At 44.3% G+C, this 125,603-nt stretch overlaps 1 protein-coding gene and 1 long non-coding RNA gene across 4 annotated transcripts; one reads left to right on the top strand and one right to left on the bottom strand.

The window, feature by feature from the left end:
* Window positions 1-65,659: 65,659 nt before the first annotated feature.
* LOC134486705 (ataxin-8-like) lies at window positions 65,660-96,103 on the bottom strand. 3 transcript variants are annotated; one of them, XR_010066041.1, is made up of 2 exons: window positions 71,977-73,643; window positions 65,660-66,009 (listed from the first exon to the last, which is right to left on the bottom strand). XR_010066041.1 is itself a non-coding variant. In XM_063286893.1 (2 exons), exons 1-2 carry the CDS (start codon window positions 95,041-95,043, stop codon window positions 65,726-65,728), a joined length of 339 nt encoding a protein of 112 aa, XP_063142963.1. In that variant the 5' UTR covers window positions 95,044-96,103; the 3' UTR covers window positions 65,660-65,725. The 3 variants fall into 3 exon arrangements, 1 of the variants encoding a protein (XP_063142963.1); XM_063286893.1 differs by lacking the exon at window positions 71,977-73,643 and adding an exon at window positions 94,989-96,103; XR_010066042.1 differs by lacking the exons at window positions 65,660-66,009; window positions 71,977-73,643 and adding exons at window positions 94,512-94,654; window positions 94,989-96,103.
* LOC120102203 (uncharacterized) lies at window positions 95,181-97,718 on the top strand. Its single transcript, XR_005503378.2, has 3 exons — window positions 95,181-95,522; window positions 96,218-96,317; window positions 96,690-97,718. It is a non-coding gene; the product is annotated as an uncharacterized LOC120102203 (long non-coding RNA).
* The last annotated feature ends 27,885 nt before the right edge of the window (window positions 97,719-125,603 follow it).

A 125,603-nucleotide genomic window follows, 5' to 3' on the forward strand; every position in this document is an offset into this window, starting at 1 on the left:
CTTTCCATTCAGTGAAGGTGTTTGTTGGAACACACTCACATTATCCTATAAAAGACTGATACCTGCTCTTTCTCTTCCCGTCCTAGCAAGAACTGAGAGTTACCGTGCAGACACAGCCAAGTTCAAGAACACACACCAGTCCTGCAAATGCCACAGAAATGGCATCAAGGAACCCTGGTCACAAAGATAGGAATCTCTTACGAGGGTTCACCCCAAGTTCCTGAAGAACATGTGTTTTGTCAAGAAACACAACAAGAAAGATCTGAAGAAGTTGCAGGCCAACAATGCAAAGGTAGTGAGTACAGGAGCAGAGACCAGCCAGGCCCTTGTGAAGCCTCAGGCCATCAAGCCCAAGATTCCAAAGGGCCCAGCAGCAAACTCAGCTGTCTTGCTTTCATTGCTCACCCCAAACTCGGGAAGAGGATTTCAGGCTACATGGCCAAGGGTCGTAGACTCTGTCAACCAAAGTCCAAGGTTCAAACCAAGGCAGAAACCAAAGTTCCAGCTAAGGCCTAGGCTTCAACTCCAGCTCAGGCTCCCAAAGGTGCCCAGGCCCCTGTGAAGGCCCCATAGAAAAACTCCTGCCAGTGTGAAGACAGATGGACTGCTGTGATACACCTACCTATACACTATTTGCAGATGACCAGTGTCCTATGCTATTTTTACAAATAAACTTGAGGCAAGATCTGTTAAAAAAAAAAAGAAAAAGGACTGATAGCCATCTTTTCCTGAAGCAGTGGTTGATAGGGAATGGCAGGGGTAAATCTGAAGGCCTGAGAAGGTGAAGCAGAAAAGAGCAGGACCTCTGGAGAGGAGTGAGCCCAAAGAGGAGGGCAGCCAGACACCACCAGTTCCTGTTTTGCTTAGGAAGCTCAGCTTCATGTGCACATTTCTGATATTGGATTGGTGGGAGCTCATGGTCCCTAATGGATCAAGCTTCTAGTGGAAAACCTCCCTCTGGGCAGCTTGAGACATCAGAGCATCAGTAGCAACCACAGACTTAGCAGGTAGACTAACTGCCCGCTGCTTGGACCTGCTTCACAGAGAGTTGCATTCCTGCCCTCCCACTTCCTTAGCCAAGGGTACCAGAATTTCACATAAGCTAATTAACAAATAGCAGAGCAATTAAATCACAGTGGTTGTGAACACGTGAGGGAGGCTTTACAGCTTCCCAGGGGGCTTGCAAGACTCTGTATAGCTCCCAAAAAGCAGGGGACTCCAGCCTGGTTCCTGCCAATGTCAGCCCTGAGCAGCCTACCTCAGCTTTCCCATGTGGAATGGCTCCAGACCCGCACCTCTGCCCTCAGAGGGTTGAGAAGCGTGACTCTCCCTCCCTCACTAGTTGTCAGTCCTGAGAAGGGCCCAGGCCCTTTCTCATCACACAGCTCTAGGCTTGAGGCTGTCTCCTGGTTCTCTGTGATGATATAGCCTCTTCCTGGTCCTCTGTGCTGATACAGCCTCTTCCTGGTCCTCTGTGCTGATACAGCCTCTTCCTGTTTCTCTGTGCGGATACAGCCTCTTCCTGGTCCTCTGTGCTGATACAGCCTCTTCCTGGTCCTCTGTGCTGATACAGCCTCTTCCTGGTCCTCTGTGCTGATACAGCCTCTTCCTGGTCCTCTGTGATGATACAGCCTCTTCCTGGTCCTCTGTGCTGATACAGCCTCTTCCTGGCCCTCTGTGCTGATACAGCCTCTTCCTGGTCCTCTGTGCTGATACAGCCTCTTCCTGTTTCTCTGTGCGGATACAGCCTCTTCCTGGTTCTCTGTGATGATATAGCCTCTTCCTGGTCCTCTGTGCTGATACAGCCTCTTCCTGGTTCTCTGTGCTGATACAGCCTCTTCCTGTTTCTCTGTGCCGATACAGCCTCTTCCTGGTCCTCTGTGCTGATACAGCCTCTTCCTGGCCCTCTGTGCTGATACAGCCTCTTCCTGGTCCTCTGTGCCGATACAGCCTCTTCCTGGTCCTCTGTGCCGATACAGCCTCTTCCTGGTCCTCTGTGCAGATACAGCCTCTTCCTGGTCCTCTGTGCAGATACAGCCTCTTCCTGGTCCTCTGTGCTGATACAGCCTCTTCCTGGTCCTCTGTGCTGATACAGCCTCTTCCTGGTCCTCTGTGCTGATACAGCCTCTTCCTGGTTCTCTGTGCTGATCAGCCTCTTCCTGGTCCTCTGTGCTGATACAGCCTCTTCCTGGTTCTCTGTGCTGATACAGCCTCTTCCTTGGTCCAGTTGTGACAAACTCACCCACTCTCAGGGATCCAGTGAGGAAGGCTCCATCTGCCCCACAACCCACAGTTAACAGATGTAAGGACTTCTTTCAGGACTATGGACTCCAAAATTTTTGAATTCCAAAATTACTGACAACTAACCTGCCAGCAGGGTCAGGGGACCAGGAAAGATAACCACACTCACTGGGACTTTTTCTTACTTCCCTCCCCACAGTAAAGCTCACCAGAGCTTTTTACAGTAGACAACAGTTCTAGTCAAATTGTTTTCAAGGACCGAGCCTTCTTACAGTAGAGCCTATGTTGATTAGCACTCCATTGGGTTGCTTGATATACCACATGAAGTAGATGAGCCCCTGAACACAGCTGTACTGTGAAAAGTAAAGGCTGGTGTGGACCAAAAGGTGTACCTGTGACCAATGGGGGCTCATTGTCTTTCAACATCAGTTCAGAATCAGGCACACACAGAAAAGGACACACAGACACACACATCCACACACACACACACACACACACACACACACACAGTGACATACACAAATACACATGAATGTGTCTGTGCGTGCACATTTGTACAAGGGCACATGCACACACATGCACACACATGTGCGCACACCATTCCACTCTTTCTGACAGGAAACACACTCTGTCCTTTTTACCCCTTCTCAGCAAATAAGCCTGTGCTTGTTTGTGTGCCAAGACAGGCTCTCCTTTGTAGGACTTTCAACTCTCTCTTAGTCACTTGATTCATGTGGTTTTCTTCCAGGGAACAGCAATGAATAAGAACAGTCATCTAGTGAGCCTGAGGAACCTTGAAGGTTTCCGTGGTCCCGTGAGGTATCTGGATGTGGAAAGCTGGCAAGATACAGGCAGGAGTGGGAGGGGCTGCCTAGAGGGGAAGAACCAGGAGGAGTCCCTACATTCCATCCCTGGATGACTTATTCTTACCAGAATTATCTTATATAGACAGTGACCTCAGTGGGTCCAGAAATAAATGAGTCCTCATTAGTGGACTGAGCCCTGGGTCCCACCTGCTGAGCATGGCCAGAGTACATAGGACAGAGTTGCTGTGTGAAGTGCATCAAGAAGAACTAGAGTTTTCCTGATAACTCTGTAGAGAGGCAAGCTGAGTAGATACTGCATAGAATGTGACCTGTTAGAGATTCATTCTCTCTCCCCTCTCTCTCTCTCCCATCCCTATTTTCTTAAAAGCATTTGGCCACCTCTAAGGTATGAGTTAATTGGGTGGGTTACTAGAGAGACGCTTCTACAGTGGCAGAGGCAGAGGCAGAAGTCAGGTCACTTTTAGAAGGAGTACACACATAAACATAATTTATTTACTTATCTATTTGGTTATGTTTCTGCATGTGCTAGCTTGAACAGGAGTGACCCCACAGTCTCGTGTATTTGAATGAGTAATCACCAGGGAGTGGCACTGCTTGATAGGGATTAGGAAGTGTGTGGCCTTGCTGGAGTAGATGTGGCCTTGTTGAAGGAAGGAGGAAGTATGTTACTGGGGTGGGCTTTGGGGTTTCTTTCTTCCTGTTGCCTATCACTATGATGTAGAATTCTCCGCTACCTCTCCAGCACCATGTCTGCCTGGATGCTGCATGCTTCCCCTCATGGTGATAACGGACTGAACCTCTGAAACTGTAAGCCAGCCCCAATTAAATGTTGTCCTTTGTAAGAGTTGCCATGGTTATGATGTCTCTTCACAGTCATAGAACATTAAGTAAAATGATATCCTACAAGTGTGTGTGTGTGTGTGTGTGTGTGTGTGTGTGTGTGTGTGTGTGTGTACATGTGTGTGCACTGAAGCACCAAAGTGGCAATCAGGAGATAACTGAACAATTCCTTTCAGGAGTCAGCTCTCTCTGTTCATTGTGTGGATCTCAGGAATTAAATTCAAGTTGTCAGCCTTGGCAGCAATTGCCCTTCCTTACCTGTTGAGCCATCTTGCCATCTGTCTCCTCCTTTATAGAGGTGCCAGTCATATGACTTTAAGGGCCTGCCCTAATCTCATTTTAACCTGACTTTGCTTGCAAACACTCTTTTCACAAAGGCCCCATGCAGATACCAGGAATTGGAGCAGCGACATAGCTTTAGGGGGACACAATTTAAGCCCCACCACACAAGAATTCTTCCAAATGCAGCTGGCTATCTCCCCAAAAGGCCACCACTAAAAAAAAAAAAATGGGTGTGTAAGTGTCTCTGAGAGAATGAGGCAGAGTCCTTGGTCATGTACAGGAAGGAAGCAGGAGATGACAATATGTCCACACTGCTGAAGACTATTTGTGTCTGCATGTCTTTACTCTTTTCTATGCCACAGAATTTATCATAAGAAGCAAAACATAAAACAGCTTGTGAAACTCCAGGCCAGTGTGGAGGCCAGTAAAGGCCCCTTGATAAGAAGATGTAAGCAAAACTGAGATTGGAGGTGGCAGGCACAGGGTGTGGAGAAGAGCCATCAGTCATCATGGGGAGCGGTGGGAAGCCCTGTCTGCAGACATTCTCAACACTTCCCAAGCAACTCTGCCAAGCTTCAACGGTGGCATTGGAACCCTCCCCCTCCTTGCTTCTGGACATTTGCTAGTAGGACACAAAGCAGTTCCAGGCACTTCCATTGCAGCAGCACCAACTTTAGGTTGTTAAGACAGCAGACAGTCCTCAGAGGCCTCTCCACTCCCCTGACCTGTCATACGCTTCATCCACAGCTTGTAGAACAGCCATCTTATGGGCCAAAAAAGAACTCAGAAACATAAGCCGCAATAACGGGCCATGCTGTGGTAATGAGGGAAGGCTCAGACGCTTAGTTCAAATCTCGGCTTAGCACATTCTCACTGGGACTAGGGCAGTCAGTCTCCCACCTGCACAGTGGGAGCACTGCCATCCCAGAGGACACACTGAGTTAATGTAAGAGAAAACAACAGGGAACCTGTGCAGAAAGTCAGAGTGAGCAGGGAGGGCTTCGGGATCACCACAGTCACCTGTTCCCCCCTTCCCTCCCCGACTATCCCATGGGAACTGCAGGTCCATCTCTGCCCCCAGCTTCTAGCACCTGCTGGTCTCTGTTTAACCTATGCCACCCAACCCTGTCCTCTCTGAAATGTGATCAGGAGCCAGATACACTATGTCACCATCACTTGGGGGTAAACCTTGTCAAATGCACCCCCCAGACCTTATCATAGTGTCTGGCTGGGACTCTTAGATTCTATATTTAAAAAGCATCTACAAGGGGTTGTGGAGATGGCTCAGTAGGTAAAGTGACTGCTGCAAAAGCATGGAGACCCAAGTTCAATCCCAGCTCTGGCATACAAAGGCTGGTTGCTGGGGAGGTGACAAGAGGAACATCCCTGGGACTTGCTGCACAGCTAATCTAGCCAAACTGGTGAGCTCTGGTTCCAGCAACAGGCCCTGCCTCAAAGACTAAGGTAAAGAGCAGTCAGAGAGACCTGACCTTGCTCTCTGGCCTCCACATGCCTGTGGACATGTGTCCACATGCACCTGCATACACAAATGAACACACATGTACATGTGTGCACAGAAGAAAACAGGCACAGAACAGAAAGATTCCAGGTCACTTGGAGGTCCCAGAGCTTGCAATGTCAAGGGAATAAGGCTATAAGTTCCCAGTCAGAAAGAGACCCACCCTACATGGACTCTTCTGAGATCTGCTCTCAGCTGCCAGTTTAGCCTATAAAACCACTACAAGCTGATGGTCTCTGTCGTCATCCAAGTGGGATGATAAGGTCCAGGATGCAAAGATGTCCTGCCAAGGGACCCATGTAGGTGTATAGTCTTTGCTGAATTATAACAATAGCAGGCAGCCCTGGGGAGCCACAGCTGGAGAAAGGGAGGGGCAAATGCGTGCCAGGGACAGAGGACTGTGAAACCAAGCTGGGAGCAAATATTGATCTCAGCCACACTCTCAGTGCACCCAGAGTGCAGATAAGATTAGCGTGACACTGTAGATAAATGCAAGTTCAATTTCACCTGTTGCCCCAGGCTCTGTCTCTGCACTGGCTCCTACTCACCTGCCCACCCTCTGCATCCAGAAAGCAGAGTCAAGCTCTGTGCCATTTCTCTGTGGCCTCAGCTGGAGCCATGGCAGCAGTCCACTCCAGCTCCCACTTCTCTGACAAGGTGCAGCAAAGAAGAGGAAGCGCAGGCATTGGGGACAGGCATTGGGTGAGGCAAGCACAGCAGGCAGGCCTGCCCAGCACTCTCTCCTGCTGGGTGCTGCCCAGGCTCTGCATCCACCCCCACCCATTCTGAGTAGACTCCTGAAGCAGCCCCCTCCTGGCCTTTAGGGTGTCCTCTCTCAGGCTTCCTTGCTACAGTAAGCAAGTCTGGCTCCTCAGTGGCTTTTGAACTTGTGAACTCTGGCTTCCTTCAGCTCCCCTCTCCTTTCTCCTAGCCTTATATACCTCCATGGCAGTTGTCATCAACTACCAACAACTGACTGCACCTATGCACTCATGCATTCATGCACCCAGGGTTTAATCTCCAACCCCAGTCTTTCCTTCCCCACTCATACACCCTGGACAATCTCCCCAGTGACTGGAGTCCACTGTCTCCAAGTGTCACCAAATCCAGAATCCATATCCAAGATGGAGCCCAGAACCCATTCACAACCAGATACTACCACTGCCTCTTCCTTCCCTGATTCCTATGCCAGGTCAAGATCAAGAACACCTGGTGTCCATGGCAGAAACTGAGTGTTCCCTTGCCACCTCCCTTTGATGCTACCTCACATCCAAACTGTGCTCCACCATCCCCCAAACATACCTACCTCACATCTTCTTTCTACCTCTGGAGTCCAACTCAACCTTTATACTCACACGGATCACACTGAGACCTCAGATGCTCTCTTAGATCTGCTCTTGGCCCATGCCCTTGCCCAGCTGACAGACTTCCATATTCAAGTGCTCCAACAACTGCAGCCATATTAGTTCACCTGTCTCCCAACAATCCACATGGCCTCCAGGTCCCTTCTAGGAAAATCAAAGCCCTCACACAGCCGGTGTGTCTGTTCTTCCTGTTTTATCAAGGACTTCACTCAAGGTCCCTCTCTTCTGGACCTCTCCTTCTGGCTCCTATCTCTTACTTTCCCAAAGAGCTCCCTAGCCTCTGCTTAAATCTCTCCAGCTGAACTTGGGACAGACACCCTAAATCCCCCAACCCAAGTCAGTGAGGCTCACAGTTTAATCAATGGTCCTGGGTTGCTGGCTTAAAGTCAGGAATGTCTGGTAGGTATCCAGAGCCTCCTAAATGGTGCCACTCAGCAGGCCCAAGACTGTTCCCAACTACTAAGCCCTCAGTGCACACATACTCATGGTTTGGGCTTTGTGTTGGGCACATGCTAGGAACTCTGTGTGTTGGCCCACCAAGGGTCACTGAGTTCAGCTGAGTGGATTCTCTTTGTTACTAGTCTCAATACTGATCTGCAGAAATAACATACTGGCCACAGTCATTCCTAGCATATGGGACCGGGCTTTGAATCTTGATTGTCCTTCCTGGAGTCCGAGGCTGTGAGTACTACACATGCAAAGAGTCGAGTTGGTATGAGAAGCTATCGCTCCACAAAGCCCTTGACTGGGTAAACACTTTAGCCATTTGCTTTTATTTACCACTGTGCTGTGAGCATGGCTGCCTTCAAATGAGGTCTAAAAGATGCTCTTGTAATGGGAAAGGAGAAGCCTCTAAGTGGAAGGTCACAGCCACAGGGAGTTGTTCCAGGGTCTCAGTAGAGATGGGGTGTGGGAGCTTAAAGAGCTAAAGTAAACAAGCCCATGACATGGACCATGGGTTACATAGGACTCCCAATGGTGGAGGGAGGAAGGACTCCTGTGACACAGTAACATGTGATTGGACTGAAGCTCAGAAGTTTGTCCCCAGGCTCTAGTGCTCACAGCATGAACAAAAACTCTATCCTAGAAGCCAGAAGACTCTTCTGATCTTGGATCTGCCCCCAGCCACTGTGAGTCTAGACAGGTCTTGTGGCCTGATTTCTCTTCTTCCAAGGAAGTGGGTTGAACTGAAAACCCACGAGTAACCTCTTGGCTCTGATCCTTTATTCTCCCATGAGTCACTCCTGGGTTCCAGTGCTTTGTCATAGCATATGGAAACATAGGGAAACTAAAGAAAGAACAATTGGCAGCCAGGGGAACAGAGTTCACGAAGCATCTTGCTTCTGGAATGGGGCATAATGACTTTCAGCAGAGGGGTAAGGTGAGGCAGGGTTTTTCCCCTATTTGGGATGAACACATACTCCAACCTGTGGCACCTGCATTAACATAGTGTTCTGCAAGGCTGGGCTCTGCCCCCCAAACACAAAAACAAATGAAAGTTTGGCATTGCCAGAGCAATTCCCCAGATTCCTGGTCAAGTTGGGTCCTGCATACAGGGGAGCAGGCACACTGGAAACTTGACTTTGAGTCACCACTGCTCCTTCCAGAGTCTGTGATTCATGATCTTGTTATTTGGAGAAAGAGTCACCAAACTTCCAGAACACTCCCTCTTCTTGTCATACACCCCACCCCACTCTTGGCAATTGGGAATCTATTGTTTTGTCTAATAATGTAGCCAACTCTAATCCCATGGACAGCCCAGGTAGGATTGAAGGTAATCAGAGCACTTGATAGAGTGGGCCAGATCAGTACAACTCACTGCAGTAGGGCCAGAGTCCAGACCACACACTTGTAGAAATAGCCACCAAGGGACGAAGGAGCGAACTCAAAGATAAAGTACTCAGCTTGCTAGCACAAAGATCTAAGTTCACTCCCCAGAATCCATATTTATAAAAGTCAGGCATAATGGTGTATGCTTGCAGTCTCAGCACTGGAAGGCAGAGACTGGTGAGTCTCTGGGGCTCACTGGCCCAGTAGCCTAACCTAGTTGGTGAGTTCTAGGCCAGTGAGATTGTCTCAAAATAAAGGAGGACAGTGCCTGAAGAACAATTCCTGAGATTGCCCTCTGACCTCACAGCTGTGCTTATTTACCAACACCCACTAGAACGTCCCGAGTGTGTACACAGAAGATGCAGTTGGGGATTTAGCTCAGTGGTAGACTGCTTGCCTAGCAAGCGCAAGGCCCTGGGTTTGGTCCCCAGCTCAAAAAAAAAAAAAAAAAGATGCAGATGGAAAAGAGAGAAGGGGACTGAACTTGAAGAAAAGGAAAACAAATGTCCAATAAAATCTTAACTTTTAGAATAAAAAGAGAATACTAGGACCACAGTGATGCATTGTGTTTGCTAAGGGCGCCTGTGTGAGTAGACTGTGGGCTGGTGGGTCCTGCATGGGAGATGTTTGAAATTGTGATAGAGCCTGCAACAAGTTTTTGAAAACATCCAGGAAGGCCTACTACCAGATCCAATAAATACAACACAATGCAGAGTGGGAAACTGAAGCAGAAGGATCTGAAGTTCAAGATCTACCTGGATGGGAAGATCAGGGCACTGGAGCTGCTGGTCCCCTGCGCCCCAGACACCGCTGGAACCTGAAGGGACCAGATCAACAGTTCTCTGAACCCAAATCCTGCCGGAGGGAGAGCAAAACCTTCAGAGAGGCAGACACGCCTGGGAAGCCAGAAGAGACTACACTCTGCCCACATTTCTGACTCCAGAGGAAAACACCAAATGCCATCTGGAACCCTGGAGCACGGGGGCTCCCGGGAAAGGAGGTGCAGGTCCTCCTGGTTGCTGCCCGCATGGAGAGCTCATAAGCAACACCCACGAGCAAACTTGAGCCTCAGAACCACAGGTAAGAACAACTTTTCTGCTCAAAGTGACCTGCCTGGTGAACCCAGGAAACAGGTCCATGGGAACAGCTGAAGACCTGTAGACAGGAAAAACTACACGCCCGAAAGCAGAACACTCTGTTCCCATAACTGGCTGAAAGAAAACAGGAAAACAGGTTTACGGCACTCCTGACACACAGGCCTATAGGACAGTCTAGCCACTGTCAGAAATAGCAGAACAAAGTAACACCAGAGATAATCTGATGGCGAGAGGCAAGCGCAGGAACCCAAGCAACAGAAACCAAGACTACATGGCATCATCGGAGACCAATTCTCCCACCAAACCAAACACTGAATATCCAAACACACCAGAAAAGCAAGATCTAGATTGAAATCATATTTGATCATGATGCTGGAGGACTTCAAGAAAGACGTGAAGAACTCCCTTAGAGAACAAGTAGAAGCCTACAGAGAGGAATCACAAAAATCCCTGAAAGAATTCCAGGAAAACACAATCAAATAGTTGAAGGAATTAAAAATGGAAATAGAAGCAATCAAGAAAGAACACAGGGAAACAACCCTGGATATAGAAAACCAAAGGAAGAGACAAGGAGCCATAGATAAAAGCATCACCAACAGAATACAAGAGATAGAGGAGAGAATCTCAGGAGCAGAAGATTCCATAGAAATCATCGACACAACAGTCAACGATAATGTAAAATGGAAAAAGCTACTGGTCCAAAACATACAGGAAATCCAGGACTCAATGAGAAGATCAAACCTAAGGATAATAGGTGTAGAAGAGAGTGAAGACTCCCAGCTAAAAAGACCAGTAAATATCTTCAACAAAATCATAGAAGAAAACTTCCCTAACCTAAAGAAACAGTTGCCCTTAAACATACAAGAAGCCTACAGAGCTCCAAATAGATTGGACCAGAAAAGAAACTTCTCCCATCACATAACAGTCAAAATACCAAACGCACAAAATAAAGAATGAGTATTAAAAGCAGTAAGGGAAAAAGATCAAGTAACATATAAAGGCAGACCTATCAGAATCACACCAGACTTCTCGCCAGAGACTATGAAAGCCAGAAGATCCTGGACAGATGTCATACAGACCCTAAGAGAAAAAAAACACCAGCCCAAGTTACTGTATCCTGCAAAACTCTCAATTAACATAGATGGAGAAACCAAGATATTCCATGACAAAACCAAATTTACACAATATCTTTCTACAAATCCAGCACTACAAAGGATAATAAATGGTAAAGCCCAACATAAGGAGGCAAGCTATACCCTAGAAGAAGCAAGAAACTAATCGTCGTGGCAACAAAACAAAGAGAAAAAAGCACACAAACATAACCTCACATCCAAATATGAATATAACGGGAAGCAATAATCACTATTCCTTAATATCTCTCAACATCAATGGTCTCAACTCCCCAATAAAAAGACATAGATTAACAAACTGGATACGCAACGAGGACCCTGCATTCTGCTGCCTACAGGAAACACACCTCAGAGACAAAGACAGACACTACCTCAGAGTGAAAGGCTGGAAAACAACTTTCCAAGCAAATGGTCAGAAGAAGCAAGCTGGAGTAGCCATTCTAATATCAAATAAAATCAATTTTCAACTAAAAGTCATCAAAAAAGATAAGGAAGGACACTTCATATTCATCAAAGGAAAAATCCACCAAGATGAACTCTCAATCCTAAATATCTGTGCTCCAAATACAAGGGCACCTACATTCGTAAAATAAACCTTACTAAAGCTCAAAACACACATTGCACCTCACACGATAATAGCAGGAAATTTCAACACCCCACTCTCATCAATGGACAGATCATGGAAACAGAAATTAAACAGAGACGTAGACAGACTAAGAGAAGTCATGAGCCAAATGGACTTAACAGATATTTATAGAACATTCTATCCTAAAGCAAAAGGATATACCTTCTTCTCAGCTCCTCATGGTACTTTCTCTAAAATTGACCATATAATTGGTCAAAAAACGGGCCTCAACAGGTACAGAAAGATAGAAATAATCCCATGCGTCCTATCAGACCACCACGGCCTAAAGCTGGTCTTCAATAACAATAAGGGAATAACGCCCACATATACAAAGAAGTTGAACAATGCTCTACTCAATGATAACCTGGTCAAGGAAGAAATAAAGAAAGAAACTAAAGACTTCTTAGAATTTAATGAAAATGAAGGTACAACATACCCAAACTTATGGGACACAATGAAAGCTACGCTAAGAGGAAAACTCATACCTCTGAGTGCCTGCAGAAAGAAACAGGAGAGAGCATATATCAGCACCTAGACAGCACACCAAAAAGCTCTAGAACAAAAAGAAGCAAAAAGACCCAGGAGGAGTAGAAGGCAGGAAATAATCAAACTCAGAGCTGAAATCAACCAAGTAGAAAAAAAAGGACTAGGGAGTCCCAAACCCTCGGATCCCGGCCCGCAGCAACTCTCTGCTCCCAGACCCCGTGGGAGAGAGACCTCACCACCTGGTCAGGTGGGCACTCCTGAGGCTGCAGAGCGGAAGAGACCACCAACACTGCCCACCCCTGCCCACATCCCTGGCCCAAGAGGAAACTATATAAGGCCTCTGGGTTCCCATGGAGGAGGGCCCAAGAGCAGCAGGACCACTGCATCTGAGACACCGCCAGAACCTGAAGGGATCTACCAGATAAACAGTTCTCTGCACCCAAATCCCGTGGGAGGGAGAGCTAAACCTTCAGAGAGGCAGACACGCCTGGGAAACCAGAAGAGACTGCACTCTGCACACATCTCTGACGCCACAGGAAAACACCAAACTCCATCTGGAACCCTGGTGCATGGAAGCTCCCTGAAAGGGCGGCGCAGATCTTCCTGGTTGCTGCCGCCACGGAGAGCTCATAAGCAACACCCCACGAGCAAACTTGAGCCTCGGGACTACAGGTAAGACCAAGTTTTCTGCTGCAAGTGACCTGCCTGGTGAACTCCAGACACAGGCCCACAGGAACAGCTGAAGACCTGTAGATAGGAAAAACTACACGCCCGAAAGCAGAACACTCTGTCCCCAAAACTGCCTGAAAGAAAACAGGAAAACAGGTCTACAGCACTCCTGACACACAGGCTTATAGGACAGTCTAGCCACTGTCAGAAATAGCAGAACAAAGTAACACTAGAGATAATCTGATGGCGAGAGGCAAGCGCAGGAACCCAAGCAACAGAAACCAAGACTACATGGCACCATCGGAGCCCAATTCTCCCACCAAAACAAACATGGAATATCCAAACACACCAGAAAAGCAAGATCTAGTTTCAAAATCATATTTGATCATGATGCTGGAGGACGTCAGGAAAGACGTGAAGAACTCCCTTAGAGAAATGCAGGAAAACATTAATAAACAAGTAGAAGCCTACAGAGAGGAATCCCAAAGATCCCTGAAAGAATTCCAGGAAAACACAATCAAACAGTTGAAGGAATTAAAAATGGAAATAGAAGCAATCAAAAAAGAACACATGGAAACAACCCTGGATATAGAAAACCAAAAGAAGAGACAAGGAGCTGTAGATACGAGCTTCACCAAAAGAATACAAGAGATGGAAGAGAGAATCTCAGGAGCAGAAGATTCCATAGAAATCATTGACTCAACTGTCAAAGATAATGTAAAGCGGAAAAAGCTACTGGTCCAAAACATACAGGAAATCCAGGACTCAATGAGAAGATCAAATCTAAGGATAATAGGTATAGAAGAGAGTGAAGACTCCCAGATGGAAGGACCAGTAAATATCTTCAACGAAAGCATAGAAGAAAACTTCCCTAACATAAAAAGAGAGATACCCATAGGCATACAAGAAGCCTACAGAACTCCAAATAGATTGGACCAGAAAAGAAACACCTCCCGTCACATAATAGTCAAAACACCAAATGCACAAAATAAAGAAAGAATATTAAAAGCAGTAAGGGAAAAAGGTCAAGTAACATATAAAGTCAGACCTATCAGAATCACACCAGACTTTTTGCCAGAAACTATGAAAGCCAGAAGATCCTGGACAGATGTCATACAGACCCTAAGAGAACACAAATGCCAGCCCAGGTTACTGTATCCTGCAAAACTCTCAATTAACATAGATGGAGAAACCAAGATATTCCATGACAAAACCAAATTTACACAATATCTTTCTACAAATCCAGCACTACAAAGGATAATAAATGGTAAAGCCCAACATAAGGAGGCAAGCTATACCCTAGAAAAAGCAAGAAACTAATCATCTTGGCAACAAAACAAAGAGAAAAAAGCACACAAACATAACCTCATATCCAAATATGAATATAACAGGAAGCAATAATCACTATTCGTTAATATCTCTCAACATCAATGGCCTCAACTCCCCAATAAAAAGACATAGATTAACAAACTGGATACGCAACGAGGACCCTGCATTCTGCTGCCTACAGGAAACACACCTCAGAGACAAAGACAGACACTACCTCAGAGTGAAAGGCTGGAAAACAACTTTCCAAGCAAATGGTCAGAAGAAGCAAGCTGGAGTAGCCATTCTAATATCAAATAAAATCAATTTTCAACTAAAAGTCATCAAAAAAGATAAGGAAGGACACTTCATATTCATCAAAGGAAAAATCCACCAAGATGAACTCTCAATCCTAAATATCTGTGCTCCAAATACAAGGGCACCTACATTCGTAAAATAAACCTTACTAAAGCTCAAAACACACATTGCACCTCACACGATAATAGCAGGAAATTTCAACACCCCACTCTCATCAATGGACAGATCATGGAAACAGAAATTAAACAGAGACGTAGACAGACTAAGAGAAGTCATGAGCCAAATGGACTTAACAGATATTTATAGAACATTCTATCCTAAAGCAAAAGGATATACCTTCTTCTCAGCTCCTCATGGTACTTTCTCTAAAATTGACCATATAATTGGTCAAAAAACGGGCCTCAACAGGTACAGAAAGATAGAAATAATCCCATGCGTCCTATCAGACCACCACGGCCTAAAGCTGGTCTTCAATAACAATAAGGGAATAACGCCCACATATACAAAGAAGTTGAACAATGCTCTACTCAATGATAACCTGGTCAAGGAAGAAATAAAGAAAGAAACTAAAGACTTCTTAGAATTTAATGAAAATGAAGGTACAACATACCCAAACTTATGGGACACAATGAAAGCTACGCTAAGAGGAAAACTCATACCTCTGAGTGCCTGCAGAAAGAAACAGGAGAGAGCATATATCAGCACCTAGACAGCACACCAAAAAGCTCTAGAACAAAAAGAAGCAAAAAGACCCAGGAGGAGTAGAAGGCAGGAAATAATCAAACTCAGAGCTGAAATCAACCAAGTAGAAAAAAAAGGACTAGGGAGTCCCAAACCCTCGGATCCCGGCCCGCAGCAACTCTCTGCTCCCAGACCCCGTGGGAGAGAGACCTCACCACCTGGTCAGGTGGGCACTCCTGAGGCTGCAGAGCGGAAGAGACCACCAACACTGCCCACCCCTGCCCACATCCCTGGCCCAAGAGGAAACTATATAAGGCCTCTGGGTTCCCATGGAGGAGGGCCCAAGAGCAGCAGGACCACTGCATCTGAGACACCGCCAGAACCTGAAGGGATCTACCAGATAAACAGTTCTCTGCACCCAAATCCCGTGGGAGGGAGAGCTAAACCTTCAGAGAGGCAGACACGCCTGGGAAACCAGAAGAGACTGCACTCTGCACACATCTCTGACGCCACAGGAAAACACCAAACTCCATCTGGAACCCTGGTGCATGGAAGCTCCCTGAAAGGGCGGCGCAGATCTTCCTGGTTGCTGCCGCCACGGAGAGCTCATAAGCAACACCCCACGAGCAAACTTGAGCCTCGGGACTACAGGTAAGACCAAGTTTTCTGCTGCAAGTGACCTGCCTGGTGAACTCCAGACACAGGCCCACAGGAACAGCTGAAGACCTGTAGATAGGAAAAACTACACGCCCGAAAGCAGAACACTCTGTCCCCAAAACTGCCTGAAAGAAAACAGGAAAACAGGTCTACAGCACTCCTGACACACAGGCTTATAGGACAGTCTAGCCACTGTCAGAAATAGCAGAACAAAGTAACACTAGAGATAATCTGATGGCGAGAGGCAAGCGCAGGAACCCAAGCAACAGAAACCAAGACTACATGGCACCATCGGAGCCCAATTCTCCCACCAAAACAAACATGGAATATCCAAACACACCAGAAAAGCAAGATCTAGTTTCAAAATCATATTTGATCATGATGCTGGAGGACGTCAGGAAAGACGTGAAGAACTCCCTTAGAGAAATGCAGGAAAACATTAATAAACAAGTAGAAGCCTACAGAGAGGAATCCCAAAGATCCCTGAAAGAATTCCAGGAAAACACAATCAAACAGTTGAAGGAATTAAAAATGGAAATAGAAGCAATCAAAAAAGAACACATGGAAACAACCCTGGATATAGAAAACCAAAAGAAGAGACAAGGAGCTGTAGATACGAGCTTCACCAAAAGAATACAAGAGATGGAAGAGAGAATCTCAGGAGCAGAAGATTCCATAGAAATCATTGACTCAACTGTCAAAGATAATGTAAAGCGGAAAAAGCTACTGGTCCAAAACATACAGGAAATCCAGGACTCAATGAGAAGATCAAATCTAAGGATAATAGGTATAGAAGAGAGTGAAGACTCCCAGATGGAAGGACCAGTAAATATCTTCAACGAAAGCATAGAAGAAAACTTCCCTAACATAAAAAGAGAGATACCCATAGGCATACAAGAAGCCTACAGAACTCCAAATAGATTGGACCAGAAAAGAAACACCTCCCGTCACATAATAGTCAAAACACCAAATGCACAAAATAAAGAAAGAATATTAAAAGCAGTAAGGGAAAAAGGTCAAGTAACATATAAAGTCAGACCTATCAGAATCACACCAGACTTTTTGCCAGAAACTATGAAAGCCAGAAGATCCTGGACAGATGTCATACAGACCCTAAGAGAACACAAATGCCAGCCCAGGTTACTGTATCCTGCAAAACTCTCAATTAACATAGATGGAGAAACCAAGATATTCCATGACAAAACCAAATTTACACAATATCTTTCTACAAATCCAGCACTACAAAGGATAATAAATGGTAAAGCCCAACATAAGGAGGCAAGCTATACCCTAGAAAAAGCAAGAAACTAATCATCTTGGCAACAAAACAAAGAGAAAAAAGCACACAAACATAACCTCATATCCAAATATGAATATAACAGGAAGCAATAATCACTATTCGTTAATATCTCTCAACATCAATGGCCTCAACTCCCCAATAAAAAGACATAGATTAACAAACTGGATACGCAACGAGGACCCTGCATTCTGCTGCCTACAGGAAACACACCTCAGAGACAAAGACAGACACTACCTCAGAGTGAAAGGCTGGAAAACAACTTTCCAAGCAAATGGTCAGAAGAAGCAAGCTGGAGTAGCCATTCTAATATCAAATAAAATCAATTTTCAACTAAAAGTCATCAAAAAAGATAAGGAAGGACACTTCATATTCATCAAAGGAAAAATCCACCAAGATGAACTCTCAATCCTAAATATCTATGCCCCAAATACAAGGGCACCTACATATGTAAAAGAAACCTTACTAAAGCTCAGAACACACATTGCACCTCACACGATAATAGCAGGAAATTTCAACACCCCACTCTCATCAATGGACAGATCATGGAAACAGAAATTAAACAGAGACGTAGACAGACTAAGAGAAGTCATGAGCCAAATGGACTTAACAGATATTTATAGAACATTCTATCCTAAAGCAAAAGGATATACCTTCTTCTCAGCTCCTCATGGTACTTTCTCTAAAATTGACCATATAATTGGTCAAAAAACGGGCCTCAACAGGTACAGAAAGATAGAAATAATCCCATGCGTGCTATCGGACCACCACGGCCTAAAGCTGGTCTTCAATAACAATAAGGGAAGAATGCCCACATATACGTGGAAATTGAACAATGCTCTACTCAATGATAACCTGGTCAAGGAAGAAATAAAGAAAGAAATTAAAGACTTTTTAGAATTTAATGAAAATGAAGGTATAACATACCCAAACTTATGGGATACAATGAAAGCTGTGCTAAGAGGAAAACTCATAGCGCTGAGTGCCTGCAGAAAGAAACAGGAGAGAGCATATATCAGCAGTTAGATAGCACACCTAAAAGCTCTAGAGCAAAAAGAAGCAAATACACCCAGGAGGAGTAGAAGGCAGGAAATAATCAAACTCAGAGCTGAAATCAACCAAGTAGAAACAAAAAGGACCATAGAAAGAATCAACAGAACCAAAAGTTGGTTCTTTGAAAAAATCAACAAGATAGATAAACCCTTAGCCAGACTAACGAGAGGACACAGAGAGTGTATCCAAATTAACAAAATCAGAAATGAAAAGGGAGACATAACTACAGATTCAGAGGAAATTCAAAAAATCATCACATCTTACTATAAAAGCCTATATTCAACAAAACTTTAAAATCTGCACGAAATGGACAATTTCCTAGACAGATACCAGGTACCAAAGTTAAATCAGGAACAGATAAACCAGTTAAACAACCCCATCACTCCTAAGGAAATAGAAGCAGTCATTAAAGGTCTCCCAACCAAAAAGAGCCCAAGTCCAGACTAGTTTAGTGCAGAATTCTATCAGACCTTCATAGAAGACCTCGTACCAATATTATCCAAACTATTCCACAAAATTGAAACAGATGGAGCTCTACCGAATTCCTTCTATGAAGCCACAATTACTCTTATGTCTAAACCACACAAAGACCCAACAAAGAAAGAGAACTTCAGACCAATTTCCCTTTTGAATATCGACGCAAAAATACTCAATAAAATTCTGGCAAACCGAATCCAAGAGCACATCAAAACAATCATCCACCATGATCAAGTAGGCTTCATCCCAGGCATGCAGGGATGGTTTAATATACGGAAAACCATCAACGTGATCCATTATATAAACAAACTGAAATAACAAAACCACATGATCATTTCATTAGATGCTGAGAAAGCATTTGACAAAATTCAACACCCCTTCATGATAAAAGTCCTGGAAAGAATAGGAATTTAAGGCCCATACCTAAACATAGTAAAAGCCATATACAGCAAACCAGTTGCTAACATTAAACTAAATGGAGAGAAACTTGAAGCAATCCCACTAAAATCAGGGACTAGACAAGGCTGTCCACTCTCTCCCTACTTATTCAATATAGTTCTTGAAGTTCTAGCCAGAGCAATCAGACAACAAAAGGAGGTCAAGGGGATACAGATCAGAAAAGAAGAAGTCAAAATATCACTATTTGCAGATGATATAATTGTATGCTTAAGTGATCCCAAAAGTTCCACTAGAGAACTACTAAACCTGATAAGCAACTTCAGCAAAGTGGCTGGGTATAAAATTAACTCAAATAAACCAGTACCCTTCCTCTACACAAAAGAGAAACAAGCCGAGAAAGAAATTAGGGAAACAACACTCTTCATAATAGTCCCAAATGATATAAAATACATCGGTGTGACTTTAACCAAGCAAGTGAAAGATCTCTATGATAAGAACTTCAAGCCTCTGAAGAAAGAAATTGAAGATCTCAGAAGATGGAAAGATCTCCCATGCTCATGGATTGGCAGAATTAATATAGTAAAAAATGGCCATTTTAACAAAAATGATCTACAGATTCAATGCAATCCCCATCAAAAGTCCAATCCAATTCTTCAGAGAGTTAGACAGAACAATTTGTAAATTCATCTGGAATAACAAAAAACCCAGGATAGCTAAAACTATCCTCAGCACTAAAAGGACTTCGGGAGGAATCACTATCCCTGAACTCAAGCAGTGTTACAGAGCAATAGTGATAAAAAAAAACTGCATGGTATTCGTACAGAGACAGACAGAGAGACCAGTGGAATAGAATTGAAGACCCAGAAATGAACCCATACACCTATGGTCACTTGACTTTTGATAAAGGAGCCAAAACCATCCAATGGAAAAAAGATAGCATTTTCAGCAAATGGTGCTGGTTCAACTGGAGGTCAGCATATAGAAGAATGCAAATCAATCCATTCTTATCACCCTGTAAAAGCTTAAGTCCAAGTGGATCAAGGACCTCCACATCAAACCAGATGCACTCAAACTAATAGAAGAAAAAGTGGGGAAGCATCTCAAACACATGGGCACTGAAGAAAATTTCCTGAACAAAACACCAATGGCTTATGCTCTAAGATCAAGAATCGACAAATGGGATCTCATAAAACTCCAAAGCTTCTGTAAGGCAAAGGACACTGTGGTTAGGACAAAACGGCAACCAACAGATTGGGAAAAGATCTTTACTAATCCTACAACAGATAGAGGCCTTATATCCAAAATATACAAAGAACTCAAGAAGTTAGACTGCAGGGAGACAAATAACCCTATTAAAAATGGGGTTCAGAGCTAAGCAAAGAATTCACAGCTGAGGAATGCCGAATGGCTGAGAAACACCTAAAGAAATGTTCAACATCTTTAGTCATAAGGGAAATGCAAATCAAAACAACCCTGAGATTTCACCTCACACCAGTGAGAATGGCTAAGATCAAAAACTCAGGTGACAACAGATGCTGGTGAGGATATGGAGAAAGAGGAACACTCCTCCATTGTTGGTGGGATTGCAGACTGGTACAACCATTCTGGAAATCAGTCTGGAGGTTCCTCAGAAAATTAGACATTGAACTATCTGAGGACCCAGCTATACCTCTCTTGGGCATATACCCAAAAGATGCCCCAACATATAACAAAGACACATGCTCCACTATGTTCATAGCAGTCTTATTTATAATAGCCAGAAGCTGGAAAGAACCCAGATGCCCTTCAACAGCGGAATGGATACAGAAAATGTGCTACATATACACAATGGAATATTACTCAGCTATCAAAAACAATGACTTTATGAAATTCATAGGCAAGTGAATGGAACTGGAAAATATCATCCTGAGTGAGCTAAACCAATCACAGTAAAACACACATGGTATACACTCATTGATAAGTGAATATTAGCCCAAATGCTTGAATTATCCTAGATGCACAGAACACAGGAAACTCAAAAAGGATGACCAAAATGCAAATGCTTCACTCCTTTAAAAGGGGAACAAGAATACCCTTAGGAGGGAATAGGGAGACAAAATTAGAACAGAGGCAAGAGGAACACCCATTCAGAGCCTGCCCCACATGTGGCCCATATTGTTGGGCCCTATGTTGGTGTTTCCCTTCCCCCTCTCTGAGCTTTTGCGCCTGGTATAGCAAGAAATTGTTTACACTTGGCAGCTGCTCTTGGACCCTGATTTGGGACTGGGACTTTCCGTGGCACCCTTCCTCCCCAGCGAGCCTTCCAGCTTGCTGATGTTTAGGAGGTTGTTTATGCCCCTGATTGGGCCCCGGAGCTTTCCACCATGCAGACTTTTCCTGTTTTCCTGGTTGGGGGATTTTCACCTGCCCTGTTGTTTTCCATGACTTTTGCCTTGGGTATATAAGGAGATCTCATTAAAGCCTTGGTGGCACTCGCTGGAAACGGGTGATCTGTGTACGTGTTTTCTTTTTAATCTGCAGGCCTTCGCTGACTTGGGGTAACAGGTTAGCTATGCAGGTGTAGCTGACACCATACATATACAGCCACCAAACTAGATAAGATGGATGAAGCAAAGAAGTGCAGGCTGACAGGAACCGGATGTAGATCTCTCCTGAGAGACACACCCACAATACAGCAAATACATAGGCGAATGCCAGCAGCAAACCACTGAACTGAGAACGGGACCCCCATTGAAGGAATCAGAGAAAGGACTGAAAGAACTGAAGGGGCTTGAGACCCCTTATGAACAACAATGCCAACCAACCAGAGCTTCCAGGGACTAAGCCACTATCTAAAGACTATACATGGACTGACCCTGGACTCTGACCTCATAGGTAGCAATGAATAACCTAGTAAGGGCACCAGTGGAAGGGGAAGCCCTTGGTCCTGCCAAGACTGAACCCCCAGTGAACGTGATTGTTGCGGGGAGGACAGTATAGGGGGGAAGATGGGGAAGGGAACACCATTACAGAAAGGTAGTGGGAGGGGCTAGGGCTCATGGACAGGGAACCAGGAAAGGGAATAACATTCGAAATGGAAATAAGAAATACCCAAGTTAATAAAGATGGGGGGGGGGAAAGAATAGGGGAAATTCACATACCAACGGTGGAGTAGGAGAATATGAAATTCTTTTTTTAAATTAACCTATTTATTTATTTATTCCATTTTTTAAATTGGAATTTTTAAATCTCTGCTACATATGCAGTTGGAGCCCTGGGTCAGTCCATATTCAGTCTTTGGGTAGTGATTTAGTCCCTGGAAGCTCTGGTTGGTTGGCATTGATGTTCTTATGGGGTTGCAAATCCCTTTGGCTCTTTCAATCCTTTCTCTAATTCCTCCAATGCGGATCACATTCTCGGTTCAGTGGTTTGCTGCTAGCATTCACTTCTGTATTTGACATATTCTGGCTGTGTCTCTCAGAAGAGATCTATATCCAGTTCCTGTCAGAATGTACTTCATAGCTTCATCCATCTTATCTAGTTTTTGTGGCTGTATATATATAGGCCACATGTGGGGCAGGCTCTGATTGGCCGTTCCTTATAAGCTATATGCCCAACCTATAAAAACTATATACATAGAGGACTGGAAGGAGCTCATTATTGGGTCAGACTTTACTGTACTATGATTATTCTCTCTTTTATTCATTTTAGGTATTATTGTATTTTCAAGATATTCTATAATAAGCATATATCATTTTATAATTGTTAACATTGGTTGGGTTTGGTTGGTTGGTTGGTTTGTTCTTGTGTTTGTTCATTGAGACAAGGGTCTTACTATGTAGTTCAGTTAGCACAGAATACTCTACCCTTCCGCCTCAGGCTCCCAAGGGTTTGCATAACAGGTGACTGACCTCACATTTAACTCTAAAGGTTCTTATAAAGATATGACATTGGGCTGGGCTGTAGTTTGGTTGACAGAGTGCTTGTCTCACATGCATAAAGCCCTGGGTTTAACCCCCAACACCACATAAATCAGGTGTAGTGGTACAACTTTAAATCCCAGCACTCAGGAGCTAGATACAATAGCATCAGAAATTCTAACTCATTCCCAGGTGCTGAGGAAGTTGGAACCCTGTCTCCAAAATTAAAGCTACAATACCATGTATCAATTCTTAACTTGCTAAAAACATTGATATCAAGTAGTATCCAGATAGTCAAAAGAATATACCTTTTCCCAGAGTCCAACCTTGTCACACACCCCAAAGAAACAGGTAGGTCTTCAGATAGAACCTCTGAGCCAATCTGCAGCCTGCTCTACCTACCTGCTGTCCCTGCAACTGTGTGTTCCCTAGCATAGCACACCAACTTGTGTCCCTGATGCTGGCTTCCAGACACATAGACTCAAAGGGATTTGTGTCACTTCCTATGAGTGTTCTAGTCCCCAACTCAATTCCTGAGGAGGAATTAACATTTCATAGTTTGCATATATAAGTGGATGGATATATGGGTGGATAGATGATGGATTGATGGATGGATGGATGGTCAGCAAATAAGAGGCCATTAAATAGCTTCTTGCTGAATAAACAGGAGCAGCAAAAGAAGGGAAGCCAAGGGAGCAGATGGGAATGGGTTCCGCACTTAGCTACCCCTGAGTGAGGAGCTGCAAATTAACACATACCTTAGGGGATAGATGGCCCTTCTAGAAGACTATTGTGGGAGAAGGGATTCCCTATACTCTGGTTCCAGTCCAGAACTGAACTTACTTCTTTCTAACAAGTGTTTTAGAACACACTGGTATAGTCAGACCAGCCTTCCTGAAGCCATACAGGCCTGTGAGACAGCTCCCTCATGTCTCCTAAGGCATCCCCAACTCCATGGGTGGTTCACTGAGCTGGTGTGCAGGAGATGTACGAGGAAGAAACCCACCCTAGGGGCTCATGTCGGCACTCAACATAAGAGAGCCACTTATGGGACAAAAAACATTGTCTCATGGAAATGTGATGCATAGGTCACCAACATCACGAATGAGACTCTGCTGCCTCGAGGAGTCAGGTTCCTGACCATCATAGAGGACCTGACTTCTCTCTGGAATTCGGAGTTCTATCAAGAAGACTTGTCCTTCCCATAGCAAGCAACCAAAACCACAAACTTTAAGACTATTCTAAGAAATTCAAGGCCATAAAGTTGAAGCTCTTCTACATAAGCTTGAAAGGCAAGATGCCAGGGGTAAGGAGGCTCTTGCAACCTTCCTTGCTAGATCAAAGGAAGACACTGTAACTCTAGCAGTCGGTGCCATTTTACTACAGAACAGCAAATCTCACTAAGTATTCAGAGCCCCTCTGCAGATTGAAGGTGGGAAAGATGCAGGAATGCCCCCCTGACTGCCATCTCATAAGTCTGTATTTTTTCAAAAAGATCAAAGACCCAGGAACTGAAGTTTTGTGCTTGGGAGCTGAGGCACTGAAGCAAAGGCTGAGTTGGAGATGAAGCACCAGAGCCCATGTCTGGAGTTGGAGTGTCTGACACTTGTGGTGTTGTCATTCTACACTGAGAATGACTGTATCTGCTGTTCACATTCAATCTGTCACTGGCATCTCCTTGTCCCTCATCTGGTGCTTCGTGCAAACCACAACCCTCCCTTTTCTGCCAGACCCACACACCCTTGAATTTGTATTCAAAGAACAAGGTGTCAAACGTAGAGAAACTGAGTCAGACTCAGCACTGTGCCTGGTTCCCACAGGCTTGAAGCTGCAAGCTAAGGTAACCCAATGCAAAGGCATGGGCCACATCAGCCATTGGCTGCAGTATGTCCTCTGCTCCACACTGTCACCAACAGTGCTGCAGAGTGTTTGGAGACATCAGACCCTAAGAGGTGTATAAAGTCCCATCTTGCCCAGCTTTGGGAATTCCTAGATCCTCCTATGAAATCTTAGGAAATGTCTTTGCAGGTGGCCAAGGCAAAAACAGGAAAGATGACCACAAGCTCTTACGAAGGAGGAGGGTATCAGCTTTCTTGTCAAGTGTACACTGGCTAGTGCTGCGGTAAAGATAAGGCAGAAATACTATTCTATCCTCAGAAAAGCCTGGTCTCTGTGATGAGAACCCATCAGGGTCTCACATTCCCATGGAGACTCTGGCAACATGGCTAATTTCTCCCCAGCAAGCACTGGGCTCCTTGTTCCTATGTAACACCGTTCCTACAAGATGTGCTTCTAGTTCAAACACAGTGCTTGTGCCAAACCAAGGCCTAGTACGAAGGAAACGAATATAACAATGTAAGTCAGCTTTTCAGGACCATCAGTCACCAGTCTCTGATAATACCACAGCCACATTTGGAAGAGTGTGACACACTCATGCTGTGCCTGTGAAGGCTAGAGGCCTAGGGATGCCTGCATGTGGTGCCCTGATGCTGTGGGAAAAACGAGAGTTTAGAAAGCAATTTCTAAGCCTTGGCTTTGTTGAGAGAATGGCAAGTGTGGATCTTAGGCCTTGGCCTCTTGGAACTCAAGTTTTGGATGAGGCTAATAAAACCTCCCTCCCAGAGCTAGGAGGTTCCAGCAGAGCAGGCGCTGAGCTGTTTCACATCTGTGGTTGGTGTTTTGTTGAAGTACCCAGGAGAACAGAGTGGGTCAGTGCAGCAGACATGCATAGAGAAACTCCAGCAGAGACCTGGTCAACCCTGCTGTCCCCAAAGGGGACAAGTGTGAGAACAAAGCCATGGCAGCCTACGGAAGGCTGCAGACACTGGCATTTGTCACTGTCATCCTGGAGACTGTGGTTGAGGATGGAGTTTGATGCTGAGAATTGAGAAGCTGGGAGGCCACAGACATCAAGGTCAGAGTCTCTGCTAAGGAGCACCCACCTGGTGCACAGCAAGCACATATTAGCCATTGGTGGCATTGACAATCTCTTTCCTTCATGAAAACAACTGCTGGCAGTTTTTCTAGGAACCTGCCCTGAGTCCCCAGATAAACGTTCAAATCTCCCAGCCCTCAGACTCACTGGGACCCAGCAGTACCTGCCCTACAGCCAGGCCCATCATCAGCCTTCAGATTACAAGAGATGTGGAAGCTGGAAACATAGGAAGTGCTTTCTAAGTAAACTTAGCATGGAGAGAGACGTAAAGTAGGAAGGCAAACACTCTACCACTAAGCCACATCCTGGTCTCCCAGCCTGTCTACAATGCCACATATATTTATGAAGCTAAATCACATAGTGAACCCCAAAGCACATCCCAGACCCTCCTAGCGGGTCAATAAGACAAAGTTCTAGGCTAGGAGGAAAGCAAGCTCACAGGAGGAAAAGACAATTGTGCTACAAAGCTGTCACCTTGTTGCCTGTCAACAGTTAAGTTCTCTGAGGAAAGGGATTGTTTCAGCTAGGAGTCCAGCAGGCTGCCCAGCACACCAAGGTCTCCTTGAGTGGACTTGTATTGTCAGTTTTGCAAATCACTGAGTCAACAGAGGATACTGTGACTATGGGTCACGGTCATAAAAGGAAAGCCACCCCAAATACATCTGTTTAACCAAGGAAAGAGGAGGCAGGGAAGAAGAGGGGGAGCTAAAGGTTATCAACGCATCCCGGACACTTGATAATCACTGCCTGTGTTTTACGGTACAAAGAGCAAATCCACTGAATGCCAATCCCCCATCATCACAGTGAGAACCTCTGTCACCCTTCTCCTTTGATCTCTCCTGGAAGAGGTCATGCAGAATATCAGACTTAACCATTTAGGTGTTTCAGCTCTGTGTGTTAACCCATAAAAGAAATTGCACCAGCTCCCTGACTGTCATCATTTAATAAATCAACAGGTCCATCTCAGTGGCCTGAAGCCTAATGGCATTTATGAGCTCTGGCAAAGTCACTGGCCACTTAACCGAAGCAATTAAGCCATGCCTCCCTCCTACGATTATAGGAGATTGACTATTTATAACTTATTCTTTCCCAATGCAACTGACAAAAAGGTAATATTCATACTTATGGATAATGCAGAATACTGGTATCAGAAATCACTTCCTGTGACTGCCTGTCCCCATGGTGCACCTCTGAGATGGGATAGTAAGACACACTCTTAACACGGACTTGCCTGTATTCTGCCTTGGAACCAGGCAGACCCTGGTACCTCAGCTTTCTTCTGAAAACAGGAGCTAGACTGTGGATGCTTTTAGCCAGCAGTTCAAGATAAGGTAAGCAGCTGCCTCATGGCCCAAACCAGAAAACCCAGCCCCCTAGTTGCTTGCCTTTGAATCACAAGGCCATGCAAGAGGTTGAATATGTGACCCCAGAATTATGTAGGTCGAGAGAGGCAAGTTTAGAAGGACCCTAGAATGGTCTCCTGAATCCAAGAGTAGCAAAGTCCAGAGAAAGCAAATATTTCCATAGGTAGCTCAAATCACTTGAACAAGTTAAAGCTTGCTGTATTTTTAAATAAAAATGTTCAGTTTAAATTAAACATACAATTTGTCCCTCAAAGAATCAAGCTGCCATATACCCTCTCCCATCCACGTAGCCTCAATAAACACTATGGGAGCATTAAAAACTGCAAGTTCAATGAAAAAATATGAAGTTGCTGTTGGTTCGTGTGGTTGTTTGTTGTCTATATGGCTGTACTAAGGATAGACCCCTTAGTTTACCCATTATACATGCTAGGTCCGTGACCTGTACTCAGCTGACTCAGGGCCTTCATTGTTGCTTTTGCTGCAGTTTCTTCACCACAAAAATTGACCTTCCTTGCACTTCCTTTCCAAATATATATATATATATGCACACCAAGGACATTTTAATACAAAGCATGAATGTGTCCTGATCAAAGTTGTGTGAGATCATCCAGCATCACTTTGAGAGGCTGTACGAACTGGGAAACTAGAGTCCAACATGGTGGTGAGGGTAGAGTAAGATACCTGAGCCTCACCCTCTCCTCCCAGACTCAGCTCCACCCCCCTCCACACCTTAGCACTCCCCATCCAGCTCCACTGACGTTTGAAATGATGGTGAGGAAGGACATGACCAGGTTCCTCAAACATCTGTTCCATGGCCTGAGGAAGGGGCCACTGAGGCTGGTAATAAAGATAAATGTTTGTCAGACTCTCCACTCCAGATCTATAGCAATGGGTTCCCCTTCTGCCCATTTTTTTCTTTTGATAGTTTGTGGATGTTGCTGACTCATCTTTCCTCCTCTGTGGTTAAGAAAGATGCCTAAGGTTTCATCTGGGAGATGGCTTACACGAGACACATCTCATATCTGAGAGGATTTTTATCAAAGGACAAAAACACAGGGATAAGGTGAGAGGCGTGCACAGTGCAGACACCTCTGCTGAACTGGTGTGTTGTGGAGTAGGTGAGTCTTTTCTTGGTGCATGCAGTAAGTATGTAATTCTATCCAAATGTTCACCTGTATGTGACAGCGGAGGTATGCCTGTGTGTAAAAGGTTCCAAGTGAGTACTCATGTGTGCAGGTAGGAATACAAATGAGAATGCATGTGTGTGAGAGCAAGCGATGGTAGATGTGTGTGTGTGTGTGTGTGTGTGTGCGCGTGTGTGAATACAAGTCAGTTGATGTGTATATGTGAAAGTGCAAATTACATGTTACCTGTGAGAGTATATGAGAGTTGCGTGCATGTGAGAGTACAAGGCACAGCATGTTTGAGTATATGTGAGAGAGTACGTGAAAACAAGTTTGTATGTATGTGTGTGTATCCGTGAGTACAGTTGAGTCTGTGTACATGTACTGTGTTGCAGTTATTTGTTTAGAATGAAACATTACCTCACAAGGGGGTGGGGAGCTCATATGACCTAGGAAAGGAGCAAAACTTACAAGTCCAAGCTCAGTGTCACCAGCAGCGCCATATTCATATGGTGCAGTCCTGGAAGCTTCAGAATTCCCAAGGATTCTGTCCAAGTGTGTGTGAGCTGTAGCACTCGCTGTGGGGATAACACTGAAAGCTGTAGAGAACTCTGGGGAGGCAGCTTTACAAGCTGCTGCCCATGAAGCAGCTGCTTCTGAGTCACCCGCACTCCTGTAAGGAACCCCAATTAACTCACTCAGTTAGAATTGGTTCTTTGCTCCACCATCGGTGCCATATCTGGAATAATGGAAAGATATTTGCTCACATCTCTCCAGATGAGACATCACAGAACAGACTTATTATCTGACCTTAGAACCAACAGAACCAAATACAGGTTGGGAAGGAACGACTGTATGGTTCCAGCAATGCATGCTGACGTGTGACTGAGGCTGGTCCATGTGAAGGAAGACCATCCACAAAGGCAATTCTACAATGGCTGCCTTCCCTGTGATATGGGAAGATGTGCCTTCTTGTTGTCGTGGTACTTTCATGGTTCCTGTGCTGGGTAATAAATAGGACATTAAGCAAAGGTCAAACCATTTGGATGGGCCATCTCTGAGAGAAGACCAAAAGGGTGGCCCTCTTATGCTCAGTTTGGGGGTACTAGCCTCCAATTCAATACAGCATGTGAGTGCGCAGGGCGGGGGATGCTCCCAAAGGAGTTAGCCTCTTTTTCACCCTCTGACTTGGCAGGGATGGTGGGAAAGAGATGGGATGTTGGTGAGCTGTTTCTTACAGTTGACAGTATTCAAAGAAAGAGAACTAAACTAAACTAAGCTGAACTAAAGAGCCCTTTCTAGTTAAAAAAAAACAAACAAACTGATAAGAGGTGTCCCTCTTATCCTGAGGGACCTAGAAAAACTAGGTTTTATCAAGACCTTAAGAATGGAATGGGCAATAAATTATGATCATCAGAGACTACTCAGCATTTCAACTGGTTGAATTGGGAAAGAGTTTAAAATGTATTTATATTCTCTGTATGTGTGGGTTTGACTGCATGTTTGTAAGTACATTGTGTGCATGAGATGCCCATGGAGAATGAAAGGGAGCATCGTACTCCTTAAAACTAGAGTTACAGGAGCTTGTGTGCTGTACAACGTGGGTGCTAGGAACTGAGCCAGATCCTCTGCAAGAGCAGCAAGTGTTCTGAGCCACCTCTCCAGCCACAGAAATGACATTTAAGCAATGGAAGAGCCTCTTGCAGGCTGGTTTATGAAGCTGTGGGACATGGAGGTAGAAGGGATCATCTGCAAAGTGTAGAAACAAAGTAACTGCGTTATATAGCTAAGCATTAACCCTTAAAACAGAAGCTGCATGAGCTGAGGTAAAATGAACCAGTGCCTGGAGGGTTGAGTCATTAGTGACTCAGTTATTGTTGGCCTAGGTCTCCATTAACATCAGGGATTAGGTAGAAGATGGGCAGCCATTACTGAAGGAACAGAGAATGCAAGAAGCAGTGAGATGGCCTATTCACCATGCCAGAAAAGACTGTTCACAGAAGAGTTAAGGAGTTTTGGGAATGGTATAAGGTTTTAGCAGCAGTTCGCAACCTTCCTAATGCTACAACCCTTTAACATGATTCCTTATGTTGTGATGATCCCAACCATGAAATTATTTTTGAAAATTATAATTCTCATGGAAAATTATAACACTAATTTTCTACTGTTATGAGCTATAATGTAAATATCTGTATTTTCCAATGGTTTTAGGCAACCCTTATGAAAGGGTCATTTGACTCCCAAAGGGTTATGACCCACAGGCTGAGAACTTTAGTTCTGCTTTAGTGGCTTTGCTGAGCTTGTGGTTGGACATGATCTTTATTAAATAGTAGAGCCTATAATGATGTGAATGATTTAGAGTCACAGAAAAATATCATGTCAACGTCCTTGCAAGGAGGTAAAAGAAAGAAAAAGCAAGATGACACCTGTCTGGTTAATAACAAGCAAATACAACAAGATTTCTGTCAAGTCAGAATTTCTAATAGAAAAACACTAGAAAGTCAGAAGTGGATCTCTTGGAAGCTTTACACCTGAGCAGCAGGTTGTGGAAGATACAAATGCTAAAGCAATGCAGAGAAAGATGGCTGACATTGAGCTAGAGGTGAGCAATTATTCCCTGGAGTAGACATGCACAGTTCGCTCTTGTGACATATATGATAGTAGCGGTTGTACACTCGTACCAAATGGCTTTCGGCATCTAAGCTTAATGGAAATGCTAGTGTCACCATGTTGGTCCAGATTCTGTCAGAACCAGGGAGTCTGCTTCAGCAACAGATATAGCAGGCTAGAGTGTGTGTGACTCTGTTCCCCTCAGCCCAAACAAAATTAAGCAATGCAAGCAGCTCCACAAGAAGCCAGGGATGTGGAGGGATGTGGTCACTGTACAGCAGGAACAGTACAGATGACTCATGGGAAACATCTGTGGATTATGGAGGCCCAGATGGGGAGTGTACCTATGTGTGAGTGAAACTCTGAATAAGTGTGAATATGTGTGTATATATGGGGGGTGGCACATGTATGATGTGTGTGTGAGAGAGACAGAAAGACAGACAAAGACAGACAGACCCCACCAGTGAGCTTGCATTACATATGAACATGTGTGCTAAAATACAAGTATGGATGTATGACCATGTATTCAAGAAACTATATGGTGAGTATACTTGTGTTTGGATGTGCCTTTTCTAAACACACCTGTGAGAACACTTTTTATATAAGTTAAATGCTGTTTTCTCCATAGTTCTGCATAAGGTTGTGCTTTTAGACCTGTGCTTAGGTGAAAGGAGCAGTTTCCTAGCCTTGATATATACCTGTGAGATCCTGCAGCCACCTCAGAGGAGGCCAGCTCCTGTTTGGTTTATGGCTCAGGTTGCCCTTTGAGTAGGATGGTGGTGAATGGCGGGCAGAGAAGCACTATCAACCAAAGTCCCAGGTCCAAAGTCCCAGGGGATGTCAAGCCCAGTGGAATCCATGTGATGCCCTATATGCCACAGAAAGTTCAGTTCACTTTCAGACACAGCCAGAAACTGGAAGTGTCCTGTCCCAGAGGACTTCTGCCTTTGTGTGTTCTGAGTTTACTGTGTAGGTCACTTGGAGCAGAAAAGTTGGTCTTACCTCTGCTCTCAGGTGTGTAGGTGCTCCTGGTGACTGGCTTTCAGCTCTTGGCACGGGCAGAAACCTGAAGGGTCTTCCCCTGACTGCTCCTAGGTCCCTGAGCCCAGAGGGCACAGATGAGATTAGGCGATTTCCTCTTGGGTCAGGAATGAGGGCAGAAAGTATTTGTCTCCTCTGGTTCTCAGGAGTATCTGCACTTCTGTGGTTCCAGCTTTCTCACCCATGGGATTTAGGTACAGGGAACTGTGGTACTGGTTCAGTTCCTTCAAAGAGTTTTAAGAGTTCTTTTTTTTTAACTTGAGTATTTCTTATATACATTTCGAGTGTTATTCCCTTTCCCGGTTTCCGGGCAAACATCAGGCTCTCCCCTCCCCTTTCTTATCAGTGTTCCCCTCCCCATCCTCCCCCCATTGCCGCCCTCCCCCCAACAATCTAGTTCACTGGGGGTTCAGTCTTAGCAGGACCCACGGCTTCCCCTTCCACTGGTGCTCTTACTAGATATTCATTGCTACCTATGAGGTCAGAGTCCAGGGTCAGTCCATGTATAGTCTTTAGGTAGTGGCTTAGTCCCTGGAAGCTCTGGTTGCTTGGCTTTGTTGTTCATAAGGGGTCTCGAGCCCCTTCAAGCTCTTCCAGTTCTTTCTCTGATTCCTTCAACGGGGGTCCTACTCTCAGTTCAGTGGTTTGCTGCTGGCATTCGCCTCTGTGTTTGCTGTATTCTGGCTGTGTCTCTCAGGAGCGATCTACATCCGGCTCCTGTCGGCCTGCACTTCTTTGCTTCATCCATCTTGTCTAATTGGATGGCTGTATATGTATGGGCCACATGTGGGGCAGGCTCTGAATGGGTGTTCCTTCAGTCTCTGTTTTAATCTTTGCCTCTCTATTCCCTGCCAAGGGTATTCTTGTTCCCCTTTTAAAGAAGGAGTGAAGGATTCACATTTTGATCATGCGTCTTGAGTTTCATTTGTTCTAGGCATCAAGGGTAATTCAAGCATTTGGGCTAATAGCCACTTATCAATGAGTGCATACCATGTGTGTTTTTCTGTGATTGGGTTACCTCACTCAGGATGATATTTTCCAGTTCCGACCATTTGCCTACGAATTTCATAAAATCGTTGTTTTTCATAGTTGAGTAATATTCCATTGTGTAGATGTACCACATTTTCTGTATCCATTCCTCTGTTGAACGGCATCTGGGTTTTTTCCAGCTTCTGGCTATTATAAATAAGGCTGTGATGAACATAGTGGAGCACGTGACTTTTTTATATGTTGGGGCATCTTTTGGGTATATGCCCAAGAGAGGTATAGCTGGATCCTCAGGCAGTTCAATGTCCAATTTTCTGAGGAACCTCCAGACTGATTTCCAGAATGGTTGTAGCAGTCTGCAATCACACCAACAATGGAGGAGTGTTCCTCTTTCTCCGCATCCTCACCAGCATCTGCTGTCACCTGAGTTTTTGATCTTAGCCATTCTCACTGGTGTGAGGTGAAATCTCAGGGTTGTTTTGATTTGCATTTCCCTTATGACTAAAGATGTTGAACATTTCTTTAGGTGTTTCTCAGCCATTCGGGATTCCTCACCTGTGAATTCTTTGTTTAGCTCTGAACCCCATTTTTTTTTATTAACTTGAGTATTTCTTTTTTTTTTTATTAACTTGAGTATTTCTTATATACATTTCGAGTGTTATTCCCTTTCCCGGTTTCCGGGCAAACATCCCCCTCACCCCTCCCCTTCCTTATGGGTGTTCCCCTCCCAACCCTCCCCCCATTGCCGCCCTCCCCCCATAGACTAGTTCACTGGGGGTTCAGTCTTAGCAGGACCCAGGGCTTCCCCTTCCACTGGTGCTCTTACTAGGATATTCATTGCTACCTATGGGGTCAGAGTCCAGGGTCAGTCCATGGATAGTCTTTAGGTAGTGGCTTAGTCCCTGGAAGCTCTGGTTGCTTGGCATTGTTGTACTTTTGGGGTCTCGAGCCCCTTCAAGCTCTTCCAGCTGAACCCCATTTTTTAGTAGGGTTATTTGTCTCCCTGCAGTCTAACTTCTTGAGTTCTTTGTATATTTTGGATATAAGCCCTCTATCTGTTGTAGGATTGGTAAAGATCTTTTCCCAATCTGTTGGTTGCCGTTTTGTCCTAACCACAGTGTCCTTTGCCTTACAGAAGCTTTGCAGTTTTATGAGATCCCATTTGTCGATTCTTGATCTTAGAGCGTAAGCCATTGGTGTTTTGTTCAGGAAATTTTTTCCAGTGCCCATGTGTTCGAGATGCTGCCCTAGTTTTTCTTCTATTAGTTTGAGTGTATCTGGTTTGATGTGGAGGTCCTTGATCCACTTGGACTTAAGCTTTGTACAGGGTGATAAGCATGGATCGATCTGCATTCTTCTACATGTTGACCTCCAGTTGAACCAGCACCATTTGCTGAAAATGCTATCTTTTTTCCATTGGATGGTTTTGGCTCCTTTGTCAAAAATCAAGTGCCCATAGGTGTGTGGGTTCATATCTGGGTCTTCAATTCTGTTCCATTGGTCTATCTGTCTGTCTCTGTACCAATACCATGCAGTTTTTATCACTATTGCTCTGTAATACTGCTTGAGTTCAGGGATAGTGATTCCCCCTGAAGTCCTTTTATTGTTGAGGATAGCTTTAGCTATCCTGGGTTTTTTGTTATTCCAGATGAATTTGCAAATTGTTCTGTCTAACTCTTTGAAGAATTGGATTGGTATTTTGATAGGGATTGCATTGAATCTGTAGATCGCTTTTGGTAAAATGGCCATTTTTACTATATTAATCCTGCCACTCCATGAGCATGGGAGATCTTTCCATCTTCTGAGGTCTTCTTCAATTTCTTTCTTCAGAGTCTTGAAGTTCTTATTGTACAGATCTTTTACTTGCTTGGTTAAAGTCACACCGAGGTACTTTATATTATTTGGGTCTATTATGAAGGGTGTCGTTTCCCTAATTTCTTTCTCGGCTTGTTTCTCTTTTGTATAGAAGAAGGCTACTGATTTATTTGAGTTAATTTTATACCCAGCCACTTTGCTGAAGTTGTTTATCAGCTTTAGTAGTTCTCTGGTGGAACTTTTGGGATCACTTAAATATGCTATCATATCATCTGCAAATAGTGATATTTTGACTTCTTCTTTTCCGATCTGTATCCCCTTGACCTCCTTTTGTTGTCTGATTGTTCTGGCTAGAACTTCAAGAACTATATTGAGTACGTAGGGAGAGAGTGGGCAGCCTTGTCTAGTCCCTGATTTTAGTGGGATTGCTTCAAGTTTCTCTCCATTTAGTTTAATGTTAGCAACTGGTTTGCTGTATATGGCTTTTACTATGTTTAGGTATGGGCCTTAAATTCCTATTTCCAGGACTTTTATCATGAAGGGGTGTTGAATTTTGTCAAATACTTTCTCAGCATCTAATGAAATGATCATGTGGTTTTGTTCTTTCAGTTTGTTTATATAATGGATCATGTTGATGGTTTTCCGTATATTAAACCATCCTTGCATGCCTGGGATGAAGCCTACTTGATCATGGTGGATGATTGTTTTGATGTGCTCTTGGATTCGGTTTGCCAGAATTTTATTGAGTATTTTTGCGTCGATATTCATAAGAGAAATTGTTCTGAAGTTCTCTTTCTTTGTTGGGTCTTTGTGCGGTTTAGGTATAAGAGTAATTGTGGCTTCATAGAAGGAATTCGGTAGTGCTCCATCTGTTTCAATTTTGTGGAATAGTTTGGATAATATTGGTATGAGGTCTTCTATGAAGGTCTGATAGAATTCTGCACTAAACCCATCTGGACCTGGGCTCTTTTTGGTTGGGAGACCTTTAATGACTGCTTCTATTTCCTTAGGAGTTATGGGGTTGTTTAACTGGTTTATCTGTTCCTGATTTAACTTCAGTACCTGGTATCTGTCTAGGAAATTGTCCATTTCCTGAAGATTTTCAAGTTTTGTTGAATATAGGTTTTTATAGTAAGATCTGATGATTTTTTGAATTTCCTCTGAATCTGTAGTTATGTCTCCCTTTTCATTTCTGATTTTGTTAATTTGGACACACTCTCTGTGTCCTCTCGTTAGTCTGGCTAAGGGTTTATCTATCTTGTTGATTTTCTCAAAGAACCAACTTTTGGTTCTGTTGATTCTTTCTATGGTCCTTTTTGTTTCTACTTGGTTGATTTCAGCTCTGAGTTTGATTATTTCCTGCCTTCTACTCCTCCTGGGTGTATTTGCTTCTTTTTGTTCTAGAGCTTTTAGGTGTGCTGTCAAGCTGCTGACATATGCTCTTTCCTGTTTCTTTCTGCAGGCACTCAGCGCTATGCGTTTTCCTCTTAGCACAGCGTTCATTGTGTCCCATAAGTTTGGGTATGTTATACCTTTATTTTCATTAAATTCTAAAAAGTCTTTAATTTCTTCCTTGACCAGGTTATCATTGAGTAGAGCATTGTTCAATTTCCACGTATATGTGGGCATTCTTCCCTGATTGTTATTGAAGACCAGTTTTAGGCCGTGGTGGTCCGATACCACGCATGGGATTATTTCTATCTTTCTGTACCTGTTGAGGCCCGTTTTTTGACCAATTATATGGTCAATTTTGGAGAAAGTACCATGAGGAGCTGAGAAGAAGGTATATCCTTTTGCTTTAGGATAGAATGTTCTATAAATATCTGTTAAGTCCATTTGGCTCATGACTTCTCTTAGTCTGTCTACGTCTCTGTTTAATTTCTTTCCATGATCTGTCCATTGATGAGAGTGGGGTGTTGAAATCTCCTGCTATTATCGTGTGAGGTGCAATGTGTGTTCTGAGCTTTAGTAAGGTTTCTTTTACATATGTAGGTGCCCTTGTATTTGGGGCAGAGATATTTAGGATTGAGAGTTCATCTTGGTGGATTTTTCCTTTGATGAATATGAAGTGTCCTTCTTATCTTTTTTGATGACTTTTAGTTGAAAATTGATTTTATTTGATATTAGAATGGGTACTCCAGCTTGCTTCTTCTGACCATTTGCTTGGAAAGTTGTTTTCCAGCCTTTCACTCTGAGGTAGTGTCTGTCTTTGTCTCTGAGGTGTGTTTCCTGTAGGCAGCAGGATGCAGGGTCCTAGTTGCGTATCCAGTTTGTTAATCTATGTCTTTTTATTGGGGAGTTGAGGCCATTGATGTTGAGAGATATTAAGGAATAGTGATTATTGCTTCCCGTTATATTCATATTTGGATGTGAGGTTATGTTTGTGTGCTTTCATTCTCTTTGTTTTGTTGCCACGACGATTAGTTTCTTGCTTCTTCTAGGGTATAGCTTGCCTCCTTATGTTGGGCTTTACCATTTATTATCCTTTGTAGTGCTGGATTTGTAGAAAGATATTGTGTAAATTTGGTTTTGTCATGGAATATCTTGGTTTCTCCATCTATGTTAATTGAGAGTTTTGCAGGATACAGTAACCTGGGCTGGCATTTGTGTTCTCTTAGGGTCTGTATGACATCAGTCCAGGATCTTCTGGCCTTCATAGTTTCTGGCGAGAAGTCTGGTGTGATTCTGATAGGTCTGCCTTTATATGTTACTTGACCTTTTTCTCTTACTGCTTTTAATATTCTTTCTTTATTTTGTGCGTTTGGTGTTTTGACTATTATGTGACGGGAGGTGTTTCTTTTCTGGTCCAATCTATTTGGAGTTCTGTAGGCTTCTTGTATGCCTATGGGTATCTCTTTTTTTAGGTTAGGGAAGTTTTCTTCTATGATTTTGTTGAAGATATTTACTGGTCCTTTGAGCTGGGAGTCTTCACTCTCTTCTATACCTATTATCCTTAGGTTTGATCTTCTCATTGAGTCCTGGATTTCCTGTATGTTTTGGACCAGTAGCTTTTTCCGCTTTACATTATCTTTGACAGTTGAGTCAATGATTTCTATGGAATCTTCTGCTCCTGAGATTCTCTCTTCCATCTCTTGTATTCTGTTGGTGAAGCTCGTATCTACAGCTCCTTGTCTCTTCTTTTGATTTTCTATATCCAGGGTTGTTTCCATGTGTTCTTTCTTGATTGCTTCTATTTCCATTTTTAATTCCTTCAACTGTTTGATTGTGTTTTCCTGGAATTCTTTCAGGGATTTATTCGATTCCTCTCTGTAGGCTTCTACTTGTTTATTAATGTTTTCCTGTGTTTCTCTAAGGGAGTTCTTCATGTCTTTCTTGAAGTCCTCCAGCATCATGATCAAATATGATTTTAAATCTAGGTCTTGCTTTTCTGGTGTGTTTGGATATTCAGTGTTTGGTTTGGTGGGAGAATTGGGCTCCGATGATGCCATGTAGTCTTGGTTTCTGTTGCTTGGGTTCCTGCGCTTGCCTCTCGCCATCAGATTATCTCTAGTGTTACTTTGTTCTGCTATTTCTGACAGTGGCTAGACTGTCCTATAAGACTGTGTGTCAGGAGTGCTGTAGACCTGTTTTCCTGTTTTCTTTCAGCCAGTTATGGGGACAGAGTGTTCTGCTTTCGGGTGTGTAGTTTTTCCTCTCCAGGTCTTCAGCTGTTCCTGTGGGCCTGTGTCTTGAGTTCACCAGGCGGGGTGCTGCCCAAGGGCTCTCTGCGGCGGCAGCAACCAGGAAGACCATGCCGCCCCTTCCGGGAGCTTCAGTGCACCAGGGTTCCAGATGGCCTTTGGTGTTTTCCTCTGGCGTCCGAGATGTATGTACAGAGAGCAGTCTCTTCTGGTTTCCCAGGCTTGTCTGCCTCTCTGAAGGTTCAGCTCTCCCTCCCACGGGATTTGGGTGCAGAGAACTGTTTATCTGGTCTGTTTCCCTCAGGTTCCGGCCGTGTCTCAGGCAGGGGTCCTGCCGCTCCTTGCTATTTTTTCCATTGTATGGTTTTGGCTCCTTTGTCAAAAATCAAGTGCCCATAGGTGTGTGAGTTCATTTCTGGGTCTTCAATTCTATTCCACTGAACTACCTGCCTGTTTCTGTGCCAGTACCATGCAGTTTTTATCACTATTGCTCTGTAATATTGCTTGAGGTCAGGGATGGTGATTCCTTGAGAAGTTCTTTTTTTGTTGTGTATAATTTTACTATCCTGGGTTTTTTGTTATTCGAAATGAATTTTCAAATTGCCCTTTCTAACTCTATGAAGAATTGAGTTGGAATTTTGATTTGGATTGCATTGAATCTGTAGATTGCTTTTGGCAGAATGGCCATTTTTACTATATTAATCCTCCAATCCATGAGCATGGCAGATCTTTCCATCTTCTGAGATCTTCTTCAATTTCTTTCTTCGGAGACTTGGAGTTCTTGTCATACAGATTGTTCACTTGCTTGGTTAGAGTCTCACTGAGGTATTTTATACTATTTGTTACTATTGTGAAGGGTGTCCTTTCCCTAATTTATTTCTCAGCCTATTTATCCTTTGAGCAGAGGAAGGCTACTGATTTGTTTGAGTTAGCTTTATACCCAGCCACTTTGCTGAAGTTGTTCATCAGGCTTAGTAGTTCTTTGGTGGGACTTTTAAGGCCACTTAAGTACACTTTCATATCATCTGCAAATAGTGATATTTTGACTTCTTCCTTTCCAATTTGTATCCCTTTGACCATCTTTTTGTTTTCTGATTGCTCTGACTAGGACTTCGAGTACTATATTGAATAAGTAGGGAGAGAGTGGCAGCCTTGTCTAGTCCCTGATTTTAGTGGGATTGCTTCAAGCTTCTCTCCATTTAGTTTAATGTTTGCTCTATATTATTTTTATTATGTTTAGGTATGGGCCTTGAATTCCTGATCTTTCCAGGACTTTTGTCATGAAGGGGTGTTGAATTTTGTCAAGTGTTTTCTCAGCATCTAATGAAATGATTGTGTGGTTTTTTCTTTGAAAATTTTTTTTTGTATAGTGGATTACGTTGATGGATTGCTGTATATTGAAACATCCCTGCAACTCTGGAATGAAGCCTATTTGATTGTGGCAAATGATTATTTTGATTTGCTGTTGGATTCGGTTTGCAAGAATTTTATTGAGTATTTTTGCATTGAAATTGGTCTAAAGTTCTCTTTCTTTGTTGGGTCTTTGTGTGGTTTACGTATAAGAGTAATTGTGGCTTCATAGAAGGAATTTGGTAGTGCTCCATCTGTTCCTATTTTGTGGAATAGTTTGGATAGTATTGGTATGAGGTCTTCTATGAACATCTTAGAATTCTGCACTAAGCCCATCTGATCCTAGGCTCTTTTTGGTTGTGAAACTTTCAATAACTGCTTATATTTCTTTAGGAGTTATGGGGGTGTTTAGATGGTTTATCTGATCCAGATTTAACTTTGGTACCTGGTATTTGTCTATAAAATTGTCCATTTCCTCCAAATTTTCTAGTTTTCGTGAGTATAAACTTTTGTCATAGGATCTGATGATTATTTTCAATTTCCTCAGCTTCTTTTGTTATGTCTCCCTTTTCATTTCTGATTTTGTTAATTTGGATACTGTCTCTGTGCCCTTTGTTTAGTCTGGTTAAGGGTTTATCCATCCTGTTGATTTTCTCAAAGAACCAGCTCCCAGTTTTGCTCATTCTTTGTATGGTCCTTTTTGTTTCTACTTGGTTGATTTCAGTCCTGAGTTTGATTATTTCCTGCTGTCTACTCCTCTTGGGTATTATTTGCTTCTTTATGTTCTAGAGCTTTTAGGTGTGCTGTCTAGCTTTTGATGTGTACTCTTTCCTGTTTTTTGTTTTGTTTTGTTTTGTTTTCTGAGTCACTCAGAGATATGAGTTTTCCTCTTAGCACTGCTTTCATTGTTTCCCATAAGTTTCGATATGTTATGCCTTCATTTTTATTAAATTCTAAAAAGTCTTTAATTTCTTTCTTTATTTCTTCTGTGGCCAAGTTATCATTAAGTAGAAAATTGTTCAACTTCCATGTATATATGGGCTTTCTGTAGTTTTTGTTGTTATTAAAGATCAGTCTTAGTCCGTGGTGATCTGATAGGATGCATGGGATTATTTCAATCTTCTTGTATTTTTTGAGGCCTGTTCTGTGACTGATTATGTGGTCAATATTGGAGAAGGTACCATGAGGTGCTGAGAAGAACATATATTCTTTTGTTTTAGAATGAAATGTTCTATAAACTTCTGTTAGTTTCTCTATGTCTCTGTTTAATATGTTTCCATGATCTGTCCACTGATGAAAGTGGAGTTTTGAAATCTCCTACAATGTACAATGTGTGTTTTGAGCTTTAGTAAGATGAATGTAGGTGCCCTTGTATTTGGAGCGTAGATGTTTATGATTGAGAGTTCATCTTGGTGAATTTTTCTTTGATGAATCTGAAGTGTCCTTCCTTATCTTTTTTGATGGCTTTTGCTTGAAATTTGATTTTATTCAATATTAGAATGGCTACTCCAACTTGTTTCTTTGGACCATTTGCTTGGAACGTTGTTTTCTAGCCTTTTACTCTCAGGTAGTGTCTATCTTTGCCTCAGAATTGTGTTTCCTGTATGCAGGAAAATGCTGGGTCCTCTTTACTTATCCAGTCTGTTAGTCTATGTCTTTTTATTGGGGAAATCAAGTCCATTGATGTTAAGGCATATTAAGGAATAGTGATTGTTGCTTTCTGTAATTTTGTTGTTAGAGGTGTAATTATGTTTCTGTGTCTCTCTTCTTTTGGTGTCATTGCAAAATTACTTTCTTGCTTTTTCTCGGGTACATTTTCTCTCCTGTGTTGGAGTTTTCCATCTATTATCCTTTGTAGGGCTGGATTTGTAGAAAGACATTGTGTAAATTTGGTTTTGTCATGGAATATCTTGGTTTCTCCATCTATGTTAATTGAGAGTTTTGCAGGATACAGTAACCTGGGCTGGCATTTGTGTTCTCTTAGGGTCTGTATGACATCAGTCCAGGATCTTCTGGCCTTCATAGTTTCTGGCGAGAAGTCTGGTGTGATTCTGATAGGTCTGCCTTTATATGTTACTTGACCTTTTTCTCTTACTGCTTTTAATATTCTTTCTTTATTTTGTGCGTTTGGTGTTTTGACTATTATGTGACGGGAGGTGTTTCTTTTCTGGTCCAATCTATTTGGAGTTCTGTAGGCTTCTTGTATGCCTATGGGTATCTCTTTTTTTAGGTTAGGGAAGTTTTCTTCTATGATTTTGTTGAAGATATTTACTGGTCCTTTGAGCTGGGAGTCTTCACTCTCTTCTATACCTATTATCCTTAGGTTTGATCTTCTCATTGAGTCCTGGATTTCCTGTATGTTTTGGACCAGTAGCTTTTTCCGCTTTACATTATCTTTGACAGTTGAGTCAATGATTTCTATGGAATCTTCTGCTCCTGAGATTCTCTCTTCCATCTCTTGTATTCTGTTGGTGAAGCTCGTATCTACAGCTCCTTGTCTCTTCTTTTGGTTTTCTATATCCAGGGTTGTTTCCATGTGTTCTTTCTTGATTGCTTCTATTTCCATTTTTAATTCCTTCAACTGTTTGATTGTGTTTTCCTGGAATTCTTTCAGGGATTTATGCGATTCCTCTCTGTAGGCTTCTACTTGTTTATTAATGTTTTCCTGTGTTTCTCTAAGGGAGTTCTTCATGTCTTTCTTGAAGTCCTCCAGCATCATGATCAAATATGATTTTAAATCTAGGTCTTGCTTTTCTGGTGTGTTTGGATATTCAGTGTTTGGTTTGGTGGGAGAATTGGGCTCCGATGATGCCATGTAGTCTTGGTTTCTGTTGCTTGGGTTCCTGCGCTTGCCTCTCGCCATCAGATTATCTCTAGTGTTACTTTGTTCTGCTATTTCTGACAGTGGCTAGACTGTCCTATAAGACTGTGTGTCAGGAGTGCTGTAGACCTGTTTTCCTGTTTTCTTTCAGCCAGTTATGGGGACAGAGTGTTCTGCTTTCGGGTGTGTAGTTTTTCCTCTCCAGGTCTTCAGCTGTTCCTGTGGGCCTGTGTCTTGAGTTCACCAGGCGGGGTGCTGCCCAAGGGCTCTCTGCGGCGGCAGCAACCAGGAAGACCATGCCGCCCCTTCCGGGAGCTTCAGTGCACCAGGGTTCCAGATGGCCTTTGGTGTTTTCCTCTGGCGTCCGAGATGTATGTACAGAGAGCAGTCTCTTCTGGTTTCCCAGGCTTGTCTGCCTCTCTGAAGGTTCAGCTCTCCCTCCCACGGGATTTGGGTGCAGAGAACTGTTTATCTGGTCTGTTTCCCTCAGGTTCCGGCCGTGTCTCAGGCAGGGGTCCTGCCGCTCCTTGCTATTTTTTCCATTGTATGGTTTTGGCTCCTTTGTCAAAAATCAAGTGCCCATAGGTGTGTGAGTTCATTTCTGGGTCTTCAATTCTATTCCACTGAACTACCTGCCTGTTTCTGTGCCAGTACCATGCAGTTTTTATCACTATTGCTCTGTAATATTGCTTGAGGTCAGGGATGGTGATTCCTTGAGAAGTTCTTTTTTTGTTGTGTATAATTTTACTATCCTGGGTTTTTTGTTATTCGAAATGAATTTTCAAATTGCCCTTTCTAACTCTATGAAGAATTGAGTTGGAATTTTGATTTGGATTGCATTGAATCTGTAGATTGCTTTTGGCAGAATGGCCATTTTTACTATATTAATCCTCCAATCCATGAGCATGGCAGATCTTTCCATCTTCTGAGATCTTCTTCAATTTCTTTCTTCGGAGACTTGGAGTTCTTGTCATACAGATTGTTCACTTGCTTGGTTAGAGTCTCACTGAGGTATTTTATACTATTTGTTACTATTGTGAAGGGTGTCCTTTCCCTAATTTATTTCTCAGCCTATTTATCCTTTGAGCAGAGGAAGGCTACTGATTTGTTTGAGTTAGCTTTATACCCAGCCACTTTGCTGAAGTTGTTCATCAGGCTTAGTAGTTCTTTGGTGGGACTTTTAAGGCCACTTAAGTACACTTTCATATCATCTGCAAATAGTGATATTTTGACTTCTTCCTTTCCAATTTGTATCCCTTTGACCATCTTTTTGTTTTCTGATTGCTCTGACTAGGACTTCGAGTACTATATTGAATAAGTAGGGAGAGAGTGGCAGCCTTGTCTAGTCCCTGATTTTAGTGGGATTGCTTCAAGCTTCTCTCCATTTAGTTTAATGTTTGCTCTATATTATTTTTATTATGTTTAGGTATGGGCCTTGAATTCCTGATCTTTCCAGGACTTTTGTCATGAAGGGGTGTTGAATTTTGTCAAGTGTTTTCTCAGCATCTAATGAAATGATTGTGTGGTTTTTTCTTTGAAAATTTTTTTTGTATAGTGGATTACGTTGATGGATTGCTGTATATTGAAACATCCCTGCAACTCTGGAATGAAGCCTATTTGATTGTGGCAAATGATTATTTTGATTTGCTGTTGGATTCGGTTTGCAAGAATTTTATTGAGTATTTTTGCATTGAAATTGGTCTAAAGTTCTCTTTCTTTGTTGGGTCTTTGTGTGGTTTACGTATAAGAGTAATTGTGGCTTCATAGAAGGAATTTGGTAGTGCTCCATCTGTTCCTATTTTGTGGAATAGTTTGGATAGTATTGGTATGAGGTCTTCTATGAACATCTTAGAATTCTGCACTAAGCCCATCTGATCCTAGGCTCTTTTTGGTTGTGAAACTTTCAATAACTGCTTATATTTCTTTAGGAGTTATGGGGGTGTTTAGATGGTTTATCTGATCCAGATTTAACTTTGGTACCTGGTATTTGTCTATAAAATTGTCCATTTCCTCCAAATTTTCTAGTTTTCGTGAGTATAAACTTTTGTCATAGGATCTGATGATTATTTTCAATTTCCTCAGCTTCTTTTGTTATGTCTCCCTTTTCATTTCTGATTTTGTTAATTTGGATACTGTCTCTGTGCCCTTTGTTTAGTCTGGTTAAGGGTTTATCCATCCTGTTGATTTTCTCAAAGAACCAGCTCCCAGTTTTGCTCATTCTTTGTATGGTCCTTTTTGTTTCTACTTGGTTGATTTCAGTCCTGAGTTTGATTATTTCCTGCTGTCTACTCCTCTTGGGTATTATTTGCTTCTTTATGTTCTAGAGCTTTTAGGTGTGCTGTCTAGCTTTTGATGTGTACTCTTTCCTGTTTTTTGTTTTGTTTTGTTTTGTTTTGTTTTCTGAGTCACTCAGAGATATGAGTTTTCCTCTTAGCACTGCTTTCATTGTTTCCCATAAGTTTCGATATGTTATGCCTTCATTTTTATTAAATTCTAAAAAGTCTTTAATTTCTTTCTTTATTTCTTCTGTGGCCAAGTTATCATTAAGTAGAAAATTGTTCAACTTCCATGTATATATGGGCTTTCTGTAGTTTTTGTTGTTATTAAAGATCAGTCTTAGTCCGTGGTGATCTGATAGGATGCATGGGATTATTTCAATCTTCTTGTATTTTTTGAGGCCTGTTCTGTGACTGATTATGTGGTCAATATTGGAGAAGGTACCATGAGGTGCTGAGAAGAACATATATTCTTTTGTTTTAGAATGAAATGTTCTATAAACTTCTGTTAGTTTCTCTATGTCTCTGTTTAATATGTTTCCATGATCTGTCCACTGATGAAAGTGGAGTTTTGAAATCTCCTACAATGTACAATGTGTGTTTTGAGCTTTAGTAAGATGAATGTAGGTGCCCTTGTATTTGGAGCGTAGATGTTTATGATTGAGAGTTCATCTTGGTGAATTTTTCTTTGATGAATCTGAAGTGTCCTTCCTTATCTTTTTTGATGGCTTTTGCTTGAAATTTGATTTTATTCAATATTAGAATGGCTACTCCAACTTGTTTCTTTGGACCATTTGCTTGGAACGTTGTTTTCTAGCCTTTTACTCTCAGGTAGTGTCTATCTTTGCCTCAGAATTGTGTTTCCTGTATGCAGGAAAATGCTGGGTCCTCTTTACTTATCCAGTCTGTTAGTCTATGTCTTTTTATTGGGGAAATCAAGTCCATTGATGTTAAGGCATATTAAGGAATAGTGATTGTTGCTTTCTGTAATTTTGTTGTTAGAGGTGTAATTATGTTTCTGTGTCTCTCTTCTTTTGGTGTCATTGCAAAATTACTTTCTTGCTTTTTCTCGGGTACATTTTCTCTCCTGTGTTGGAGTTTTCCATCTATTATCCTTTGTAGGGCTGGATTTGTAGAAAGACATTGTGTAAATTTGATTATGTTGTGGAATATCTTGGTTTCTGCATTTATGCTAATTGAGAGTTTTACTGGATATGGTAGCCTGAGCTGGCATTTGTGTTCTCTTAGAGTCTATGACATCTGCCCAGGATCTTATGGCGTTTATAGTCTCTGGTGAGAAGTCTGGTATAATTCTGATAGGTTTGCCTTTATATGTTTCTTGACCTTTTTCCCTTACTGCTTTTAATATTCTTTCTTTGTTTTTTCCATTTGGTGTTTTGACTATTATGTGATGGGAGGAATTTCTTTTCTGGTCCAATCTATTTGGAGTTCTGTAGGCTTCTTGTATGTTTATAGGCATCTCTTTCCTTAGGTTAGGGAAGTTTTCTTCTATAATTTTGTTGAAGATATTTAAGTTGGCCCTTTAAGTTGTGAGTCTTCACTCTCTTCTATACCTATTATCCTTAGGTTTGATCTTCTCATTGTGTCCTGGATTTCCTGGATGTTTTGGGTTAGGAGCTTTTTGCATTTTTCATTATCTTTGATGTTTGTGTTGATGTTTTCTATGTTATCTTCTGCCCCTAAGATTCTCTCTTCTATCTCTTGTATTCTGTTTGTGATGCTTGCAAGCATCTATGACTCCTGATCTCTTCCCTAGGTTTTCTATTTCCAGGGTTGTCTCCCTTTGTTCTTTATTTATTGTTTCTATTTCCATTTTTATTTTGTCTTTTTTTTTTCTGGAACTGTGGACCAAACCCAGGGCCTTGCTCTTGCGAGGCAGGCACTCTACCACTGAGTTAAATCCCCAACCCCTATTTCCATTTTTAAATCCTGGATGTTTTTGTCCATTTCCTTCACCTGTTTGGTTGTATTTTCCTATAATTCTTTAAGGGTCTTTTTTTTGTGTTTCCTCTTTAAGGGCTTCTATTTGTTTAATTTTATTGTCCTGTATTTCTTTAAGGGAGTTATTTATGTGCTTCTTAAAGTCCTTCATCATCATCATAAAATGTGATTTTAAATCCAAATCTTGCTTTTTCAGTGTGTTTGGATATCCAGTATTTGCTTTGGTTGGAGAACTGGACTGATGATGCCAAGTAGTTTTGGTTTCTGTTGCTTAGGTTCCTTTGCGTTCCTCTTGCCATCAGGTTATGTCTGGTGTTAACTTGTCTTGCTGTCTGTGAAAGTTGCTTGACCCTCTTTTGGGCCTGTGTGTCAGCACTCCTGTAGACCTGTTCTCTTTCAGCTGGATCTGGGAACAGAGAGCTCTGCTATCAAGTGTGTAGGCACTCTTGGTGATTGGCTTTCAGCTCTTGGTGCAGGCAGAAACCAGAAGGTTCCTGCACCTGACTGCTCCTATATCCCTGTCTCCAGGGGGCACAGATGGCACTAGACAAATTCCTCTTGGGTCAGAAAGTAGTTATCTCCTTTGATTTATCCAGAGTGTCTGGACTTCTGAGGGTCTAGCTCTCTCCCCCTCAGGATTTGGGAAGTTCACTTACAGGGATCCCCTGATCAGACCATACATGGAGCTTTGAGGAAGAAGTCTATGTTATAATGGAAATCCCAGGATGTTGGAGATGGTAAGAGTGTGAGAGATTTAGGGAGAAAAGGTGTAAGAACCAAGTACAACTGGCTCAAAAGACAGGCCATATGCAGACAGGTGGAAGGTCCAAACTCCGAGGGGGTGTCAAGCCCAGTGGAATCCACACAATGACCCATGTGCCACAAATGCAAGACATAACACTTGAGTATTCAGTGTTCACCATATCAACATTCTGCATTTAACGTCCACCATGTCAACTTTCATTGGGTCTTGCAGTGACCCATCTCTCACTGTCCCCTATTTTTCCCTTTGGGAGTAGGATCATTTACTCTCTGCTACTATATATTAGAAATATGCAAATTTCCTTTTTATTCTATAGGGGTTCACAGTGAAGAAATTTCCTTCAGTCTCAGAAAAGACTGGACTTTGAACAATGTTAGAACTCTTAAAACTCGGTTCCCGTAGAGGGGGGCCCAAGAGCAGCAGGACCGCTGCGTCTGACACACCGCCAGAACCTGAAGGGATCTACCGGATAAACAGTTCTCTGCACCCAAATCCTGTGGGAGGGAGAGCTAAACCTCCAGAGAGACAGACACGCCTGGGAAACCAGAAGAGACTGCACTCTGCACACATCTCTGACGCCAGAGGAAACCACCAAACTCCATCTGGAACCCTGGTGCATGGAAGCTCCCGGAAAGGGCAGTGCAGATCTTCCTGGTTGCTGCCGCCACGGAGAGCTCGTAAGCAACACCCCACGAGCAAACATGAGCCTCGGGACCACAGGTAAGACCAACTTTTCTGCTGCAAGTGACCTGCCTGGTGAACTCCAGACACAGGCCCACAGGAACAGCTGAAGACCTGTAGATAGGAAAAACTACACACCCAAAAGCAGAACACTCTGTCCCCATAACTGGCTGAAAGAAAACAGGAAAACAGGTCTACAGCACTCCTGACACACAGTCTTATAGGACAGTCTAGCCACTGTCAGAAATAGCAGAACAAAGTAACACTAGAGATAATCTGATGGCGAGAGGCAAGCGCAGGAACCCAAGCAACAGAAACCAAGACTACATGGCATCATCGGAGCCCAATTCTCCCACCAAACCAAACACTGAATATCCAAACACACCAGAAAAGCAAGACCTAGATTTAAAATCATATTTGATCATGATGCTGGAGGACTTCAAGAAAGACATGAAGAACTCCCTTAGAGAAACACAGGAAAACATTAATAAACAAGTAGAAGCCTACAGAGAGGAATCGCATAAATCCCTGAAAGAATTCCAGGAAAACACAATCAAACAGTTGAAGGAATTAAAAATGGAAATAGAAGCAATCAAGAAAGAACACATGGAAACAACCCTGGATATAGAAAACCAAAAGAAGAGACAAGGAGCTGTAGATACGAGCTTCACCAACAGAATACAAGAGATGGAAGAGAGAATCTCAGGAGCAGAAGATTCCATAGAAATCATTGACTCAACTGTCAAAGATAATGTAAAGCGGAAAAAGCTACTGGTCCAAAACATACAGGAAATCCAGGACTCAATGAGAAGATCAAACCTAAGGATAATAGGTATAGAAGAGAGTGAAGACTCCCAGCTCAAAGGACCAGTAAATATCTTCAACAAAATCATAGAAGAAAACTTCCCTAACCTAAAAAAAGAGATACCCATAGGCATACAAGAAGCCTACAGAACTCCAAATAGATTGGACCAGAAAAGAAACACCTCCCGTCACATAATAGTCAAAACACCAAACGCACAAAATAAAGAAAGAATATTAAAAGCAGTAAGAGAAAAAGGTCAAGTAACATATAAAGGCAGACCTATCAGAATCACACCAGACTTCTCGCCAGAAACTATGAAGGCCAGAAGATCCTGGACTGATGTCATACAGACCCTAAGAGAACACAAATGCCAGCCCAGGTTACTGTATCCTGCAAAACTCTCAATTAACATAGATGGAGAAACCAAGATATTCCATGACAAAACCAAATTTACACAATGTCTTTCTACAAATCCAGCCCTACAAAGGATAATAGATGGAAAACTCCAACACAGGAGAGAAAATGTACCCGAGAAAAAGCAAGAAAGTAATTTTGCAATGACACCAAAAGAAGAGAGACACAGAAACATAATTACACCTCTAACAACAAAATTACAGAAAGCAACAATCACTATTCCTTAATATGCCTTAACATCAATGGACTTGATTTCCCCAATAAAAAGACATAGACTAACAGACTGGATAAGTAAAGAGGACCCAGCATTTTCCTGCATACAGGAAACACAATTCTGAGGCAAAGATAGACACTACCTGAGAGTAAAAGGCTAGAAAACAACGTTCCAAGCAAATGGTCCAAAGAAACAAGTTGGAGTAGCCATTCTAATATTGAATAAAATCAAATTTCAAGCAAAAGCCATCAAAAAAGATAAGGAAGGACACTTCAGATTCATCAAAGAAAAATTCACCAAGATGAACTCTCAATCATAAACATCTACGCTCCAAATACAAGGGCACCTACATTCATCTTACTAAAGCTCAAAACACACATTGTACATTGTAGGAGATTTCAAAACTCCACTTTCATCAGTGGACAGATCATGGAAACATATTAAACAGAGACATAGAGAAACTAACAGAAGTTTATAGAACATTTCATTCTAAAACAAAAGAATATATGTTCTTCTCAGCACCTCATGGTACCTTCTCCAATATTGACCACATAATCAGTCACAGAACAGGCCTCAAAAAATACAAGAAGATTGAAATAATCCCATGCATCCTATCAGATCACCACGGACTAAGACTGATCTTTAATAACAACAAAAACTACAGAAAGCCCATATATACATGGAAGTTGAACAATTTTCTACTTAATGATAACTTGGCCACAGAAGAAATAAAGAAAGAAATTAAAGACTTTTTAGAATTTAATAAAAATGAAGGCATAACATATCGAAACTTATGGGAAACAATGAAAGCAGTGCTAAGAGGAAAACTCATATCTCTGAGTGACTCAGAAAACAAAACAAAACAAAACAAAACAAAAAACAGGAAAGAGTACACATCAAAAGCTAGACAGCACACCTAAAAGCTCTAGAACATAAAGAAGCAAATAATACCCAAGAGGAGTAGACAGCAGGAAATAATCAAACTCAGGACTGAAATCAACCAAGTAGAAACAAAAAGGACCATACAAAGAATGAGCAAAACTGGGAGCTGGTTCTTTGAGAAAATCAACAGGATGGATAAACCCTTAACCAGACTAAACAAAGGGCACAGAGACAGTATCCAAATTAACAAAATCAGAAATGAAAAGGGAGACATAACAAAAGAAGCTGAGGAAATTGAAAATAATCATCAGATCCTATGACAAAAGTTTATACTCACGAAAACTAGAAAATTTGGAGGAAATGGACAATTTTATAGACAAATACCAGGTACCAAAGTTAAATCTGGATCAGATAAACCATCTAAACACCCCCATAACTCCTAAAGAAATATAAGCAGTTATTGAAAGTTTCACAACCAAAAAGAGCCTAGGATCAGATGGGCTTAGTGCAGAATTCTAAGATGTTCATAGAAGACCTCATACCAATACTATCCAAACTATTCCACAAAATAGGAACAGATGGAGCACTACCAAATTCCTTCTATGAAGCCACAATTACTCTTATACGTAAACCACACAAAGACCCAACAAAGAAAGAGAACTTTAGACCAATTTCAATGCAAAAATACTCAATAAAATTCTTGCAAACCGAATCCAACAGCAAATCAAAATAATCATTTGCCACAATCAAATAGGCTTCATTCCAGAGTTGCAGGGATGTTTCAATATACAGCAATCCATCAACGTAATCCACTATACAAAAAAAAATTTTCAAAGAAAAAACCACACAATCATTTCATTAGATGCTGAGAAAACACTTGACAAAATTCAACACCCCTTCATGACAAAAGTCCTGGAAAGATCAGGAATTCAAGGCCCATACCTAAACATAATAAAAATAATATAGAGCAAACATTAAACTAAATGGAGAGAAGCTTGAAGCAATCCCACTAAAATCAGGGACTAGACAAGGCTGCCACTCTCTCCCTACTTATTCAATATAGTACTCGAAGTCCTAGTCAGAGCAATCAGAAAACAAAAAGATGGTCAAAGGGATACAAATTGGAAAGGAAGAAGTCAAAATATCACTATTTGCAGATGATATGAAAGTGTACTTAAGTGGCCTTAAAAGTCCCACCAAAGAACTACTAAGCCTGATGAACAACTTCAGCAAAGTGGCTGGGTATAAAGCTAACTCAAACAAATCAGTAGCCTTCCTCTGCTCAAAGGATAAATAGGCTGAGAAATAAATTAGGGAAAGGACACCCTTCACAATAGTAACAAATAGTATAAAATACCTCAGTGAGACTCTAACCAAGCAAGTGAACAATCTGTATGACAAGAACTCCAAGTCTCCGAAGAAAGAAATTGAAGAAGATCTCAGAAGATGGAAAGATCTGCCATGCTCATGGATTGGAGGATTAATATAGTAAAAATGGCCATTCTGCCAAAAGCAATCTACAGATTCAATGCAATCCAAATCAAAATTCCAACTCAATTCTTCATAGAGTTAGAAAGGGCAATTTGAAAATTCATTTCGAATAACAAAAAACCCAGGATAGTAAAATTATACACAACAAAAAAAGAACTTCTCAAGGAATCACCATCCCTGACCTCAAGCAATATTACAGAGCAATAGTGATAAAAACTGCATGGTACTGGCACAGAAACAGGCAGGTAGTTCAGTGGAATAGAATTGAAGACCCAGAAATGAACTCACACACCTATGGGCACTTGATTTTTGACAAAGGAGCCAAAACCATACAATGGAAAAAATAGCAAGGAGCGGCAGGACCCCTGCCTGAGACACGGCCGGAACCTGAGGGAAACAGACCAGATAAACAGTTCTCTGCACCCAAATCCCGTGGGAGGGAGAGCTGAACCTTCAGAGAGGCAGACAAGCCTGGGAAACCAGAAGAGACTGCTCTCTGTACATACATCTCGGACGCCAGAGGAAAACACCAAAGGCCATCTGGAACCCTGGTGCACTGAAGCTCCCGGAAGGGGCGGCATGGTCTTCCTGGTTGCTGCCGCCGCAGAGAGCCCTTGGGCAGCACCCCGCCTGGTGAACTCAAGACACAGGCCCACAGGAACAGCTGAAGACCTGGAGAGGAAAAACTACACACCCGAAAGCAGAACACTCTGTCCCCATAACTGGCTGAAAGAAAACAGGAAAACAGGTCTACAGCACTCCTGACACACAGTCTTATAGGACAGTCTAGCCACTGTCAGAAATAGCAGAACAAAGTAACACTAGAGATAATCTGATGGCGAGAGGCAAGCGCAGGAACCCAAGCAACAGAAACCAAGACTACATGGCATCATCGGAGCCCAATTCTCCCACCAAACCAAACACTGAATATCCAAACACACCAGAAAAGCAAGACCTAGATTTAAAATCATATTTGATCATGATGCTGGAGGACTTCAAGAAAGACATGAAGAACTCCCTTAGAGAAACACAGGAAAACATTAATAAACAAGTAGAAGCCTACAGAGAGGAATCGCATAAATCCCTGAAAGAATTCCAGGAAAACACAATCAAACAGTTGAAGGAATTAAAAATGGAAATAGAAGCAATCAAGAAAGAACACATGGAAACAACCCTGGATATAGAAAACCAAAAGAAGAGACAAGGAGCTGTAGATACGAGCTTCACCAACAGAATACAAGAGATGGAAGAGAGAATCTCAGGAGCAGAAGATTCCATAGAAATCATTGACTCAACTGTCAAAGATAATGTAAAGTGGAAAAAGCTACTGGTCCAAAACATACAGGAAATCCAGGACTCAATGAGAAGATCAAACCTAAGGATAATAGGTATAGAAGAGAGTGAAGACTCCCAGCTCAAAGGACCAGTAAATATCTTCAACAAAATCATAGAAGAAAACTTCCCTAACCTAAAAAAAGAGATACCCATAGGCATACAAGAAGCCTACAGAACTCCAAATAGATTGGACCAGAAAAGAAACACCTCCCGTCACATAATAGTCAAAACACCAAACGCACAAAATAAAGAAAGAATATTAAAAGCAGTAAGAGAAAAAGGTCAAGTAACATATAAAGGCAGACCTATCAGAATCACACCAGACTTCTCGCCAGAAACTATGAAGGCCAGAAGATCCTGGACTGATGTCATACAGACCCTAAGAGAACACAAATGCCAGCCCAGGTTACTGTATCCTGCAAAACTCTCAATTAACATAGATGGAGAAACCAAGATATTCCATGACAAAACCAAATTTACACAATGTCTTTCTACAAATCCAGCCCTACAAAGGATAATAAATGGTAAAGCCCAACATAAGGAGGCAAGCTATACCCTAGAAGAAGCAAGAAACTAATCGTCGTGGCAACAAAACAAAGAGAATGAAAGCACACAAACATAACCTCACATCCAAATATGAATATAACGGGAAGCAATAATCACTATTCCTTAATATCTCTCAACATCAATGGCCTCAACTCCCCAATAAAAAGACATAGATTAACAAACTGGATACGCAACTAGGACCCTGCATCCTGCTGCCTACAGGAAACACACCTCAGAGACAAAGACAGACACTACCTCAGAGTAAAAGGCTGGAAAACAACTTTCCAAGCAAATGGTCAGAAGAAGCAAGCTGGAGTACCCATTCTAATATCAAATAAAATCAATTTTCAACTAAAAGTCATCAAAAAAGATAAGAAGGACACTTCATATTCATCAAAGGAAAAATCCACCAAGATGAACTCTCAATCCTAAATATCTCTGCCCCAAATACAAGGGCACCTACATATGTAAAAGAAACCTTACTAAAGCTCAAAACACACATTGCACCTCACACGATAATAGCAGGAGATTTCAACACCCCACTCTCATCAATGGACAGATCATGGAAAGAAATTAAACAGAGACGTAGACAGACTAAGAGAAGTCATGAGCCAAATGGACTTAACAGATATTTATAGAACATTCTATCCTAAAGCAAAAGGATATACCTTCTTCTCAGCTCCTCATGGTACTTTCTCCAAAATTGACCATATAATTGGTCAAAAAACGGGCCTCAACAGGTACAGAAAGATAGAAATAATCCCATGCGTGGTATCGGACCACCACGGCCTAAAACTGGTCTTCAATAACAATCAAGGAAGAATGCCCACATATACTTGGAAATTGAACAATGCTCTACTCAATGATAACCTGGTCAAGGAAGAAATAAAGAAAGAAATTAAAAACTTTTTACAATTTAATGAAAATGAAGGTACAACATACCCAAACTTATGGGACACAATGAAAGCTGTGCTAAGAGGAAAACTCATACCTCTGAGTGCCTGCAGAAAGAAACAGGAAAGAGCATATGTCAGCAGCTTGACAGCACACCTAAAAGCTCTAGAACAAAAAGAAGCAAATACACCCAGGAGGAGTAGAAGGCAGGAAATAATCAAACTCAGAGCTGAAATCAACCAAGTAGAAACAAAAAGGACCATAGAAAGAATCAACAGAACCAAAAGTTGGTTCTTTGAGAAAATCAACAAGATAGATAAACCCTTAGCCAGACTAATGAGAGGACACAGAGAGTGTGTCCAAATTAACAAAATCAGAAATGAAAAGGGAGACATAACAACAGATTCAGAGGAAATTCAAAAAATCATCAGATCTTACTATAAAAGCCTATATTCAACAAAACTTGAAAATCTTCAGGAAATGGACAATTTCCTAGACAGATACCAGGTACCGAAGTTAAATCAGGAACAGATAAACCAGTTAAACAACCCCATAACTCCTAAGGAAATAGAAGCAGTCATTAAAGGTCTCCCAACCAAAAAGAGCCCAGGTCCAGACGGGTTTAGTGCAGAATTCTATCAAACCTTCATAGAAGACCTCATACCAATATTATCCAAACTTTTCCACAAAATTGAAACAGATGGATCACTACCGAATACCTTCTACGAAGCCACAATTACTCTTATACCTAAACCACACAAAGACACAACAAAGAAAGAGAACTTCAGACCAATTTCTCTTATGAATATCGACACAAAAATACTCAACAAAATTCTGGCAAACCAAATCCAAGAGCACATCAAAACAATCATCCATCATGACCAAGTAGGCTTCATCCCAGGCATGCAGGGATGGTTTAATATACGGAAAAGCATCAACGTGATCCATTATATAAACAAACTGAAAGAACAAAACCACATGATCATTTCATTAGATGCTGAGAAAGTATTTGACAAAATTCTACACCCCTTCATGATAAAAGTCCTGGAAAGAATAGGAATTCAAGGCCCATACCTGAACATAGTAAAAGCCATATACAGCAAACCAGTTGCTAACATTAAACTAAATGGAGAGAAACTTGAAGCAATCCCCCTAAAATCAGGGACTAGACAAGGCTGTCCACTCTCTCCCTACTTATTCAATATAGTTCTTGAAGTTCTAGCCAGAGCAATCAGACAACAAAAGGAGGTCAAGGGGATACAGATCGGAAAAGAAGAAGTCAAAATATCACTATTTGCAGATGATATGATAGTATATTTAAGTGATCCCAAACGTTCCACCAGAGAACTACTAAAGCTGATAGACAACTTCAGCAAAGTGGCTGGGTATAAAATTAACTCAAATAAATCAGTTGCCTTCCTCTATACAAAAGAGAAACAAGCCGAGAAAGAAATTAGGGAAACGACACCCTTCATAATAGACCCAAATAATATAAAGTACCTCGGTGTGACTTTAACAAAGCAAGTAAAATATCTGTACAATAAGAACTTCAAGACACTGAAGAAGGAAATTTAAGAAGACCTCAGAAGATGGAAAGATCTCCCATGCTCATGGATTGGCAGGATTAATATAGTAAAAATGGCCATTTTACCAAAAGCAATCTACAGATTCAATGCAATCCCCATCAAAATACCAATCCAATTCTTCAAAGAGTTAGACAGAACAATTTGCAAATTCATCTGGAATAACACAAAACTCAGGATAGCTAAAGCTATCCTCAACAATAAAAGGACTTCAGGGGGAATCACTATCCCTGAACTCAAGCAGTATTACAGAGCAATAGTGATAAAAACTGCATGGTATTGGTACAGAGACAGACAGATAGACCAATGGAATAGAATTGAAGACCCAGAAATGAACCCACACACCTATGGTCACTTGATTTTTGACAAAGGAGCCAAAACCATCAAATGGAAAAAAAAATAGCATTTTCAGCAAATGGTGCTGGTTCAACTGGAGGTCAACATGTAGAAGAATGCAGATCGATCCATGCTTATCACCCTGTACAAAGCTTAAGTCCAAGTGGATCAAGGACCTCCACATCAAACCAGACACACTCAAACTAATAGAAGAAAAACTAGGGAAGCATCTGGAACACATGGGCACTGGAAAAAATTTCCTAAACAAAACACCAATGGCTTACGCTCTAAGATGAAGAATCGACAAATGGGATCTCATAAAACTGCAAAGCTTCTGTAAGGCAAAGGACACTGTGGTTAGGACAAAACGGCAATCAACAGATTGGGAAAAGATCTTTACCAATCCTACAACAGATAGAGGCCTTATATCCAAAATATACAAAGAACTCAAGAAGTTAGACCGCAGGGAAACAAATAACCCTATTAAAAAATGGGGTTCAGAGCTAAACAAAGAATTCACAGCTGAGGAATGCCAAATGGCTGAGAAACACCTAAAGAAATGTTCAACATCTTTAGTCATAAGGGAAATACAAATCAAAACAACCCTGAGATTTCACCTCACACCAATGAGAATGGCTATGATCAAAAACTCAGGGGACAACAGATGCTGGCGAGGATGTGGAGAAAGAGGAACACTCCTCCATTGTTGGTGGGATTGCAAACTGGTACAACCATTCTGGAAATCAGTCTGGAGGTTCCTCAGAAAATTGGACATTGAACTGCCTGAGGATCCAGCTATACCTCTCTTGGGCATATACCCAAAAGATGCCCCAACATATAAAAAAGACACGTGCTCCTCTATGTTCATTGCAGCCTTATTTATAATAGCCAGAAGCTGGAAAGAACCCAGATGCCCTTCAACAGAGGAATGGATACAGAAAATGTGGTACATCTACACAATGGAATATTACTCAGCTATCAAAAACAACGACTTTATGAAATTCGTAGGCAAATGGTTGGAACTGGAAAATATCATCCTGAGTGAGCTAACCCAATCACAGAAAGACATACATGGTATGCACTCATTGATAAGTGGCTATTAGCCCAAATGCTTGAATTACCCTAGATACCTAGAACAAATGAAACTCAAGACGGATGATCAAAATGTGAATACTTCACTCCTTCTTTAAAAGGGGAACAAGAATACCCTTGGCAGGGAAGAGAGAGGCAAAGATTAAAACAGAGACTGAAGGAACACCCATTCAGAGCCTGCCCCACATGTGGCCCATACATATACAGCCACCCAATTAGACAAGATGGATGAAGCAAAGAAGTGCAGACTGACAGGAGCCGGATGTAGATTGCTCCTGAGAGACACAGCCAGAATACAGCAAATACAGAGGCGAATGCCAGCAGCAAACCACTGAACTGAGAATAGGACCCCCGTTGAAGGAATCAGAAAGAACTGGAAGAGCTTGAAGGTGCTCGAAACCCCATATGTACAACAATGCCAAGCAACCAGAGCTTCCAGGGACTAAGTCACTACCTAAAGAGTATACATGGACTGACCCTGGACTCTGACCTCATAGGTAGCAATGAATATCCTAGTAAGAGCACCAGCGGAAGGAGAAGCCCTGGGTCCTGCTAAGATTGAACCCCCAGTGAACTAGACTGGTGGGGGGAGGGCGGCAATGGGGGGAGGGTTGGGAGGGGAACACCCATAAGGAAGGGGAGGGGGGAAGGGGATGTTTGCCCGTATACCGGGAAAGGGAATAACATTCGAAATGTATATAAGAAATACTCAAGTTAATAAAAAATAAATAAATAAATAAATAAAAAAGCAAATGGTGCTGGCTCAACTGGAGGTCAACATGTAGAAGAATGCAGATCGAGCCATGCTTATCACCCTGTACAAAGCTTAAGTCCAAGTGGATCAAGGACCTCCACATCAAACCAGATACACTCAAACTAATAGAAGAAAAAGTGGAGAAGGATCTCAAACACATGGGCACTGGAGAAAATTTCCTGAACAAAACACCAATGGCTTATGGTCTAAGATCAAGAATCAACAATTGGGATCTCATAAAACTGCAAAGCATGTGTAAGGCAAAGAACATCGTTGTTAGGAAAAAATGGCAACCAACAGATTGGGAAAAGATCTTTACTAATCCTACAACAGATAGATGGCTTATATCCAAAATATACAAGAACTCAAGAAGTTAGACCACAGGGAGACAAATAACCCTATTAAAAAATGGGGTTCACAGCTAAACAAAAAATTCACAGCTGAGGAATGCCGAATGGCTGAGAAACACCTAAAGAAATGTTCAACATCTTTAGTCATAAGGAAAATGCAAATCAAAACAACCCTGAGACCACCTCACACCAATGAGAATGGCTAAGATCAAAAACTCAGGTGACAGCAAACGCTGGTGAGGATGTATAGAAAGGGGAACACTCCTCCATTGTTGGTGGGATTGTAGACTGGTACAACCATTCTGGAAATCAGTCTGGAGGCTCCTCAGAAAATTGGACATTGAACTACCCGAGGACCCAGCTATACCTCTCTTGGGCATATACTCAAAAGATGCCCCAACATATAACAAAGACACATGCTCCACTATGTTCATAGCAGCCTTATTTATAATAGCCAGAAGCTGGAAAGAACCCAGATGCCCTTCAACAGAGGGATGGATACAGAAAATGTGGTACATCTACACAATGGAATACTACTCAGCTATCAAAAACAATGACTATGAAATTCATAAGCAAATGGATGTAATTGGAAAATATCATCCTGAGTGAGGTAACTCAATCACAGAAAAACACACATGGTATGCACTCATTGATAAGTGGCTATTAGCCCAAATGCTTGAATTACCCTAGATGCACAGAACACATGGAATTCAAGAAGGATGACCAAAATGCGAATGCTTCACTCCTTCTTTAAAAGGGGAACAAGAATACCCTTGGGAGGGAATAGAAATGCAAAGTTTAGAACAGAGGCAGAAGGAACACCCATTCAGAGCCTGCCCCATATGTGGCCCATACATATACAGCCACCAAACTAGATAAGATGGATGAAGCAAAGAAGTGCAGGCTGACAGGAACCGGATGTAGATTTCTCCTGAGAGACACACCCAGAATACAGCAAATACATAGGTGAATGCCACCAGCAACCCACTGAACTGAGAGCGGGACCCCCGTTGAAGGAATCAGAGAAAGGACTGGAAGAGCTTGAAGGGGCCCGAGACCCCATATGAATAGCAATGCCAGCCAACCAGAGCTTCCAGGGACTAAGCCACTACCCACAGACTATACATGAACTGACCCTGGGCTCCAACCTCATAGGTAGCAATGAATAGCCCAGTAAGAGCACCAGTGGAAGAGGAAGCCCTTGGTCCTGCCAAGACTGAATCCCCAGTGAACGTGATTTTTGCGGGGAGGGTGGTAATGGGGGGAGGATGGGGAGGGGAAGCCCATCTAGAAGGGAAGGGGAAGGGGCTAGGGGGATGTTGGCCCAGAAAACGGGAAGGGGAATAACAATCGAAATGTAAATAAGAAATACTCAAGTTAATAAAGATTTTTTAAAAAATCTGGAAGATTTGGAAATAAAAAAAAAAGAGTTGAAGATTCAGAAATGAATCCATGCACCTATGGTCACTTGATCTTCAACAAAGGATCTAAAACCATCCAATGGAAAAAAGATAGCATTTTCAACAAATGGTGCTGGTTCAACTAGAGGTCAGCAAGTAGAAGAATGCAAATAACCTAATTCTTATCACCATGTACAAAGCTTAAGTCCAAGTGGATCATGGACCTCTACATCAAACGAGATACACTCAAACTAATAGAAGCAAAAGTGGGTAAGAGTCTTGATCACATGGGCACTGGGGAAAATTTCCTGAACAAAACACCAATGGCTTATGCTCTGAGGTCAGCAATCAACAAATGGGACCGCATAAAACTGCAAAGCTTCTGTAAGGCAAAGGACACTATCATCAGGGCAAAACTGCAACCAACGGATTGGGAAAAGATCTTTACCAATCCTACATCTGATAGAGGGCTAATATCCAAAGATATACAAAGAACTCAGGAAGTTAGACTCCAGAGAGCCAAATAACCCTATTAAAAATAGGGTAGAGAGCTAAACAAAGAATTCTCAGCTGAGGAATATGAAATGGCTGAGAAGTGCCTAAAGAAATGTTCAACATCCTTAGTCATCAAGGGAATGCAAATCAAAACAACCCTGAGGTTTCACCTCACACCAGTGAGAATGGCTAAGATCAAAAACTCAGGTGACAACAGATGCTGGTGAGGATGTGGAGAAAGAAGAACACTCCTCCATTGTTGATGGGATTGCAGACTGGTACAACCACTCTGGAAATCAGTCTGGAGGTTCCTCAGAAAATTGAACATTGCACTAGTTGAGGACCCAGCTATATCTCTCCTGTGCATATACCCAAAAGATGCCCCAGCATATAACAAAGACACATGCTCCACTATGTGTATCACAGCCTTATTTATAATAGCCAGAAGCTGGAAAGAACCCAGATGCCCTTCAACAGAGGAATGGATACAGAAAGTGTGGTACATCTACACAATGGAATACTACTCAGCTATCAAAAACAATGACTTCATGAAATTCATAGGTCAATTGATTGAACTAGAAAATATCAACTGAGTGAGGTAACCCAATCACAGAAAAGCACACATGGTATGCACTCATTGATAAATGGATATTAGCCCAAATGCTTGAATTACCCTAGATGCAACAACACGTGAAACTCAAGAAGGATGACCAAAGTGAGGATGCTTCACTCCTTCTTAAATGGGGAAACAAAAATATTCATAGGAGGTGCTATGGAGGCAAAGTTTAGAGCAGAGACTAAAGGAATGTCCATTCATGTCTGCCCTACATGTGGCCCATATATATATAGCCACCAAAACTTGATAAGATTGATGAAGCTAAGAAGTGCATGCTGACAGGAACTGGATATAGAGGTCTCCTGAGAGGCACAGCCAGAGCATGTCAATTACAGAGGTGAATGCTAGCAACAAACCATTGAACTGAGAACGGGGTCCCCGTTGGAGGAGTTAGAGAAAGGATTGAAAGAGCTGAAGGGGCTTTTAACCCCGTAAGAACAACAATGCCAACCAAACAGAGCTCTCAGGGACTAAACCACTACCCAAAGACTATATACATGGACTGACCCAGGGCTCCAGCTGCATAGGTAGCAGAGGATGCCCTTGTTGGGCACCAAAGGAAGGAGAAGCCCTTGGTCCTGCCAAGGTTGGACCCCCAGTGTAAGGGAATGTTGGGGGACAGGAAGGGGAGTTGGATGGGGAAAGGAACACCCTTATAGAAGAAGGGGAGTGGGAGGGTGTAGGGGACTTATGGACAGGAAACCAGGAAAGGGTATAACATTTGAAATCTAAATAAAAAATAACCAATAATAAAAAAACTCCTGGGAATTTTGAGTTATGAAGTGGCCACAAATCTTTGTGGGAAGAGGTAATAATATAATTTGAATCTGAAATGCCCGGGTAGCCCCATGTTTTAAATTCTCCATCTCCAGTTTATGGCGGTATCTTTTAAGGCTGTGGAACTGGCACTTAGCTAACAGAACTAGGCTAGTAGGGGTATGCCTTTGGAGAACCATTCCTAGTTCCAGACAGGGCCTTCACTCCTGACCCACTAAGATGTCAGGAGACTCTGTCACATGCTCCATCTGTCTCCTTGTTATACTGGACTGAAATTCTTATGAAACCATGAGGTAAAATCAACCTATTCTCCTTTAAGTTGCTTCAGCCAAATATTTTGTCACACTGCTGTAAAGATGACTAATAAGTATCATAATGGTCACCAATGCTGACTCCAGAACTCCAAGACAGAGAGCTTCACAAGTGCATTAGTTCTGTGAGATCACTCCTCGCCTTGACTGTGAGAATAGCAGTCCTTGGTGTCTAAGTTATAGTGAAGATTAAACAAAGTAATGTCAAGTGTTTGAATCAGCAACTTGGCCCTTGTGATAACTGCACATTGGTGCTGGCACTGATAATCATGATGATGATGATGATGATGATGATGATGATGATGATGATGATGATGACGACGACGACAATGATAATGACAGTGGCCCAATGATGATGAGAAGTGCTACCCAATAATGATGGTGATGATAACAGTGATGCAAAGATGAAAATGACGATAATGATTTGCTAAGCTCTACTCTGCCCAATGATCATGACTATGAATATGATGAAAACAATGACAAGTTCTACCCAGTGTAATAAGGTAATGACAGTGACAATGACAGGTTCTACCCAATGATGATGATGATGACAGTGACAATGATAATGCCAAGCTACCCAATGATGATGATGATAATGGTGGCTAGGAACAAGACAGAGAAGGAAGATCATGGTGATCACTATACCAGCTGAGAGCTTTTGGCTTCTCATCCAAAGATTTTCCCATCAGTCATAGAAAGAAGCTGGTAGGGCACTTTGATGAAAGGAAACTATCTGTTCTTGGCTTGTTGCCTTTTTAATAGGCTGAAAATGTTAGGGCAATAATTCTGAGGCTTTGGACAGATTCCATCCTAGGTCAGTCATTTGACTCCATCACCAATAAATTGTTCCAAAAGAACAAAACAGAAGATGATCATTGTTCTGGTTAGTTTTATTGTCAACTTGAGACAACCTAAAGTCACCTAGGAAGAAGGAAGTTCTGCAGAAGAATTGACTTGCTCAGAATTGCCTGGGGGTGTTGCTTTGATTGCTAATTGATGTTGAAGGACCTGGCCAACTGTGGGCAGTACCACCCCTAGGTAGGTAGTCCTAGTCACATAAGAAAGCTAGCTGAGCATGATCCAGTTCCTGCCCTGACTTCCCTCAGTGATGTGCTGTTGCCTGGAAGTATAATCCAAATAAACCCTTCCCTCCCCTAATTTGTTTTTGGCTATGGTGTCTATCATAGTAGTAGACAGCATTTTTTCTCTGTGTAGCACTGGCTATCTTGGAACTCTGTAGAAGAAACTGGCCTCAAACTCAAAGATCTGCCTGCTTCTGCCTCCCAAGTCAAATGAGAATTTTATCTCTGAGAATCAGAAAAAAGATGCAGCCACTAAAGACTGAAATGCCTAAGGAAAAACAGTGCCTTTGATCACACTCAAAAAAAGAAGAACTAAAATATAGTATGAAAACACACTGTCCATTCACAGACACATGTGCACATGTAGGCAGGCAAACACATACTCAGGTGCACATGCATACATTTGCATGCACATATACACATATATGTGCATGTACAGTTCCATTGTCCTAAAGATTTTATGGCTGAGCACTTCCAGGCTCTTAAGAAATGGGGTTTTGAATGAGAGCACGCCCTAAAGTCAAGTGGGGGACTCCCAAATGGAGACACAGGGAAGGGTCCAAAGACACAACCTACAAACCTGAAGTCATCACAGATACACAGAAGGCTTTCACACTGAATGGAGATTCTACTAAGACACTTGGCATTTGTTAAGCTCTGGGACAGATGATCAACTATGCTGGACTGCTCAGTTCAAATGCCTCAGTGCCTAACCCTCCACCCTCCTTTTATAACTTGATCCTTTTTGTGGTGATGCCAGTTCCCCATACTCCATCAGTGGCTTCCAGAGTGCACAACATCATTCATTTTCCAGTTCATTTGTTCCCTAGGAAACAGGACATATGCAAGGCTCAGCACATCTTTCTCCAGAGTTTTTACACCCAGAGAGAAAAGTGTGAGCTGGCACAGGGCTGGTGACCATCCTCCAAGGCTGACGAATGGGTCAGACTTCCAAGAAACATTTCAGCTGCAGTGTGTCCAGCCAGATTCTCCCAAGTATCAGTGACTGGCTTAGGTCAGAAGATGGGAAAAGAAAGGCAGATCTAGCCAAAATGTAAGAGCAAAGGAAAAATGGAACAGTGACTCACAATCACATCATTCCAACATGACGTATCAGAGAAATGACATCTGAGGACTCCATGGGCATCTCTGCAAAGCCAGTGGCATTGAGCAACATCTGTAACCCAAGGGTTTTATGGTGAGCAAAGTGAATGATGCATGTAGAATGTCCGTGCAGCTGTTCACACCTATATGGTGTTCCTTGAGGGCCATCTCCCACCGTTGTGCACTTTAATTCCTCTCAGAGTGGCCTTTAAACGGCCCAGCTATTTGTCCAGTCCTAGGAATGAACAGTGACATAGATACAAAAAGTCTCATTGCAGAGATGAACCATAAACTTCCTGGTAGTATGGCAAAGAAATAGGACAGCACACTGAAAGAAGGCTGTGCATTGGCTCAACGTGAGCCTCAGAGAGGATGGGGATCTCTGAGGCGGACGAAGGCATCCCAGACACAAGACCACTGGCATGAGCAGGTGAGTCCTTGCATGATCCCTCACAGCTGTCAGGCAGGACCATGGTGACAGAGCTTCTTGGAGAAGTAGTGGAGCTAATGCCACACAGGCATTAGCACCTACCATGAAGGACAAACTCCGCAGCGCCATCTCCAGAGGCTGGAATATCACCAATGGGTAAAGAGGGCCCATGAATAAATAGTCTGGGCAGCTGATTAAAACATACTTCACACTTTTGTTTGGAAATGAATCTTCCCTGTTGTTAGAAATGCCAGATCAAATTCTGGATGCCAGACTATTTCAGAGAAGTGTTTTTGCATAAGCATGTCCAAAGCAGTATTTAGGTTACTTTTATACTGAAAAAAAAGTTGTATGTGTGAGGTTCTAATTTAGCTGGGCTGAGTTTTTAAATTTATTTGACTTTATTTTATAAGCATTGATATGAGGGTGTCACACCATGGAAATGGAGTTACAGACAGTTGTGTGCTGCCATGTGGGTGCTGGGATTTGAACTCAGGACCTCTGGAAGAGCAGCCAATGCTCTTAAGTACTGAGCCATCTTTCCAGGTGGGCTGAGTTGCTGCTGCTGCTTCTGCTGCTGCTTCTGCTGCTGCTGCTGCTTCTGCTGCTGCTGCTGCTTCTGCTGCTGCTGCTGCTTCTGCTGCTGCTTCTGCTGCTGCTTCTGCTGCTGCTGCTGCTTCTGCTGCTGCTGCTGCTGCTGCTGTTGTTGTTTCATTAGTGAAACACGCATATCTATGAAAGAAGTAGGAGCACATGTTTGTGACAGAAACACACCACAAGAAACATGGCTCCAGAAGGATTATAGGAGCCAAAAAAGACGAGGACACCATGAGAACATGGCCCACAGAATCAACTAAGTTGGGCTTATAGGGGCTCACAAAAATTGAAATGATAATCACAAATCCAGCATGGGTCTGAGCTAGATCTTCTGCATACACCTTACAGTTGTGTAGTTTGGTGTTCTTGAGAGACTCCCAAAAAATGGGAGTGGGTTGTGGGCATCTCTAACTCTTTTGCCTGTGCTTGGAACTCTTTTCCTTCTACTAAGTTGCTGCTTTCAACCATGATATGAGGGTTTGTGCCCAGTCTTAATGTACTGTGTTAAACCATGTCCGTGGATATCCCTGGTAGGCCTGCTCTTTTGTTTTTCTTTAAGGAAAAGAGAGTTGATTTAGGGAAAGGGAATACAGGGGAGTGACTGAGGGGAATAGAAGGAGGGGAAATTGTAGTCAGGATGTAATGTATAAGAGAATTTATGAAAGAAAGAAGGAAGGAAGGAAGGAAAAAAGGAAAGAAGGAAGGAAGGAAAAAGGGAAGGAAGGAAAGCAGGCAGGCAGGGAGGGAGGAAGACAGATGCCTCAAGAAGCTGGAAGTGGAACACAAAATCTTTTGATGAAAATTGCTGCCAACATTTGCCTTAATGTTCAAGGCTTTGTGCCTGCAAAGTAAATGATCTGTGCCTTCTGGAGGAGAGTCACACATCCTGTGTGAATCCTCAGTACAGCACACAGAGTGTATGTACTCTAAAAGATGGGACCTAGGGAAGCCATCACAAATATGTGGAAAGATTTGATCCAGAGTCCATCTTCACAATGTCCTACAGATATGGAGAGGCACGAACAACTCACTACAAGACAGTCTACAGAGTTCCACAACAACCTTACTGGAGGGTAGAAAAGATCCCCCTGAGAATGCTATGTTCATTTCAGAAAAAATAAAATCGATAAGCAGAATGTTGCCTGTGACCTGATTTGTTGGCAGATTAGAAGAGTCTGGACTGCGAAGATAGCTTGGGTGGTAGAATGGAAGACATAACTGTCCAAAGGTCATTCTATCTGCTGTTGCAGAAAAATGCAGGGGCTGAGCTACAGCTCAGTCTGAGAAGTGCTTGACTAGCACACACTGGAGCCCTGAGTTCCACCCCAGCACCTCGTGAACTGGGCATTGGGTTACAGACCTGCAATTCTAACACTCAGGAGGTGGAAGCAGGAGGATGGAGTACTAGGCCATCCTCTACTACATAGTGAGTTTGAGGTTAGCCTGAGCTACATGGCACTTTGTCTCAAAAGAAAAGCTGTACAACAGGGGACAAGAAGCCAGAGTGAAGAATGAGCCTTTGGGAATCAATTACTATTGGTGACCTGGAGGCAAGCTTCCAGGTCATGTTAAAGATACATCAGTAAGAATGACCAGGAAGATACACCCAGTGCTCCTAAAGAGTTGTGTTGATGCTTAACTCATCAAACCTCACAACCACAGTGAGTCAGAAGCTGTTTCTGTCTGCTTTCTATATTAGAAGAACAAGGTTTGAGGGAATGTGCTGTGGTTGACTAATGGGTTTGCTATGAGAGTTAAGAGGAGTGTGTCAGGCCACACAAATTGCTGGTCAAAAAGAAATAAGTGCTAGAGCCGCACTGTGCAGCCTGAGACACAGTTGTTGCATTGCATGATTGACAGTCACAAAGAAAGTAGATTTTCAATGCTCTTACAACAAAAATTAACAAGAATCTGAGGTGATGAATATATTAATTGGATGAATAAAACCATTCAGCAGTGCATACCTGTGTTAGCCAGACAGCATATCATAAACACGTGTGCTATCTCAATACAAATTTAAAAATAAAATCATATAAGGTCAGTCATCATTGTAGCTCCCAGGATTCACGTGTCCTGGCAAACTAGCTGACAGGTACAATAGTAGCATGAATGTTCTGAGAATAACCAACCACTTTCTGATTGGATTTCAGACCCACTTCAGGACATGGAATATACACTTGTCACTGTTACTGAGGCCAAGAATCTGTGGTTAGACATGTCATAGGCTCTAAGGGAAGACCTAAGGCTATAATTCTGATAACTTGATATAGTATTAAATCAACTCCTAATGACATCATTATTTCTATAGATTAGTATATCTCCTATTCCTCAGCAGAGAAGTTGCAGTAAATGATAACTAACATGGAGACCCACGATTTGTCAACATACAGAGACTCTGAAGTGACCAACTCTAAATGGGATTTTGGTGGGTTGCCCTGGTGCTGTTTGTATTCTGATGTTATTTTGGTTTCCTCAACAGGGGCTGCCCTGAGGAGTGGATCATGTACTCAAGTGATTTCATGTGAATTTTCTCCCCATGGGATGTCTATATCACAACCCTCCTCTTAAGGCTCAGGTATCATTGCAGAAGAAGGACTATAATGTTGTAAGAGCCAAGGATAGTAGATGACTGCAAGGATACTGTTTCCCATGGCAGTTGCACATAAAAACACACAGTAGTTGCGATAGTGTGCATAAGACTTGTGCAAGTTCAATACGGACAGCATCCTTTCATGGAGGTGAGGAGTAGGCACAGGGTCCCATAGCTGAGGAGATAGATGCTGATAACTAATAGATGCTGTTAGAGGAAGAGTCAGTTTTCTTTTAAGGGTGTGACCTTGGTGGACCAGCTATGTCCAGAGAAGGTCTTACACTGAGGAGTATTTAAATAAGACAAATTAGACCCAATGGGTTAAAAAAAGAAGAAGAAGACATAAAGTTGGGTTGTAGGGAGGTAGGGGTTAATCTAGGAGGATTTGGGAGAGGGATGTGTAGGTAGAGAAATTAGGGTTAATCTGGGAGGCGTTTGGAGAGAGGTGACTATGAAATACAGTGCATGTACTTCCAAGAGAATTAAAATATATATTAATATGAATACATAATAAAGTAACACAAATTAAATAAATAATTTAATTTTTATTTATTAAAATTAAAAATTAGATAAAAAGTAAATTAAAAAATAAAGTAAACTCATTAGAGGAAGAGATATATCTCATTTAGTATAGGGCCTTTCCAGGATATCTGAAGCCCTCGGCTCAATTGTAAGACCTCGTAAAACTAGACATGGTAATACACACTTAGGATCTTAGCACTCAGGAGATACAGGCAGAAGGACCATCCTGGGCTACATAGTAATTTTGAGGGCAGACTAGACAATATGAGACTCCCAAAAAAAGACAAGAAACACAATATGCCATGAAGAAAGTAAGAAGCATGCATGAGTTCTGTGTCGTCAGAAAGGCACATTGTAAATTGTAGTAACAAGCAAACCAAACTGTCCCTGATGGGAAACATTCATTTTCTGTCCATCACAAGCTGCAGTAGCCAGAGGGATCAGGAGGAGCCAGGGGCCCAGGGTGGTCAGAATGATCACCTGTATTTGAGGCACAGCTGAAGAGAGAACTCTGTTTTATCCTGAAGGGACAAGTGCCATGGCCTGAGTGTCAGCAGTGGTTTCCACATCTATTCGTCAAGCAGAACATGGAGTGGGGTCACTGGGAAGCAGTGACCCTATGGCAAGATGGGGAGCTGGGCTGTGCAGGGCCACTCTACAGTTGCAAGCAATAGGATCAGCTCTTCTTGGTGGAAACAAGAGGAGGATTTCCCAGGAAAATACCAACAAATGTATCCCAGAAGGACAAGATAGGAGAATACCAGGGCCCAGCTAGAAGAGTGACCAAAGACACTGAAGAAAGAGTCTACTATCTCCATTCCACCCACTGCTACTAGCAAGACTGACTCAGTGGTTCAGACCACAGCCCACACAGTAGCCAGGAAGGACAAGTTACCCCACAAAGCCCAGATGGCATGCCATCAGGGTTAAGGGATGGGTCATTGGATAAGCCACAGGAAGTTTCACAGCAATTAGAGGACAAGAGGTGTGTATGCAGGCTCTGAGCCTATACCTATACTCATGCAGCCATGGGGGTGATATCTTACCCATACATGCTAGAGGCAGGGTCCTCTGGGCCCAAACATGGGCCATTGCAGTCATGCAAACATGACTGACCTCCAGAAAACCAGAGCCTTTGGGATGGAGAGCTGAGGTCCTAGCAAGAGGGTGCAAACAAGAGTACTTTCCTTGGATTCTAGAAGGACTTCCCAGATCGCCATGAGTTCAAGGCACCTGGGCTACACAGTAAGACACTGTCTTAAGAAGAAAAGCCAAAAGATGGTCTTTCTTATTTTAGATTTATTTTATGAGTGTTTGGATGGTGCACACACGTGAACCTGTGTGTTTGTGTGTGTGTGTGTGTGTGTGTGTGTGTCACACCCATGCCTAGTGTCTGTGGAGTTCTGAAAAGGCATCAGATCCCCTAGAACTAGAGTTATGGATAGTTGTGAGCTGCTATGTGGGTGTTAGGAACCAAACCCGGATGCTCTACCAAAGCAACCAGTGCCCTAAGATGACTTCTATAAAGCCCAAGCTATCAAATTTTAAGAACTACCTACAGTTGTAAGTTTGCCTTTTCAGTTTTGGACCATTCTGCAATTTATAACATGACAATTCTAGTAGATAATTAATTCAAAAGCTTACTAGAAAAAAGATGCAGAGATAGAAAGGCAGCCTTGACTAGCAGACACTTTATCTTAGTATGTTAAATGTTCCAGTCTATGACCCAAGCCTGGAAACCACCAACAAGACCAACCACTTGAGATATAAACAAAGAAATCAAGTCCTAGAAAACACACACACACACACACACACACACACACACACACACACACACACACCAGAAGCAAGTCCTGCTAATCACACACACACACACACACACACACACACACACACACACACACACACACACCAGAAGCAAGTCCTGCTAATCACTTTCACCACCAGCCTGAACCCCTTCCAGGTTTCACCTGACTCCACAGTATCACACAGGTCCTCCTGAGATCTGAAAGACCAGGAAAGTAATCTCACCAAAACTGTCTGGTGCCCAAAGCTGGAGAGCAAGCACCTTTCCAAACACAGATAGCCCCATCCTCCAAGCCACTCCTTCCGGGCACCCTTGCCTCCATCCTAGAGAAGTCTGGAAGTTCTGTTGCAAGTAATTATTCTAATTTCCTAAACCCACAAAGTCAAATTTCCCCCAATTAATTAGGTAATTTGTTTCTTCAAGAGCCCCCATCATGAATTACCCATTCAATAAACATCCAATGCATTTAATGTCTTCCGGTGACATCCCACAAATGGGTGATAACTACATCTGATGGGAATTTTCAGAGCTGATCAAGGTCATAGACTTGACTCCCTCCCACTCTGCTGACAGGAACCTGAGGAAAATACTTAGGAATTATCCATGTAATAAATCTGCCTTTTGGAATATCACTGACCACCAGGTACTGTGATTTTTCCATTGCCGTCATCCTTGATGCTTGGTTTATAGATGAAGGGATAGCTCAGAAAATGACTGTGGAAATATTCCAGCCAGTTGCCAGCAGCCTGTCTGACCTTCTAAGATATGAGTATCCTGCAAGAACCATTTTGAGATGGTGTGAACATCACCATACTTGTTCAAAGCAAGCTAGAATGTTCCTTGGGAATCATAATTCTGGGTCACACCACATCTTATTAACCTCAAAGAGGGACTGTTTCTTAAGGAGTAGAAACTGCACTCTCTCTTTTCACAATGTTTTCAAATTTGGATGTTAGAGATGCTCTTCAGGAGCTGGTTTGAATCTGTGGGACATGTGCCAGACATCATTCTGACATCTACAGGTTCTGTGACATGTGGAAACCACCTCATGTCTCCAGCCTGGTGTCCATTTTATAAGAGTAGATGATATTAGGTATTCTGTAGGGCCGTTATAAGAGATGAAGCTCACAAACATGAAACACAGAAGCCAGAGATGATACCCAAACACCTGAGCTGAATTTACCTTTCAAAGGTCTTCAGACATAGCTCTGGCTGGTGCAGATCTATCTACAGCCTCACATGCCACTGATACTGGAGACAGTCACACTGAGCATCAGCGCCGAGCACACTGGTACATACATCCATCATGCCACGTCCTAGAACTGCATGAAGATACAGAAAAAGATAGATGAAAAGATGGACGGATAGATGATAGATGGACGGATATATAGACAGACGGACAGACAGACAGACAGATAGGTCAATAAATCCCACTTCTTTCTAGAAGCCCCTGTTCATGGAGTCTCTTAGAATTCGGCTACCACAGGAGTGGTTAGGGTTGAGGAACTGGGTATCAGCAACTGTCAACACTCCACTTGCCTCTGACCATTTTCACATGAACTTTGGAAAACAGCTCCTGAAGTTTCCAGGGAGAACAGTGGGGGACACCTACTTCTTGTGGTGGGGGTTGGGGGCTGGGGGTGTGCACATCTCAGCACAGAATGACTTCAGGTTGCGGTTTTTAATCCATTAAATCAAGCTGTGTGTATGGCTGTTGCAAAGGATTAAGGATATGCTATTTGTAAAGCGAAGGAGGTGCTCAGATGAGAAGCACACAGGAACACAAAGCTTGCCAATTAAGTCTCCCAGGAATAACACTGTGTGGTGACGTGTCTGTGGTAATTTATACTTAATTATATAATTTTCTGATGCCCAGAAGGTACACACAGGCACAGATGAGCCAATGACAAGTAAGGCAGTCATTCTGTGAGGTCACTGGTCGTTAACATTTAATTGTGTCCCATTAAGAAGCAAAGCTTCTTGATTTGCTCTCCTTCATGCTTCCCAGCAGGTGCAGTGGGGAGGTGAGAAGTCGCAGGAGTTTGTGGAGAGAGCAGTTTCCTGTCAGGTTCACCCAGCCCTCCCCACCCATTCCCAAGAAGTGTCTGCTAGGCCATGAGAAACTCGAGGTGTGTCCCCCATCTTTAGCAGCTCTGACCCACACATAAAGATAAGAACTGCTGGAGGTGGTACACGATTACCTGTTGAACTGTGCGACCACTCCCTCTGAGTTGCTCAGGAGCCACTGGGCAAAACCAGCCCAGCTGGCAATTTGGCCAGTGCTGGGGAAAGGAGAACTTTCTGAATGTTCATGAGAACCAGTGAGCTGACCTGGTGAGGGGTGGGGAAAACCTCTGGCTCCAGGGCTGTGTGTAGAAGAAAGGAGCCTCAAATTCCTGAAGGAGGGCAGCCCCCTGCCCCACAACAGCAGCAAAAGCCAGCATGGGAACCTAGGAAATTAACGCAGGCCCTGAGAGGGGAATCAGGTTGGCTACTTCTGGAACACTAAGGCCACTCAGGTGAGTCACAGACAGAGACTCCTCTGGGGGCTCCTGGCTCTAACACCTCTACCAGTGCTTAAGTCCCAAATGTTAGACCCAGGAAAGACCCAGATAACAGGAAAATATCACAGCATATCTTCCACCCGTTGTCTCTGGTGTGCACAGTGCAAGTGGCAGCAAGGCTACTTCCTCACTGGCTGTTTTGGCTCTGAGAGCTAAAAATATAAAACAGAAACTATTCTGGCTGAAAATGTTCCCATGATGCAGTTTGAATCCACCAAGACCTCTCACTGGCACTGTGTAATGTTCAAGTAATGTTTTTTAAATAGTTTATGCTATTTGTTCTTTGAGGATTGCGTTCATATATACAAAGTATTTTGATCATATCAACCCCTCATTCCCTCCCCCAACTCCTTCCATACTACCCTTTATATATCCCCTTCCAACTTCATATTTTCTTTCCATAGTCCACAGAGCCCAGTCACTGCTGACCTTACTTATGTGCATGGGTATGAAGCCAACCACTATAATATGGTCAACCTACCAGGAGCTACTTCCCCAAAGATAGCTGTCAACCTCACCAGCAGTCTTCAACAGTCAACGCTCCTCAGCTAGGGGCTTCATAAATCCCTCCCCTAACCATGCTGGAGTGTTGATGGGCTTGATCTTATGCTGGTCCTGTATAGGCACTCATGGCCACTGTGAGTTCATGTGCTCAGTGGCCCTGACATGGCCCGAAGCCAACATTTCACTATGGCGCTCCCCAAGCTCATCTCTTATCGTCTTCTGAAATGGTCCCAGATCCACAGGAGAGGAGTTGAATAGGTGGAGTTGGCAGTTATTCATTCTCTAAACTCTGATTTTTAAGAGTGAATTTAAGGTTTGTTTTTCTTGCTATGACTGTTGTACTCTGATGGTGTGTGGTTCAAAATTGAAAAGCAGGTGTCTGGGGAGGACAGAGCTGGAAGAGAAGCTCCCTCCTAGTTACAGATCTTACCTGACCTCACCTGACCTCACCTGACCTCTCCTCCTGCCTCAACCTCCAGCACAGGACTGCCTCCCGAGACCCCTTCTCACTGGTACACTGTCACCAAACCCAAAATAGAAAAAAAGAAGTCATTAATTGTCACCTGAACAAGCCCTGTATATCACTGTGTGAAGAAACAGGCTCTTCTTCATAGACATAGTTCAGTCAGAATGAGGGCATCTGAGTGGGCCCTCCAATATAGCTAGTGTCCTAGGAAGAGGTTAGCACAGTGACAAAGGGAGACCTTCTAAGGGGCTTTGTCACTGCTGAGTGCCTGGTGCTTGGAACCAGTTGATCAGGACCCTCTGCACATGTTTGCCAAATAAACAATGAGGTAGCAATACCATCTCTTGGGAGTTGTGTGATGTAAGCCGTGTCTTCCAACTTGACAAACCTCTCTGAGGGAAGGGCCCCCAGGAAGCCCAGCAGCAGAGGCAGGACTACATGCTGGCAGTGCTGGTATAGAAGAAAGGTCCTGCCACCAAAAACAGCCTGAAATCAAATCTGGAACTCCCCAGAAGCTGAAGCCCTGGTAGCTGTAGGCCTCCACACAGGCGTGTGTTCCAGGTGTGTACCAATGATAACTGGCCATCGTGCTCCCGAATGCCAAGCCTAAGGATGAGAACAGTCCTTCTCCACTGCTCTGTCTTTCTGCACCTGAACATGTCAGGGATCTAGTGCCCAACTGAAACTGGGGCTTCTGAAAACACTTCTGAGATAGCCTAGGCCAGCAATGTGAGCCGTGAGATCTACACTGTTAATGGATATGCTAATGGTCATAATTACAGTGGTCATTAGTTAACTGACCCTAAGAAGTGCTATCTAGAGGCTCCAAGATGCAAAACAGTGAGTTATTAAATAAGCAGGGTAGACACCCCAGGCACGCCCACCTGGAGGGGCAGTGGTAGGACAAGTATATGGTGGAGAGATGGAAAAGAGAAGCTGTGCAGAAGTTTGTGTATTATGGAGATAGGAGAACTGGGAACACAAAGGTGATACAGAATAGCCTAATGTGAGTAGCCTGAGCTACCACCAGAGTCCATGGGAAAGTCCTGGCCAATGTTGCCAACAAGGACCATGTCTGGATCTGTGTCAATGTCTGTGGTCCATATTACCACCAAAGACCATGTGGACATCCCTGGTCTGAGATGCCTCCCAGGGTATGTTCCAGGGCTGCGCGGAGCTGGCCCTGCCCCCTTGCCTGTACAGCTTGGGAGAGCTGGCCCCTAGGGTGTGAGAGCAGGAGGGTTGTCCCTGTCCTTCATTGGCCATGCAGTGATATGGGTAGAGAAGAGATCCTCCCTCCCTCACTGCCTGCAGCAAGCAGAAGAGCTGACTCTGCTCCCCTGCCTGGGTAGTGTGGAGCCCTGAGCCTGGTGGTGTGGTTGCTGGAGAACTGGCCTCGCCCCTGGGGTAGTGCAGGAGAGCTGGTCCTGCTCCTCACCAGCTGCAACACTTGAGAAAGAGGGAGCTGGCCCAGATGGTGTGAGTGGAGGAGGGCTAGTCTCACCCCTTGCTGACTGCTACAACCAGGAGAGCTGAGCAAACCTGGCAAAGTGGTACATCTGGCCCTGGTGGCCTGGGTGCAAGAGAGCTGATGAACTGAACAACTCAGCAACCATCCAGGCCCAGATCCAGAGTTTTGAGTTGGGTCGCCCCAACATCTACCCCATCTATAAACTGCTAGAGCACATTGGGAAGCTGTTCCTGCAGAGCCAACGCTGTAGGATCTCCATGACACAAGGCAACAACAGAATACCTAAGAGGAGTCCCGGTGAGGATCCAGTACTGACAGTGTAACAGAAGCCAGAGGCCTAGAACCAGACAAATGATTCCCTGCAATAAATAGCAAGTAAAGCCATTTGGGCAAAAGAATATATTGTGTGACACACTGTGACATACTGCAGCTTCCACGGTGAGATTTCATTTTGGTTTTGTTTTAACTTTATTTGGGGGTGGGGTGCAACAGTGGAGAGTGGGTGGCTATGGCGGGAAAGTAAGATGAATGGAATTGGGGCACATGATGTGAAATTCAAAAAGAATCAATAAAAAGTTACTATAAAAAGAAAAGGAACTGCTTAGGAAGCTTCAGAAGTCTACCACCTGACATCCTGGGAAGGGTGAGATTCCCTAGCACAGTCTACTCCAGAGCCACACAGAGAAGATCGCTAAAGCTGGAGACCTGGCTCTGTGGATTGAGAGGCTCCATTGGCTTTTGGTGGATTTGTCTTAGTTTGCTTTCTGCATCTGTGGTTAACTCCATGGCCAAAAGCTGCATAAGGAGGAAATGCTTGTTTCAGCATGCAGGTTATAGCATCATTTTGAGGGAAGCCAGGGCAGGAGCTCAAGGCAAAAACCTAGAGGTAGGAACTGAGACGGAGACCATGGAGGACACTGCTTACTAGCTTGCTACTCACAGCTCGCTCTTGCTTTATTATACAAACCAGGCCCACCTGCCCAGGTGTGGTTCAGCACACAGTAAGCTGGGCTCTCCCACACCACTCACTAATCAAGAAAATGCATTCCAGATTGTTTACAGGCTAATCTGATGGAGGCATTTTCTCAACTGAAGTTTCTGCTTCTCAGATGACAGCAAGATTGTGTCAAGTTGACAAAAATCTAGCCAGGATAGAGTCCACCAATTCATGCAGGAGCAAACAGAGCCAAGGGCTTACCTGGCTATCAACAATGAGTGTTGTTTCTCACTCATGTAGAAATTCGGGGAGTATGGGCTTCCCAGGGGATGGGGGGGTGCTGAGCCCCAAGAATTGTCATTCACCTTCTCTATCCTCTTGAGCTTTAAACACATAACCAGTGAAGGGAGAGAAGAGAAGTAGGATGAAGAACCCAGAATAATCTCTCTCTCTCTCTCTCTCTCTCTCTCTCTCTCTCTCTCTCTCTCTCTCTCTGTGTGTGTGTGTGTGTGTGTGTGTGTGTGTGTGTGTGTGTGTGTGTGTGTGTTTGCATCCATATCATGGTGATGTCTGGCAGTGGATCTCTGAATTTGCTCCCATCTGATGCAGGAAGAATAGTCTCCAATGAAAGCTGAATAAGGCACTGAGCTATGAATATAGAAGAATATCATTATGAATCATTTTATCACCACGTTTTTAAGACCAGAACTATTTGGTTTTGTATTCATCTCTGGGATGTCTAGTCTTTGGTTCTTAGTAACCCAAGGAGTGTTGACTGGGTCTTAAATCAAATCACACACTAGTTGGTTATGCCCAGGCTCACAGATTGGTAGGATTAACATAGTTAAAAATGGGCATCTTACCAAAAGCAATCTACAAATTCAATGCAATTCTCATCAAAATTCCAACTCGATTCCTTATAGATCTTGAAAGAGAAATTCTCAACTTCATATGGAAAAAAAAAAAGAAAACTCAGGATAGGTAAAACAACCCTGTACAATTAAAGAAAGAACTTCTTTAAAAAAGAAAGAAAGAAAGAACTTCTGAAGGTATCACCATCCCTGATTTCAAGCTTTACTACAGAACAACGGTAATAGAAACCACGTGGTATTGGCATAAAAACAAACAGGTTGGTCAACAGAGTCAAATTGAAGACCCAGAAATAAACCCAAACACCTATAGACACTTGATTTTTGACGAAGAAGTCAAAACTATACAATGAAAAAAAGAAAGCATCTTTGAAACTTGGTGCTGGTCTAACTGGATGTCTGCATATAGAAGAATGCAAACAGATCCATATTTATCACCCTACACAAAACTCACATCCTAGTAGATCACACAACACAAAAGTGTACACACTAAAGAAGAGAAAGTGGGGAAATATCTTGAACACATTGGCACAGGAGACAACCTCCTAAACATAACACCAGTAACTTAGGCATTAAGATCAATAATTAATAAATGAGACCTCATAAAACTGAAAGGCTTCTATAAGACAAAAGACACCATCAATAGGACAAAACAATAGCCTAAAGAATGGGAAAAGATCTTCAACAAACCTACATGCACCATCTGAGGACTAATATCCAAAATATATAAAGAACTCCAAAAATTGGACACCAACAAACTAAATAACCCAATTTTTAAAATGGAGTACAGAAAAAACTAAACATAATTCTCAACAGAGGAATCTCAAATGGCAAAGCAGGTCTTAAAGAAACGTTCAATGTCTTTAGCCATTAGAACATGCACATCAAAACAACTCTGAGAGTCCATCTTACGCACACCAGAACAGCTAAGATGAAGAATTCAAGCAATAGCACATGATGGTAAGAGTATGAAGCAAGGAGAACACTACTCCATTGCTGGTGGGGGTACAAACTTGTACAACCACTTTGAAAATCAATTTGGTGGTTTCTCAGAAAACTAGGAATAGTTATATCTCAAGACTCAGCTATGCACTCCTGGGCATATACCCAAAAGATATTCCACCATCCCACAAGAACACCTCCTCAACTATGTTCATAGCCGCTTTATTCATCATAAAGAATGGATAAAAAAATTAATGTGGTACATTTAAACAATAGAATACTACTCAGCTATTAAACAAAGACATCATGATACTTGCAGGCAAATTGGTGGAACTAGAAAATATCATCCTGAGTGAGTTAACCCAGACCTAGAAAGGCATGCATGGTATGTACTCATTTATAAGTGGACATTAACCATAAAGTATAGGATAACCATGTTACAATATACCAACCCAAAGAAGCTAAGTAACAAGGAGGGCCAAGTGAGAATGCTTGATTCTCACTTAGAAGATGATATAAAATAGACATCAGAGATGGAAGGAGGGAGGGAACTGGGTAAGAGAAGGGGTGGGGATCAGATCTGGGAACAGGGTAGGGGCTAGGAGGGAGAATAGAAATTGGTGGGCCCATCTCTGGGATGAACCAGAGACCTGGAACAGGGAAGGCTCACTGTGACCCTAGGGACAGGAAGTGACCCTAGCTGAGATTCCTAGCAGCTGGGGATATGGAGACTTCCAGTGGAGGTAGGGAGACATCAGCCCATCCATAAAAACTTCAATCCCAAATTTTTACTGACTACAAGATGTGCAGGGATAAAGATAAAGCAGAGATTGAGGGACCAGCCAACCAATGACTGCTCCAACCCATGGGAGACCCATACCATGGGAGAGAGCCAATTCCTGACACTATTAATGATACTCTGTTATGCTTGCAGACAAGAGTCTTATCCTCGGAGAGACTTCATCCAGCAAATGCAGAGACACACAGCCAAAAAATAGGCAGAGCTTCGGGAGACTTGTGGAAGAGTGGGGGCAAAGATTGAGGGAGCAAGAAGGAGCAAGGACATTGCAAGAAAAGCTACGGAGTGAGATAACCTGGACCTATGAGAACTTACAGAGATAGATTAAGCCTCACTGTGAAGGATTGAACACTCTGAAACCATGAGCAAGATAAGTGCTTCCTCCTTTTAGGTTGGTTATGTCAGAAGTTCTGCCAGGGCCACAAATGAAGCAATTAACACAGCAGAGGTGTCACAGGCACAGGCCACACCACTTCATATGTCTATGGGGACTACCAAAGGGCATACACTAACCGTGGGCTACAGATGTGTTTTGGTAAGTAGGAAAGTTCACCATCCTAGAATCCATGAGTCTCAGGGGTGGGCTGCATTCTGAACAGTCTCAATAAGGAGGTCAGTGGAGGAGTTAAAACTTAGGGTACACTGCAAAGAAAGAAAATATTTTGCAAGTGATCCAGCCCAAATGGCAGATGAGCACACACAGCTTTGTCCACAGGACATACAGAGCACACTGCGAGATGCTCACATGACAAAACCACCTCCCTTAGTGGGCCTCTCTCCCCAGTGCACCCCCAACCTGCTCTGGACACTGCTCACCTCTGTCCTCTCCATTCTTCTGCCTTATTCCCATCCTCCAAGGCCCAGTTCAGAGGTCATCCCCTATCATCCAGAGAAATGCTCTCTTCCTTAAAACCTCCAGGAATTGTTCACTTCCTTCTGGAGACTGGGTGTTGTCCTCAAGTAGTGTGTGGTGGTTTGAATATGCCTAGCCCAGGGAGTGGCACTATCAGGAGGTGTGTTAGAGTAGATGTGGTTTTGTTGGAAGAAGCGTGCCACTTTTGTGGGCGGGCTTTGAGACCCTTCTCCTAGCTGTCTTGGGGTGAGACTTCTCTTAGCTCCCTTTAGAACAAGATGTAGAACTCTCAGCTCCTCCTGTACCGTGTCTGTCTCAACACTACCATGCTCCTGCCTTGACGATAATGGACTGAACCTCTAAACCTATAAGCCCCAATTAAATGTTGTACTTTGTAGGAGCTGCCCTAGTGGACATTGTCTCTTCATGGCAAAGGGAACCCTAAGGCAGAAGTTGGTACCAGGGACTGGTGTATTGCTGTGATAGGTCTAACCATGTTTTTTATTTGGAGGAATGTGGATTTTGGAACTTTGGATTTGCAAAATCATGAAATGCTTTAAGTGGGACTCAATGGGCTATCCTAGTAGAAATATGAAAGACATTGGAGCTGAGGGTGATTTCAACTCTGGAGATGTTTTGGTGAAGAATGTTGCTGCTTTATGCCCTTGTCTGAAGAGTCTGCCTGAGGCTAAGGTAAAGAGATTTACATTAATTGCATTAACAAAGGAAGTCTCAAAAAAGCCCAATATAGACTTTGTCCTCTGGTTTACTCTCTTGAAGAGTCTTTTGAGCAAGTGTTGCAAGCTTAGAAAGGAAAAAATGCAAAATGTATTGTTCAAAGAGTAAAAAGGAAACCAGGAAGTAGAGTGAAGCTAAATCCTGTGTTCAAGGATATTAAATGGAATTTAGGAAATGGTGACTTTTGGGCAAGATCTCATGCAGATAAACTTATGCATTTGTAGTTGTATAAGGGAGAGTTATATTATGCTAGGTGTTACTTTGACCTGGTTATTGTTTTCATTTGAACACAAGGAGATTAATTATGTGTCAAATTAACAAGAGATGGGTTGTGATGGCTGTTCTCAGTTTTCAACTTGATTAAGATCTATAATGAAAATCTTAAGTCCAGGCATGATGGTACATGCCTTTAATCCCAGGAGACAGAGGAGGTAAACAGATCTCTGAGTTCAAAGGCATCCTGGTACAGAACAAGTTCCAAGTAGAGAAAAGTTGAAATCCAGGCATAGTGGTACAGTCCTTTAATCCCAGAGACAGAGGCACGCGTATCGCCCAGCTGAAGGTCAGTGTACAGAGCAAGTTCCAGGACCACCATGCTTAGGTAGTGAAGGTAGAACATGGGACCCCAGCAAGCTGCAGAATATGGCAACTTCAGCCATGTGGCTTTGACTGTAGAATCAAGGATATAAGAAGTCACTGGGACAATTGATGCTGGTTAGCTGGAGCTAAGAAATTAGTAGTGATTAAGAAGAAGCCAGCATCACTGAGGTGAAACCTTCTGGGAACTGTTTTCTGAGAACACAAAGAAGCTGTGTTCCAGAGATAGCCAAGATTGTACCTTGTGCTGCAGCTGAGCTTGTTAATGTATAAGAGTCACCCAGGTGGTACTGGTTTTGAAGGCATGAAAGGGTCATGAAGAGCAGCTCAGGTTTGGCACTATGAGAGGCCATGGAAGGCCATTGGTGAAGGTGCAGTCTCAGTTAAAGTTGGTGGCCTAGGACTGAAGGAGTCATGAAAGAGTTGAGACTTGGCATCCTGTAGGGAGCCTATGAGAGGCTATTGGTGAAGCCTAGTTGCAACAGAAGATCCTAGTGTATTGGAGATGCCAGTACCATGGAATGACCACCACGAAGAGCAGCAGCAATGAGTGGAGTCATCCAGAACCCACAGTGCTACAGAGGGCAGAGCTGGAGAAGTGACTCAAGCTCTTTAAAGGAGCACAGAAGATCATGTGTGGACCCCAGACATTGGAACAGGAAGCTGTGACGTTAAAGTTGCCTTGGATACCACAAGATGTTAGAAGTCTCAGAGCCATGGGATATCTACTGAGGAAAGCTCTAACAGGGAGTGGAACCAACCCAAGAGAAAGAAGTGTGTTGTTGATGAATTCCAGATATGCCAACAGCAATCAGCAATCAGCAATCAGTAGTTGGAGATCTGAAGAGCGTTTGGCATAGGACATGAAGACTTGGAGTTTGGAGTTTGACCAGCTGGTGTTTTGGTCTTACTTTGGTCCAGCATTTCCTTACTATGAAGTTTTGGAATGGTAATATATATAGTGAGATGTTGGAGGTATGTGATCTGCTTTTTGATTTTGATTTTATAAGGGATTGCAGATTAGTGATTGGATGAATCTCAGAAGAGACTTTGAACTTTGGACTCTTAACCTTGTTGAGACTGCTATAGACTATGGGACTTTTGAAGCTGGACTAATGTATTTTGCCTTATGCTATGTTTAGGTATGGCCCCCATAGACTCATATGTTTGAACAAAGCTATAGGGTTCAGGAAGTGGAATATAATGGTTTATATATGCTCGGCCCAGTGAGTGGCACTATTAGGAGGTGTGGCCTTATTGGAGTAGGTGTGGCTTTGTTGGAGGAAGTCTGTCAGTTTGGGGGTAGACTTTGGGGTAGACTTTCTTCTCCTAGCTGCCTTGAGGCAAGTCTTCTAGCAGCCTTCACATGAAGATATAGAACTCTCAGGTCCTTCTGTACCATGCCTGTATAGATGCTGCCATGCTCCTGCCTTGATGATAATGAACCTCTGAACCTGTAAGCCAGCCCTAATTAAATGTTATCTATTATAAGAGTTGCCTTGATGGTTATTGTGTCTCTTCACTTCAATGGAAGCCCTAACTAAGACACAGTGGTCTCAACCTTCTTAAAACTGCAACCCAACAATAAAAATGTTTTTGTTGCTGCTTCCTAACCACAATTTTGCTACTGTTATGAGTCATGGTGTAAATATCTGTGGTTTCCAAAAGCAACTCCTGTGAAAGGGTCATTTGACACCCCTTCCAGGGGTAGAGATCCACAGGAAGGACTGCTGCCCTAAAGCAATGTGGGCTTCACTGGCACAGTGAGCTAGCCTCACTCACCCCTCCCGAACCCTGCCAGTTCTTCCCCCAGAATCCAGAACCTAGACCCAGACCCCACAGGCAGCAAACACAGATGTTATCGGAAAAACAGCAAGGCAGATAGACATTCAGTAAATACGAGTCCTCACCATTGCTCCAGCCTCTCCCCTACACCTGCCCTCCCCTTGCTCCAGCCTCTCCCCTACACCTGCCCTCCCCTTGCTCCAGCCTCTCCCCTACACCTGCCCTCCCCTTGCTCCAGCCTCTCCCCTACACCTGCCCTCCCCTTGCTCCAGCCTCTCCCCTACACCTGCCCTCCCCTTGCTCCAGCCTCTCCCCTACACCTGCCCTCCCCTTGCTCCAGCCTCTCCCCTACACCTGCCCTCCCCTTGCTCCAGCCTCTCCCCTACACCTGCCCTCCCCTTGCTCCAGCCTCTCCCCTACACCTGCCCTCCCCTTGCTCCAGCCTCTCCCCTACACCTGCCCTCCCCTTGCTCCAGCCTCTCCCCTACACCTGCCCTCCCCTTGCTCCAGCCTCTCCCCTACACCTGCCCTCCCCTTGCTCCAGCCTCTCCCCTACACCTGCCCTCCCCTTGCTCCAGCCTCTCCCCTACACCTGCTGTTGCTCATCCACACCTCTATTGCTCTCTAAAATATACCATCTCAAGGTAAAGAAAAAATTTTGATGCCTTTGGAGAACTACCTGATTGAGACTGAAGAGTTAATTTTCAAAGCCCAGAAGCAAGGCTGGTGAGGGAGTAGCGTGCTCTGGAAACACAACACACCCTTCAAGGTCAAAGCCAGGGTTGGTCATTAAAGATGGAATTAATCTTGATGCCACAACTTGACATCTTGTGGCGCATTAGGAAACTTCTGAGGTGCTATAATTGTACAATCCAATACTACAAGAACAGAACAAGAAGAAGTTTCAGTTCCTGAATCCGCCCCCAGCTGATGCCGGATATTTTTATAGCTGACCAAATCCTGAGGTGGTGGAGCCCTGATTCCTGCCCCCATCTACAGAACCATGAGCAGTGAGCTCCCACCTTAGTCCCAATGCTGCAGAAACAGGGCCTTTGCTAGCAGAGCCTGCATGTGTTCATGGGGATCCACCAGAGGCAGGACAACTGGCAGCTAACGGTTAAAGGGTGGCATGCTCCTGAAGGACAGCCACAGACTCACATACAAAAGGACAAACATGTCCACATGAACTCAGAATCCTCAAATGAACCTGTTCCAGGCCCTGCTCAACCCTTGACCCCTCCTATGATGGATCGTTACTGCTCCCTTGAGCATCAGTACCTGCTCCATGGATCAGACATAAATACACCTTCCTGACCAAGCCCCCAGCAGATCTTATGAGTAGTGATGTTATCATCACTGGTACTTTAGGTCTCTAAGTGGGATGCCAGCCACATATAATACCATGCACCCATTCACCAGCACAAAGCACAAAGCACCGTCCCACTCCAAAGCTATAACCCTGCACCCTGGAACCCACAAGTTTGCATTTTAATGACAAGGTGTGGACTTGGGTTCTGAATATACAGAATGGCTTGCCCAGGACATCCGGTCTTTTCTAATCCAACCCCCTGGGCTGCAGCTGCTTTCCCTGGTCTCTAGCAGCCTTCTACTTGGTTAGATATATTGTTGCCTCCCCTGGGACCGACCCCCTGCCATACCTCTGCCTGCCTTGGAGTTCCACTTTGGAGCCAAGTGGCCAGCTTCTATCTGACTTCTGCCAGGGTTCCCAGGCACTGCGTGTCACCCACCTGCTCCATTCACTGCATATGTGGTCTCCAAAAACGAATCTATATTATGTCAACTTCTACCTGTCCTAGGACAGCATGGCACTTGGGGCTAAGCAGAGCATCAATTGCATTGCTCACAGCTCTGTTTCTAGAACCCATGTACCATGCTCTCTCCCATCTCTGCTTCCTGTTCCTTATCCTGGTTCCAGAAGTCCCTCCGCCACTCTGCCTGACTCAGCCTGACATGCCATCCCATAGGCCTGCACATCCTGAGAAACTCTGGGTCAATAATAATAGCCACTTGTTTCCAAACTTCACAGCTTCATGAAAAGCTCTTATTTTTTTATCCTTCCCTACCCAATCCAATCTCCTGCATCATGCTTCATGGTTCCAGTCTTCCTTGGACACCCACCAGTCAGATGGGGAGCCTTGCTACATACCTGGTGAGGTGTTATATTCATAGCACCCAAGGATGAGCAAAAGAAGTTGGGGGGACCCTTCTACGAAAGGACCCTTCCCTTTCTTAAATTTCCTTTGATGTGTATTTTGTCACAGCAATGAGGGGGAAAGCAATAAAGAAGCAGACAGAAAGATGAGGTATATTAGAGGCAAGGCGCGCCAGAGAAAAAAATGAAGGATGAGGGAAGCCTGCACAGTCAGGGAAAGTGTACCATCTTAAGCCACCCATGGCCACTGAAGCCTAAGAATCAAAGCAGCAAAAGAACCCAAGGCACCCCAAAGGACGGATCCAAAGAAAGTCCAAACGCACTCCAAGAATAGACATAGAGAACTGCCTGTGTGGGCTGTGGCGTCGGTCTTGCATAGTCCAGAATCAGAGTCGACAAATTGACCAGACATGAAAACAGGAGGAACTCTCTATGCCGACCAAAATAGGCTGTTTTTCTTGTCATTGTTCCCTAAACAACCAATTAGGCTATAATTTATATGACACTTCAATCATATCTGGTGTCGCAGGCAAGCTAGTAATTACTTTAGTATGTGAGGGTATGTGTGTGTAAGCAGACAATGTGCTTGCTACTTGATGAGATCTGCAGACTTTGGTGGTCATGGGGATCTTGGGACCAATCCCTTAGCAGATCCCTCGGCAGAACTTTTTTTTTTTTTGAACTAAAGCCTGATTTTTTTTATTTTTATTAACTTGAGTATTTCTTATTTACATTTTGATTGTTATTCCCCTTCCTGGTTTCCAGTCCAACATCCCCCTAACCCCTTCCCCTCCCCTTCACTGGGGGTTCAGTCTTGGCAGGACCAAGGACTTCCCCTTCCACTGGTGCTCTAGGATATTCATTGCTACCTATGAGGTCAGAGTCCAGGGTCAGACCATGTATAGTCTTTGGGTAGTGGCTTAGTCCCTGGAAGCTCTGGTTGGTTGGCATTGTTGTTCATATGGGGTCTCGAGCCCCTTCAAGCTCTTCCAGTTCTTTCTCTGATTCCTTCAACGGGGGTCCTATTCTCAGTTCAGTGGTTTGCTGCTGGCATTCGCCTATGTATTTGCTGTATTGTGGGTGTGTCTCTCAGGAGAGATCTACATCCAGCTCCTGTCGGCCTGCACTTCTTTGCTTCATCCATCTTATCTAGTCTGGTGGCTGTATATGTATGGGCCATATGTGGGGCAGGCTCTGAATGGGTGTTCCTTCTTCGGCAGAACTTTTAAGAAGACCCCGTGGTCCGGTGAGTGAGGAGTCTGTGTAACTACACCTCCATCGTTCCTTACTGCTGCTGTAAGACACCTGTGGGAACTTACTGCTTAGAGCAGGAATTAACTGTCATGCAGGCCCAGAGTTAGTCCATCATGGACAAGACTAGAGTGTCCTGCTGCTGCTTTCTCCCACAGACTGCAGGAGGACATGTCTACTCCCCACCTCCTTAAGGGTCACCTGCTGGCCACTCTTTGCATTTTCTGATCTCTTCTGCCTTCAAAGCAATGAATTTCTCTGATGCTCACCATATCCTGTTTTTCTCTTTCTTTCTGAGGACATTTGGTTTTCAGTCCATGCTAATTACTAGCATGAGCTCCTCCCACAATCAGCTGGCCAGTAGCCCTAACTCCTCTTTGCCACGTAGTCCAAAAGAGATGTAGAATCAGTTAGGCTTCCTCCACTGGGATGTAGCCTGACCTTGAAGGGTGTCTAAATCTTGGGATAAGATTCCATGACCTCCTCATTCTTGCATCTTTCTTCAAAACCGGTACCGCCAACTGTGTTACCAAGGTCTGCTTCCATGAAGACAATACAAGCCACAAGCTGCTCCAGCTGGCTTTTCCCCCAGGTTCTTTCAGTGTTTTTTGTTTGTTTGTTTGTTTTGTCACATTTTGCCACTATTATACCCCCAAAGGCCGCCCTCTCCAAGAGCTCTGTCTTTTGCTCCTTGGAACCCGTTCAGAACAGCTCTCAGCAGGAGCCCAAGCTCCACAGTGCAGGCTTCCACCTCGCTCTTGACACTGGGGGAAATGATAACTGCTCCTCACAGTGGGGGCTGGGGCTTCCAAACTGCATCAGTGTGGTCTGTGCACTGCTGGCCTGCTCTCTGGGCCTTCTGATAAATTCTAAATGTCAGAGGTGAAGGCATATTGAAGTTGAGGGAGACTTCCCAAGTACCAGAGCATATTACACACTGTATCCATGAACCTGTGAGGTTGACTCTGTGCAGGCCATTAAACAGACAAGAAAGATAAAACCAGACAAAACTGGAGTGTCCAAATCCAAGTATCCTTGTGCTGCTGTGCCACAAGCTTCTGAAAGGGCAGCAGTTACCTAGGTAACTTGTGAAGGAAGGCCACTCTGCATCCATTACCTTCCTAGTGGTTACTAAGGTGACAGCTGGGAAATGCACTTAGATAACACAGAGGCAGAAGAATTTATTTCTTTTAAGGGAAAGGAGTCTTCGGTTATCACCCCTCCGTCTGTTCCTCTGGAGGCTGTACTGCCTGTCTCAGCCACAATGCCGCCTTCTGTGTGTAGGTAGTCTGCCACATTCTCCCTTCCCTTATGACATTCCTGCAGGGCAGCCATGCTGCCATGTTGCATGGGGGTGTGACTTTACTCAGTCTTCTGCCACCTCCTTGGGGATTTCCACAAACAGCCTCAGGAGCAGCTGCACCAGAAAAGGCCAGATGGAGGAGGTCCTCCTCAGGGGAACTGCCACCCACCTCCAGACACAAGAGTGGGGTAAACAGCTACTACAGTCCCCTTACCCTGGGCCTCTCTACTCCTGGTACATCAGAGAATGAACCAGGTGGCAGCCTTGCAGGGTCGACAGTCTGGGAGCCAGCCAGCTAGTGCAGCCTAGGTCAGCCTATGGACAGCCGCCATCCACTGTGCTGTGTGCTGGCTCCTCTAGTGCACATTCCCAACAGCAGCTTAGCGGCCCGCCTGGCGCGCATTGTATTTTAGACTCCTACGGGCTTTGAATGGGGCAGATAGCAAAGCTGGGTATTGAGAAAAGCTGGCACATGGGACTCACATTGTGCTGGAGAAAGTAGGCTTCCATGCTCAGACCTTCCAAGCAATCCTCGGCCTGAAGGTCACCCAGCAGTGTGACTAAGCCACAGCAAGTATGGCTGAGCTATAAGTCTCCGGGAAATGAAAATCCCTTTGTGTCCAGTCCGGAAGGTCACATGCTGCCATTTGAGATTGCCTAGACAAGCAGAGTATCCACCCCTACAAAGGTGACAGCATTGGGGACCTAAGTCAGCACTGCTGCCATCCACCAAGAATGCAGCATTGAGCAAAGGCGCAGCATCTAATCACACACAAATGCCATTGTGATCACAATGCCCTACAATAAAGAGGTGCTTGTTTGAAAGGCCACCCATCAGGCTGTCCTGGTAGGACAAGTAGCCCCAGCAAAGTACCAGGCCCTTGACTTCACAGAGCTGCTGATCCTCAGCTTCTCTGTAGTGGGGAAGATACCGTCCATTCCTTTGTGCAGGGCACTTGTGTTCTACTGTGGCTGTGCATACTGACTTGACAGACAAGCACCCATAGGCCAGGTTCCAGAAGACTGGTCACTGTATGTTCCTTAGTCAATCAACACACAGCCCTTGTTCATTTTGGGGATGGGGAGACACAGAGAGACAAAGAGACACAGATATCTGTTTGTAGAGACAACTGGACGCATGTTGTTGCAGTCCAGTCACCCAGCTTGAATGAGGCAGATCTAATGGATCTGTTTTGTCCATGGTACTTCGTGACAGCAGCCTTATGCTTAGAGACACTGGGTGTCTTGAACACTGTGCCAGGACCATCAACAACAAAACAGCAAGTAAAGGACAAAACGCATTAGTAATGACACCACACAGACCTCAACAAGTATGCTTATCTTCAGAGTGAGCAAAGACAAGCAGTCAGGGCATCTGTGATGTTGTCCCACCACAGCCAGGATCACATGTGTCTATCACTGGAATTTTCCAGCATGCTGTACCTGAAAATCTCCTCAAAGGTACTGACTTTTGGACTGAAAATATATTTGAGGAGGTAGGTGTATTCGCCTAGGCCTATGTCTCTCTGGCTTTGAGTTGAAAGTGTAACTCTACCAAGGCATGTAAGCTCTTCATGATATTGCCCCTCTGGAGTCAAGGGTTATAACAACAGAAAACCAGGTGATGTGAGCCTGACCACATGTTTGGGGGAAGTTAGGTGAGGGCAAAGCCTTTGTTTGCAAGCCTTGACCACTAGGTTCTCAGTATGTACAACCACAGCAGAACATAAGTGTCTTTCACAAGGAAATGGGTGACATCTTATCCACTACAGAGAAGCTAAGGGACAGTTGCCTAAGCCAACTGCTCAAAAAGAGCTTTTATCACTGAGAACCAAGACTTCTGCTGATCTTTGTGTCCTTGGCCTGGCAAAGGCCCTCTATTTAGCAAGGATTCTTACTCACCAATATGGTCAGATACTTGAATCAAACCATACCACAGGCTGAGCAGGTATTCAGTAAACCCTGGTAACAGGACAACCACATCTGTTCTTGCCTAGCAGACTGAGGTGGCATGACCCTTGCCTATGGACTGGTTGGCAAACATCTGCTCCCAAAGCCCAGACAACCTGGGGTTTAGACACCATAGTCTCTCAGTACTGTGAAACCTGCAGATAAGGCAGTCAAGTCCTGGGGAGAAAAGTCTAGACTGGAGAAGTATATAGGCTATGTCTCTGTTACTGTGATATTTGGTTCTGGGAAAGGTTCTGAATCTCTCTTACACACACCTCACAAGAAGATTGCCTCTGCTAACTCTCAAATGCTAACAGTCATGTGTGAGCAACAAACATCTCTTCAAGGAAAATCTTCCAACTGACTCAATTTCTGAACACTCTGTGGGTTAGCTATGTCTCATTGCTGTGACCAAATACCTGACAGGAGTTCAGGGGATAACGGGTTCATTTGGGCTTACGATTAAAAGGAATAGAGGCATCTGGTATCTATATCATTGTGGCAGAAAAAGTGCAAAGGCCAAAGTATGAGGCACCCAGTCACAATGCATCCAGTCAGGAAGCACAGTGAAACAGGAAGTGGGACCAGGAGGATGCCCAAGCTCAGTGACTCAGGTCCTCTAGGTAGGCCCCATATTAAGGCCAGCACCCAGTAGGAAGCCTAGCATTCCAACGGAGGCCTACCACATCCAAACCACTTCATGAAGAAAGGTGGCCTTTCACAGAGCTCAGCTCCCATGTGAGCAGAGACAGCCTTCTAACATAAGCTTTCTCAATGCCAACTGACGTGTACATGGCAGATGATAGAGATGACAGACTCACTGCTGGTAACAGAGCCCTGGCCACCATCACAAAAGTCAAGCTCTTTGGGGTTCCTGCATTGTGTTCTGCACAACACAAGACTATGCTCTCCCTTTCAAAACACACTTAGCAACTTTCCATGAAATAGCACAGGAGGCATTTTTGGGCCATCAAGACAGTGTGACCAAGTGTAGGATGGGGCTGGCTAGGCACCGATGACAAAGGTGGTAAGAGGCTGGAGACCCAGCTCAGCAGCAAGCTCTTGTATGTTTTCCTGGGCCCCTGAACTCAGAGACCAGACTCGTCCATTTCTAGACTGCACAAGCAAGGGAAGCCAGACTAAGAAAACTTCTTTGCCTCCTCTAGTCTTGTATCTAGGGTGACACACCAGAAAATGCTGTCAAGGAGAGCAGGGGGTCAGGGTTTCATTGTTACTTATCAGTGACTGTCCCTTTGAACTCTCTAGAAACAATCTGGCCATGAAGCAGAAGTTACAGCAAAAATAGAGAAGGCCATCATAGAAATAAAATCAAAACCTCAGTAGATGCCACCATACTATTACAATAACTGTATTGAAGATGGATGGTGACAACTATTGGCAAGGATGCGGCTAAGAGGAAGCTCTTACACTATTGATGGGAGTGAAACCAACACAAGCAATGTGGAAGGGCATGAAAGTGCTTGCCACCACCCTCAGTCTCTCCCCTCAGCAATCTTAAACGACAACTGTCCACCTGTGCTCTCTGTTGACAAATGAGCAAAATAAAGTGTGGAACTTACACACAATAGATTACTCACCAATAAATGGACAAAATCCTGTCATTTGCAGCAATACTATTAGAAATTAGGAACATGATGCTAACTGCAATAAGCCATGCACAGAAATAGGCCTCGTGTGCTCTTTTTTTATGTGGACATCACAGCAGCTGATCTCATGGAGTTGAAAGTAGAATGACACCAGAGCCTAAGACAGAGTGAACTCAACTAAGGAGGACTATATTTAGATGAGAAGAGGAAGACCTGTTGTGTATCTGTGCAGTCTGTGTGAATCAGGCATGACTATGGTATATAATAGTGTAGAGAACACTACAGGGTAGCTAGAAAAGAGGATGGAGAGGTAACTACTAAAGGTTATAGAAATGCTAATTATCTTGATTTGATCCTCAATGTTTTCATGCACTGAAACTTACCACTTAAGTGCACAAAATTATTATAAAATAATAAAATAATAGAAGTCAGCCACCCTCATTGCTGCCACCACAACAAGCACATTCGTTTCCATGACCTCCTCAGCACTGACAATTTCTCCTCCTCTTCCCCTCCTCTTTCCCCTCCTCCTCCTCCCCTCCTCCTCCTCCCCTCTTCCTCCTTCCCATCTCTTCCTCTTCTTCCTTCTCCTCCTCCTTTTCCTCTTCCTCCTTCCTATCTCCTCCTCTTCCTCCTTCTCCCCCTCCTCCTTTTCCTCTTCCTCTTTCCCCTCTTCCTCCTTCCTATCTCCTCCTCTTCCTCCTTCTCCCCCTTCTCCTTTTCCTCTTCCTCTTTCCCCTCCTCCTCCTCCCCTCTTCCTCCTCCCCTCCTTCCCTCCTCCTCCTTCCCATCTCCTCCTCTTCCTTCTTCTCCCCCTCCTCCTTTTCCTCTTCTTCCTCTTCCTCCTTCTTCTCCTCCTCCTCCTCCTCTTCCTTCACTATCACCTTCCTACGGGCAGTGCCTCTTGCAGGTAACCCCTAATGTGGCCTAAATGTAGGTGTCTCTTGCCCTTCTAGACTGTGTTCTTGAACTCAGAATGACTCAGATAGTCCATTGTGCTGTAGAAAGTTTCCACACTGTGGTGAAGGATCTAGATTAAGCACCTCTCTTTTGGAAGAACCATCTGGAAGAGCCATGTGCCAGGCCACTGAAGATCACTCAAGCCTCACAGGTCCCAGGAGCTCTTCCTGAGAATCCAGTGTGCCACATGGGGACAACTCTGCTGCAGCCCATTTTTGCAGGGTGTCCTTGGGCTAGCACTCCCCTCTCACATTCCTCAGTCTTTGCTGGTGCACTCTCATGTTTGCCTAACTCCAAGGCCTTCCTCCCTCCCCTCTTGGCTTTGTCTTAAGGGTTCCCAGAAGGTCAACTTCCCCTGCCCTCCCCCACCTCTCCAGTGGAGTAGGCACAACCCCACTGATAACACATCTTTCTATGTTAGCTCAACTCCAGGGGCAAAGAGCAGAGGCTTAACCACCCAAACAATTCTGGGTGAGCAAACTCTGCACTAAAGACATTTAGGGGCCAAAGACCTTCCAGGCTCACAGCCACTCAGCAAGAAGTGGAGATAAGACAGTCGGGGTCCAAGCCACTGCACGGGCCTCTTTGTATCTCACAGTTGGCCCCAAAAAGGCCCCTTTATAGAGGGCCAAGGCTGTATTAAAGGCAAGGAAAAATGTCTCTCAGCCCCCCAAAAGTAAACTACTCATGAATGTACAGCTTTGAGAGTTTTACAGGGGATTACTTCTGTCTTATCTCCACAGAGGAAGGGAAGGCAAGGCCTGAGCAGGCAGACAGGTGCTGCATTCCTCAGTACCACCGCAGAGCCACCTCCCACCATGCACACGGAGCAGCAGCCATAAACAGGCAGCAGTGACTTTGGAGTCAGAGTTGGAGCTCTCACCACTGCGGGCACTGGTGTCACCCTTTGATTCTGAAAATCACATCCTCTGCCATTCAGTGGAGATGGTGGTGATATGGACATCATAAGCCCAAAATGAGACTACAAAAATATAAGAAAGAGGTTCCTAATAAATCTTGAATGCACTCAAAGGCTCTCTAGTGGAAAGAGTCAAGAACAAATCCCAACCTGTACTGTAATCTGAGACTAAGAACTCTGAACCGCAAAGCATCCCAGGATGCAAGACTCTTGGGATGAAACCACAAGGTCCAGAACAACCGGGATGAGGGGGCTCATGGGCATTTAAGCTTCCAAAATTCCATTGTGGGGAAAAAAATTACCTCAATGAGACTCAAGGATGTAAAGCATCTATAGTGCCACCCTGCTGGGAGCCACCTTCCCAGCACACCCAGCACACAGGTCAGAGGCCATGTGGTGAGGCAAGCCTTTGTAAATTTCCCTCCTCACTGAGTAAAAGCTTCTACAATGAAGGGGCAGGCCATTCGGGTTGCTTGGTGACTGACACTACATCCACTCCTTAGCCCCCAGGGCTCAACAATGACCTACCACCTAAACGGGACAATCAGTGACCAACCACCTGCAAAGGACCTCAGAGATCTATGAGGGAGTACCACCCCCAGGGTTTGAATTATGTGGATCCTAAACAGAACAGAACATGTGCTCCTTCCTGGGTGACAACAAGTAATTGTCAGCAATTGAGATTAAGTTTCTCATACAGATGGTCTCTAACTTATGACTTGGGGCTTCTTAGTTCAATATGTAGTGAAGGTATGTATTTAATGGAAACAATTCTTCAAACTGAGTCCTGGAGGTCACCAGAGAGACTGGAGTGCCAGGTTTTCATGTTTGTGCTATGGGTGGACTCTGTATTCATGTTAGCAGAATGATAGCAACATGCTGACCTATTATTACAAGCCAAAGAACATCTGTATTCTTACATTCTATAAAATGTGTCTTTAAAAGCAAAAACAAAAACCAAGATGCTTTCAGTGGTCTCTGATTGACACTTTTCTCTGCTACAGCTAAGTTAACCAGACAGAAGGCAGACTTCACTTTAAAAGGTAAAAATCAAAGGTTTACTGTTCTAAGGTTTGTGGGTTGAGATTGGAATACAAACTTAGTTTTAGGGGTGAGAGTATTTATGTGTGAGGTGGACAGGAGTTGGAGTGCTTCAGTCACTTCCATCACACCCTGCAGGGGGAAGAAAAAGGAAGCTTAGCGATGACCCAGACCATGCCTGGGCACTTTGTATGTGTCAGATAATTCAGGGGCATGTGCCACTATGCTTCTCACAGGGTATAAGAGAATAGATCCCTGCCTCTTGTGAGCTAGCAGAGAATGGGAGGGACTCCTTGCTTGTAGCATGACTGATAGACAACAGGACAGTGCGCAGTGACTAGTAGATAATAGGACTCCCAGCCTCTCCCAAGGCTAGTGGGGATGTAAACCATCTGGACTCACATGAAAATAACTTAGTGATTCTTCAGAAGTTAAATCTGTAGTTACCAAAAGAATTAAAACTTACATTCACAAAAATGTACATAAAAGAGGAGGATCTGTTTGGGGGGATATCTGTCCATCGCAGCAGAGAAGACAAGGCAGTGGGGAAAGGTGAAGCCAGGGCATGCAACACAACCTCTTCACTTCTTGGTGAATCATAAAGCTGGGTGGGGCCACAACAATCTTCAAGCCACTCCCCACACAGTGACCCACCTTCAACAGATATTTCCACAGCCTTCCAGGGCATCCCCAGCCAGAGTGCTCAAACACTTGAGCCCATCTCTGAAGGCTATCTCTGATCCAGGCCATCACACCACAGAAAGGAATAAAATACTGAAGCATGTTACATCAAAATGGAGGTGCTGCAAAACACCACCCTGAGAGAAAAGCCTGCTGTGCCCAGCGCAGCTTCACCCAAGCACATGAGGGCCTCCTAGCAGGGGAGCCCACGAAGACAGAAACCTGTTGGTGTTTGGTCTGTTGCTATGTATTGTAATGGCCTCCAAGATCCGGTTGCCTGAGGGACAAGGAGATCCTCGTGGACACCATGTGATGCTATGTAAGTTTAGCCCCCAAGTTATCCTTAACTAATCAATAAAGACACCTACAGTCTGTAGCTGAACAGAAGAAAGGTAGGCAAGTTTTGGTCCCTGAGGAAGAGACAACAAGGAGAAGAGAGAGAAAAGAGAGAAGGAGAAAGTGACATGGAGTGAGTGAACCATGAAAACATGACCATGAGGGCTGGCCAATTGGAGTAAGAGCATTCCAGAACACGGAACATGACAAGTTATAACTAGGGGTTATCGATAGGGAAGTAGACAAAATAGCTTAGAGGGTAGATATCTGCCCAGCTCTAGTGCTGTTATAAATATAAAAGTTTTGTTTTATCTTTAATTTAGGAACTGAATGATCCAAGGTGAGGTAGAAACCCCTGATTAATATTTCCCACAACATAAATTAGATTTCTGGCATGGGGGAAGGGAGAGAAGAATGGCTAGTGACTGTGGAGTTTCTTTCCAGGTGGTGAAAATGGGTAAGAATTAGTGGCCCATCTCTGTAGACAACACAAAGAACCCACTGGCTTACATACTAGAAATTGTTTAGTGAACATTATCTCTAGTGAAAAACATAAAGAAAATAAACCAGGTGCTGGGGAGGTGCCTCAGTCACACAAGCTCAGGGACCTGGGCTTGGGTTTGGTCCCAGAAGTCATGTAAAAGAGTCTAGTGTGATGGCACTCACTTGTAATTCCAGTGCTGGAGAAGCAGACAAGAAGATCCCTGGGTCTCAATGGACTGGATCCTGCCTGATTGTTGAGCTTCAGGTCCATTGAGAGACTGTCTCATAAAACAAGGTGGGTGGCACCTGGGACAAAACCTGAGATACACACACACACACACACACACACACACACACACACACACACACGCATGTGCACCTACATACAAAGGTGTACCCACATATTCTAACTATTACTTAATTAGCTATTAACTAATAATTGATTAAGATAAATCAATAAGGGTCAAAGCAATTTCATTTCAGAGTATAGTCTTCAGTCTGGGAGGTTCTTCTAGTGACCTGGCCATAAAGACCAAATTAGCTTCCTTGCATAGCTCTTTCCGTATTTGTTGATAGTTGTATGTTTCCTTAGTGTTTACTTTCCTATAGGCTGATCTAGACTATCTGACGGGGCCATTTGCTCATGCTTTGTCTATCACCTCCCCAGGTCATGCTTGTTCAATGGACCCTGACCACATCCGTGGATGGATAAATGGGCGGATGAGTAGATGCATGAATGAAGAGATGGGTGCATGAGTGAATTGATGGATATGTGGGTGGAGGGATGTATGGATGGGCAGATGGATGGATTGTGGATAGATAAAAGCAGAGATTATATATGAGGGCTATGGATGAGTGAATATTTGAATAGGAGGGTGGCTGATGGACGGGCATATAGGGTAGTAGTTAGTATGGATGCATAATTACATAGTTAGACATGTGGGTGAGCAGATAAATCAGTCCCTGAAATGGATGAGTGGATATATAGATAGAAGGATGGATAGATGAATGACAGCTAGATGGTTAGGTAGACAGCAGATAGATAGGTAAGTGGATGGGTGAGTGGATAGGCAGATGAATAGGTGATTTGATAGGGGAATGGGTAGATGGACAGATGAGCAAATGGATGGCTAGGTGAGTATGTGGGTGGAAGGTTGGGTATAGGTGGGTGGGTGAGTAGATGGATATGTGTGGGTGGGCAGGTGGGTAGGTGAATGTAGGGTGGATGAATGGGTCGGTGAGTAGATAAAGGGCCGAATGGGGAATGAGGAATCCATGTCCCTCTTCCCCCAGAGAACTTCACCATGGACGAAATCAAGATACATATGCACACATACTCTCACATCCCAGGTTAGAAATGAAGGGTCGACATGACTTAATATAGAAAGACCTCACTTCCTTCCATGTTCCATTCCTCCCACTACCCACAGATCCAGGTATGGGGAGCTGTGTGACTGAGTTAGGTGTAGACCTGGGCAACATCTTCCTAAAATGCCCACCCTTTCCTCACAGTATTAACTGGTATGTTCTACTCTTGCTCCACTGTAGAGGCAAGCACATGCTTTCAGAAGTGTTCATTTTGAAAAGGATTCCTTCCTGACTCCATAATCATCTCCCTTCCACCAAAGAGAGGAGGAAAAGCAGGAAGAGGAGGAGGGAGTGGGAGCAGGAAACTAAAAAACAAATGCAAACCTCACCATGCTCTGGGCAAAGTCATTGAAACAAAGCTGGGTGAGCTCACAGCTTTGGAAGGGCTGGGTGGTCAGCAATGAATCAGACCGACCAAGCTCTTTGTTGTCTGTAATGGTAGGCCAGTAAGTGGCTCAAGGCAGAACAAAGCAGTTCTGTGAGGAGGCTACCAAGCAGAGGGCTGAGCTGGGAACAGAACAGAACAGAAGGCAGAGTCCTCAAATGTGGGCTGGGGGGCAGGCAGAAGTACAAGGTCATTGGAGCACATGCTCATAGTGGGATGCAAACAAAGAATGGAGACTCGGGCCCATGCAAGGTCAGGAGATGGTGCGGCCATCAACCCATGCATGGTCAGGAGGCCCTGTGGCCATCAGTGAGACTTTCTAGAGGGGAGGCATTTAGATTGAGAACTATCTTCAATCTACCACCTTCCGGGAGCTTCAGAGACAGCTTCAGAGCTGTCCCTAGCAGCTCCACTCTCCAGTCCTGACTTACATTCTGGTCGGGCACCTCTCTAGAGCATCTCTGCCCGAGTATCTCTGCTGGGCACCTCTCTAGGGCACTGACCTCCGTCACTGGCCAGCTTCAGGTTGGGTCAGCCTGCTCTGCCATCTGCACCTTTTCTAAGACGCTGTCCCCACAAACACCTGGGGGAGAAGACATTTGTCCACATTCCAGGTGATGGACTAAGGCCCAGACATCCATTGTGAGTCCTTGCCCTCTGCCATCAATGCTGAACTGCCAAGCACACCTGACAAAGTCCCTGACATCCTTTAGAACCCAGTGTCCCTCGTGGAACAGGTACCCAGAAGCTTCTGAGGTCCCACGGTTCAGAGTAGGTTTCTCCCGGAGAGAAAGTTTTCTGCCCTATGCCAACTCCGAGGCCAAGCAGCCAGTCTGACCTATGTCTCAGGTAGGCTTCACAAACAAGGCGCAACCTTTGCATCCTTCTGCTACTAAATGAGAGGTCTTTCTGAATGTATTGTAAGCCTGCAATTTTTGTTGTCAACATAACTGAATTTAGGATCGCCTAAGACCCATACTTCTGGGTGTGTTTCCAGAGAAGACTAACCAAAGAAAGACTCACCCTGAATGTAGGCAGTGTCTTCCTACAGTAGCCAGATATAAAGAGGCATCAAGCAAACCAGCAAGCACCTGCCTGTTTGCTCTTCTTCCTGGGCGAGTGTATCTGTCCCACTGCAGTACTTTGCTGACATCAGACCCCAACTTCTTCAGCCTTCTGATGACGGAGGAGTCAATGCCCTCATTCTCCACATAGCTCTAGGCCTTCAGTATCAGATTAGGACTCCCCAGGTGTCCAGCTTTGTAGACTGGGAAGCTACCATATTCTCAGCACCTCCAGGGTGCAGAGAACCATTGTAAGGCTACCTGGGTATCCCCTACCATAGAAGATGCTGGAATTTAAATGCATCCAATTGGTTGTTTTCTAGAGAACCCCAGGAAATACGACTTCCATTTGGAAACCCTCCTTGAGTAAGCAGATCCTGACTGGGCAAGCCTAGAAAGGACCCCAATGCCTCACCCCTTATAGATAAGAATGCTTCACTCCAGGCTTTTAGTACAAGTTTATCATTGAAGGCTGTCACATGGCAAATAGAGCAGGACAGAGGGGCCCACCTAAACATCACTGTTTGGTGATGCTCCAGGGAGCAGCTCTGGGAGTCACTTTCACTTACTAGACTCACTTTTCTACTTGTCCTTGTATGGTCATGCACCCCCAAGCCCCAGGGACAAACAGAAGAGTTTGAGAAGGGCAGTCACTGGACAAAATCTTGCTTCACAAATCAGAATTTCCTCGGTGTGTGTCTGTACCTCCACTCACACCCGTGGCTGGGACACATGAAGGCCACTTTACTCCCAAGGACCCCTACTGACACCAGTTTCCCTCAGTTGAGCTCCCCAGCTCTGACCCCTCATCCTATCACCTGAGATTAACACTCAGCTCTAGGCTGCTGTCTGCTCACCTGTCTCATCTTCCCAACTGAACTGGAAAGGAACACTACTGTCAACAGCTCAGAGAAAAGATCTAAAAGCTTTATTCACCTCTGATGGGCAAGTCAACATCAGCAGCACACCCATGGACATCAGTGACACCCCCAGAAAGGAGGACTTGGCCTTGCTCCAGGGTACCGAGGAAGACATTGTGACGATGACAACGCTGCAAAAACGTTGGTCTGACTTTAAATGAATCTGTGGTTCCCTGAGGCCGTCTTGGAGATGGGTGAGTGTCATTTGCCAGAGAAGAGATTTTAGAAACTTGTGCTACTGCTGAATCACAAGGCTCAGTAGGGCTCGAGCACAGCTGTAGCTGCCACACTGCAGCTGTGCAGACAGGCAGGAGCCTCTGTGAGCAGTGCTCCATGGAGCCAGGATTTCAAATAACAGTAGACAGTTCCTTTCTGCAAAGCCCCTCCTTGCTTCACAGCTGAGGACATTGTGGTGAATGTTAGAGGAGGGAACCCAGCTTGTCTCTGTGCACACTGGCTGCACACCCTTCAGAGGAACTAGCCCATGTGCTCTGAGTTGGCACCCGTGTGCAAAGTTTAGTGGAACTGGGTGTCTCCTGGGACCCGGAAGACCCTGTAGTCCACAGACTGTCTCCTTAGGCAAAGCACAGTAGAAGGACTCCTTCCCACAGCTCCCATGGTGGCACAGTTCCCAGGGAAAAAGGCCAGGTCTATTCTACAGTGGGAGCAGGGAGCCAGTGAGAGGTTCACCTTGCATCCACTTGGGGTTGGCTCCCTAGACCTCACTGACATCCACCTTCGGCTTAACTATACCTCCTTAGGACTGTATTTCTGGTCTGGGAACTTGACAAACTGCAGGTGACGGATTATAGTGAACAGCACAGCATGGCTTAAAACCTCAGGGGACCTGGCTCCTAAACTTGTCCTCTTGCTGCTCTGCTCTGAGGTAACTAAATCTCAGAGTCAGAGAGTGTCCACCAGATGCTATTTTTATAGGATGCTCAAAATATAATCATTATTTCTAGGTCAATCTAAAAATTATACTACTATATACCCTTTGCTGGGGGCTACATTTAGTGTCCACAGGATGTGACTATTGAATTTATGGGGCTGCTTTTGTGTACATCCCCAAAGCCCACCTCAGCACCTGACAATCATGCCCTACTCATGGCCTACACAGTGCAGCATTATTCCTGAGCACAGAGTGTGATGGGTCATGGACACATGATCTTGATACACTCCATGGTGGCATTGAGAATCACCATCAGGAACTGACACTCATGGAGAGAGCACAGAGAAAGGAGGAGAGGAAAGGAAGGGGAGGAGGCAGTCAGTCTCCTGACATGCCCCCAGTGATGGTGACAGAGGGACTTGGGAGTCCCTCAGGAGGCTTCCATTTAGGAGGAACCCCTGGTCCTGTGTCCGAGGCCAACAAGCTGTCTGACTAGGGATTTAACTATCGAACTTCCCTCATCCTGAGAAATAAAGCTACTTAAGCAAACCCACACAGTGAACTACTCTGTGGGGAATGTGTCTCATAGAGCTCCAAGAAACCTGAACAGAACTGGGGAGGTCCTGGGATATAACCAACTTTGAAAGGGCCCTATTTCCTTGTGGGAAAGTGCTATGTGTCCTCAAAGCATCTCTCCTTGACACTTTAGCAACATTAAAAGATGGAAAACAAATAATAAATTGTAAATGATAAACTGTAACTGGAGTCACACCGAATTCCACATTTGGGGTCCAGACTTTGAAGACCATCTCTGAGGCAGACTTCATTGAGACCAAAGAAAATGTGTAGAAAAAATCAGAAACAGTCAGGTGGTTGGCACAGCACAAGTAGGCTGTGTGTGGGTTTTGTAGTCTATTCCAGAACTTGCCACATTTTATCTTCAATAACTTAAACAAAAAAGTAGCTTTTGGTTGCCCTCAAGTCTGCCTTTGTTGATAAACAACGACAATTTTATGTTCTTACTCCATGGGGAGAGTTCATTTCACAATATTGGGTTTTGAAGATGGCTTTTCTGTTGCTGTGATTATGGCGCTCTGGCCAAAAACAACTGAGTGAGGAAAAGCTTTATCTCAGCTTACACCTTCAGATCACAGCCCATCACTGAGGGGAGACAACGCAGGAATCTGAAAGCAGACCAGCTTGCTATTACATGCATCATTACCTCTACCCAGGGAACTAGTTCACAAATGAGGAACTGAGGAAGAATAGTGCTTATTGGCTCCCCCTCCCTCCCCTTCTCTCTCTCCCTCTCTCCCCCCTCCCTCCACATCACTCCTTCCTCCTTCCCTCATCTTCCTTCCCTCTCCCTCCCCCCTCCCTCTCTCTGGTTCATGCTTAGTCAACTCAGGACTACCTACTTACCCACAGAATGGCACTGCCCACAGTGGGCAGAGCTCTTCTGCATCTATTAAACATCAATCTGGGCTCTCATAGACTTGCTCACAGACCAACCTAGGCAATCCCTAACTGCACCTCCAACTCCAAGCTGTCAAATTGACAATTAAGGCCAATAAGGACAAGTCTGTCATTTAAAGTCACATTACAGTTTGTTACATTTTTATCAGTATTACAGTTGTGTTTTCCCAATATGTGGATGGGGTTCACTCCAGAGGTCCCCTATTTAGCTGTTTCTCCAATCTGTTCCACTGTAAAGTACAATGAAGTTAAGTTTGGTGTGTAACTTTTAATGATTTTCTTAGGAAAAACTTCTATGACAAGATTTATTGCCAGGTCAAATGATTTAAACATTAAGGATCTTGATAAAAAGTAATAAAATTACTTCCAGAAAATGATACCAATTTGCTCATAGCTAAGTGGGAATGCCCATGCCCTCAGCTTCTGCCAGACCTCATAGTGTGACCTCATTGTCTGATGTCTGCCAGTTTGGTTGCTGACAAAAGTGTCTTTTTTTTATTATTAAAGGTGAACATTTTGTTTTTATTACCCACTTGTTTGATTTCTGGTAAATGAGGGACAGCAGTATTCGTTTGCCTCCTTAGGTGATCAACATTTTCTCATTGGCTTCCAAGAGCTCTTTAGGATTTTTAACTTTTGTCTGTCATTTGTGAACATTCGTCCAGTACCTTACATTTTCATCTTAATTTGGATACTATTTTAATTTGCAAGTATTTTAGATTTAAAATAGGCTGACCAACCTTGCTTCTCTGGCTCTCTTTCCTGAGGAAAAAGGCCTCTCAGGGGCAAGATCAGATAAGCACATCGGAGTTTCTCCCCTTTGATTTTTTTTCCACATATGGAATTATTTAATCAACATGAGATTAGTGCTGCTGTGATGTCCTAAGAAGAGTTCAAATATCTTTCCAAATAGGAACTTGGTACCCAGGCTCCATTTCCCATCTGATAGATGCAGAGTGCTCCTTTTGTTGAACATTAAGTTATTACAACCCATTTGAGTCTGTTCTTCAGTTTTCATTTTATTACACACACACACACACACACACACACATTCACACACACATTCACACACACATTCACACACACATTCACACACACATTCACACACACATTCACACACACACATTCACACACACATTCACACACACACATTCACACACACACACACATTCACACACACACATTCACACACACACATTCACACACACATACACACACATACACACACACATTCACACACACATTCACACACACAACACACACACATTCACACACACACATTCACACACACACATACACACACACACACACACACACACACACACACACACACACACATCCTTGGTTTTAATCCAGTAAAGCAAATCACGAATTTTCATTTTTAAAAATGTTATTGCCTCCCTTTTTAAAATTTTCTCTAATTTAAAATCACTTGGTTGAGTTTGAAATACTTCTATATGTGATTTTGGATAGCACTAAATGATGTTCTTAAGTTACAGGAAAAATATATCTTTATGACATTAAATCTTTCCCTTTTAGAAAGTTGGTATAGATTTTTTTTCTATCTAGTTAAATGGGGAAAATGTAAGATTAGTTCTGCGTATTTCTTCAATGTAGTTCAAAATATTTTGTACACTGCAGTAAATGCGATCTTCTCTCCCCTTGGTTTTGTTTGGTTAGATGGCTGGTTTTTAGAGACAGTTTCTCAGTTGGTTGCCCAAGCAGGGATCAAGTTCCTGTGTACTCCTTACTGACCTCAGGCACATGGCAAATTGCACTGCATGCTGGGATGAAAGTGTGAGACACCACACTCAGCTTTCCCGTGTTTACAAGTCAATAACTCCAGTATACAAAGCACTTACTGGTTAGTCTGTTCAGGCTGTGACTGATCAGTTTGCTACAAACTCCTTTATATATCCAAAACTATTTTCAGTGTATTCTCTCGAATTCTTTTCAGTAGCAAACTAAACCACCTACAAATTGTAACAATTTGTACAACTTTTTATTCTTTATCTTTTGCGTTTTTCTTGTTATATTACATTGTCTAAAGCTGATATCAGTGTTTAAGGTGGGAGAAGGTCTTTCCTGGCCAGTCATTGGGCGAAATTTCTGAGGTCTTTTAGTTTAATGCTTGGTGAAATGTTTTAGTTTAAAGTGGATATTTATCAAATTAAATAAAAATTAATTCCAAATTTGTTAAAACTTTTTAAAATCATTGCTTGTGCTGACTAGTTTTATGGCAATTTGACTCAAGATAAAGTCACTAGAAAGGAGGGAGTCTCAATGAAGAAAATGTTTCCACAAGATCCACTCGTAGGGGCTGGAGAGATGACTCAGAGCTGAAGAGCACTGACTGCTCTTCCAGAGGTCCTGAGTTCAATTCCCAGCAACCACATGGTGGCTCACAACCATCTGTAATGAGATCTGGTGCCCTCTTCTGGCTTGCAAGTATACATGCAGGTAGAATGCTGTATATATAATAAATAAATCTTAAAAAAAAAATCCAGTTGTAATCAGGCCTGGAAAGCATTTTCTTAATTATTGATTGATGGGCCCATTCCATTGGGGGTGGGGCCACCCCAGGCTGGTGGTCCTGGGTGCAATGAGAAAGTAAGCTGAGCAAGCCATGAGGAGTCAGTAAGCAGCACCCCTCTGTGGCCTCGGCATCAGCTCCTGCCTCCAGGTTTTGAGTTCCTGCCCTGACTTCCTCCAATGATAAACAGCGATGTGGATGCATAAACCAAATAAGCCCTTTCTTCCCCAAGTTGCTTTTGGTTGTGGTGTTTCATTACAGCATTAGAAACCATAACTCAAGCAAATGTCTTCGATTTCCACCAAACAATGAGTCTGTGGATTAGCAATCTGTCTGGGCACTCTTCTGCACGTGTTACTTTACTTTCATTGTCTTCTCACTTCATGAGCACGCTCAGGTTAGACATTCAAAATCCACCAAAATGTAGCCTAGAGTATGGAGAAAATCCTTGCTAGCTACACATCTCATAGAGAATTAATGCCTAGAATATAGAAAGAACTAAAAGCCTAAAAGCAATTCCAGGCCATCTATCCTCTGTAATGAGCTCCAGCCAGCCAGGGGCTACATAGTAAACGAATTTAACAAGTGGGATGATGAAGTGACAGTTTTCAAACAATGAGTCACAATTGGCCAATAAACGAGTGGAAATGTGCAACCATAACAACCATCAGGGAAATACAATCAAACCGTATTGAGAGTCCATCTTGCCCCAGTCAGAATAGCAGTCACTAAGAAAGCAAATAATAAATGCTGGTGAACATGTGGGCAGAAGGGAATTCTTTAAAAAGGCAAGGGTTGGTGAAGTGGAAATGTCTGGTTTGTTTAGAAAGTCATGTCAAATGATGTTTTGCTGGGGTACACAGGTAAAATGATGTCTTGCAAAACTAGACATGTCACATAAAAGAATGTTCCTGAAGCAGACACAGGTGAAAGGATGTTTTGCTATAATGGACAGACAGTGGGAGATGAGCACTGAATGTTGGATTAGTTTGCTCTGCCTCGACATCCTTTGATAGCTTCACCCATGTATTGGTTCACTTGGCATAGTATTGTTGAGTTTCACTCGTAGTAACACCACCATGGAGAAAAACTCACCCAAGAGCTTGTGATGCTCCTAAGCTTCTTGCCTCTTGAGTGGCCTCAGGCCACTTGGCAAGCCTTGTGGTTTCTTCAGGATAGAACTACCACAGCTGGTTCATGTGTGGTGTCTGCCTGCTCAGAGGACTGGACTGTAGCTGCTGGTTCATATTTGGTGTTTGCTATGGGACTGAACTGCTGATGAAGAAGCAGAACAAGCTCACCCCCAAATAATTATTGCTAAACAGGTCCACTTTCCCCATATCTTATTTTTTTTCTTTTTTTCGGAGCTGGGGACCAAACCCAGGGCCTTGTGCTTCCTAGACAAGCGCTCTACCACTGAGCTAAATCCCCAACCCCTCCCCATATCCTATTAACTTTTCTCTTCCACTCCCTCTGCTGGGTGGTGGGCTAGAGGAGAGGTTGAATGCTTATTAAAGTAGGTTGCAAAAAATGTATGCCTAAAGGGTGGGGGCTTATACAATACTAGTGGGAATGTAAATTAGTCAAGTCACCATGAAAATCAGTGTATTGGTTACTCTAAAATATTCCTCCTGGATTCATGCAAACAAACCTAATTCCATTCCCTCGGTGCGTCACAGAAAAAGGCAGAAAAGAGTAAGGGGGTGAAGAGGTTCTGCAAGAGAGGAAGTAAAGCAAGAGGGGGTTATGGTGTGTATATGATCAAAATATATCACATACATGTACAGATTTGCTACAGAATAATTGTTTTAATTTTCAAATTGATCTGGTATATGTTCCAGTATACCCCTCCCAAGTATTTGCCAAAAAGGCTGGAGTCAATATTCCACAGGGCTATCTGCACACAGAAGGCTATTACAGCAGTAACAGAGACCCCTGCACACGAATGCTTGTTGCTGCAGTAGTACAATGGCTCAGTGATGGAACTAGGAACAGAGGAAAATATTTAAAAGGGAGGTTGCATAGACAATGGAATTCTTCAGCCATAAAGAAGAAATATGTCATTTACCAGAAAATGGATGCAGCTGAAGGTTATTGTATTAAGTTGGTTAAGCCAGTCTCAGAAAGATAAACATCACATTTCTTTCTTATTTGATTTTATATAGATTCATAAAATTACAGATGCTGGCATGAATGAAAGTAAAGGTGAAACTGTCCGGAGGTGAAGGGAACTAACAGGAGCAGGGAGGGGAGGAACGGGAGCAGAGGAGAGGTGAGGGAACAGGCTCACTGTGCAATACGTTCTGATACATACTCATAAGAAATCGTGCCAGAGGGAGAGTGGGACCTGGATGGGAAAGGGAAAGGAAAGGGAACAGGATCAGGTATGGGGTTGGGTGGGGGGAACAGGAGAGAAGCCCAAAAGGCCAAGAGAATGAATGGAGATATGAAGCATCTGAGGAGTTGGAGGGGGGAACCCTCTAGAAAGTACCAGAGACCTGGGAGGTGAGAGACTCTAAGGACTCAGGGTATGACCTTAGCCAAAATGCCCAACACTGGAGAAAAGGAACTCAAAGAGTCTACCTCACAAAGAGGGCCTCAAGCAGAGGGACAGGGTTACTAACCCACAGTCAAAATGTCTGACCCAGAACTGTGCCGGTATAAAAGAACTGCAGGGACAAAAATGGAGAAGGGACTGAAGGAAAGTCAGTCCAATGGCTGGCCCAACGTGGGATCCATTTCATGGTGGACACCAAGACCTGACTATTACTGATGCTATAATGTGCTTACAGACAGAAGCCTAGCATGGCTGTCCTCTGAGGGGCTCTACCAGCAGTTGACTGAGACAGATGCAGATACTTACGAAACTATTAATCTGAAGTCAGTGACCCCTATGGTTGAATTCAGGGAAGGACTGAAGAAGCTAAAAGGGAGAGCAACCCAGGAAGACCAGCAGTCTCAACTAATCCAGACCCCAAGGAGCTTTCAGAGACTGAGTCACCACCAGGAGCAAACACGGACCAGTCTGAGGCCCCCAGCACATATATAGCAGAGGTCTACCTCATCTGGCCTCAGTGGGAGAAGATGTGCCAAATCCTCCAGAGACTTGAGGCCCCAGGGAAGAGGGAGATCCGGTGGTGGGAAGCACCCTATCAGAGGCAAGAGGGAGGAGGAATGGGATGAGGAACTGTGGGAGGGGTTGGGGTGGGGCAACAGAGGGAGTGTAAATAAATAAAATAGTAAAAATGGGGGGGGGAATTGTGCTGGTGCAGCACCAGGAACAATTAAATACACAATGACAATCTCTGAAAAGGGGAATCTGTCAGAATGAGCAGTAGGCTCATTCTCTGAGATGCATCCTATGAACATGTCTGTCCTAAACTAGCTTCTCATGTCTGACATGACTGCTGGCTGAAGGTGTGGCCTGGTGCTCGGTGTTCTGGACTTAGCTGCCTGGCACCGTGTTTACAGCTTGAAGCACTCACATCTAAAACCCAACACTGCTATTTTCATACAACCTTGGTGTGATTCTTGTAAGAATTTTGATACCTTTACAAAATGAATGCATACGGTTTTTCATGTTATACTTGAATATTTAAATGATATAAAGTTTTTTCTGGGAATGTAAGAGAATGTTTCGTTAAAATTATATGATGATATGTGTCCTAGACCATGTTTTCTTGTTTTAAAGATAGGTGCTGACAGTGTTTCAGCTATGTCCAAAGACATTTATCTACCCACATGTTAAATACCTTACAAAGACAGGTTTGTGTATTCTTTTTTATTAATATACTTACATTTTTATTTTAATCATGTAGATATCATGTGCATGTGAGTGCAGGTGTCCCCAGAATCCAGAAGGGGTTTTTAGGTTCCCCTGAAACAAGAATTACAAGCAGTTGTCAGCCGTCCAGTGTAGGTGCTGGAGATCAAACTCTAGTCTTCTGTTTAGCAGCAAGCTCTCTAAATGCTGAGCCATCTCCCCAGCCCCAGTTACTGTGCTTTAATTTAACATGGTGGTCACACCTATGTATGGCATGCAGTGTGGCATTTCAACGCTGTATTCACGGTGTGTCCGTACCAGTCCTCGTTTTCCCAAGGACTGACTAAATCCTATCACTGTCTATCAAAATGTATACATTCTCATCTCTGCATTTTCATCACTGCTACCTGTCCTTAAATCTTTTCTATTTCTAATCTTATGTGTTTCTGGTTTCTCTTTATCATTAAATTTTTGGGGTGCTTTTATTTTTTTCCAAGTAATATGTGACATTCTGTTTTTTAACATACTCATTTCTGAAATGGTGTTTTACTTTTCAATGTTTCCCTGCTTTGTGTGTGGCTTATGTGTTTGTATGTGTGCATGAGTGTGTATATGTGCACCATGTACGTGCAAGAGTCCGCAGAGGACAGAAGAGGGTGTCAGAGGCCCTGTATTTGGAATTACAGGTAGCTGTAAACCTGTGAGTGCTGGGAATAGAACCCAGATCCTCTACAAGAGCAACCAGTGACCTTAACTGCTGGGCTATCTCAAAGCCAACTCCCCTCCGAACCTTTTAAGTATCTGGTACATTTTCATTCTTCCTAGTGTTGGAGAAATATTAGCACTGTGACTTTTCATGACTCTGCCTTGAGCACTCCCATAAGACACAGGAGCTGGTGTACAGGATTCCAGTGACATTTAAAAGGAGAAGAAGACATTTTGATCCCCTGGTGAATGCAACTTCCTTGTTGCATGGTTGCTATTTCCAGGATGGTGCTGGAATGGATGCCAAAGGGTCTAGTTAAGGGAGTAAAGCATTTGAACCAGATTCTGACTCTGTCCTCAGTGGATGGAGCCAGAGAATATTTGCCCTCCATTTTGAGGTAACCAAAGAGAAAACAAACAAATAAACATCAAAACCAGGTAGGGCTACATGTGCACCAATGTGTCTGAAGTAATAGCCATGGGAATGTCAGTGTGACAACTGAACACTGGGAGGTCTAACTCCCAGGCCAATTCTTACGGACCCTCATGGAGGACCCTGGCTAGTGCCATGAGCTCTCTCTCTCTCTCTCTCTCTCTCTCTCTCTCTCTCTCTCTCTCTCTCTCTCTCTCACCCTTTCTCCCTCCCTCTCTCCCATTCCTTTCCTCTTCCCCTCCTTCTTCTTCTCTCTTTTCCTCCTCTTCTCTCTTCTCTTCATCAGTCTCTGCCTATCTTTATCTTAACAAACTAAGCAAAAACAAAACTTCCTGCCCAAGAATGCCCAGATTTAAACTCTAAATGCAATGCCAGTTCCCAGACTCTGGTCTCATTATCACCTGTACAAGCAAATCCGCTTTAGAACATGAAAACCATTTCCTGCCTGCATACAAACAGAAAGCACAGAAGTAGTACTGGAGGTGAAATCTCACAGAGGGCTCTTGCTGCCATAGTCCATGCACCACCAGGAGCTGTTATCCCCACCAAAGCCCATGAGGCACTGTCCCTCCCGCCTCTGCCAATATCTGCTAACTGCTTCCTACCATTCAGATGAAACATGTCACCACTGCATGAAACAGCTTCTTAAAAATCTTTTAAAATGTGTGTGTGTGTGTGTGGTGTGTGTGTGGTGTGTGTGTGTCTGTGGTGTGTGTGTGTGTGTGTGTGTGTGTGTGTGTGGCGTGTGGTATGTGGTGTGTGTGTGTGTGGTGTGTGTGTGTGTGTGGTGTGTGTGTGGTGTGTGTGTGGTGTGTGTGTGGTGTGTGTGTGTGTGTGGTGTGTGTGTGTGGTGTGTGTGTGGTGTGTGTGTGGTGTGTGTGTGTGTGTGGTGTGTGGTGCGTGTGTGTGTGTGTGTGTGTGTGGCGTGTGGTATGTGGTGTGTGTGTGTGTGTGGTGTGTGGTGTGTGTGGTGTGTGTGTGTGGTGTATGTGTGTGTGTGGTGTGTGTGTATGTGGTGTGTGTGTGTGGTGTGTGGTGTGTGTGTGTGTGGTGTGTGTGTATGTGGTGTGTGTGTGTGGTGTGTGGTGTGTGTGTGTGTGGTGTGTGTGTGTGGTGTGTGTGTGTGTGTGTGGTGTGGTGTGTGTGTGTGGTGTGTGGTGTGTGTGTGTGGTGTGGTGTGTGTGTGTGGTGTGTGTGTGTGTGTGGTGTGGTGTGTGTGTGTGTGGTGGTGTGTGTGTGTGTGGTGTGTGTGTGTGGCGTGTGTGTGGTGTGTGTGTGTGTGTGGTGTGGTGTGTGTGTGTGGTGTGTGTGTGTGTGGTGGTGTGTGTGTGTGGTGTGTGTGTGTGGTGTGTGGTGTGTGTGTGTGTGGTGTGTGTGTGTGTATGTGGTGTGTGTGTGTGTGGTGTGTGGTGTGTGTGTGTGGTGTGTGGTGTGTGTGTGTGGTGTGTGGTATGTGGTGTGTGTGTGTGGTGTGTGTGTGTGTGGTGTGTGTGTGTGTGGTGTGTGGTGTGTGGTGTGTGTGTGGTGTGTGTGTGTCTGTATGTGGTGTGTGTGTGTGGTGTGTGGTGTGTGTGTGTGTGTGGTATGTGGTGTGTGTGTGTGGTGTGTGTGTGGTGTGGTGTGTGTGTGTGTGTGGTGTGTGGTGTGGTGTGTGTGTGTGTATGTGTGAGTGTATGTGTGTACATGCATGTTCTCTTGCTCACGTGTGTCATGGTACACATGTGCAGGTTTCGGAACAACTTGGTAAAGTCAGTTCTTTCCGTTATAAGTGTTCCAGGGATCCAGCATTGATTGTCAGACTTGGTGGCATTTGTCTTTAACCACTCCCCTCCCTAAGCCATCTACCTGACCTCTTTGATGTCCTTTTGGGGACTGCTGTGCAAGTCCCACAGTCCCTTGCTTGACTAGGAGTTTAACACTCTGATGTCCTGCTCCCTGTTCCTTGTCTGTCTCTATCACTCCTGTGGGATCCACTATATATGACTCCAGTGGCATGAAAGAGCAAGCACCATTTTGATCCCCTCACAAGTTCAGCAGTAAGACCCCGGGATGCTACTTCTCCCTGACCTGAGAATTTCCACACACTCCTGTCGGGAAGGAGAGGAGGAAGCAGGAGAGCAAAAGCATCACGGCAGAAGTGTATGTCCCCTCAGAACCTTGCAGGCCCACGCCACTGTGAGGTCAGAGGCTGACACCCTACACTCTTACATGACTTTAGAAAGGCTACGTGACACTGCCCACCAACGCCCCACACGGCAGCTTAATAATGCCTTTTGAACAATGGTACTGGGAAACACATTTGGTTTGACCAGCTCAGAGGCTACGAGGCTGCGGCTGCTTCGTGGGATACAATAGCAAAAAAAGACTGCAAACAGTTAGGAAAGGAAACATGACTATATCACAGAGGTGACTCAAAATCAATAGAAGCCATGCCGGATCAATAGAGCTCGGCCTGGTGACAGCGCTGGCTTGTGCAGGTTTCCAGACTGCTCCAGGGTCCTTTCCTACCGGGGCCGCACAAAGACAGACCTGCTGGACAGCACACGGGGACTGCTCCTTCTTAAATGGCTAGTTAGCTTCCTCAAGAGTGGCTTCCTTTATTTCCCTTGCTCCAGCAGCAGAGTTGATGTGTTCCAGCCCTGTGCACAGAGGAGATGCCAGCACAGATCACAGCATGGACTGCTGGGTCAGTGCCAGCAGGGGTTACTCTGTGTTAACCAACAGGAGCACGAGGAAGCCGCTGGGACAGCCTCATGCAGGGAATCCAGGTCACCCAGAGGATCTCTAGGCAGTGACTTAAATGCTGCGCTCCTGATGGTGCATCAGGAGCCATAGGACAGACTCCCCTATAAGACAGCAGCAAAACACTCTGCAAAGTTGGGTGTCAGAGACCCCAACTTAAGCAGGGTGCCTCAATTCTGGTGCTGACCCTTCTGAGTCCTCTAATCCCTCAGCACCTTGGTTCTTTTCATCTCTGCTATGAAGCCTTGGGAGTGGATTGCCTTAATGTTTTTAGCCTCTAAGTTTTGTTCTTTGTGGGTAGAGTCTTCATTCCCAGGCGCTATATGAAAAACTGGGCATAGCTATACCCGACAGTGCTGTGGGAGGCAGGGACAGGGTAACCTCTGGAGCCTGTTGTCACCAGCCTGGCTGAGAGACAGTTTGCTCCAAGTTCAGTGAGACACCCTTGTCTCAAGAGAATACAGCAAAGAGTAACAGAACAGGACACCTGATGCCATGTGTGCCTGCCTAGGTGCAAGTACACACACACACACACACACACACACACGCACGCACACACACACACACACACACACACACAGAGACAGAGAGACAGAGAGACAGAGACAGACAGAGACTTATTCAGCTAAAATTACTGCAACTCTGTTTTTTTGCACAATAGAACCAGGGAGATTCAAAGACATCAAGTCATTTATCAGATACTCTGAACAATTGTAGCCAAACAGTGTTAAACTCACCTAAATGGAATGTGTTATCAGTAAAGAAAACCCACATTTAGCACAAGCTATATCCTGCCATCGATCCATGCACGGAACCAAGGCAGGACACAACCCTGGGTCTGCATTTGTTATTAATAGGAAGGCTGAAGTTTTCAGGACAAAAATAACATTATTCTCTCACCTCGGGAAATGGAAATGTGTAAGTAAAATGATATGCATTTGTAGCTAGGAGCAGGGTGTGTCTGCCATGACCCTAAAACCCATGGCTCCTCAGAACTCAGATGGTCGGGAAAGAAAGGAATTCCTCCCTGGGATAGAGTCCATCTAAGACTCCAGAGCTCACTGTCTAGAGCAACTGAAGGTGGGGTACCACGGTGTGTAGTCTACAGGTGCACATGGTTCTAAGGAGGGCAAACAAGTCCGCACTAATGCACCCTGCCAGCACAGTAGAATGGCACCAGCTGGGTAGGGAAGCCAGGGACTGTGCAGCTCAGTCTGGAACTCTTTAGTACAAGGAGAACCACGATTCCAAGTGCCATCGACACCATCAACTAAATGGCTGGGGTGGAAGGAGGACAGCGGCAAGCAGTGTTCCAGACCACACACACACACACACACACACACACCCGCTGTCCTGAGGCTCCTTACAGACTAGGATCAGTACTCTGAGCTTGCCTCCTTTCTAAGGCATAGAGAGGTGCCGCTGCATTGGTGACTATGGGGACCTTCAAGCCACTTAAGTTCATCTGGTCCTTTAAAAAGTATTTCATTAAGTAATAGTTTCTATTTTATTTGTGTGTGTGTGTGTGTGTGTGTGTGTGTGTGTGTGTGTGTGTGTGTACTCTTGTGCATTATCATGTATGTGCATGTTGGTGTGAAAGCCAGAAGTCGACACTAGGCATTTTCCTCAGACACTGCCCACCTTATTTTTAAGGCAAGGTCTCTCACTGACCTGGTGTGGGTCACAGTCCCAGGGAAACTTCTGTCATGAACAGTCACCATTCTCATGGCTTTCTCTCATAGATTCTGGACAATAAACTCGAGTCCTGGTGTGACTACAGAAAGCACCTTACCAATTGAGCCATCTTCCCACACTATTTATTGAGGGGGCGTTATATACTGTCTTGTGGCCCTCAGTAGCCTACATTGAATTTCCAGCCCACAGAACCTCAGAATGTGGCTGTACTGGGAGAAGGGCTTTCGAAATGCAATTAAGTTAAAGTAGAAGCCCTAAAGTGAACCTAACCAATCCGACTGCTTCCTCATAAGATGACATCAGGACACAGACACATAAAGGAATAACAATGCTCGGGGGACATGACATTTTCTAGTTTAATTCTGCTACTGTGATAAACCCAAGTCACAGTCTACCATTACAGGAAGTCAAGGCAGGAACTCGAGGTAGGAACCTGGTACAGAAGCCATGGTGGAACGCTGCTTACTGGCCAGGTCTCTGGCTCACGCTCAGCTCACTCTAATCTTGTACAGACCAGGCCTACTTGCCTAGGGATGGTGCCACACACTGTGGACTGGGCTCTCCCAAATCAATCACCATGATAGGGTATCTTACCTAGTTAGGATTAAGTACCATAACAAAAAATAACTTGGAGAGGAAAGGGATTATTTCATACTATACTTCTAGGTAACAATCTGTCACTGAGGAAGTCAGGGTAGGAATCCAGCTAAGGCATGAGCTTGCAAAGAGCTGATGCAGAGGCCATGGAAGAATGCTGCTTTCTGGCTTTCTCCTCAGGGTCTTTCAGTTTCCCTTCTTATAGCACCCATATCCACCAACCCAGGGATGGCACTACCCAGTGTAAGCTGGGCCCTCCCACGTCAATTATTAATCAAGGAAATGCCCTACAGTTCTCACGATATCGTAAAGAGGAGTCGAGGCAGGTGTCACACCAGACACCTAGACTCAGGAGCTGAAGCAGCTACTATGGAGGAATGCTGCTTACTAGCTTGCTCTCCCTTGTTTCGGTAAATATTTAAAAAGGCAAAACCTTTTACTCCATGGTGCCAACACTGTAGGGCCACATGGCACTGCAGGGTACTTTTATCTCAGCAGCTCCACGCTGCCCCCAAGTACTCTCTGACCCAGGCAATGGGTGAGTGGTTCCAGTGTGGCCCCTTGCCAGGATGCTCCCTACAGTTAGTTCCGGCACCAGAGGCCATATGGAACTAACCTAAAATCAGGGCTCTAGAAGTCCAGCAGTGACTGGCCTATCATGTCTCCCTGCCATGGACTCTTCCCACACTCCCCACAACCACCACCTTGGTAGTTAAGGTATAAACTCCCAACTACCCGGTAAATCGTGAGTCAGTAAACTGTAATTTATCAATCATATTTATGTGTTAAATTCTCAACCCACAATACATCCACGCAATAAACTCACAACCAATTGATAAGGATAGAAACCACCCACCTAGATAAGGTAAATTTACTTATAGAAATCCATCCCTTAAGAATTATGCATAACTACCTTGGCCAATCAAAACCACCCCGATCTGGATTGTCCTTCTCCATCTCCATCTTGATGCTCCCCACTTTCCCTCTCTCTCACCTTACAAAACCTTTGTCCCCGCCTTACGTTTTTACTGTCCAGTCATGGCCTTGACCTATCTTGTGCCAGCCCTCACCTGCATGTAGACATCAACCTATACTCCCTGGCTTGCTCAACCTGCTTTCTTATACAACCTCCCCTGACCCACAGTGGGCTGTGCCCTTTCATATGATTAAACAAGAAACATGCTCCACAGACATGCCCACAGGGTAAACTGGTAGATACAATTTCTCAGCTGAAGCTCCCTTTTCACAGGTGACTCTAGTTTGTGTGGAGGTGACAAAAAACTAACCAGCACAGCACCCGAGAAAGCCATGCTCGCCCTCAGACACCAGCTGTGGAGAACACTCCACATCTTACGTCAGGACTATAAATGTTGGTGTGAAGAGAACCGGAGTTCTAGCTTTGAAATATGTGTAAAAAGCCAGGTACGACGATGTGCATATGTAATTCCAGCACCAAAGAGGCAGAGACAAGCAGATTTCTAGGACTTGCTGACTGGACAGCCTAACCTACTTGGCAAGCTCCAGGTCTATGAAAGACTCTATCTCAGAAAGGGAGGTGGGGGGCAGGTTGTACTCAGGCTTCCACCTGGACTTGTATAGACCACTTGCAATGTGGGCAGTGAGCTTCCTAAGATCCCTCCCCAAGGTGTGTCCTGGCCCTGGTAAACCTTAGAAAAACTGCAGCCACACCAGCTGATACCCCTCTGTCCTGCTACCAGTTCATGAGCTCAACCTGTCCCGATAAGATCGTAGCCCTCAGGTGTCCGTGCCAGGACCCAGAACCCAGTTAATGAATGTGAGGCCTGCACAGCCTACAATGGGGTCATTCTCCCCAGCTGTGCATGAGCAGTTCCATGTAATATTTATAAACTGGGTTAGTGCTAAGCCCTGAAGGGAGGCTAGGCCTGGGACCTTGAGCTGCTGTCCCACCCCAGAAATGAGTGCAATGCACCCTTTGAAGGGAAAAGTTCCACCCAGAAGATCCTGGGTCCTGGGAAAACCTCACTCAGCCCTCATACCTTCCTGTGAACAAAATCCCACATCCAACCTCACTTACTTTGTTGATAAGGACAGCCTCTAATCCTTTTGCTTTTACTTGGCAGCCAGTGGGAGCTGTAGAAAGTGTAGAAGGCACACCCTTCTTTTCTGGGTCTTCTCAGCACCCTAGAAGTCTACTCCCTCACACAGAGGATGCTAGTTAGACATGTGAACAAGATGTAAATCTGGTATGACCAGGGACCAAGAAGCAGATTATAACCAGTGAAATACATCTTCGGGGCTGGAGAGATGACTCAATGGTTGCAGGCACTGGCAGCTCTTCCAGAGGACCAAATGATGGATCACAACCGCCATGATCCAAAGCCCTCTCCCGGGGTTGGGGATTTAGCTCAGCGGTAGAGCACTTGCCTAGCAAGCGCAAGGCCCTGGGTTCGGTCCCCAGCTCCGAAAAAAAAAAAAGAAAAAAAAAAAAAACCCAAACCAAAGCCCTCTCCCGACCTCTTCTGGAAGTATATACATGTGGTACACATACATATATACAGACAGACAGACAGCAAACAGACAGACAGACAGACAAAACACTCACACATAAAACAAATCAATTTAAGAAAATTTTTAAATGAATCTTGGTGAAGAATCTGACAGCAACCCTGTGACCTGAGGGCTAGCAAGAAACTAGGATCTAAGGGCTTCTTGTCCCTGTCACAGCTGCCAGTGAACGAGGCTGGGCTCCAATAAAGCTTATTTATGGGCACAGAAAATTAGACTCCACATAGTCTTCATGTGTCCTGGAACGTAATTCTCCCTTTGATTTTTAAAAATGAAAAAGCAGTTCCAAAGTCAATGGCCACTTAAATCCAAGTAGCTGAGTCCTAGGGCACAGGCCTCAGTCGGTAGAGCAATGAGTGGCACAGGGCTATTGTGTTCAGTTCTTCTGGCACCCACCTCTGCCAACTGTCCCTTCACTGGGAAGGGACTTGACTTCCAGATCTGAAGCTCAGGGGGTGGCAGATCTGTCTTCCCCACACTCCCGCTTGCCCCCCAACTCTCATCAATTAGCATCAATGTATATTGTCAGGAATAACAACTTTGGCATTCCATCGTGCAGCCATAATCAAACATTCTGGGCGTTTCTCCTAGGCTGGCCGACTTTAGAAGAAAAGCAACGTTTTTAAATAATGAAGATACTTATGTTATTGTGGGTATATAAAGAGGTTACTGGGTGGAGCCTAGCAGTGTGATGTCTTCTGCCCTTCCCTGGGTCCCAGGCTTGTGTCTTCTGCCCTTCCTGGCAGGACTCTGCCCAAACTAATGGACCCCCTTCTTAAGCCCCCACCAATGTTCAGTCAGTCCTCTCACTGTTCTCACAAGGCTTTTTTATGCTGTCTGCTTCTCCAGGGTGTTCTTGGTCCTACCCAATGTCATGTCTTTTTTTCTGGCTTAAATAGGACAGTGATTTGGGACAGGTGACAATATGCCAGCCTCAGAAGATAAATCATGAATCCTAGTCAGAGGATCTCAAATCCAGTAAGCAGGATCGCCTAGGAGGTGTTTGAGGCCACAGAGACTCAGACCCTAACCGCTGACCACTGTGCCTGAGGCCCTGCTTGTGACTTTACCATCCAATTCTTTGAAGTTTTACTAAGTTGGAAAGATCTGGCTGACACCAGTCCTGGCTATTCTGCCTCCTGCCTGGCACTCCTCACTGCCTGTCCTGCGGTGAGAAGTGAGTTATGGAAATGCTATTTCTTCAGGATAAATGAAGAGACCTTCCACCCACGCTGGGCAAACCTACATTATGCCTAGCGGAGTCATGAGATGACAGATTGGTAAACCAAAAGCCCTGTGCTAAAGATGGTGGTGCAGAGGGTGGAGGCGAGTGAGCATGTGTGGCGAAGTCCTGGGACTTCCAGGTCAACTCCTCATGGCCCTGGTTCCTATGAAGAGAAAAATCAGTAGTTTAGAACCAAGTATCTGTAGCTTTCAAGTTATCCTATGAGCAAACATTTTTTTATTAGAGAAATGGCATTTCTCTTCTACACCATTGATTTCTTTTCTTTCAGTCTGTGTCAAAATCCAATTTTGTTGCCCAAGATCTTCTCAAAGTCCTCTGGCTTCTTGTTCAGAGTGGGCTGCATTTTTCCAGCTTAGTCTCTCTGACTTGTTTTTCTTGTTTCCCAGAAGAGGACCCTAGGACACAGATTGCCCTCCGTCTCTCCAAGCCCGTGCTATCTTTGTCCTTGGTGTGACACTCATGAAAGTGTTGATGCTGGTCTGAATTCCATCCATTTGCAGTGGCCAATCCCACAGCGTTTTATTCTACCCTCAGTATTCTGAAGTTTAGAACTTGCTCCAAGGCTAAGTCTGTCACATGCAGGTCTTTTGATCTCCATATATTACTCCTTAATCAGTTTCCTCCCAAGGACCACCTTTAGGTATCGGGGTGGGTATTAGCATCTATGCATGTGCATGCATACTTGTGGGACTGCTGTGGAGGTCAAAGTGTCTTTCTCAATCACTGTCATTTTAAGACCTGGTCTCAGTTGTCCAGGCTGCTTAGCATCCAGGCTGGTTAGATCTGACTGATCTGACCTATGTGTGCCGTAGGGTTTTAACCGTATACTGTCATACCTACATGGGTATGAGTTTGGACCCCCAGCTGTCCATCAGGGATCCCGGCCTATAGAAGTAGACTATCTGCCTATTTCTGGTCTTATGATGCATCTTGTCTTCCATGATCGCCCTACAATTCATCCCCTCATGTTTTCTATTTTCTTCTTGACCATTCTATCAACAAAACATGATACCGGGGGAAGAGGAGACACCACACACATTGACTGCTTCCAGATATCAGTAGTCAATGAATAGCATTCCACTTAGTTACTACTCTAGGACTGTCTGCCATTATGTTTCAAACGGAAAATGGAAGTGAATCCCCTCCCCATGACACAAATTCTAGAGAATCGAATCTGACAGATCTCCTTTCCTCGGGGGACTTGTAGATGTTACACTGGAGTGAGTTTGTGTCTCTGACACATGGGCATACTGGACAGCTCCTCCCCACTACCTGGACCGAGCTAGCAAATGCCTCCCCACAAACTACCTAAAGGGAGCTACCCCACCCTCCTTCCCGACACAGGCAATTCTAGAGATATCTTATTGTTCTGAGTGCACCCCATCCCTTCAACAAGCCCTCAGGAACCCCTGTGGACAAGTTTGCCTTCATCATTTCTCTGTCCCTCCTTCCTCAGTCCTGACTTCTGGGCTTACCTCCCAAGTGAAGGGTTTTTCTCCAAATCCTTGTCTCAGGCTCTGCTTTCCATGAGCCTTGACAAATTCTACATGCACTATATTCTCCATGTAGCATGCTCTCTAAGGTCTTGAATTTGGGTACTGGAGGCGCCACATGTTTGGGAGATGGAAAGAAAAGTCAGGCAGTCAGAGATGCTGGTTGTAGTAAACAGGCCCAAGCCAGAGGCATTTAGGACAGTTATCAGGGAGTCCCAGGATATACACTAGTAGAAGCAGGACAGGTACAGGATGGAAAAGCCTGAGAGAAAGCCTCTAAAGAAGGGTTTGTTGGGGCTGCACCCAGTTCAGAGTCCTTGCTGGACTTAAGTGAGGTCAGTAGCCAAGGAGTCATACTGGCCCAGAAGCAAAGTACAGATCAGTCTTCCCACCTGGGATTCCAGGAGGTAGAAAGCCACCAGAAGCAGCCAGTCAGCACTAAGCCCATGTGCAGGAGAAGCTGCAGTATACACAGTCACTGCGATCAGACCAGACCCCATTCCCAAAGAAGCATAGCCAAAAGGGGGAGGAAAGAGCTTGGCAAATTGGGCATCAAATGGGAAGTGACTGGCATGAGAATAGGGACCTACGGTTTCACAGCTCAGCTACGTATTCCTCAATGCCCATCTCCTTTCTCTTTTCGCTATGTATTCCTCAATGCCCATCTCCTTTCTGTTTGCCAGCAAGACCTCCTCACCCTACACCATCAGTGGGGTGCTTAACAGGGGCTGGGGAGCCACCGAGCTTGCTGCTTTGCAGTTGAATCTCCCTGTGAAATAGTAAAAAGAGAACCTAATTCCACTGTGGTATTTGAGAGTGGTTGAAAATAGTTAGTCATCAAAGCAGAGCCTCATAGTTGAATCCTAGTGGCTTTATAAGAAGATAGAATGTACATTTACGCAATGGAGTACTACTCAGCTATTAAAAACAATGACTTCATGAAATTCATAGGCAAATGGATGGTATTAGGAAACATCATCCTGAGTGAGGTAACCCAGTTTCAAAAGAGCACACATGGTATGCACTCACTGATAAGTGAATATTAGCTCAAAAGCTCAGGATAGCCAAGATACAATTCACAGACCACAAGAAGCTCAAGAAGGAAGACCAAAGTGTAGGTGCTTTAGTCCTTCTTAGAAATATGGAGACAAAGTGTGGAACAGAGACTGAAGGAAAGGCCATGCAGAGATGCCCCACCTGGAGATTCATCCCAGACACTAAATCCAGACACTATTGCAGATGCCAAGAAGTGCTTGCTCACAGGAGACTAATATAGCTGTCTCCTGAGAGGCTTTGTTAGAGCCTGACAAATACAGAGGCAGATGATCATAGCCAACCATTGGACTAAGAATGGGGTCCCCAGTGGAGGAGTTAGAGAAAGACCTGAAGGAACTGAAGGGTTTGCAACCCCATAGGAAGAACAACAATACCAACAAACCATCCCAAGAGTACACAGGGATGGACCCATGGCTCCAGCTGCATATGTAGCAGAGGATAGCCTTATCGGGTATCAATAGGAGGAGAGGTCCTTGGTCCTGTCAAGGCTCCAGGCCTCAGTGTGGGGAGGTGGGAGTGGGTGGGGGAGCACCCTCATAGAAGCAGTGGGAGGGAGGATAGGATAGGGGGTTTCCATAGGGGAAATTAGGAAAGTGGATAACATTTGAAATGTAAATAAATAAAATATCCAAAAAAATTTAAAAGGAGATAGAACATAACACTCAGTTGTGCAGTTCCTGTCACTCAACATTCAATGCCCGCACCACTCAGGACTCCTCCGGCAAGAAGGTCATGGGGATCCTTGAGCCTGTATAACTAAGTGGTAAGGAGCCTCTTACTTCACAGAGTTGCCCAACCTTGGGAACATGTCACCATGATAGAAAGCAGGTTAATAAGCTTCATATCCAAGGAGGGCACCCATGAGCCTTATCTGAAGCTGGGTCTGAGCGTGTGACTAATACCACAGAGGCTGTCTGTACTGCCAAGCACTGGTCACTGTTCTTTCCTTCTCTAGCGCCTTTTACATAGCTAGGAGATGGCCACAAGTAGACCTCGGGCATCACAGAACAGCCTCATAGTGACGATCCTGGCGCCATGCATGACTGTATGGAACAGAGCCTATGAACTCTTACAGTAACAGAACGGCTTTGGTTTTAACTGGGGAGGTATATCTGGGGGCTTCCAGGAAGCATTGGTATCCCCTGCGCAGAGAGAAGGTCACATGGATAAGGGTCATCCTGAGCTTAAACCACAGGATGACAGAGGAGGTTTGGATGAGGGGACCGAGGCCCCACATGCCTGGCTTGCTGCATGTTTCTGAGCCCTATAGATTCTCAACTGAGAGGATTCCTTATTGAATGGACTGGGGGCCCTGGGCACAGTGGTGGAAGGAGAGGAGAGCCATGGATGTGAGCAGTCAGCGCAGGCCACAGTGGTGGCAGGAGTAAGGCTCCATGTGAGTGACCCTCACGGTAAGGCCGGGCACACAGTGTACAGCTGAGAAACCACTGAGAAAGTAGCAGGTTGTTCCTGCTCACGCCTCCTCCCCCTCTGGATTCTTCTGGATTTTCTAAAGGCAAAGATGTGGAAAGTCCTGTGGTGGGGACAGTCAAAGCACAATGCATCCCTGTCCTGGTAAGCATCATGACCTTACATCCCTGCGACTCACTTGCACTGCAGATGGAGAGGCAGATGTGGAAGCTGGAGAACCCTCCATTAGATATGGCTCTGGCAAAGGTCCCAAGGTCAGAGATGGTCCTTGGAGCAGGCAGAGCCTCAAGCAAGCCATAGCCGCCAGCTGGGAAGCCCAGGGTCTCCATAGACATGCAACATCCTCTACATGTTGTCATCACAAGTCATATTCAAGTTCAAGTTCGCACTGATTTTCTAACTGCAAACAGAAAGTCTGTAGTCCAGCAGTCAGTGGTCATCAAGACGTCGCCTGCAGTGGAACAGGGGCAGGCCTGATAATCAATGGGCATGGATCAAGGGAAGGCTTGTGCTGGGCCGACACAACAGAACAACAAAGTGAGTGTTTGCAGTCTTTAAAAATAGCATCTCATTTATAAAGTATGAGTAATAAAATCAATACTGCTCAAACTGAGCCGTGGCAGAGGCAGCGGCAGCGGCGGCGGCGGCAGGGCAGAGTGTATTCTCCCAGGTACCACATTACGAGGCTTTCTTACTTTTACAGTAGCAGGGGATTTTTGTTTGGTTGGTTTTGTTGTTTGCATTTCAAGAGACTGTGAATGAAGATGAAATGTACAGTTGTAAGTACATGGGGAAAATGTCCCTTACTGATTAGCCCTGCATCTTGACTATATCCTGGCCCAGCAGTCAAATGAATAATTGATAATCGGCTTCCCTTAAAAAACCCATAAACTTAAGCGGGTACACTAAAATGCAATGGCTCCATGCACACCTATTTGGGAGAAAGGCAGAGAGGTGAGCATAGGGAGCACCTTTACCCTGGGCTGAGAAAAAAAGCAACCTCGGTACCTGGGAGGAAAATGATGGTGATGGTCTAGGAGAGCAGGTAGATGAAGCCTCTTTCATGGCTAAGGCTGACCAGTAGGGGAGCCCCAGAGAATTGCCACATGCAACTCACCTCGTAGCCTAAGAAAGCTTCTGGAATTCTGTGCAAGGTCCCCACTTACAGTGGCTCCTGTCTGCCCCTCCTAATCAGAAGAGCCAGTCCCCTGTCCTGCACCTGAACTTTAAAGCTCTGACGTGCTGCACCTAGGCTGGCCTCAGGCCTCTCCTCCCATCTCTGCTCCACCTACACCTGAGTTCTGTGCTGAGGTATTGGCTCAATAGACAAGACCATGATTCATGTTCATCTACAGAGCCCAGCCGAGTGGAGATTGCGGAGAGCCCTTTCTCAGGCTGGCCAAGGGCCAGCTCCCTGCTGCTGCTCCAAGGAACTTGGGAAGCAGCCTCTGCTGCCCTGACCTGACACTGCCTTCTTATTCAGAGTTGCAGCTAGCTGGGCCAGGCACTTCAAGAGGTGCCTGGTGCCCACTAGACTCACCCTTGGGAGACCCCTCCCCGCTGTCCCTCATGGACTCTGAGCAATGCGTAGTGATGGAACACTGCCTTGGCAAGCCCACGGAGGGGCGGCCTGCCAAGTGCTCTCCAGCAGCAGGGGTTGTTCTGCAGGAAAGAGGAAAAACGACTGCAAATATGAGCAGACGTCAGCTTTCTCGCTGCAGCAGGATGAGGTCATTCCAAGCATGCTCTTCTCGTCCTGGATTCTTTTCATTCGTTTGGAGTGGGCAGCCCTGAATCCACAGTGCACCATCTCCATGCACAAACCAGTGACCAGGGTGCTTGGGGTCTCAGTAGCTAGGACCGTCTGCTGCCCTCTGCAAGGCTGGCCATTTGAGACCTCCCTCCAGTGGAGCTTCTAAAAATAGAAGCTTCAAAGCTGCAGTGCTTTGAAGTGTCTGTCCTAGAGCACACAGAAGCTGCCAGGAGCCACCTGCAGCCCTACTACCATCGTTGTTCATCTGACAGTGATTTATGTGGGGTACCCACCAGAGCCATTGATAACCCAGGGACCAGACCCTGTGAGCAGCCCCAGATTTTCCCTGAAGAAGGGATAGAAGAAGGGCCCTACACAGAGTCAACAGCAAAGGTGTTATCCCAGGAAGCATACGATGAGGCCAAACCTACAGGCAATGATGACAAGAAGTCAGGTCACTGCTTGTAGTAGAAGGAAGTCAGAATGCAGACAGAGGTGGACCAAGATGGACATGGAGATAACTGATAGGTGACAGACAGATGAAATAGGTAGGTAGGTAAGTAGGTAATAAATACTAGATAGATAGATGATAGGTAGAGAATAGATGATGATTGATAGATGATAGATAGTTAATAGATGATGATAGATAGATATGAGATAGACAAGAGTCACATGGATGGATAACAGACAGGCTACTATGGTGACATGTGTGTTGAAGACATGAGAGTGTACACTCACAGCCTACACTCATGCATATTCACACATGCATGCATATATGCTTATATACTCAAACTTGCACAGTAACATGTTCAGTCATGTGTGTACTCACACATGTCTAGACTCACATGTGCACATTTACATGAATGCATATTCATAGACACACTCATATATGTATGTTCACATGTGCACACACTAACATGGATTCAGGCTCACAAATGCCAGAAGTCACAGAGCACTTGGGAGGCAGCTTACTTCCCATTATTTGCTCCAGTCTGCCCTCCACATTCACATGTACTACTGGTCCTGATCACACACAGCAATGGAAGGAACACCTCTTCTCCTCTAGGCTGGAGCTGCTCTCCTGCTCTTCAATCCATGTGACCTCAGCAACAGGACCAGCCAAGATGGCAGCCAAGTCAATGACAGACTCGGAAGAAAGCCTTCCGCTGTACCCTCCTCCTCCTGTGTTAATTTCCATCTCAGGGTGCACGGTGCCCTTGATAAGGCTGCAGGACCAGGGGGTGCCATGCGTCAGCCTTTCAAACAAGCTCCTAAGAATATTGTCAGACCTCAAGTAACACTGTGAAGAACAAGTTCCAGAATAGTTGTGGGTTCGACTCTGTCGTTAGTGTGGCACAGTCGTTGCCACACTTCGCAAAGCATGCTGAAGGCTGCGAGAAGGACAGGCCTTGGTCAGCTACCGTGACGGTTTGCACATGCTTGGCCCAGGGAGTGGCACTATTAGGAGGTGTGGCCTTTTTG

Source organism: Rattus norvegicus, chromosome 4, assembly GCF_036323735.1.
Source record: "Rattus norvegicus strain BN/NHsdMcwi chromosome 4, GRCr8, whole genome shotgun sequence".
Taxonomy (NCBI): Eukaryota; Metazoa; Chordata; class Mammalia; order Rodentia; family Muridae; genus Rattus; species Rattus norvegicus.

What these genes read in the sequence shown, in the direction of transcription:
- LOC134486705 (XM_063286893.1), bottom strand. Translation starts at nt 95,043, where the DNA reads ATGGACAGATATCCCCCCAAACAGATCCTCCTCTTTTATGTACATTTT. An exon ending in TTATGTACATTTTTGTGAAT is followed by an intron (nt 66,010 to 94,988) that starts GTAAGTTTTAAT and finishes CTTCTTTCATAG; the next exon opens with ATATGCGTGTTTCACTAATG.